The following is a 144,179-nucleotide window of genomic DNA, read 5'->3' on the forward strand; positions in this document are numbered from 1 at the left end:
AATGAATCTATAATATATGAAAGTTTAATTGTAATCATTACATTATGGTAAATAATGAAATTTAACACTATATGCTAATTTTTTGAGAAGGACCTGTATATATTTTTTTAACCTTGGCTGATCTTTATTTTATTAAACACATTCTTTGGTTATTGTGCTATATATTTTGCACAGATTCTTGCATGTGTAGCAGCCCTGTTCGGATCTTGGTCATGCTGATCATTAGGTTGTCTCTATGTTGGAGTTTTTTGTTCCTATTGTTGTAGGTTATATCCTGCTCTGAACATACTCAGGGTCAATTTGGGGTTTCTTCAACCTTCTTTACATCTTCATATTGTCTTGGGTGCATTGGATATACTACATATGTCTTCATGTGCACTACAATCTTTATTCTGCATTGATGTAGTTTATCTTTTTTGTGGCATCCTATTTATATTATGTGGTGGGGGGCTTATGAGTGGGGCTCCTGCATTATTTTACTTATGTTTTCTGTTATGGTGTACCAAATAAAGCTTGATATTTTCTTATATTATATTTGTGTGGTGTAGTGTGCAGGCATTACGGTAGTGCTTTTCTTTTTCTTCTTTTTTATACCTAGAGAGCCCCAGCGCGGACCGCCCAGGACGCAGCAGGAGGAGGAAGCCGGGGGGGCTACAGGAGACCCCCGGCATGCACATCACCGCCCCGCTTTACCCCCAAAGGAGGCGCAGGAGGAGCGGTGAAGGTCCCGAGTCCCGCCGAAGGGAGGAGACGGGAGCAGCGTTTAGAGGAGGGGAGCCCGACCTCAGCTGCCCGGCTTATTCAGGTATGTGTGGAGCTCCGATCGCCGGCCACGGCAGCCCCTTCAGATCTTCTTCATGCCCCATAGGGGACAGGAAAACATTGGTGGTTGCAGGAAGGGGAGGGATATTTAACCTCTTTGTGTTCCTGTCCCCTATTAGGGCGGGGAAGACAACCTCCGAAGTGGCTGTCGTGGAAGGTGACTAGAGAAACGTGCGTTGGAGTGGTGTGTGCAGGGCAGCGGCGTCCTGATATCGGTTGGTTTATTGCACTAATTTTATGGGCACTTCATATTGGCAGCAATTGTGATCCTGGGTATAACTATATTTTTGGTGATATTCTTTGGATTCATGCACTTATTATTACTTTGTTACACATTTGAATCTAGTTTTGCATGTATTTTGAGGAATTTGCACTTGGCACTTTGATTTAATAAATTGGGATAAATTATATTACACACATATATAGTTCTTACCACTGGATTTGATTTATTATTTTTATATTTTATTATCACATATCTTATATGAATTATTTATTGCTGCCAATTAATTTTATTTTAATATTGCATATATTAATTATTTATATTATTTGTGCCAATCAGTTTGGGTATGCCCTGCCCTGTGCATACATAGGTTTAAACAAATTTTGATCTCCACAAACCGCATTTACAGGAGAGCTATATACACATATTTTTTATGTTATATATATTTTTTTTAAATTGTATTAATTGCTTTTAATTATTTTTATCTTGTCAATATCAAAGATTTCAAGCATATGAATTGTGGTGATATAATTGTGATTCTGTTAAAATAAAATTAATATTTTGTTTTTATAAAAAAAAGCTTTGGTCTGATGAATATTTTTTGAGGGTTATATTTTGTAGTTATATTCATTGACTATACAAGGTTATTATTTCTGGTATTTCTTTTCTATATAGGAGTTTGCTTAGATTATATAATATGTATATAATATTTTTCCATAAAATATGCAATATCGGGATCAAAAATATATTTTGTATAATACTTTTATTCAGTCGCCATGACAGCACCACGAGAGAGGGGATCCACCCTTCAGGGACAGGAAACCTACAGACATAAAAAGGGTGGCACCTCTCTCCCGCATCAGTTGGTTTCCTGTCCCCTGACAGGCGAACCTCTTCAGACAGACCTTGTGAAGAAGGTCGAAGAAAAGAAGACTACCCAGTCCTGGCGGTCCAACGCAGGTAGCGGGAGGGCCCCTACCTCGGACTGTCCAGGGTGCAGGAAGCACCACACAGCAGGGGGACTGCCTTGTGTCAGGTGTCAGCAGAGGGAAGCAGCCTTCAGAACGGCTTGCTTCTTAGTGACCCTTCGCCGCAGGTACCTGGTAAGTATATGGTGCCTTCTCCTGGGGCCGTTTCTGGCGGGCCCTTCCAGGTCTGGTCGCGTCCTGCGGTGAGCGCTTCGGTCCGGACGGCGGCCGGCATGTCCGGGTGTCTGGACGCGCCGCGGTCGCGACCGGAAGGGGCGTTCCCTGGCGAGACCAGCGGCGCAGTCTGATGATGTGGCCGGGCATGCTCGGTGGAGCCGTGCCGGATGGAGGCATATCCCTCTGGATTGGCGGCGGGGGGCCTGGGGGGGACCCTATTGTCAGCTGGGGGGGCGGCCTCAGGAGGGGAAGGCCAATGCTCACGTTGGTGCCGGGCAGGTCACGCGGAGATCCTGTTGACACCCCATCCGGGGGCGGTACCGTTGGGGGCATATTTAAGAAAGGATATGGCAGCTGCTGAGTGTCTCAGACCCATTTTTCAAATGGAGTCGCCGGAGCAAGGAGCACCGCAGCTTGAGAAGCGGCAGCAGCCTCAGCCCATAGAAGGCTGACATTTTTCTTAAGGGTACTTGGGAAACGCCTGCGGGATCTCTGAGACTAGCAATTGCGGCTACTTGTACAGCACGGTCGCTAATGGTGTGGCTTGACCACCTGGAAGATCACCTTAAAAACAAAGTTCCTAGAAATGAGATCTTAGCCTCCCTTCCTATAATTCAAGAAGCAGCAGCTTTTCTTTCAGACGCTTCGGCAGATTCGGTGAAATTGGCAGCCAGATCTTCAGCCCTGTCTAATGCGGCCCGCAGGGCTTTATGGATAAAGTGTTGGCCAGGAGATTTGCAGGCCAGAACAAAATTATGTGGCATTCCCTGTGAGGGGGTGCACTTGTTTGGGCCAGTACTGGATGAGCTGTTAGAAAAAGCAGGCGATAATAAAAAAACGATTTCCCTTCCTAGGAAGACCCTGATACAGACGGAAATACAATAAAGGATGGTTCAACCGCAAAAGATCAAATAGAGAAAGATCCAGATATGACAGTAACAGGTAAAGAGGTAGAGGGTATATGTTTAACACCTCTCGGGACTATAAAAAGCCTCAATGACTGCTGGACCAGGTAGGGGGGAAGACTTTCAGCCTTCTACCCTGCCTGGTTGAAGATTTCCAATAGCCCATGGGTCCTCAGTATTATTGCAACTGGTCTAAAGTTCAAGTTCCAAAGGATTCCTCAGGACAAATTTTGTCTAACACCTGTCCGTTCTTCTTCAGAACAATTAGCACTGGAATCAGAAGTCCAGGAACTTCAGCAAAAAGGAGTGCTGTTTTATTCCCCCCTCTTCCTGATTAAAAAAACCTGATGGATCCTTCCGTACCATCATTAATTTAAAAGGCCTAAATAAATTTCTGCTGGTTCCTTCCTTCAAGATGGAGTCTGTAAAGACGGCAATAAAGCTTATGTTTAACAATTGCTTCATGGTTGTCTTAGATTTGAAAGACGCCTATTATCATGTCCCAATACACGCAGACCAACAATTCCTTAGAGTGGCAGTTTCAATTAATGGTACAATAGAGCACTTCTAATACCGAGCACTTCCCTTTGGTGTCGCGGTTGCACCCCATGTATTCACTAAAATAATGGTAGAAGTCATGGCGCACCTTCACGAACAGGACATCTTAATAATTCCCTTCTTAGATGACTTATTAATCGTGGGACATTCAGAATCACACTGCACTGACCAATCAGGGAAGGTGACTTCGGTATTGCAGAAATTGGGTTGGATCATTAATCTTAAAAAATCTCGTTTACAACCCTCTAAAGTGCAGGAGTTTTTGGGTCTTGTCATAGATTCTAGCTGGCAGGAGTGTCATCTTCCAGATGCAAAAGTGGATAGGATCCAACAACTAGTAACTAAAGTGATTAAAAATCCATCAGTCTCTATAAGAAGGGCAATATCACTGTTAGGATCACTTACATCATGTATCCCGGTGGTTCTCTGGGCTCAATGTCACACCAGAACACTACAGTGGGACGTATTACGTAACACCCGTCACTTGACGGGACATCTTGATTGTATTTTTTCACTATCCACTGAATCTATACAATCTTTACATTGGTGGAGACATATACCAAATTTACGTAGAGGTGTTCCCTGGACAAACGATGTGTCCCGAATAGTAACTACAGATGCTAGTCCCAGGGGATGTGGAGCGCACATGGAAAATAGTTGGGTCCAGGGACTGTGGTCTTAATCTGAGCAGAATTCATCGTCCAACTTAAAAGAATTATTAGCGGTAGAACGCGCTTTAAATAGTTTCCTTATACCCCTACAGCGTAGACATGTCAAATTTTTCTCAGACAACCAGGTGACCGTAGCCTATATTAACCATCAAGGAGGTACTCGGTCAGGTTCGTTAATGGATGTTGCGGATCGTATTTTTCAGATGGCCGAAAATCATCTCTCGCTTATGGCTCTTATAAGAGGAAAGCTCAATGTCGTGGTCGACTATCTAAGGCTACTTTCACACTAGCATCGTGCACTGCACGTCGCAATGCGTCGATGTGGAGAAAAAACGCATCCTGCAAAGTTGTCTGCAGGATGCATTTTTTCCCCATAGACTAACATTACCGACGCAGTGCCACACGTTGCAACAGTCGTGCGACGGTTGCGTCGTGTTTTAGCGCACCGCCGCCACAAAAAAACATTACATGTAACTTTTTTTATGCGTCGGGACCACCATTTTCAAACGCGCATGCGCTGCCGAGACTCCGCCCCCTCCTCCCCGGACCTTACAATGAAGCAGCGGAAGCGTCTTAAGACAGCTTCCGCTGCCAACGTCGGGCATTTTCTTCACAGTTTGCGTCGGGCCGACGCAGCGCGACAGCCCCGTACCGACGCTAATGTGAAAGTAGCCTTAGCCGCAACAAACTCGGACAGGGAGATTGGACATTGAATCAGACCATCTTCAACCAGATTGTACAATTATCGGGGTGCCCAGACATAGACCTTCTTGCAAGAAAGGAAAATAGAAAGCTACATCGGTTCTGCTTCTTAAACCCCAGGGAAAACCCATATGCAGTGGACGCTCTCCTAATTTCGTGGCACTTCAATCTCGCTTATGCCTTTCCCCCTCTAAACTTAATTCCGATAGTTCTGAGGAAGATACGGGAGGACAAGGCCCGGGTAATCATGGTAGCCCCGTTCTGGCCCAGAAGGTCATGGTTTCCATGGCTGAGGAAGATGTCCATTTCCCAGCCTTGGATTCTCCCAGAAATACCAGATCTCCTATCCCAGGGCCCAATTCTCCATCCACGAGTCGCCAATTTACGTCTAGCGGCGTGGAATTTGAGGTCATTACTAAAGGCGAAGGGTTTTTCTCAAAACCTAGTAAATACATTACTAAAGAGTAGAAAGGTGTCTACGACAAACATTTGTCAGAATATGGAGGAAATTCTTGGAGGTCTCGGAGGCACATATTGGCCAAAAAAATCTGTATTAATAAAATTTGGGAATTCTTACAGAAGGGATTAGAAATGGGTTTAGCCACAAGTACTCTCAGGGTTCAAGTGTCGGCTCTGGGGGCGCTGTACAATAGTAAGTTAGCCAACAATCACTGGATATCTAGGATCTTCAAGGCTGCAACTAGGTCCAGGCCAGTTATTAAGCAGAAATTGGTTCCATGGGACCTAAATTTTGTGCTCTCAGCTCTGATGGAAGCGCCATTTGAACCTATTGATACTGTCCCAATTAAAATCCTATATTTTAAAACGGCTCTTTTAGTCATGCTCACATCGGCAAGAAGGGTTAGCGATCTACAAGCCCTATCTAGACAGCCTCCATACATGCAGTTTAGAGAAGATAGTTATTTTGAAACCTTATACTCTTTACCTTCCAAAAGTAGCTTCAAAATTTCGTAGATTACAGGAAGTTGTTCTACCTTCGTTCTGTTCTAACCCCACCAATGATAAAGAGCGAAAATTCCATTCTCTAGATGTAAGAAGATGTCTTCTTAGAAATATTTCGGCCACTAGCGCTTGGAAGAAAGATAATTCCCTGTTTGTATCCTTCCAGGGAGTTAGAAAGGGGCTTAGAGTGTCCAAAAACACATTAGCTAGATGGATCAGGGAGGCAATTTCTTTAGCTTATTCAGTAGGTGGCGTGCAGATTCCGGAACGTATAAAAGCTCACTCCACTTGAGGCATGGCGACTTCCTGGGCAGAGAGATCAGAGGTGTCGATTGAAGACATTTGTAAGGCGACCACATGGTCTTCATCTACTTTTCTTAAACACTATAGACTAGATCTGGGTAGCTCCTCCGATCTCGCGTTTGGGAGAAGGGTGCTTAAGGCAGTTGTCCCTCCCTAGTCTCTTTTACTTCTCTGAAAGTCTCTCGTGGAGCTGTCATGGCGACTGAAAAAATACGTAAGCTACTTACCGGTAGCGGTGTTTTTCAGGAGCCCATGACAGCACCCTTATATTCCCTACCCTTTTTCTTTCTCGTATGGGTCAAGACCCTCTTTCCATTAAGGCCTAAGTATTTTCACCGGGTCAATTGTACTAGGTTTTAAATTGTGTATATGCTACTAACCAGAGAGGTCCTCTCATGCTCTGTAAACAAACTGATGCGGGAGAGAGGTTCCGCCCTTTTTATGTCTAGGTTTCCTTTATGTCATGGGCTCCTGAAAAACACCGCTACCGGTAAGTAGCTTACGTATTTTTGGGTGATAAATAACACTTTTATTTTAGGGTAGCAGTTTTTTGTGGTATTGCAGGAACCCAAAAAATTTTTGTTCTTGAATATTTTCGTTAACGCAGTTAGTAATGGTTTTTATATTTAGATTGGACTTTTCTGACCGCAGCAATACCACATGAAAATATCCACATCATCTTTATTTGTAATGGGGAAGAGGGGGATGAGTTCAATGCATGTTTTTACTTTGTTTTTTTATTTATTTACATTTTTATAACTTTTCACTGTTCTTTTACTCTCCTTAAGGGACTTGATGCTGCGATTGCATTGCACTTTATATAGCAAAAGTGATCAGACAATGTCACAGCAGCCATTACCTGAAAAGTATGGGGCAAGTTCACCGCGTGAGCCAGCTCCATATACCCACTTCAAACTCTTAAAATACACGTATGGCGGATATCGTGGAGGGGTTAAAACTGATAAGTTAAAAAAACCTTACTGTTATTCTTTAATAAATCTACAGTACACATGAAAATAAGACACTTTGTTTTATATCTTATCAGAGGCATCTGCTTCCTCTGCTAGAATTGAGAATTCATTATCAAAATTCTCAATTCTGAGGTAAAATCTGTATTCGGTGAAGACAGACTTTCCCATTACGGAGATTCTATCAGTAGTAACATCCATCTCCTATCTAGATTGAAGGGAGGAGCTAGAGGCAGAGAGAACCTCTCACCTAGCCAAATAAGATCTCAATACCCTGGAACAGTGTCTGCATAGTGAGATTTTGATTTGGCTTTTATCCACAGTCATAGTGCAAAGGCTCCTTGAAAATAGATATTGACTAGTGATGAGCGAGTATACTCTTGCTCGGGTTTTCCAGAGCACGCTTGGGTGACCTCCGAGTATTTTTGTTAGTGCTCGGAGATTTAGTTTTCCTCACCGCAGCTGAATGATTTACAACTACTAGACAGTTTGATTACATGTGGGGATTCCCTAGCAACCAGGCAACTCCCACATGTACTTAGGCTGGCTAGTAGCCGTAAATCATCCAGCTGCGGCAAGGACAACTAAATCTCCGAGCAGTCACAAATACTCAAGAGACCACCCGAGCGTGCTCTGGAAAACCCGAGCAACGAGTACACTCGCTCATCACTAATATTGACTTGTAGTATTACTACTTCCAGTAGGTGAAGCTAGAGTTCAAGTCCTCTTCCTCTCTGAAGAGACAATTTGCATATTTAAAGTGAACCTGTCACCAGGTGTGGCAGATAAGATACAGCCATCACCTTTCAAGGCTGATATACAGCATTCTATAGTGCGGTCTTTCTGCCCTTAACCCGACCTGTAAGAGATGAAAAATATACTCACCTACGGGGCAGTCCGGTCCAAGGGGTGTTGCACTTCTTTGTCTCATGTGGATGACATGTCCCTTCATCATCCACACAGCCTCCTCGGGCACAGCGCTCCTGTGCAGGCATACTTCTCTACCCTGTCGAGGGCAGAGCAAAGTACTTCAGTGCACATGTGCCAGGGCTCTTTGACCTTTCCGGGCACCTGCGCACTGCAGTACTTTGGTCTGCCTTCAACAGGGCAGAGAAGTAAACCTGCACAGGAGCGCGATGCCGAGGAGACCCATCATCCACACGACATAAGCAGGAGGGTGGCATCGCAAGAAGGGAGGCGCCAGACCAAGACCAGTGACGCCCATCGGACCCGACCTTCCCACAGGCAAGTATAATAAGTTATTTCCTTTCTCTTCCAGGTCGGGTTGGGGGCAGATTAGCCGGATTACTTACCGGTAATCCTCTTTTAATGAGTCCATGACAGCACCCACTGGAGAGATAGGGATCCGCCCCAAGGAACAGGAAACCTACAGAAAAATAAAGGGGCGTTCCCCCTCTCCTCCTCAGTTTAATTTTCAGATTACCCGGAGGACCGCCAGTATTAGTCAAATATTTACAATATATTTTAAACTTATATACTCTATAGAAGTAATTCGACTGAATTTTTAATTTAATAGGGAGGGATGTGACTGAGTGCTGTCATGGACTCATTAAAAGAACATTACCGGTAAGTAATCCGGCTATTTACCCTTCGCCATGACAGCATCCAATGGAGAGATTTCCAGAGACCAACACCTAGGGGGGGACCACCGTGCTGAGGATAGTCCTGCCAAAGTGTAGGTCAGAAGTTGATGAAAGATCAAGCCTGTAGTGATTATAGAAAGTAGAAGGAGCCAACCAAGTTGCCGCCTTACATATGTCCTCAATTGGAACGTTTCCCCTTTCGGCCCAGGAAGAAGCCATGGCTCTGGTGGAGTGTGCTTTAATGCCCTCCGGAGGTTCTTTATTTTTCATGGAGTAGGCCAGTCGGATAGCGTCTCTAATCCAACGGGATAATGTGGCTCTTGTAACTCCATATCCCTTCTTTTTGCCCTGGAAGGATATGAACAGAGCCCTACTCTGTCTCCAACTACTAGTTCTTTCAATATACTGTAAAACTATTCTCCTGACATCTAAAGTGTGGAATTTTTGTTCTTCAGGAGTGGAGGGGTCTTTAAAGAAAGTGGGAAGATGTATCTCTTGTGATCTATGGAATTTCCCTGCAACTTTAGGGAGATATAAGGGATCTGGTTTTAAAATTAATCTGTCCTGAAATGTTAGAAGGAAAGGTGGATCTATGGATAAGGCCTGAATGTCGCTGACTCTTCTAGCCGATGTTAATGCTACTAAGAAGGCTGTTTTTAGCGACAAGTGTTTTAGAGATACTGTATCTATAGGCTCAAATGGAGGTTCTGTTAAGAGAGTCTAGGACTAGGTTTAGATCCCAAGGAGCTACTCTAGGTATGTAGACAGGAGTAACTCGTTCACAGGTCGTGATGAAGCGGGACACCCATTTATTACCAGCAACATTATGGCCATAGAGGGCACCCAGAGCGGACACCTGGACTTTTAGTGTATTAACCGACAGACCTAACTTTCCCTTTCTGTAGAAATTCTAGAATAGATTTTATTGGAACTTCTGAGGGGTTTGAACCTGTATGGAACTGAAGAAACTTCTTCCATATTTTAGTATAAATCTTTGTGGTAGATGGTTTCCTGCTAAGCAGGAGTGTATCAATTAGACCTTTTGAAAACCCTCTGGAATTTAATATCTGCCTTTCAAATTCTAGGCCGTCAAGTGGAGGCTGTCCACTTGGGGGTGGAAGAAAGGTCCCTGAGAGAGTAGATCTGGGATTGAGGGAAGGACCCATGGATCTGTCACTGACATTGATTGTAGGCACGAGAACCATGGCCTCTTGGGCCAGAATGGTGCTATCAATATTATCCTGGTCTGTTCTTCCCTGATTTTCCGTATTACTTGTGGAAGCAGAATTATCGGAGGAAAGGCATATGCCAGCTTGAATTGCCAGGGTATTTGAAGAGCATCTAGAATGTCCGGGTGGTCTGCACGGGACCGAGATGCAAATTTCTGCACTTGTCTGTTCAGTTTCATAGCAAACAGGTCTATCTGGGGCCTGCCCCATAATAATGTTATTTTGTGAAAAATGTGAGGATTTAGACACCATTCTCCTTGATGAAGAGTGTGTCGACTTAGAAAGTCTGCCTGTTGATTGCTCTCCCCTTTGATGTGGACCGCGGAGAGGGACAACAGATGCTTTTCGGCCAGGATCAAGGTATTCTTTGCGGAAGACATTAGAGCGTCTGATCGAGTACAGCCTTGTTTGTTTAAATAAGCCACCGTCGTAGTGTTGTCTGAACAGACTCTGACGAGATTTCCTCGAAGCTGTGGGAGAAATTGACGCAGTGCATAGTTTACTGCATTCAACTCTTTTAAATTAGATGAATATAAGATCTCTTCCTCATTCCATATTCCTTGGCAGAAGCTATCCCCCATATGTGCGCCCCACCCGTAGGGACTAGCATCAGTAGTCACTGTGTGGGATGGCGTTATCACCCAAGGGACACCCCCCCCCCCCCCCCCCGTCAAATTCTTATTATCTAGCCACCACCCCAAGGAAGCTAGGACCTCCTGTGATAATGTTATTTTTGATTCGAGGTGCCCTAGGAATTTTCTCTCTTCCCGAAGAATTTGGTGTTGCAATGTTCGGGTATGGAGTTGTGCCCACTGGATGGCTGGAGTACAGGAAGAAAGGGATCCTACTAAGGACATTCCTTCCCTCAGGGACATTCGGGGTTTATGAATGGCAGCCGCTACTTTCCCCTCTATTTTAGATATTTTTTCCTGAGGGAATAGACATTTTTGTTTTGTGGAATCTAGATGGAACCCTAGAAATATCTGGAGGGAAAGTGGGATAAGTCTGGATTTTTCGGAGTTGATGATCCAGCCTAGGTTTTGTAAAGATGAGACAGTGTCAGCTAAACTTTCAGCACACTGAAGGGACGAATTTCCTACAACTAAAAAATCATCCAAATAGGGAATGATTAAAGTGTCCTTTTGGCGAAGGTAGGCCATCACCTCTAACATTACTTTGGTGAAGATTCTTGGTGCTGTGGAAAGACCAAAGGGCATGGCCGTGTACTGGAAATGATGAATCTCCCCATCGAGTTTTACTGCGACTCTGAAGTATTTTTGATATCTGTTATGGATAGGGAGATGGTAGTAGGCATCTTTCAAATCAATGCCGCCCATTTTACAATTTGGATAAAGGAGTTTAATGGCAGATCTAATAGATTCCATTTTAAACGTATAATTTTTAATAAACGTATTGAGTTTAAGATTTATAATTGTTCGGAATGAACCATCGGGTTTAGGGATTAAAAATAATGGAGAGTAGAACCCACTACCCTCTTGTCCCCTTGGTACTTTAACTAAGACATTTTTATTTAAGAGACTTTGGATCTCTAGTTCAAGGGCCCCTTGTTGTATTGGTGAACTGAGGACTGTTAAAATAAAAGAATCATGGGGAATTTGGAGGAATTCTACTTTAATTCCTTCTTTAATAATATTTAGAACCCAGGAATTTGACGTAATCTTTCGCCATTGGGGAAAGAAAAACTTTAACCTACCCCCTACTGGGGTGACTGGTGTTTTAGTATTTATTGTCTCTACGGAAGGGGGGGCCTTTAAACATAGTACCACTTTGTTTTCCCTCTCTTGTGGCCCACCATGACGGTCTTTCGTTTTGTCTCCTTTTGCCGATCGGTCTTCTCCTAAAGGTCTTCCTATAGAAAGGAATTGAGGGATCAGGGAAGGCTTTTTTCCTTTCTTTTGCTTTTTTGAGGATTTCATCCAAAGCTTTTCCAAATAAAAACTCACCCTCAAACGGAATAGCACAGATCTTGGCCTTCGACTGTGTATCCCCCTTCCAGCTCTTCATCCACAACGCACGTCTGGCATTATTAACCAGACCTGCTGATCTTGCCGCGAGGCGTAGAGAGTCAGCTGAAGCATCGGTCACGAATGCCGCTGCTCCTCTAATCAATGGTATCGCATCCCGCAATCTTTGTCTGGAGACTCCCTGTTCAATTTGCTGATCTAACTGATCAATCCAGACAAGCATGGATCTAGCAGTGCATGTACTGGCAATTGTTGGTTTGAATATGCCTGTGGAAGCTTCCCATGATCTTTTTAATGACGATTCCACTTTCCGATCCAGAGGATCAGAGAGTAGGCCTGCATCTTCAACCGGTAGAGCTGATTGTTTTGAAGTGGAGGCGACTGCTGCGTCCACTTTAGGAATCTTAGTCCATGATATTAGCTTATCGTCACTAAAGGGGTACTTCCTTTTGGAGGCTGATGGGAGAAAGCCCCTCTGGTCTTGTTTTTCCCATTCCCTCTTTAATTCCTGCCCTTAAGGCATTGATACTGGAAAGGCTCTTTTTCTCTCTGCTAACCCTGCAAACATGATGTCTTGTGCAGTTTGGTCATCTTTTGTATCCTCACAACCTATTGTATTCCTGATGGATTTTACTAGGTTGTCAACTCCATCAAGGGGAAAACAAGACCGACCTTCAATGTCAGATGTACTGAAGAAGAGGATGACGTATGCGAGGAGTCTGAGTGGATGACGCCTTCATCATCGGACTCAGAGCTGGATACTACTTTCTCTTTACTGTTTTTTTTAGGGGGTGCGCTGGTTTGTGTAATGGCCTGTAACTCTTCCCTGATTGTGGCCCGTGTATCCGTAACCGACATAGATGGACTCTGCATGGTTTCGGTAATACATTGGTTGCAGAGTTTTTTGGGGTAGGAATCTGGGAGAGGTTCATCACACAAAGTACACTGTTTGTGTTTGGACTTTTGTTTCTTTTTGGCCTGGGTGAAGAAGATATTGTGGAAAGAGTGTCAGCTTTATAGGCAGAGGGTTTTTACACTCACCCAGTGAAGCTGTACAGTACCGGATCAGGTGGCCGAAGCGCCTTCCTGGATCTTGAATCCGTGGCATCGCTTCTGTGGCTGGCATCTGAGGATCTCCTGCTGGCTGGGTCACCTGCTGGGTCCACCATCTTGCCTGGGGATGACATGTTGCATCGCCTGTGCGCTTGCATCCATCCCCCTTTTTATAGGCTGATATCCGGATTTTTTTTTTTCTCTTAGCGGTGTACTGCGCATGCGCGAAACCGCGCTTTCCCTCACCACTGTATGAGTGACCCGGAAGTGCTACCAAACACTTCCGGGCGAGTATGGGGATTGTTACACCGCTCTGCGCATGCGTGGCCGCGATCTTACCTCGGCCCGCGCTATGGAGCGGTGTACCGGCTGCTGCTGTGCCACAGATCCCGGCCCTTTATATGTCGGTCCGCGTCTGGAGCCTCCTTTTCAGGCCACACACCGCAGCCTTGCTCCGTGGGATCAGGCGGCCTCTTCCAGACCCAGCCATCCCACATGCCGGACAGACGAGGGGGGAGCCGTCTAACGGAGTCTCCCCCGACGCTGCTTCTGGACCGCATCCCCTGCCGTTCCCGCAGAAACCGCACAGGCAGATGCCCTGGCCCAGGTATGGTTCTGTAGTTTCGGAGAATCCAGAGATCCTGTCCCCGGGGAACAGGAAACCTAAACTGAGGAGGAGAGGGGGACCGCCCCTTTTATTTCTCTGTAGGTTTCCTGTTCCTTGGGGCAGATCCCTATCTCTCCAGTGGGTGCTGTCATGGCAAAGGGTAAAATAAAACATTATATAGAATGCTGTATATAAGCCCTGAAAGGTGATGGCCGTATCCCTTATCGGCCAAACCTGGTGACAGGTTCCCTTTAACCTCAAAATTGAGAATTTTGATATTGACTGAAATTCTGGCAGAGAAAGAAGCAGATTTCTCTGATAAGATATATTACAAAGTTGCTTATTTTCATGTGTGCTATTGATTTATGAAATTAAAATGATTGTTACTCTTTAACCCTTTCACGCCACGGCCCTTTTTCGTTTTTCTCTCCCCTCCTTCCCAGAGCCACAACTTTTTTGTTTTTCTGTCAATATGGTCATGTGAGAGCTTATTTTTTGCAGGACGAGTTGTACTTTTGAACGACATCATTGGTTTTACCATGTCTTGTACTAGCAAACGGGAAAAAAATTCCAAGTGTGGTGAAATTCAATGTCGCGCAACCAAATAAACTTAATTCTGGCGTTTCAAATTTTTTTCTCACTATGCTGTTTAGCGATCAGGTTAATACTTTTTTTTATTGATAGATCGGGCGATTCTGAACGCGGCGATACCAAATATGTGTAGGTTTGATTTTTTTTTTTTATTGTTTTATTTTGGATGGGGCGAAAGGGGGGTGATTTAAACTTTTTTTTTTTATTTTTTTCATATTTTTTTTAAAAAAGTTAACTTTTGCCATGCTTCAATAGCCTCCATGGGAGGCTAGAAGCTGGCACCACTCGATCGGCTCAGCTACATAGCAGCGATCATCAGATCTCAGCTACATAGCAGCGATCATCAGATCGCAGCTATGTAGCTGAATTGCAGGCTTGCTCTGAGCGCAGACCACAGGGTGGCGCGCACAGCAGGCCTGCATTAGTGACCATAGAGGTCTCAAGGACCTCTATGGTTACCATCCTGATGCATCGCCGACCCCTGATCATGTGATGGGGGTCGGCGATGCGCTCTTTTCCGGCCGCGCGGCCGGAAGCGGTAGTTAAATGCCGCTGTCAGCATTTGACAGCGGCATTTCACAGGTTAATAGCGGTGGGTGAATCGCGATTTCACCCGCCGCTATTGCGAGCACATGTGAGCATGTCGTGAAGGGGTTAAATCCCACACTGAATCTTAAATAAAATAGTAAAGTTGAAAATCTTTACTGATAATTTTGTTCTGTTACTTACAGGATTTAAGTGTCGACAGGAAACCAAAGTCATCAATTGATGGCTGGAATCCCAATCATCCTAAAAATCAAATAAAATAAAAAAACCGCTGGTGGATACAATTTGTGTGAATTTCATCAGTGGTGTGTATATTCTCCACGTCTGTAAGTACTCCCCACCAAGGTCTGGGCGGAATCTGGATGAGACTGCAGATTATGTGGGGGTGGAGGGATAGGGATAATCTGGACCAGTGCACAGAAAACATTTCCAACTGGATCGGGACTAACTTATTTGAGCTTACAGTAGTGAAGAGGTGTTTATATTTTTTAGAACTGGTAAATTACATAGAACATGTACAGAACCTGATGGAATAATGCCTTGGTCCTATTCATACACAAGTGTTTGAAGATGAACCTGGTTTATTATTTTTATTATTATTTATTTATATAGCACCATTAAATCCATGGTGCTGTACATGTGAAAAGGGGTTACATACAGGGTTATAGATATCGTTAACAGTAAACAAATTTACAGTGAGACTGGTACAGAGGGGAGAGGACCCTGTCCTTGCGGACTTATATTCTTCAGGGTAGTGGGGAAGAGACATGAGGTTGATGTGCTGCAGCCCTGGTGGTTGTGAGGCGGCAGCTCGGGTGGTCGTGGCAGCAGCTCGGGTGGTCGGTGACGTGGCAGCAGCTCGGGTGGTCGGTGACGTGGCGGCATCTCGGGTGGTCGGTGACATGGCGGCAGCTCGGGCGGTTGGTGAGGTGGCAGAATGGTTATTGCAGGCTGTAGGCTTTCCTGAAGAGATGGGTTTTCAGGTTCCGTGTGAAGGATCCGAGGGTGGTGGATAATCGGACGTGTTGAGGCGTGGAATTCCAGAGGATGGGGGATATTCGGGAGAAATCTTGGAGGCGGTTGTGTGAGGAACGAATAAGTGTGGAGTGTTGTGAATTCTGCTCTTGGGCTCCCTCCGGTGGTTGTAAGTGGTAGCGCTGCTGGCTCTGAATCACAGCAGTTATCAGGTGTGTTCACTTTCTGCAATTCGGACTGGGCTATTTAGTCTTGCTTGACCCTTTAGTCAGTGCCAGTTGTCCATTGTTCCTGGAGGATTCACATCCTTGCCTGGTCTCTCCTGCTTTGCTGTTTTTTTCAACAAAGTTAAGTTCTGGCCTATTTTGCTGTCCACATGCTGTGGTCTATTGTTCAGTTCTTTTCCATGTTTTTGTCTTGTCCAGCTTGGTCTGTATATGGATTTGTTTAGCCAGCTGGTATCTCTGGAGATGCAGATATACCCTCCATATCTTTAGTTAGCTGTGGAGATTTTGTATTTTCTGTGGTGGATTTTCTAGTGTTTTTATACTGACCGCATAGTACTCGGTCCTATCCTTTCTATTTAGCTAGAAGTGGCCTCCTTTGCTAAAATCTGTTTTCAGTCTGCGTATGTTATTTCCCTCTCCTCTCACAGTCAATATTTGTGGGGGGCTGTCTATCCTTTGGGGATTTTCTCTGAGGCAAGATAGTTTTCCCTTTTCTATCTCTAGGGGTAATTAGTCCTCCGGCTGTGTCGAGATGTCTAGGGAGCGCTAGGTACATTCCACGGCTACTTCTAGTTGCGGTGTTAAGTTCAGGGTCTGCGGTCAGTACAGGTACCACCTTCTCCAGAGTACGTCCCATGCTGCTCCTAGGCCACCGGTTCATAACAGTGGAGGAGAGAAGTAGGTCTTTGGAGGATCAAAGATTACGTGAGGGAAGATAGTGAGAGATTAGTTCAGAGATATAGGGAGGGGACAGGTTGTGGATGGCTTTGTAGATCAGTGTTAGTAGTTTGAACTGGATTCGTTGGGGAATTGGGAGCCAGTGGAGGGATTTGCAGAGGGGTGAAGCAGGGGAGGAGAGAGGTGGATTAGCCGAGCAGCAGAGTTGAGGACAGACTGAAGTGGTGCAAGGGAGTTAGTGGGGAGGCCACAGAGGAGGGTGTTGCAGTAATCGAGGCGGGAGATGATGAGGACATGCACAAGAGTTTTAGTAGATTGCGGGCTGAGGAAGGGATGGATTCTGGCAATATTTTTGAGTTGGAGGCGACAGGAGATGGCAAGGGTTTGGACGTGCGGTTTGAAGGACAGGGCGGAATCGAGAGTTACCCCGAGGCAGCGGATTTCAGGTGCGGGAGAGTGTGTGATGCCGTTTACTATAATAGATAGTTCAGGTAGGGGGGATACGCGAGATGGGGGAAAGATGAGTTCGGTTTTGTCTACACTGAGTTTTAGGAAGCGAGAGTTGAAGAAGGAGGATATGTCTGACAGACACTCCGGGTTTCTGGACAGAAGAAAGGCGACATCTGAGCCAGAGAGGTAGATGTGAGTGTCGTCCGCGTAAAGGTGGTACTGGAAGCGATGGGACTTTATGAGTTGTCCTAGGCCAAGGGTATAGATGGAAAAAAGTAGAGGCCCTAGGACAGAGCCTTGAGGGACTCCAACAGAGAGGGGGCAGGGTAAGGAGGTAGTGTGTGAGTGGGAAACGCTAAATGTGCGGTCGGAAAGGTATGAGGCAATCCAGGACAGGGCAAGGCCTTTGATGCCGAGGGAAGAAAGAATCTGTAGCAGTAGGAGGTAGTAGTCTGTCGAATGCAGAGGACAGATCGAAAAGGAGGAGGATGGAGATCTGTCTGTTAGCTTTGGCTGTGAGTAAGTCAATAGTAATTTTGGTCAGAGCAGTTTCGGTGGAGTGGTGGGGGCGGAAGCCAGATTGGAGGTTGTCAAGGAGAGAGTTAGATGACAGGTGGGAGGAAAGTTGACCATGGACATGCTGCTCAAGGAGTTTGGAAGCAAACGGGAGCAGTGATATGGGGCGATAGCTTGGCACAGCGGTTGGGTCAAGGTTAGCTTTTTTGAGGATGGGTGTGATGGTGGCATGTTTGAAGGCAGAGGGGAAAGTACCAGAAGATAGCGATAGGTTGAAGAGATGGGTTAGGGCTGGAATGGGCGTGTTAGTGAGGTTGGGGAGCAAGTGGGAAGGGATGGGGTCAAGTGCACAGGTGGTGAGGTGTGATTTGGAAAGGTGAGTAAGTTCTTCTTCAGTGATGTTGGAGAGGGAAGTTATTGGGGAAGGGCAGAGGTCTGGTATATGGAGTGGTTGGGGTGGTGGAAAAGTAAAGGTTTGCCTTGTTTGGTCGATCTTGTTTTTGAAGTAGGTGGCAAAGGTGGGCGGAGGAGAGAGTTAAATGTGCTGAACAGTTGTTTTGGGTTGTAGGATAGTGAAGATACAAGGTTAGTGAAATAGGTCTGTTTAGTAGAAGTGAGGGCTAGTTTGAAGGCAAGTGTAGCTTGTTTGAAAGTGGTGAAGTTGTCTGGCAGGCGTGTTTTTTTTCAAACGCCGCTCAGCGACCCTGGATGCTTGTCGGAGTTTCTTGGTGAGGTTGTTATGCCAGGGTTGCCTATTGATTTGTCGCACTTTGTCATGCATGAGAGGGGCAACTGACTATGGCTGATGTGAGGGTGGAGTTATAGAAAGCGGTGGCGCTATCCGTGTCGTGGAGTGAAGATATGGAGGACAGGGGTTGAAGAGAGTCTGAGAGTCTGTGAATGTCTAGGTGTGCAAGGTTTCTGCGACGATGTGGTACGGGCTGGACGTGGGGGGCAGGTGAGGAGGACAAGGAAGAGAAGGTGAGTAGATGGTGGTCAGATAAGGGGAAGGGAGAGGTGAGATTAGATAAGGAACAGAGGCGGGTGAAGATGAGGTCTAACGTATGTCCGTCTGTTTGGATGGTGGTGGAGGACCACTGAGTAGGTCCAAAGGATGAGGTAAGGGCCAGGAGCTTGGAGTCACCCATTATGATGGTGGGGATGTCAGCAGAGAGCAAGTGAAGAAGCCAGGTGGAAAATTGGTCAATGAAGGCAGTGGCTGAGCCCGGGGGTCAGTATATGACAGCCATTTGGAGATTAGAGGGAGAGTGGATACAGACAGAGTGAACCTTGCAAGAAGGGAGGTTAAGGGAGGGTGGGGGTTGGATAGGGTTGAAGTAGCAGTTTTTAGAAAAAAGGAAACCCACTCCTCCGCCATGTCTGTTGCCAGAGCGAGGAGTGTGGGTAAAGTGGAGGCCACCGTAACTCAGTGCAGCAGGGGAGGCCGTGTCAGGGGGCGTCAGCAGGTCTCAGTGAGGGCCAGGAAGGAAAGGTTGCGGGAAGTTAAGAGATCGTGGAGCTTGTTGCCGACAGAGTGGGCATTCCAAAGTGCCCCAGAGAGAGGAAGCAGGGGGGTGAGAGTCAGCTGCACAGGTTTTAAGTGAGAGGGATTGCGATAGTTTCTCATAGTGTGAGAAGGATAGGGGTGAGGATTAGTGGAGTGAAAATAGTGAGGGCAAATGTTTATTCCATGATACTCTTGAGCATATGCCCAGTTAAGCTGCTGCTCATTAAAAGTGTTGTGCATTACTAGGACAAACCCTTCTTGATCAAAATGTTTAACCCCCATAAAATAGTAAAGCTTATACTGGCATCCACCCTTCTTGATCAAAATGTTTAACCCCCATAAAATAGTAAAGCTTATACTGGCATCCAGTGCCAGCGCCGTTCCTGCGGTGTCTGCGCTCGCTCTCCCCAGTGCACTTGTGTGGTTTTGTGACACCTGAACCTGGCGCTCTATCAGCGCTGGCGTCTGTCTCCACCTTCGGACAAACTGATCATGAAGAGGAAGTAAAAAAATAGTGGTATCACCTTCCGGCGTCCCACGCAGCTTTCCCGCTCCTTGCGATGCTCCTTTCCCAGTAATGCTTTGCGATAATGACCTGTGATGACGTCTGTCTCGTGAGACCGCTACGTCATCTGGGGTCATGCCGCAAAGCATTACTGGGACCGGAGGAGCGGGAAAGCTGCGCAGGATGCCAGAAGGTGAGAATATCACGACTTTTAATTTTTATTGTTTTTAACATGAGATCTTTTTACTATTGATGGTGCATAGGCAGCATCAATAGTAAAAAGTTGGTCACACTTGTCAAACACTATGTTTGACAAGTGTGACCAACCTGTCAATCAGTTTTCCAAGCGATGCTACAGATCGCTTAGAAAACGCTAGCATTCTGCTAATTACGCTTGCAAAATGCTAGTGTTTAGCGGGAATACGCATGCGAGTTCCGCATGCGATATACCCGCGGCAGGACTTGCAAAATTGCCGCGGAAATTTCCGCGGAAATTCTACAACGTGTGCACTTAGCCTAAAACGTCACTACTTCCCTTCCGAGCCCTGATGTGTGCCCAAATAGTGGTCCCCCACATATGGGGTATCGGCGTACTCAAGACAAACTGGACAACAAATTTTGGGGTCCAAATTCTCATGTTACCCTTGAGAAAATAAAAAATTGCGAGCAAAAAAATCTTTAGAGGAAAAAAAAAAAAAGTTTTTTCTTATTTTCACGGCTCTACGCTATAAACTTCTGTGAAGCACCTGGGGGTTTAAAGTGCTTACCACATATCTAGCTAAGTTCATTGGGTGGTATTGTTTCCAAAATGGGGTCACTTGTGGGGGGTTTCCACTGTTTAGGCACATCAGGGGCTCTCCAAACGCAACATGGCGTCCGATCTCAATTCCAGCCAATTCTGCATTGAAAAAGTCAAATGGAACTTCTTCTCTTCCAAGCTCTGCCATGCGCCCTAACAGTGGTTTACCCCCACATATGGGGTATTGGCGTATTCAGGAGAAATTGCACAACAAATTTTGTGGTTCATTTTCCCTTTTTACACTTGTGAAAATAAAAAAAATTGGTTCTGAAGTAAAATGTTTGCAAAAAAAAAGTTAAATCATTTTTTCCTTCCACATTGTTTCAGTTGCTGTTAAGCAGGTAAAGGGTTAATAAACTTCTTGAATGTGATTTTGAGCACCTTGAGGGGTGTACTTTTTAGAATGGTGTCCAATTTTGGTATTTTCTGTCATGTACACCCCTCAAAGTGACTTTAAATGTGATGTGGTCCCTAAAAAAAAAATGGTTTTGTAAATTTTGTTGTAAAAATGAGAAATCGCTGGTCAACTTTTAACCCTTTTAACTTCCTATAAAAAAAAAAAAAAAAATTGTTTCCAAAATTGTGCTGATGTGAAGTAGACATGTGGGAAATGTTATTTATTAACTACTAGATGGTGGCCCGATTCTAACGCATCGGGTATTCTAGAATATGCATGTCCACATAGTATATTGCCCAGCCACGTAGTATACAGCACAGAGCCACGTAGTATATTGCCCAGCCACGTAGTATATTGGCCAGCCACGTAGTATATTGCCCAGCCACGTAGTATATTGCCCAGTTATGGAGTATACAGCACAGAGCCACGTAGTGTACAGACTTAAAATCTACTATACACAGCCCACGGAGTATATAGCACAGCCCACGTAGTATATTGCCCAGCCCACGCATTATATAGCACAGCCCACGCATTATATAGCACAGCCCACGCATTATATAGTAATGTGGGCATCATATCCCTGTTAAAGAATTAAAATAAAAAATTGTTATATACTCACGCTGGCCCTGCATCCAGGCGAAGCGGTTACCGACGCTCCGGTGACAGCTCCATGCATTGCGGTTTCGCAAGATGACCTGTTCCTGATCCGGGGGCCAACGGACGGTGAGTATAACACGATTTTTTATTTTTTTTAAATTATTTTTAACATTAGATCTTTTAACTATTGATGCCGCATAGGCAGCATCAATAGTTAAAAGTTGGTCACACAGGGTTAATAGCAGCGGTAACGGAGTGCATTACACCGCGGCATAACGCGGTCCGTTAGCGCTGCCATTAACCCTGTGTGAGCGCTGACTGGAGGGGATTATGGAGCGGGCACTGACTGCAGGGAGGAAGGAGTTGGCCATTTTGCCGCCGGACTGTGCCGTCGCTGATTGGTCGCGGCAAAACGGCCAATCAACGACTTGGAATTCCATGACAGACAGAGGCCGCGACCAATGAATATCCGTGACAGAAAGAAAGAGATAGAAAGACGGAAGTGACCCTTAGACAATTGTATAGTAGATTTTGTGTGACATATCTCTCTGAATTAAGGGCATAAAAATTCGAAGTTTGAAAATTGCAAAATTTTAAAAATTTGCCATATTTCCATTTTTTTCATAAATAATCGCATGTAATATTGAAGAAATGTTACCACTAACATGAAGTACAATATGTCACGAAAAAACAAAATCAGAATCAGCGGGATCCATTAAAGCGTTCCAGAGTTATAACCTCAAAGTGACAGTGGTCAGAATTGTAAAAATTGGCTCGGTCATTAAGTACCAAATTGGCTGTCACTAAGGGGTTAAGGGTATGTGCACAAGTTGCGTATTTGGCTGCTCCGCAGCGGATTTGGCCCTGCGGATCCACAGCAGTTTTCCATGCGTTGTACAGTACCATGTAAACCTATGGAAAACCAAATCCGCAGTGCACATGCTGCGGAAAATTCCACGCGGAAACGCTGCAGTTTATTTTCTGCAGCATATCCATTCTTTGTGCGGATGCCGCAGCGGTTTACACCTATTCCATAATAGGAATCCGCAGGTGTAACAACACAGGCAAAATCCGCACAAAAACCACTAAATCCGTGGGGAATCCGCAGGTAAAACGCAGGTCATTTTACCTGCACATTCTACAGAATCCATGCAGAACAATCAGCAATGGAATAAGCAACGTGTGCACATACCTCTAAAAGTTCAGCTACTAAAAGTGTTTGGAGCATGTGACCAATTACCGTACACACATTTGTCTGTGATACACTCTCCAAATAATTCATGCTTAATCTCTCAAGGAAAGAAATTAGTATAATACCTTTACCTAGACCAACGCTTAGGTTTACATCTGTAAAAAATAAATTCCACCTGTAACCAATCATCGAAAAAAATTATTTACTGTACCCGAGACCTGACACTACTCTTGACATGTACGATTCACTGAAGACTTGTATTAGCTAGAACTTATTCTGCAGTAGCTTTTCTTGTAAATCCACACTGTGCTGTTCCTTTGAATATTTGAACTTTGAATATTTGAATTGCAGATAGCACACAGTTTTTACAGATAGCAGATTTGTTATTCCTCTAAGAAACTTCTAGGAAAACAATCTATAATTGTTATTTACTGGAGAAAAATATTTACTAAAACAGACATGGCTGTGAAGGCGAAAGTACAAGCAGTGGATATATAAATTAGTTCATCAATTCGCCACAAACTGCTCCATATGAACTTGGCTTAAACTGCTACATTGATACAAGTCTGCCCCATAAAAAAAAAAATCTATGGAGGACATAAGGCCACATTCACATGATCAGTATTTTGCACTTATGCCATAAATGGAACTTACACGGAAATAAAGTATAATGGAAAAGTCTGCAAGTCTTCCATGTTTTGGACCCATACTGACTGACTTACAAAATACTGACGTGAAAGTGTCCCATGTATAACATTCACATTCGTACTAAAATGTATGCCTCATTATGTAGAGAGACTTAATATGGTGCTATTGCTGCTTTTTCCACTTCTATTTTGTATACACTCGTTAGCATTGAAATTGCAACATCAAGAAGGAAACTGTGAAATTATGGAAATCATATGATAGACGACATGTTAATGATATGTGATCGATGGGAAAAAAAATGGAAAGTTTTCAAAGGATCTCGATTTATTCAATATCGATGAGCAATGTGCAGAAATACAGCAAATGGTACGCCTTGGCATACTATCAATGAGGTTATTAATGGTTGTCTGAGGTATGATCTGCCAAGCTAACCAATGATGTCCAAGATGTGTGTGATGAAGACAAGTCTGGAGATGCTGCAGGCCATAGTAGCCAATTAAAGAAGCACTCCCATCAAAATGTTTATCCTATTAATATAATACAGTTATCATATTATATAGCACTGTGCACTTACAATTACCCATTTTGCTTTTTTACCCAGCTAATTCTTCTCTTTTCCATTAGGTCTGTGGCATCACATGATTAAAAACTGACTAGCTGAATTCTTCTAGGCTCTATGTAGAAACAAGAGCTTCCTTCCCTGTATGAGTCACTAGTCACTGCAAAAGTCCTTGGTGAGCTGGGTCAGGAATTGGAACTTCCTGTTTTTACATAGAGCAGGGAAAAGAAGAATTAGCTGGGTAGAAATGCAAAATGAGCAATTGTAAGTACAGTGTCATATAATACGATTGCAATATATTAAGATGATAAAAACTTTAGCTGCTCACAGTACCACAAGTAACATGTGGCCTGGCATCTTATTAAAAAATGCTCCTGGGATACTTTGGAGAAATGGCCTTACCACTCTTTGATGAATTCTGTACTGGAAGTTAAATTAGATGTAACCTACCAAGCCTAAGGCATTAGTGTCTGCACAAACCATCAGAAGGAGTTTGCACAACATTGGACTCTAAATCAGTCATCCAGATACACTGACCTGAAGTCACAGCTGTCAAAGGCTATACTAGTGCAAACCAAGAGGGCAATTCTTTTCAGCCATGTAGTCCTGCATTAGTCTTTTATGGAATGATAGCCGGAGATTGTTTTGGAGACCACGGGGCATCATCACTCAGAGGCCTTCACGAGAGAACAAGAACATCACACCGGTCACATGTTGCAGCTCAGTGGGTAGTACTGCAGCCTTGCAGCGATGGGGTCCTGGGTCAAAGTCCCACCAAGGACAACATCTGTAGGGAGTGTATATGTTCCCCGTGGGCTTCTTCCACACTCCAAAGACATACTGCTAGGAAATATAGATTGTGAGCCCCAATGGGGACAGCGATTATGTCTGTAACTCGCTGTGGAATTAATGGAGCTATAGAATAGTAAAATAAATATTTTATGGTAGCTGGACAGTTTGGACTTTATTGCAAGTATACTAAGAGCTTGGTGGTACGTTTATTTGGTCGTGGAATTAATGGTATGACTACTTTGGCAAAGTGGACCAGTAGCTATTTTTCAACACTAATGAATGACCACATGTTGTGAGCAAACGTTCTTCCATGGCCTGCAGCATCTCCTGATAGTATTTCATCATTGGTTGGTAACTGGAAATAAGGCTTCCAGAAGTGGATCTTGATGATGTGTGTATTCAGCATAGTGGAACATTCCTCATACAACCATTACCATTTTTGAGAGCAAGCAAAGGCTTGCCGCTCATACTCCATGCTAAAATCGAGAGGCTTTGTGGAAGTCATCAGATCAATAGACATATCAATGATATGCAAATAATAAAAAAAAGTAAATAAAATTTTCAAATTCACTAATTTTCCTTTTCTGTTATTGCAATTTCAATGTTGAGGAGTGTATATCCATATAAAACATACAGCATATTCTGCCCTTGTCCATATTTTTTCTGCACAATACAAATCAAATTACAAAAACCAAAAATGTAGCCTAAATCAACATGGAGGCAAATATGTCAATAGAACACAATGGCAGAAATATTCCATACCACAATGTCCCACAACGAAATAATCCCAAGACAAAATGAGTTGACAATGAAACAATGTATATTATAAAAATAACCTTTAGCTTACAATTTACAAACTGTATTACAATCTTATTGGTTAACCTGCAATGCTGGCCTTTTTATCCAGCTAGAATGATTTAAAAAAAAACAAACATACATACATCAGGGCCAATAATTTACATTCTGTATAAAGAATAGGTTAATACCATGCTCAGATTTCTTACATCTTCTGTTAATATTTTATGACTGCAATTTGTCAAATATATATACCTGCTTGCCCTGTACAAATAGAAAAATGCATACAGTTTAATCAAAAGTTAGCAAAAAAGTAGTCTGTAAACTATCATAAAAGTCTTACTATATTAACAGATCTACAAGCAGCGTGTAACAGGGTTAAAAGACATTAAGGCAGTACTGTAATACATTTATTTACCAAATCATATGTAATACTTTTCTGTTTTAAACCAAAGTGTTATATAAGGCAGGTATATGGTCCCAGCAAAGAAACATTAAGCACTGACACTGGAATCAACCATCTTAAATATGTAAGATATTATATAGATATGGAATTGTACAGTAGTATGTACCATGGTGCAGGCAAACCTACATAGAGTAAATGGAATACTGTCCTAGTAGTGGCACTTTTTATGGTACAGTCTTGTAATCCATGAGTAGCTTTATATGTGCCTCCATCAGCAGGCTCAATCACTGTCCATTGAAAAGGCAAAGTTCTCTTACTCCTCCTCACAAATTTGTTAGCCATCATGTGCACTGTGATGGGCAGTTTCCTGATCCAGATTTTCCACTTTCACCAAAACCTGTAAAGAGAGAAGGTTATTCTCCTAGATGAAAAGCCAGAATTTACTTTCTAACCTCTATTCTGACACTTTTCTACTGAATATTTTACTTTATGGGATATTAAACTTCAGCTAATTATATCACTTGAAACTTCATTCACATAGGCTATGAAAGGGAACTGGCCATGTAAAAAACGCTAATAACCTGCAGAAATGGGGTTAATCTGCAGACTAGCAGCGTTCGGAAGCTGCCCAGCATTGAGCCCCCGCTGCCGGGCAGCAGGCTCTGGCTTTCAGTCGTATGCGTGCACCAGCGCAGCTTCAGTCATCGGTCAGTACATAATGAGTGTAACCAATTCCCAAAACTGACTGACAGCAGCTAAAACATCTCTCCTACTTCTATACCTTTTCCCTGCCGGCTTCCTGTGTCTGACAGGTTACTTATGTTACAGTGACCTATCACTCAGACAGAAGGCAGGTAGCGAGTGGGGAAAAAGATAGAGAAGTTGTAGAGCTTTAGGGTATGTGCACACGTTCAAGATTTCTTGCAGAAATTTCCTGACAAAAAACGGACATTTCTGCCAGGAATCCGCATGCGTTTTTTTCACGTTTTTTTCCCAATGCATTAAATAGTGGGAAAAACGCAAAAAATCCGCAAAACTAATGAACATGCTGCTTTTTTTTACCGCGATGCGTTTTTTTTCGCGGACAAAAATTGCAGAATACATTCTAAATGATAGGATGCATATGTATGTGTTTTTCATGCGTTTTTATCGCGAAAAATCCTGAACGTGTGCACATACCCTTAAGTGCAGGGTCCACTCACTCCATTTACAACTCAGTAGCACACAATTTCAGCTATAGATTTCTCTAAAACAGTAAAATTGATATCTACAAGAAAAGTACGGATTTACTCGGAATTAAATTGCCTTTATATACACACATGCCATTAGCATGTTAGATAAAATACTGACAACAGGTTCTCTTTTAGACACAATGAAGCAGACTTTCCCTATAGCTATGTTCAGATAAAGTCAAAAACTTTGAAGTTTCAGAAATCAAAAAATCCAAAACCGAAATGGACATGATGCCAGGGTTGAAAATCCACAGCACATCCCAAAGTACAGAGATGTCTGCCACATGTGAATGGATTTTTTGCGTTTAGTAAAAAGAGTGTTGCCTTTAAAAGACTGTCCCAACACAGTAAAAACATAAGAGATGACAGAATCTGACTTTACTGACAGAATAAAGAGAACATACCATCTGCTGCACTGTTTTGTGAAGCCATTAGTTGAACTTTTATATCCATGGTCTTTCCGTGCACAGCCTCTGGAGTAGTATTCGACAAAGGACCTAAAATGCAAGATCATCAATTAGAGCCATACAAACTTTTTATTTTATTATTTCATTCATGGTCATAGTTTCTTCCACCAAGACCATATGTGTAGACAGGTATGTTAAGAAATGAACCCGCCACCTACCAAAAAGATCAATTAATAAAGTAAACTGTCTACTTTTGCTTCAGTTTATTTCAAAAACCGACTAATACCTAAACATACTTTATTGAAGATAGATTAAAATTAGTAGACAAAAAACCCGCAAACCTACCCTAAACAAAAACTTTGGGCAACTAGTTTTCCCTGTAATTCCCTAGTCCACCCTTCCTACCAGTGGAGGTTGGCACCCTAGCTTGTTCGCAAATTGGCGCCCCCACTCACCGACGGCTTATCCTGATAGAACCTACCCAGCCCTACTGTACAGCAGGACAGAAAGATGGAGACCGTGTCAACACAAACGTGCCGCTAGAAAAATGAAAAAAGGAAGGGGGTGGTGAATAATAGGGGATAAACAATAAATATCAAAGGCTACAGCAAAAAATTGTCATTAGTTTGCCTAAGATGCCCAAAAACTTAGATAGCCATAGTGTAAATTCATAATCAGTGAAACCACAATAGAGATTTGGAATAGGGGTATAATGTGCTGTGCCAAGCCTAGATTAACTGGCCCTCACAGGCCCTAAAAAACTGTCCCTACCTGGCTGCGGAGGTTGGCACCCCTAAATAAACACGCCAGTGGCGCCCCCGCTCTCGTCGGCTGCTCCTCAGTAGCCCTATCCACTTACCCTATACCGTCTAACCATAAAGCCCGTATGGACTGATGTGGACTTGGGAGGGGGAGGGGGGAAGGAAAGGACAGTATAAGAAATATTGCCAAAGTAGGTCAGGGGAGTAAATAAACCCGTTTCTGATGAGATTATTATCTCAGCTGAGGTACCGCATTACATGTAGCAAGCAGCACTTCAGGATGGCCGTATGCTGTAGTGTGCAATAGGGGAGGTATTCTGATGATTAAATCTAAGTACGGTTTTTTCCCATGCATTCCACAATATCCTTTACTTTCTAGGACATTGTCCCCGTATTACGGACCCTAGGGAAGATAAAAAACAGGTGGATGCGTAGTTTATACACAAGTAGTGGGTAACTGTATAACAATTTTGTATTTACTGTTATTCTGGTGACTGTAAGCAGTTTGCTGATGGGCATTTGTGCAATAACCTGCTATATATAATATTATTCTGACAAACTGAAAGTGGTGTGCACAATATCTGAAATACGGCACCTCAGCTGAGATAATAACCTCACCAGAAATTGGGTTAGTTGTTCCCCTGATCCTTTTTTTTTGGGTTAATATCTCTCAACTGGTTGTATATATTGGTTTACTGGGGATTGAAAGGAGCCTGCGGGAGGGCACCTATGCAATAACATGTGCAATAACCTGCTATACATAATATTATCTTGACAAACTGATAGTGATATGCACAGTCTTTGTAATGCGGTACCTCAGCTGAGATAATAATCTCATCAGAAACGGGTTTATTTAACTCCCCTGACCTACTTTGGCAATATTTCTTATACTGTCCTTTCCTTCCCCCCTCCCCCTCCCAAGTCCACATCAGTCCATACGGGCTTTATGGTTAGACGGTATAGGGTAAGTGGATAGGGCTACTGAGGAGCAGCCGACGAGAGCGGGGGCGCCACTGGCGTGTTTATTTAGGGGTGCCAACCTCCGCAGCCAGGTAGGGACAGTTTTTTAGGGCCTGTGAGGGCCAGTTAATCTAGGCTTGGCACAGCACATTATACCCCTATTCCAAATCTCTATTGTGGTTTCACTGATTATGAATTTACACTATGCCTAAGATGCCCAAAAACTTAGATAGCCAAACTAATGACAATTTTTTGCTGTAGCCTTTGATATTTATTGTTTATCCCCTATTATTCACCACCCCCTTCCTTTTTTCATTTTTCTAGCGGCACGTTTGTGTTGACACGGTCTCCATCTTTCTGTCCTGCTGTACAGTAGGGCTGGGTAGGTTCTATCAGGATAAGCCGTCGGTGAGTGGGGGCGCCAATTTGCGAACAAGCTAGGGTGCCAACCTCCACTGGTAGGAAGGGTGGACTAGGGAATTACAGGGAAAACTAGTTGCCCAAAGTTTTTGTTTAGGGTAGGTTTGCGGGTTTTTTGTCTACTAATTTTAATCTATCTTCAATAAAGTATGTTTAGGTATTAGTCGGTTTTTGAAATAAAGTGTTTGAATACTATACCAATTTATCAATATTTAGTTTTATATCTACTTTTGCTTCAGGCATTGTAAATGTCATGGATTTTTGTAATGCACCTTAAAGGATATCTGGCACTTAAAAAAAAAAAAAAGGCATGTAGTTGCTAAGGCTGGTTTCACACTTGCGTTTGGCTGGTCTGTGTATGGCTGTGTACATCCTCCCTTAAGCTCCGCCTACTTCTGCATGCGTCCTGCATACCCATCTTTAACATTGGGTACACAGGGACATACGTTTTATGCAGCTGCGTTCGCATGCGCATTTTGACGTGCCCGCTGACCGCACGTGAACGCAAAAAGTCGAGTCCGTCTCAGCAGGTAAGCCGCGGGCGTCGGTGCACACATAGTGAACATGGGATTTCTTGAAATCCCATCCACTATGCTGTAACATCTGGCCACTGCGGAGGTACGCAGCTTTCAACCTGCAGCATTTACTGACCATGTGCACCTACCTCAATTGCCAAACAAAATTGCAATAAATGGACTTAAATCATTATGCCTACAAAAAAAATTTTTTCCTTTCATTTACTAACGTACCAACTTAAGAGAACTCGCCAAGCTGTACTAATGGCTAAAAAGAGTAATGTGCTCTTATGTCATCTTCAAAGTTCCCCTACACTGATTAAAATTGGTGGACCGGCTTATTTTTGCTCACCATCTAAGGCCTCATTCAGACGTACGTGTTGTATCCATAAAAAAAAAACTAATACGACAAGTACCCATTACAATCTAAAGTGCTATTCACATGACCATTTTTTCTCCAGTATCACGAATGTCAAGGACCAAGTCTAGGAGTCCATGAAAAACACATAGCACATGGAAGGCATTTGTGTGCCGTCCGTGTTTAACCCCTTCACGCTGCGGCTTTTTCGTTTTTGCGTTTTCGTTTTTCGCTCCCCTCCTTCCCAGAGCCATAACTTTTTTATTTTTCTGTCAATATGGCCATGTGAGGGCTTATTTTTTGCGGGACGAGTTGTACTTTTGAATGACACCATTGGTTTTACCATGTCTTGTACTAAAAAACGGGAAAAAAATTCCAAGTGTGGTGAAATTGCAAAAAAAAGTGCAATTCCACGCTTGTTTTTTGTTTGGCTTTTTTGCTAGGTTCACTAATTGCTAAAATTGACCTGCCATTATGATTCTCCAGGTCATTACGAGTTCATAGACACCTAACACGTCTAGGTTATTTTTTATCTAAGTGGTGAAAAAAAATTTCAAAACTATGCTAAAAAAAAAAAAAAAAGGCGCCATTTTCCAATACCCGTAGCGTCTCCATTTTTCATGATCTGGGGTCGGGTGAGGGCTTATTTTTTGTGTGCCGAGCTGACGTTTTTAATGATACCACTTTTATGCAGATAACGTGTAGCTGAATTGCAGGCTTGCTATGAGCGCCGACCATAGGGTGGCGCTCACAGCAGGCCGGCATCAGTAACCATAGAGGTCTCAAGGACCTCTATGGTTACCATCCTGACGCATCGCCGACCGCCGATCATGTGACTGGGGTCGGCGATGCGCTTATTTCCGTCCGTGTGCCCGGAAGTGGTAGTTAAATGCCGCTGTCAGTGTTTGACAGCGGCATTTGACAGGTTAATAGCGGCGGGGGAATCGCAATTTCACCCGCCGCTATTGCGTGCACATGTCAGCTGTACAAAACAGCTGACATGTCGCGACTTTGATGTGGGCTCACCACCGGAGCCCACATCAAAGGGCGAGACATGACATGCGCGGTACTAGTACGGGGCATGTCGCGAAGGGGTTAACATTGCAAAGTATAGGAGAAGCTTTGTAATTTATTTCTTTATCATTAAAGGGAACCTGTCACACCCCCCCCAGGCGTTTGAAACGAAAAGAGCCACCTTGTACAGCAGTAATGCTGCATTCTGACAAGGTGGCTCTTTTAGTTATTGGTGCTGTAACTGCAGAAATAATCCGTTTTGTAATTTGTCCCAAATACCTTTCTTCAGTCCTGGAGGCAGGCCTTTCCCCCCCTGCTGCTGACGCCACACAGCCGTCACTCAAATCCTCTTGGCGCCGGGCGCCGCCTCCTCGTCGCTGTTTTGAAATGAGCCGGCGCCTGCGCTCTTTTGTCCTGCCTTGGGCAGGCGCAGTGAGTGCTGCCCGTCTGTCCTCATATGCAGTCTAGCTGACTGCGCCTGTGCGGCCGCCCTGCCTGTGAATCCCCGCCCCGCAGTGTCTTCTGATTTATTTTCACTGCGGGGCTGGGATTCACAGGCAGGGCGGCCGCACAGGCGCAGTCAGCTAGACTGCATATGAGCACAGAGGACGGGCAGCGCTCACTGCCCAAGGCAGGAGAAAAGAGCGCAGGCGCCGGCTGATTTCAAAACAGAGCTGAGGAGGCGCCCGGCGCCAAGAGGATTTGAGTGACGGCTATGTGGCGTCTGCAGAGGGGGGGGGGGAGGCCTGCCTCCTCGACTGAAGAAAGGTATTTGGGACAAATTACAAAACTGATTATTTCTGCAGTTACAGCACCAATAACTAAAAGGGCCACCTTGTCAGAATGCAGCATTACTGCTGCACAAGGTGGCTCTTTTAGTTTCAAACGCCTGGGGGGGGTGACAGGTTCCCTTTAAGTGAAAAACACTGATGGTAATAACAGACACACTGACGGTGGAAAAGGACACAATGCTGCATAACACTTATTGACACTGGTACCAGTTTTCATGTATGTAAACACAAGCGTGCAAATGAGGCCTAACATGTATGAGAGCCTTCCTTTTCTCCTCTGAGCCAGATCTTGCAGTTTGACTATTCATAGGATAGGACATCAATAATACATTGCAAGGTAGTTGACACCCATCGCCTACACAGTTGTTAACTTGTCCTTTTGTTGCCGAATATACGGTGCACTGCGCCAAAACACAACTCTGCTGTGGTAATGGATGTTCTCTGCTTCCAATAAATGAAAATCCACTGCGATGTACAATAACAGCACTTTCTATGAGATTTCAAGAAGTTTCATGGGCAGATTTGAAATGCGCAGCATGTCAATTTTTGCGGCAAGTGTTAAGACTTCACACTTTGCACTATGTGGTTGCAGCTACACACACAATATTTGCAATACAAACCAGAGTATTTACCACTGTTAATTTCAATGTGCCATTTCCCATTATAATTATCTGCAGCAAAAACATCTCCTAAATTCGATTATTTTGCGTTTAGGTTCCTGTCTTAAGGAACATTTGTGCACTAAAGAGCATTAGAAAGGGTGGACACTTACAGTTGACAAAATAAGCATTTGAAAAATAGATTTGCCTTTCAATTCCTTGCACATGATTTTTGATAATGCAGTAAATCATCTGCATGCTTTCGATCAGGGGTCTCAAACTTGGCTGGGTAAGTAGGTCACACAGAGAGGTAAAACAAAAAAAATGTATGTAGAAGTTCACTGGTCTTATTCCTTATGGGAAATAAATTTTGTTTTAAGTTATATCATTTTGTTTTCTATGCAACTTTTTGATCTTTTTATTCCATTTTGTAGGTCTCAATGTATGTAAATTTTTATGGTGTCCATATGGGTTATGGTACAGTTGTATACTTTGGATCATTCCAAGTGTGGCGATCTCAAACGAGTACTTTTTTTGTTTTCATTAGTTTTCACATAGAAAAGCATTATTAGGGCCAAATATTTTTCTGTTATATCTTAAGACATTGACCTAGGACCAGCTGCCCAGCATCACAGAAAAGACACCTCGGCTCCGATTACTACACACTTTTCTGGCCTGATGGCCGTTCCTCCTTCGGCCTACTCTCGGCTGACCCGAGAAGGTCTATGGCGCTCCAGTACACTGTGAGCCGCAGTTAACAGCCACAGCGGCTGCTTGTTTGAGACCCATGCTTTAGATCTGTACATTAACACACAGGATATTTGGATCTAAAACAACTGAAACAAAAGCTTTACGAAGGCATTGGATGCTCAGTGAAAACAACAAAGACTAATACTGCGGGCAACACTATTTTTCCCCTGAAAACAATGAACACCACAATGGAAACAAAGACAAGTGAACAGAGCCTAAAGGCTCAGCAGTTTTACCTTTTTCAGAACCTAGGAATTTCACAGAAGAATCATGCCTGGCAATGGACATGGGCAATACTTTTCTAGTTGATGGATTCTCAGATGCTGCAGAAACAGTGGCACTTGCGGTTGATATATTAGACAAGGTTTTTTCCATAGACCCATACGAGTTTCCCTCCTCAGTATCGGAATCATCAGAGTGAAGAGGATTGGTAAAAGATAAGGGGGCCTGAAGTGCAGGAGTGTTCTTGAGGTCTATATGGCTTCCTGCTTGGGAAGCCAGAACATTGCTATTTAGCAAAGTCTTACTATCAGAATGACACATGTCTAAATGTTTATCAGCAGAGGAAGACTCGTTTTTACATGCCATGTGCTCATTCCCCACAGTAGAGGAAGTGGAAAGTCCTTTTTCCAATGGAAGATGGTCTGGTCTTTTTGGGATATCAAGGCTTCTTTCGAGCGGCGCATCTTCTAAAGATTTAGTAGATATTGAACTTCTACAGTCCACACAAGGATTGGATGATATTAATGACAGAGACTCCAAAGAACTAGACACTTGAGTTTTAGGCAATTGGTCAATTGTATAAGATGAAGCAGATTTTATTTTAAATCCAAGTCCCCTTTGAAGACCTGTAGTGGTCTCAAAACTTTTTGGACTTTCCTGAAGAGGTACTTTCTTTATTTCTATACTTAGTTTACGTTCTATCTTTTTCTCAACAGTAGGTTCTCCTTTTTCCATTGCATCACCTGTCTTGTTATAGTTCTCATTCATGTCGGTCGTATTTTCTGAGGATACTATGTGCATAACTGGTTTTGGATGATAACGATCACTGTCTTGCCACACTGTAGTCACAGTTGGGTAAGCAGAAGGAGGAGAGGGTGTCAGAATTGGTGGAACAGGGTGAGGCTCTGGTGGCTGCAATATTTCTTCCTTAACATCTCCTTCTACAAGGCAACTGAAAAATGAAATACATTGGATTATACACTTGTGGAGACTCCTGTGTAACAACATTGTCAGTTTTATACTTAAATTGCACATATGCTAACATTTCAAAAACAATTCACACAAAATAAAAAAAATAAAAAAGGACTAACAGGATCCTGCCACACGAATCATCACTTTGCAGAAATCTTTCAGTATCCAGCCTTTCGTGTTACTCTGAAGGTGGAGATCTAAGGGATAATGTGGAGAGTGATGTCAGAATGAGGAGACGTCATGCATGCTCCTCTGGGAAATAATACACAAATTTCTTCTTCAGAGAGGAAGAGAATTAGAACTCTAGTTCCATCTATTAGAAGTAGCAATCCTACAAGCCAATATCAACCCTTTAACGAGCCTTGCCATATGACTTGGGGTAAGAGCCAAATCTCGTTAAAGGGACGATATTGACTTTTAGGATTGCAATTTCATAAATGGTGTAACTAGAGTTCTAGTTCTCTTCCTCTCTCAAGAGACAGTTTACATATCTGAAGGATGAGGCACTGTTAACCTCCTCACTGACAGATACCTCTCCTCATTAACCTTAGAGTCCTGTAGCACCCAATGTCTATCTCCACTGCAGCGCACCACCAAAAGAGTATGGCTTGGGTTGGAAGACGGTTTACGGCTCAGTTACTGCTGTCCTTCTCATGCTTTAGCCCTGCCAATCCATCATACACCACTGTTCATTGGTCACTGCTCTGCCTTGTATCTCAACAGGCAATCAATTACTTGATTTGGGCAAAGAAATAGAGTATCTAAATGTTATACCAGGTTACAAGTGAACCAGTCACATTGAATATGCAGTCTGATCTGCCACCAAAATTTTTATGGAGCAGTACAAGCTGGATATATTGATATACAGGATGGGCCCAAAAAACGATCTGTATCAAAGCTGTATTACTACATTTATATAGACAAAGGGTATCAAGTAAGTTATGTTTGATATCTGCCATCACATTGGTGCTCAAAGTGGTCATCACTAATGTCCAGACAGTTAACTACTAAACAAGCAGCTTTAACTAAAGTGTCCACAGGGATTTCTCTAACATTTTAATATCTTCTCATAGTGCAGCCAGTGTAGATGGCGTTCTAGGGTACACAACATCCTTTAAGGTTCACATACAAGTAAAAGTCGAAGGGTGTTAAGGGACCGAGGTGGAAATTCACCACGGTCGTACTTCATACAATGTCAAATTTCCAATAATACTTCATAATGTAAAACAAAAGTCACATAGGCAGCTTTTATAATACAAAGGCTGAGAGAGAAAGAAAATCCCTCACTCCCTGTGAAAATGTCACTAATAGTGATTAGATGGAATACTCCCAAAAGGTGTATATACTAACGAAATGGAGTGCAGAAGCACCACCAAGAAGGTATAAAACAATGATTTTATTAATACAATATCACGCAAATAAATCAAATTATCATAAATTATGACACAGAGGAAAAAAGGTTAGGAGACATGCCGGAACAGCAGAGAGAGGGTGGACATCTGAGTCACCAAGGGTTAATGGGATCATATATCAAAGAATACATGCAGTCAAATAAGAATGGTGCATGAAAGTAAAAAAGCACCTTATTATGATTATTCTGCATATGTTGTTATACTGCGTTTTTGCACAATGCACTATTACCACTTTATTACCAGCCGTGTTCTTGCGGAGTGACTTTCCTATAATATTTTGTAATATACACTGTGTTCCAAATTATTATGCAAATAATATTTCCTCATATTTTCTCTAAATTACCTATCTGAATTGCAGTCATTATTATTATTATTATTTATTTATATAGCACCATTAATTCCATGGTGCTGTACATGAGAAAGGGGTTACATACAGGGTTATAGCTATCATTTACAGTAAACAGGTTTACAGTGACACACTGGTACAGAGGGGAGAGAACCCTGTCCTTGCGGACTTACATTCTATGGGATAGTGGGGAAGATACAGAAGGTAGGGGTGGGCGGCGGCGTCGTTGTTTTCCAGTCATCTACTATTCTAGTATAATTGCAATGTTTTGGAACAAACTGCCTATGAAAACAGTATCTTTAAAAAAAAAAAAAAAACCACAAAATGCATGTTCCAAATTATTATGCACAGCAGAGTTTTCAACCTTTTTTTTTATTTTGAACAAAAAAATGGTCAATTGTGAAGTTATAAGCATTATCAGCTTATTACAAAATGAAATCAAACAGTTTTCAAGTGAAAACTTTATTCTAGGTGATGTTACATTTGCACATAGGACCCCTTGTTTGAAAGAAGCTTCTGAACTCTCTCGTCCATTGAATTTGTCAGTTTTAGGATGGTTTCTGCTTCAATTGTTTTGCATGTGGACAGAATACCCTCCCAGAGTTGTTGCTTAGATGTGAACTGCCTCCCGCCATCATAGACACTCCTTTTGATGATGCTCCAGAGGTTCTCAATGGGGTTGAGGTCAGGGGAAGATGGTGGCCACACCATAAGTTTGTCCTCTTTTATGCCCATAGCAGCCAGAGATGCAGATGTGTTTTTTGCAGCATGAGACGGTGCATTATCATGCATGAAAATTATCTTGCTGCGGAAAGCAGGGTTCTTCCTCTTGAACCATGGCAGGAAGTGTTGTTTTAGAAACTCCACATAGATTATGGAGTTCATCTTTACCCCTTCAGGGATCATAAAGGGGCTGTCAATCTCTCTCCCCATGATTCCAGCCCAAAACATTACTCCACCTCCTCGTTGGCGCCTTAGCCGTGTTTTTATGGGGTGTCCATCAACCAGCCATCCTCCACTCCATCCATCTGGACCATCGAGTGTCGCACGGCACTCATCGGTGAACAAAACAGTTTGGAAGTCAGTCTTCATGGATCGTTTGGCCCACTGGGGCCGTTTCTGCTTGTGTGCAATGGATAGAGGTGGTCGACAGGATGGTTTACGCACAGCTGCAAACCTCTGAAGGACCCTGCATCTTGTTGTTCTGGGGACGTTGGAGGCACCAGCAGCTTCAAAAACTTGTCTGCTACTATGACAAGGCATTTTTGCAGCTGCTATTTTAACCTTACGCAATTGCCTGTTGGAAAGAGTCCTCAAATTTTCCTTATCAGCACGCACACGTGTGTGCTGGGAATCAGCTACATACTACTTGATTGAAACCAAAGAGAAAAAGGTAGACTAGTATAGTATGCACAACCACAATCAATATAGAAAATATATATAACACCTTTATTGCACCTCAAAAGACCCCCCCCCCCCCCCTACCTTCTCACTCCTTTCTTTGGTCTAGCAGGATCATTTGTCCTGCATCCTTATCGGCTGGCTTGGGCTGTTTAGCTGAACTTACCCGCTTTCATGTTCCTCTAGGGGCGCAGCGTCCTCCGGCTCTCCTAACCAGGCTATTGTGTGCACAGCGGTATGTAACTTACCCTAATTGATTTATCTATTTAATCCGGTCATATGCACCTCCAGGTCGCTTCCCCTGACGAAGCTGCTGCGGCAGCGATACGCGTGGGGCCTGCTTCCACCACACTCCTCTATTTCTGGGCTATTCTGCCTGTCTCCCCTGTTCATTCATAGGGAGTTTATTTACTTGCTATTTTTGGACTTCTGCCTCATATTTTTCTGCAGCACATTTCAGGATCCATCTTATCCATGCACAGGTTGTATCCACAGGGTTGATGTATTTCATCTTCACCTTTACTTCAGGGGACTATAAATATGGGTCACCCTTTTGGGCTATTTGCTCTTTATACCTGGGATAGTGGGTATATACATAGTGCTGTTGTTGTCATATATATGGATTGCCACTCATTTTCAATGCATATGCAGGACAATATTTATAGGTGTTATGAGGAGTTTCTATCGTTTGGAGTGTGGTTTTTTCGTACTAATTCATGTACCATGTTTTTATGTGTATATCTTTTGAGGTGCAATAAAGGTGTTATATATATTTTCTATATTGATTGTGGTTGTGCATACTATACTAGTCTACCTTTTTCTCTTTGGTTTCATATGCTCATACATAGACTAGGTATTGCACCCCTTGATGATCATTATCTTCCCAGTATACTATAGTGCGCCCCTGTTTCTATATAACTTCTCCGACATACTTCTTGATTGTGCGATGATCACGATGAAGTGTCTTGGCAATGTTGATTGTAGTCATGCCTTGACCTAAATACTCCACAATTTGTTGATTCTCTGCAGCCGACACATCCTTTTTCGCTCCCATTTTGGCAAAAAATGTAGGCTGCTTAATAATGTGGAACAGCCTTCTTAAGTAGTCTTGCCTTTATTTGGACACCTGCCAAACTAATTTGCACAGGTATCTGCAATTGCTTTCAGTGATATAAAGAGCCCTGACACACATCACCATCAATGAGTTTAAACCACAAACAAAAAAATTCTAACCTTATCACTCCTAAACTCTTTGTGCATAATAATTTGGAACACAGTGTATTTTATGTTCACTTGGGTTATTAATTGTGCCCCTAAAATGTAGCACACATTCTGCCCTTGGTTGGCGGTCTTATTAATCGTAATTTTTTCTTATTATGATTTACCTTTGCGGATTGCACTGGGGATTTTATCACTGTAGTCCTTCTAACGGTTGCGCTCTTGGTCTTCGATAAGATGGCCGCCGTGGTGCGCACGTGCGCTCTGATCTCTGCGCCGTCCTGCTTTGCCGGAGGCTCTCAACTGCACTCTGTGCGCATGCCCCATGATGTCATCGGGTGAATCACGCCCACATGTGCGCAGAGTGTAGACGGCCCTGGGGAAAGGGGACATTTGCGGTGCATGACTTCCGGGACGCGTACGCCGCTTGTATCGGCACCTCTGTACACATTACTATTTAAACTCTTGAGACATAATACAATGTACTCCCCTTTTTGAGAAGGCAGTAACACGAAACGCACGTCAAGGGGGCCAGCAGGGAAACGTATGCATATCACCATTTATGATGGGTAAGCTGGGCTAATCATTTGATTATGTGACTGGTGATGTATGCAGATATATATTCTTTTGATTGGTCACCAGTAGTGAGCGAGTATACTCATTGCTCGGGTTTTCCCGAGCACACTCTGGTGGTCTCCGAGCATTTGTAAGTGTTCGGAGATTTAGTTTTCGTTGCCTCAGCTGCATTATTTACAGTTACTAGACAGCTTGAATACATGTGAGGATTCCCTAGCAACCAGGCAACCCCCCCATGTATTCAGGCTGGCTAGCAACCATAAATCATGCAGCTGCGTCAACAAAAAGTAAATCTACGAGCAGTTACAAATACTCGGAGACCACCAGAGCATGCTCGGGAAAACCTGAGCAACAAGTATACTCGCTCATCACTAGTCACCAGTCTTTTTTTACTTTCATGCACCATTCTTATTTGACTGCATGTATTCTTTGATATATGATCCCATTAACCCTTGGTCACTCAGAAGTCCACCCTCTCTCTGATGTTACGGCATGTTTCCTAATCTTTTTTCATCTTTGTGTCATAATTTATGATAATTTGATTTGTGTGATATTGTATTAATAAAATCATTGTATTTTATACCTTCTTGGTGATGCTTCTGTACTCCTTTTCTTTAGTATAAATACTTCAAAATGGTCTTGGCGTTGCTTGAATGTCGAGTGTGCCACTGCAATTTTCACTCCCTGAAGCCTACATATTTTTACCATAATTTTATTTTAAAAAGGGCATAAATAGCCACTATTAAGGTGTGTGTAATATGTGTGTGTAATAATAAATATAATATATATATATATATATAAAAATATATATATATATATATATAAAAATATATATATATATATATAAAAATATATATATATATATATATATATAAAAATATATATATATATATATATAAAAATATATATATATATATATATAAAAATATATATATATATATATATAAAAATATATATATATATATATATAAAAATATATATATATATATATATAAATATATATATATATATATATAAAAATATATATATATATATATATATATAAAAATATATATATATATATATATATATAAAAATATATATATATATATATATATAAAAATATATATATATATATATATAAAAATATATATATATATATATAAAAATATATATATATATATATAAAAATATATATATATATATATATATATAAAAATATATATATATATATATATATATAAAAATATATATATATATATATATATAAAAATATATATATATATATATATATAAAAATATATATATATATATATATATAAAAATATATATATATATATATATATAAAAATATATATATATATATATATATAAAAATATATATATATATATATATATATAAAAATATATATATATATATATATATAAAAATATATATATATATATATATATATAAAAATATATATATATATATATAAAAATATATATATATATATATATAAAAATATATATATATATATATATATAAAAATATATATATATATATATATATAAAAATATATATATATATATATATAAAAATATATATATATATATATATAAAAATATATATATATATATAAAAATATATATATATATATAAAAATATATATATATATATAAAAATATATATATATATATAAAAATATATATATATATATAAAAATATATATATATATATATATATATATATATATATATATATATATATATATATATATATATATATATATATATATATATATATATATATATATATATATATATATATATATATTTGGTCCACCCTATATATAGGTTTTTAGTATAGATGGGTGGACACCTGGATGTTCGGGTCCGGCCAATCAGTTACAAAAAGTTTGGGTTCGGTACCAGAACAGTACCCGAACCCGGACCCCTTTCCCTTGAATGGGGGGCCCGAACATCCAGTATTTGCCACGCTGTCATGTACATGACAGCGCGGCAAACACCGCTTCTGATCGGCAGTGAAATCATCCCCGCCGGTCAGAGCCGCGGTTCCCACACTGTCAAAAGACAGCGTGAGCGCTCCGCTGTGATCAGAAGTATTAAGTTAACCTCCGGTCACTGGTGTCAGCTGATGGAACTACAGCTCCTATCACTCAACACCTGCTGCCGCTAACAGCGAGAGCAGGAGCGGCTGATGGGTGTATTCATTATCCGACTCCTGCTCTGTAAATAAATAATTAAAAAAAAAAAAAAAATGGTGTGGGTTCCCCTGCATTTTTGATAACCAGCCAGGCAAAACTCACAGCTGGGGGCTGCAACCCTAAGCTGTCAGCTTCAGCAAGGCTAGTTATCAAGAATAGAGGGGTCTCCATGCCATATGTTATACTTAGTTAAATAAGTAATTTAAAAAAAATGGCATAGGGGCCCCCCCCCCGCTGTACGTCCATAGATCACACAGCAGATAGCTTCCCTTTAACACTAGAACTACCGATGGAGTCATTTTGACTCCCCACAATTTTTATTTCTCTTCTGAGACTACATTTTTCCAAATTCCGGCTTGAGACTAGGTGACACTTACTCATTTAGGATGCGAAAGATTTTGTGACAAATAATTTTTGGGGAAAAAAAAAGTACCTTTTTTAAAAATTTACCTTTAATTACCAAAGGGAGTCATTTTGACTCCCTACTATATCTTGCTAGTCTTTGTCGCTAAATGTTATTATTTCTTTTAGTTTTCATTTTCTTGCATGTTTAGAAAAAAATGTTGGCTTAGCATTAGCATTTTTGCAAATCTACTTGACATACACAAGACATATACAGGACATCCGTCAGTGAACTCTCGAGTGGACTACATAATTTCTGTAGAATACGGCCTGCAGTTTTGCCAATTGCTAATATGGCTAGAAGAAGTGCGCTAAGGCCTGATGATATTCTTGCTATTTTGCATTCTATAAATTATATATACACATTCTATAATTTAAAGTTGCAACAATACCAGGAGCAAGAAACTCTAAAAGTAAACAAAAACAAGCCAGGAGTCAAAATGACTCCATTCGGTAGTTCTGGGGGGGGGAGTCACCAGTCCGGTAGTCCTAGTGTTAAATGAAGGGTATGTTCCCATGTCATATTCCTTTTAAATAGTTTTGATAAAATTGTGACAGAACCATCAACAAAAATCTGATTTAAACAATAGGTTATTTTCGGTGCAGACCCCTTCCTGATATCCAGCGTACATATACTGTGTATGTCGGGTGTGGGTGTATGGAGCAGGCTGAATTGATAATGTGCTTTGGGATCTATTTTCTCATAGCAGCCGCTGTGTGTTTACGTGGTCCAACATGTAATCATTAGCTTTTATTATCACGTTAGATACCTTAGGGGCATTGATTCCTGGTGCTTGCATTCTGTTAACACTGTGTGCGCTGTGACTAGACATGACCTGATAATATGCCATGCCATCAGGTGTTTACACACGTGCTCATCACCAATTCCTTGCAATTAGCTTGGAAACGTCTAACGCGGAAACTGGATGCCACACTGAGGAAATGCCCGTAATCATTATTGCACCCGTCAGTAATCCACTCATATCCCTTATATTAATAGAGGCAAACACTCGCTGGCTTTTCCCCTTGATGAAGCCACTAGGCAGCGACACGTGGAGTCTTTCTCCTGCCACATTCTGGGCCTGGTATATTGCCCTTTGAAGCTGATTTACATACCATGGCTTTGCAATCCTTCCAGAATACTGATGGGAAATGGTTTTACATTTTCCTTTCCATTTTACAATCCTTATTGATTATAGTCTGCTCACTTTCACATCTGTTAGCCAGCTTGATTACATGTGGGGATTCCCTAGCCACCAGGCAACCCCCACATGTACTTATGCTGGCTAACAGGTGTAAATCATTCAGCTGCTGCAAGAAAAACTAAATCTCCGAGCACCAAAAAAATCTCGGAGGACACCTGAGCATGCTCGAGAAATCTCGAGTACCGAGTATATTCGCTCATCACTAGCCATATGTACCACCATAGGGTAGAAAAAAAAAAATCTCCCACAGCTACAATCAACAGAAAAATATAAAGTTATGGCTTTCCAAAATTGGTCATTTTTATTTTTTTTTCTTTAATTTTCAATTTTTTTCCTTATCACTTAAAAGGGAACCTGTCACATCCAGAAATGTTATTTTCCTGCAGATATAGTGGTAAATCCTGTGTAGCCAGCTTACTGAAGCAGGAGCTACAGGGAGAAAAATTAAACTTTATTCTCCCGAAGCTGCTCGCTTCCAAGTATCGGGACAGTGCAGGGGAGTACAGCAGTCACTGCTCACTAACCAGTGGGGGAAAAAAAAAATCAGAAGTTTACAAAAAAAATAGTTCAGGGGTTGCGTTGCCATTTTCCATTTTTTGGTTGAGGATGCCCTTTTGTACATGCATGGCTGGGTACGGACACGCACGACGGCTGGGTACGGACACGCACGACGGCTGGGTACGGACACGCACGACGGCTGGGTACGGACACGCACGACGGCTGGGTACGGACACGCACGACGGCTGGGTACGGACACGCAAGACGGCTGGGTACGGACACGCAAGACGGCTGGGTACGGACATGCACGGCTGGGTGCATGTCGTGAATGGGTTAGACAGGATTTCAATGCTATTTACCTCCAGATTACCTGGAGGCAAACGGGGTCTCTGGATGTTACAGATTCCTTTTTAAAATACATATATTATACAAGTCATTTTACAGCACCACAACGTGTAAATGTACTCTACGCAAATATGGCTGTGTGCAGAACGCGTTGGCAAACTACTGCACTACAGAGGCACATGGTGGAAGCCCTATTCATACCCTCGGCACATATGCGGTGCATATCCTAATGCACATCAGTTACACTATATACTACAGAGTGGGGCATCTTCGGTCTGTAACTAAAGCCCTGATAACATAACGGTGTCCCACAGCTAGAGAGATGGTCATTAAACCCGTATAAAATAGCTCCAGAATTCCTCTACATATTACCATATAAACAAGAGGGATTTCCATTAATAAATAACCATCGGTCACACATAAGTGGCATTTGCACATGTGGAGCTGCAACACAAAACTTCAGGTCCACTTTTCCAGCAATTTCCCACCAGGCCTTTAGATTCTTTCAGTTGCTTCCTAGTAACAGACCACAACTCCAGTGAGGGTCCAAGCTAACAAAGTGGCCATCTGTCATCTGTTGCTGCAGGTTTAGTCAAAGGATATATGTATTCAAATAGGACACAATCGTGCGTAATAACCAAAGCATTTCTGGGACAGTGACAGTAGCACTGCAAGTACAAGTGTAGCTGGGCACAAAGAACTGAATTCAACAAGACTTTAGAAGCTTCCTGGCTAAAGTCCAAAGAAAAACCCTCAAGTCTTAAGAGCGTGGGGTTTAAACATCAAACAGCTTTGGTGCCGAGCCCGGGGAATGCAGCACTTAGCCAGAAATAGACAACACTTCACTTTCTTCCAGGACGCTAAAATAGAAACATTGTGGCATTCATAAGAGGAGTGTGACAATACACTGGCAGTGTCATGGAGTACACACATATCCAGCATATGCAGATCAGCCTCGTGTGCCTGCTTTGTACACACAATTACTAATAGCATAAAAAGCCTGTTCACAGTAAACAGAGCTTCCAATATTAGTTTTCTTTTATGACCTCAGGAAAGTGCCAAGCCTACCTATAGTGTCTGGTCTTGGGAGGATTCAAGCGTCTGTGCAAATATTTCTGTGCTCGCCTTTTGTTAATGTTTTACATTAGTAGGGACATAGCCCAAAAGTAGTTGCAAAGCCAGAGTACTAGTGTCATCATATTTAATGTAGTCATTGCAAACAACACCGGTCCAAATGCCTTAAGATTGGAACCTTAAAGCGGTCTGCCGATAATAAAAAGTTTTCACCTGTACAGTCCACCAACGGGTGACTTTTTTCCTGAATGGAAAGCAGTGCACATGCTCAACCACCACTGTAATACTCCTTCTGTAGAAGACTGATAGTCATGGGGATATCAGCCGAAGGACCCCCACAGATCTAGAAGTAATCATGTATCGTACGGATAGGTAGTAATATCTGCATACTGGAATAAAACTAAATCTAAAACAGAATACCGTATACACTGGAGCATAAGCCGACCCGAGTATAAGCACCTAAATCTGCCATGAAAAACTGGGAAAACTTTTTGACTCGAGTATAAGCCAGGTATGCATTGTCCCCTCATCCCTATCTTTGTATGCCTGGCTCCTTATCCCCTATTCTTGCATGCATGGCTCCCCCATCCCTGTCCTTGAATGCATGGCTCCTTATCCCATATTCTTGTATGCATGGTTCCTTATCCCCTATGCTTGTATGCATGGTTCCTTATCCCTGTCCTTGTATGCATCGCTCCTCGTCCTGTATGCATGGCTCCTTATCCCCATCCTTGTAAGCATGGCTCCTTATCCCCATCCTTGGTATGCATGGCTCCTTATCCCTATCCTTGTATGCATGGCTCCTTATCCCCATCCTTGTATGCATGGCTCCTTATCCCCATCCTTGTATGCATGGCTCCTTATCCCCTATTTTTGTATGCATGGCTCTTTATCCTCGTCCTTGTATACATGGCTCCTTATCCCTTATTCTTGTATGTATGGCTCCTTGTCCCCGTTTTTGTATGCATGGCTCCTTATCCCCTATTCTTGTATGCATGGCTCCTTATCCCCTATTCTTGTAAGCATGGCTCCTTATCCCCATCCTTGTATGCATGGCTCCTTATCCCCTATTCTTGTATGCATGGCTTCTTATCCTCATCCTTGTATGCATGGCTCCTTATCCCCTATTCTTGTATGCATGGCTTCTTATCCTCATCCTTGTATGCATGGCTCCTTATCCCCTATTCTTGTATGCATGGCTTCTTATCCCCTATTCTTGTATGCATGGCTCCTTATCCCCTATTCTTGTATGCATGGCTCCTTATCCCCATCCTTGTATGCATGGCTCCTTATCCCCTATTCTTGTATGCATGGCTCCTTATCCCCATCCTTGTATGCATGGCTCCTTATCCCACTATCCATGTATGCATGGCTCCTATGTAGAAAAAAAAAAAAAAAAAAAAAAACATCCTACTTACCTTCCCTGCGTGCCCTCACTGCATCTTGTTCCGACGCCAGCAGCTCTTCCTGCCGAGCCATAACGTGGAACAGCTCATTAAGGTAATGAATATTCACTCCACGTCTATGGGAGCAGAAAGACGTGAATATTCATTACTTTAATGAGCAGGGGACTTGTGATCGCTAGGCCGGAAGAGCTTCTGGCGCCGGCTGGAACAAGATGCAGCGAGGGCGTGCAGGGAAGGTAAGTAGGATGTGTGTTGGAAGCCGGCAGCTGCGGCTGTAACTGCGCGCTATAAGTGAAATGAATATTCACTGCCAGCGCAGTGAATATTCATTCCTCTTTAGCAGCGGGCACAGGCTTTAGCTGCAGCCGCCAGCTCCTGCCTCTGTGACCCACGGCTCCACCACTCCCCCGCCGTCTTTCTGGGACAATGACTCATGTATAAGCCGAGGGGGTGGGGTGGGTTTGCGTTTTCAGCAAAAAAAAAAAAAAAAAAAAAATTGCTGAAAAACTCAGCATATACGGTACTTCAACTTCCATTGGCTTCATAGTGGTGCAGCTTTTATGGCACTTTTTCTAAATAAGCACTCGTTCCTCAGCCAAATATTCAGACTAGAGTTGAGCGACTTACTTTTTTCGGATCGAGTCGGGTTTCGCGAAACCCGACTTTGTCAAAAGTCGGGTCGGGTGAAATCGGCCGATTATTGCGTAAAGTCGGGGGCCGACTGAAACACGAAACCCAATGCAAGTCAATGGGGAATCAAAGTCGGCAGTGAGTGGAGGACAGGAAAACACCTACAGTGCCCATTTTAATGCCAAAAACATCAATTCTTATTACTTAAGCTTGTCAATCTTAATTTACTTTATAATAATAGTTAGGCATTGAAAACTGGGGGTCATTTGGCTAAAGTTGTGGGGGGGTAGGGCTGGCTCAAGATGTTCGTGGGCCCAGGAAACGCTGAATACGTCATGGCGGTGGAGCAGGGAGAGGTAAGTATTTCAACTTTGCAAGTGCTATGATCCTGAGCAAGCAGGGGGGCCCACTCGTTGGCACTGGCACAAGGCCCCTCATAGTACGGCGGTGTGTTTTTGACGGCGGGTGGCGCCTCCCACTGGCAGACACTTTTGCGTACAGTGAGGGGCCCTGTGCCAGTGACGTCGCCAACGAGTATGCCCCCCCACCTGATGAAGGAACCTGCACTTTCATCTGCACCTTGCTCTTTGTCCCCGTGTAAGGTGGTATAGTATGCGGGAATGAGAAACTGACATTCAGCAGGGTCAGATTCTGGCTGTGTAGAGTGCAAGGGTAATGTAGTGGTCTGGGTCAATGTACCAGCAGACTCATCTAGCAGTGGCTGGGCAATGGGCAGGATGAGGAGGAAACACAGATATAGGCCCAAATAATAAAGTAGGCTAAATGCAGTTCAAAATTGGTAACAGGACTAACCAGGCGGCATTGCTTTGTTCAGTGGAGGAAAACTGTAATGAGTGGCTGACACAGTGAGTAGGCCCAAATAATAAAGTAGGCTAAATGCAGTTCAAATGTGGTAACAGGACTAAACAGGCGGCATTGCTTTGTTCAGTGGAGGAAAACTGTAATGAGTGGCTGACACAGTGAGTAGGCCCAAATAATAAAGTAGGCTAAATGCAGTTCAAATGTGGTAACAGGACTAAACAGGCGGCATTGCTTTGTTCAGTGGAGGAAAACTGTAATGAGAGGCTGACACAGTGAGTAGGCCCAAATAATAAAGTGGGCTAAATGTCTGCCAAAACATTTTTCATAAATAAACAGGTGGCATAGCTAGGTACAGGGGTGGGCTCCTCTGCTGAGTAGCAGACAGTGGTAGTAGGCGCAAAGTATTAACTGGTCTACATGGAGGCCAGGACCCCTGTATATTTTACTATCATCTATCATTTCAACAAATTTGTATTGGCAGTGCCATTGAAGGATTTAACAGCACAGACTACACAGTGGTGGAGCAGGGAGAGGTAAGTATTACAAGTGGTAGAGCACTGTTCGAGCTGGGGGGAACACACTCTCGTGGGCGACGGTACTGGCACAGGGCCCCTCATATTACGACGGTGTGTCTAACGTAGGTTGTGCACCACCACCGTCAGAGACACTTCATTGTACTATGAGGGACCCTGTGCCAGTGCCGTCGCCTAAGATTGGGCACACCCACCTGTCCAGGCAAATGGCACTCGCACGGCTGCTTGCGCCAAGTGGTGACCACGGCCCTGTGGGGGGAGTCAGCCCATTTAGGGAGGTATAAAAATGGCCTATGGTGGACATTCAGCAGCTGCAAATGGAGGAATTGGAGAAGTCAGTAAGAGGAGGCCAAAAGCAAGACATTTTTCAGGCAAGCTACGTGTCAGCAGGGGAAGGTGGGGCCAAATATTTTGAAATCCATGATTGGTTCATTTTAATGAAGGTTAGATCATCAACATTTTGGGTAGCCAGACGTGTCCTTTTTTCGGTCAGTATTGAACCAGCAGCACTGAAGACTCTTTCTGATAGCACACTAGCAGCAGGGCAAGCGAGCTCCTGTAATGCATATTCTGCCAATTCAGGCCAGGTGTCTATTTTAGACGATGACGCTGGCTCAACACCTCCAGCCTTAGGTGCTATTGTGCTTTTGCCACTACCACCAGATGCACCACCATCAGTACCAGCTGCCACTACCACCAGATGCACCACCACCATCAGTACCAGCTAACCAAAATAACAACCGTTATATGGTACTGTAAAACAAGATGAAGGTGTATATAAACTTGTTGAGAATTTAAATCTCCCTTTTTTGGGGGGGAGACTGAACCAAAACTCAGGCCCTGTGCATAAAAACACAATGTAAGTGGCAGAAAGTGACTGGCTGATATATGACAAACTAACAGGACTGAAGTATATCCACTTTGTGAGAATTTGCATCTCACTTTTTTTGGGGGGGAGACTGAACCAAAACTCAGGCCCAGTGTATAAAGCAACACAATGTACGTGGCAGAAAGTGGCTGGAAGATATATGAAAAAATACAAGGACTGTAGTACAATTTCTATCTCCCTACAATGATCTCAGGACAAGTATGGCAGCAATAAAAAGGACTGCTGCACACAAAAGTGTGGACAAATAAACAAGATAACTGTGCAGAAAGGAGCAACAGGATTTTTGCTTTAAAAAAAGCAGTTGGTTTGCCCAGCGGCCTACAAACAGCAATGCAGCTATCAGGGAGCCTTATAAGGCAGCCTAATAAGCTACAGAGCTGATGCACAAAAATATAGCCTCCACTGTCCCTGCAAAAAAAAGGTGGTGTTGGACAGTGGAAATAGCTACAGCACAAGCGGTTTGGGGGTTAATCTTCCCTCCCTAACTATATCCCTTCTTCTGATGAAGCTGCAGCAACCTCTCCCTATGCTCAGATCGGCAGAAGTAAGATGGCGGTCGGCGGGAACGCCCCTTTATACCCCCTGTGACGCCGCAGAAAGCAAGCCAATCACTGCAATGCCCTTCTCTAAGATGGTGGGGACCAAGACCTATGTCATCACGCTGCCCACACTCTGCGTCCTCCTTCATTGGCTGAAAAATGGCGCTGAAAGCGTCATATGAAACGCGACTTTGGCGCGATGATCGCCGACCTCATGGCCGATACCACATTAGGATCAGGTCGGGTTTCATGAAACCCGACATTGCCGAAAGTCGGCGATTTTTGAATTGTCTGATCCGTTTCGCTCAACCGTAATTCAGACCTTTTTTTTTTAATCGTCATTTTCAAAAGCACATTTTGTAGGCACACTGCTGCAAATCACGTGTGAACTAAGACAGAAATAATGAAGATTTCACATTTTCTTAAAATCTTGACTCCACATTTCAGGAACTTGATTGTCACCTAATTGTTTGCGGCTATAAAATGAAGCCATGTTCTAGTTTGTTCCAGCTCTGCAGGCGGTAAAGTACTATTTACTAAAGTAAAATATTGGTCTTCCAAGCAGAGCTGCCTCGACTATCACACCACACCAACTGCTTTTTACTACACTGCCACAAGAACTTACAGTAATTTGTAAAACTGAAACCCAAGGTTATGGGAACAGGAGCCACACAACTTATGGAAGTCATTAAAATACTGATATGAAACTCAATTTAAGCCTAAAGATAGACTTAATACCATAAGATTGGGAAATTAAGCATCCAAAATCTCTTTTTATGTCTAAACTAAAAAAAAAAAATATATAAAATGTTCCAACCTATTAGCACAAATTCCAAAAGGACTGTCTGACCTCTTTACTTACCTACGGATTCTTGGTGGCTTTGGTGGTGGAGAATCCATTTTATCATTATCTGAGGCATTTACTGCATTTTCAGAATTTTCATCCTAGAGGTTTAGAAGACAAGTATAAATGTTAGTCTCATTTAAACATTATCCATCTAGTTTGATTCATTACTCTGCATTGGATAGTAAAGTATTTATATATTTTACTTTGTTCTATTGCACCATGCCTGTAGTCAGTATGTAACTGCAGAATCGTGGCAGTGATATATAAACATTTATTATGCTCATTTATATAGCCCCACCACATTCCACAACACTTTACAGACATTATAATTGACCCCACATATTTTTGGGGTATGGGGCAAAACCAGAGTACAAAAAGGAAACCCACAAAACCACAGGGAGAACATGTTGCCCATACGTAGTTGCTGTCTTTCAACATATCAAAAGAACCCTGTAAATCATAGCAATATAATATAGATTTCTAAAGGAAGGTCTCCGAATCCTTTAAATATAGCCGATGATTTAAATATTTTTCTTCTATTTAATCCCTCAGCGAGCTGACATATTTTAGTCACAGATAACTTGCGGGGTCTACGGAGCAAGTTCAGGAGCTCAATGACGAATAGATATCGGTTGTGAAAGAAGCTTATTTAGAAGTTGTTTTCAATGGCTGATCAGCAAACTTTACTCTATTACAGGCCTGCACAACATGCAGCCCGCCGAGAGATGTTGTGAGGCGTGCATAGCCGTCAGGGTGACCCAGCTCCCTTTGTCATGTACTGACAGTGGTTCTGGAACTGCATACGTGTGCTAATGGTGGTTCTGATATTATACATGTAGCAATCCATAACATACTTCATGGCTATGTAAAAACTTAAAAATCCTCAAAAAACTTGAGGTAGTTGAACTGTATAACTGTATAAAACCGGAAAGGGATACAAAAAGATATCCAAGTAATTGATAAAACAGCCAGCAGCGTTTAAACTGGTGAACAAATGGAAAATCAGGGGCTCTGTAAAAACAAAACCACGGCCAGATAGACCAACAAAAATGTTGTCCACAACTGCCAGGAAAATTGTTCGGGATGCAAAGAAAAACCAACAAATTACATCAGCTGAAATACAGGACTCTCTGAAAACTAGCTGTGTGGCAGTTTCAAGATGCACAATAAGGAAGCACTTGAAAAATGGGCTGCATGGTCAAGTCGCTAGAAGAAAGCACAGAGACAAGCCTCAAAACTTCTGGAACAAGGTGATTTGGAGTGAAGAGACCAAAATTGAACTTTTTGGCCACAACCATAAACGTTACATTTGGAGAGAGGTCAACAAGGCCCATGATGAAATGAACACCATTCCTACTGTAAAGCACAGAGGTGGATCGCTGATGTTTTGTGTATGTCTGAGCTACAAGGGCACAGGAAACTTATACTGGAGGCAAATTTGCACTCATCAGCCTGGAAGCTACTCATGGGACGTACTTGGACGTTCCAACATGACAACGATCCAAGACACAAGGCCAAGTCAATCTGTCATTGGCTACAGCAGAATAAAGTGAAGGTTCTGGAGTGGCCATCAGTCTCCTGACCTAAGTATCATTGAGCCACTCTGGGGAGATCTCAATCGCGCAGTTCATGATAGACCAGGAATTTACAGGAACTGGAGGCTTTTTGCCAAGAAGAGTGGGCAGCTTTACCATCTGAGAAAATAAAGAAACTCATCCACAACTATCACAAAAGACTTCAAGCTGTCATTGATGTTAGAGGTGGCAATACACAGTATTAAGAAATGGGGTATGTGAACTTTTGATCGGGGTCATTTGGATGTTTTCGGTTGTCATTATGATTTAAAAACAGAAAACACAGTAGTCTGACAATAAATAGCTTCATCCAATCACTATCCATGAGTGGAGAAAAAGTTTTGGTGTTATTCATATTCTCTGAAAAAAGGACAAGAAAGCAAAAATTCTGCTGGGGTATGTAAACTTTTCAGCACAACTGTATTTTCATAAAAATTCATAACTTTGCAATGCCTGGTGGATAACTGAAGCGTAACTAAAAAAAAAATGTTTAATAAAAAAATGTAAAGGGAACCGGTGAGGCAATTCATGTTGCTCAAACAAATTATTATTATTATTATTATTATTAATTTATTTATTTATTTATATAGCACCATTAATTCCATGGTGCTGTACATGAGAAAGGGGTTACATACAGGGTTATAGATATCGTTTACAGTAAACAGGTTTACAGTGACACACTGGTACAGGGGGGAGGGGACCCTGTCCTTGCGGACTTACATTCTATGGGATAGTGGGGAAGAGACAGAAGGTAGGTGTGAGGCGGCGGCTCTGGCGGTGGTGAGGCGGCAGCTCTGGCGGTGGTGAGGCGGCGGCTCGGTTATTGTAGGCTGTAGGCTTTCCTGAAGAGATGGGTTTTCAGGTTCCGTCTGAAGGATCCGAGGGTGGTGGAAAATCGGACGTGTTGAGGCATGGAATTCCAGAGGATGGGGGATATTCGGGAGAAATCTTGGAGGTGATTGTGTGAGGAACGAATAAGTGTGGAGGAGAGTAGGAGGTCTTGGGATGAACGAAGATTACGTGAGGGAAGATAGTGGGAGATTAGTTCAGAGATGTAGGGAGGGGACAGGTTGTGGATGGCTTTGTAGATCAGTGTTAGTAGTTTGAACTGGATTCGTTGGGGGATTGGGAGCCAGTGGAGGGATTTGCAGAGGGGAGAAGCAGGGGAGTAGCGAGGAGAGAGGTGGATTAGGCGGGCAGTAGAGTTGAGGACAGACTGGAGTGGTGCAAGAGAGTTAGCGGGGAGGCCACAGAGGAGGGTGTTGCAGTAATCGAGGCGGGAGATGATGACAGCATGCACAAGAGTTTTGGTAGATTGTGGGCTGAGGAAGGAACGGATTCTGGCAATATTTTTGAGTTGGAGGCGACAGGAGGTGGCAAGAGCTTGGACGTGAGGTTTGAAGGACAGGGCAGAGTCAAGAGTTACCCCGAGGCAGCGGATTTCAGGAGCGGGAGAGCGCGTGATGCCGTTTACCATAATAGATAGATTGGGTAGGGGTGATACGTGAGGTGGGGGAAAGATGATGAATTCGGTTTTGTCTACATTGAGTTTTAGGAAGCGAGAGGTGAAGGATGATATGGCTGACAGACACTTCGGGATTCTGGACAGCAGGGAGGTGACATCTGGTCCTGAGAGGTAGATCTGAGTGTCGTCTGCATACAGGTGGTACTGGAAGCCATGGGACTTTATGAGTTGTCCTAGGCCAAGGGTATAGATGGAAAAAAGTAGGGGTCCTAGGACAGAGCCTTGAGGGACTCCAACAGAGAGAGGACGGGATGAGGAGGTAGTGTGTGAGTGGGAAACGCTAAATGTGCAGTTGGATAGGTATGAGGCGATCCAGGACAGGGCGAGGTCTTTGATACCAAGGGAAAAAAGAATCTGTAGCAGTAGGCAGTGATTGACTGTGTCGAAAGCAGAGGACAGGTCAAGAAGGAGGAGGATGGAGAACTGTCAGTTAGCTTTGGCTGTGACTAAGTCATTAGTAAACAAATGTCTTTAATAACAGCCTGGCTGCACGTTTGCAGCCAGGTATATTATACATTATATTATATATTTTCTGTTTCAGAAAAAATATGCTTTGAAGATCTGTCCGGAGACCAGAGTAGTCCAGAACCACAGTGTTGTGTATGAACACAATGTTTCAACAGCCAATCAGGGTGGAGTCGGACTAGTCTTGTCGCCAGCCGGATCATCAAAAGTATAATTTTTATGATATGCCAAACTATTTCAGAGAATATAACCGTCTGCATTTGTGCAGCAAAGGTTTTAAATTCATGCTGCCGGCAGTCTGGGCATCATGAGCTTCTTGACAGGTTACCTTTAAAGTTTGGGTTTTTTTTCTACATATAGCATGATGTCCCTTCTAATGATTCTTTGCCCACATGCAAAAATAGAATGAAAATTGATTTTCTGGTAGAAGGGAAGGATCTAAACAATATAGTAGGCATCAAGTGGGTCCAACAAGTACTGGAAGTGATGGACGCCAAATGTTGCGACCAACCATGCTTGACTGAGCATTTACTTAGCATACTGCTGAGGTCCACAAGGGCAGACAATGCATATTCCTTTATTGTACAGAAAATTGGCCAGGAGGAACGCTTTAAGCACTTTTCCACAGCCAGTAACACGGCAATAAAGTTCTAATTAAGTTTCACATACCAAGTCATCCCCAATCTTTCTGGACTCATTTTCATACACCTCCAGCTGTTTCTGAAATAGCTGAGCTATGGCACGATGTACGAGTTCATACTGTTCCTACACAGAGGAGGAGAAAACAGGACTTAGTAAAACCAATAGTTGGCACAGGATTTCACCATGTAGATAACACCTGAGACAATAGCTGTTAAAGGGGTTATCCACGCTTAGCACTATATGTAACTGCAGAATCATAACCGTGAGTGGTGAGAATTATCGGCACTATCACCATTAGGACTCACTATCTAAAGTCCCTGACAGTATGTCTTTGCAATGTGGGAGGAAACCCACACAAACACGGGGAGAACATACAAACTCCTTGCAGATGTTGTCTTTGGTGGGATTTGAAGCCAGGACCCCAGCGCTGCAAGGATACAGTGCTAACACCTGATCCACTCTGTTGCCACATCGGTATTGTATAATATATACAACACCGATAATATACATATACCCAAATTCCAAAAAAGTTGGAAAGCTGTGTAACATATAAAGAAAACAAGAACGCAGAGATTTGTATGAAATTTCTGCAAAGGAGACAAGAATGAAACAAAACTCCTTTTGTAAAATTGAGCTCTTTACTTCCCAACTGCTTGCAGACTGTTGTAAAAAGAGATGATGCTGCACAATAGTACACATGGCCCTAGCCCAGCTTTTTTGAGATGTGTTGCTTCCATCAATTTCTAAATTAAGTAATTTTATTTTAGTTTTTTTTAAATCAAAAAACTGTCTAACTTTCACCTTTGGGTCCGTGATCCATGTTCTGTTATAAATAAAATATGGCTACAATAGAATTCCAAATCATTGCATTCTTGTCTTCTTTACATTTTACACAGCGTCCCACATTTTCGAAAGTGGGTTTGTGGGTGTGCATGTACACATACACGCACTAAAACACACATATACACATTGTGACTGCGCCAATACCTAGTAACCATGCAAACCTGATCACTACTCAGATAACGCATCATATCTGGATTGTGTTCCACTGTTCCCATCCCAGTAACAAGTGAACCCCTTACTGTTCTAATGAGTTAACCATGAGCAACACAGGCTCCTACAGCAATCAAAGGTTGTTTGGTCTTGTAGCCATAATATGGTTGTTGAAAAGAGTACATATTCTGGAGATCACAATGTTGGATTACACTATTAGTAACACATTAATAGCCCATTGCCAAGTATCAATGGAATTGTAATTTTCTTCAAAAAAGCAGAGACACTGAACCCAAGATTTAACAGTGAATGAAAACAAACTGCATGTAACTTAATAACAAAATCAAATATGGCACAGATTAAAAAAAAATTAAATAAATCATCACCGATAGTTGGTTTCCAATTGTAACTGATGCAAATTCCGTACCTTGGTTTGGACGGCCGAATGCCGCTGCGTCCTCATATCTTGAATTAAACTAAAAACATTAAACTCTCCAGGTATTTTCTGAAGAAAAAGACAATAATGGATTAATATCCCCTGACGACTGGAATCTTCTGAACTTTGGTTTTCATGCTTGCCACGTACCCGAGCCTTCAGCAGATTCCACGTATAATCTATTGCACAAATGGCTCCTGTCCGTCCACACCCTGCACTAAAGAGAGGAGGACAATATTCTACTTACAGCCTTCTTAGTCCACAATGGTGTTAGCATGTCATACAATTCCACAAAGATTTTATACCTGCAATGAATGCATAAAGGAACCTCCTCATGAGCCTGATAATCCCGCATCAAACTAATCATGTCAAGAATAGAATCGAAAGAGGACGGCACATCGTGGTCCGGCCAATTAACATAATGAAACTGAAGAATTCTACGCGTCTCCTGCCAAACAGAACGGGAAAAAAATTACACTGTGCTTTGTTGCACTGCAAAACCTGCCACGTGTGCACATGGCTTAAGATTTATTTCTACTCAGAACAGCTATCGGATTCTGAACACATCTTTAGAGAATAATGTCCATTTCTGGGTTTTGCAGCTTAGTTTAGTACTCGATTTATAATGGTTTCCAGTGTGATGTGTAGTGGTTACCAGTAATGGCCGCTCTCTGGTCTTCTGATCTTCTGATCTCACTGCAGAGCGGTGTGTGATTATACCGGACATATGCAATTTCCTCCATATTGTTACAATACAGCAGAGCTCAAGAACTGTAAAAATTGTGTTTGCAAGAAGACAAATTTCATTTCTCATGCCCTGTGTTAGTTACTTGTCTTACATTGGTAACTCTCCCTTCATGTAAAACAAGCTCTGGAGGCAGAGTTATCTTCCACGCAGCGTCCTCCCCAGAGGCTGGAAGATGTCGCTTATATAATGTGATAAAAGGTGATTTCTCAGCAACAGGGCATCTGATATGAGACACACAGGCATCACTCCCCTCAGCAGTCTACAAGCTATATGCCCATAGTAATAATTTTATATTCCCTTTAAGTGAATGAGGGAAAAAAAAAAAAAATTCATATAAAAAATTTGAACATTTCCCGGCTCCTGGTGGGTTTCCTGTGGGTTGTCTTTATCTTTACCAGATGTGTTGAGGACATGATTTTGTGGCACTTACTATTATGTGGGCATGACCGTTTCTCCTCATGCACTTGTTCGTATCACTTTCCTCAGACTGCACAATAAGAATGGCAGATGATGAAGGAGCATGTGACTAGATCTGTCCATCACGCTCCTCCAATTAAACACGGAATGTGGGAAGGCAGATTTTCACCTGGTCGAGTCTGGTCACTTGTTCCTCCACCAGATGACATTTTTTGGACAGGAAATCTATACAGTGATATAAAACTGCAATAACAAGTGCAGGAGAAGAACCTGTAATACTTAAATATTACCAAAATACCTTCATAGGATAATTGCCACACACAAATACTTTTTTCCCCCCCCCCACAAAAAAAATTAACAAGATTTCCCCCTGTCTGCGATAATTGAAGATGGCAAAAGAGCCATAACTGGGCGCATCTAACAATGATTACGGAATGACAAGGATTAAAATATACAGTACATTCTTTGTCATATTAAAATATCCAAAAGCCATTTCTCCCATAAAGAGCATTTAAAAAACAAATTCCCCATATGGGAGAACGTTCGGGTATTGGGTTTTACATCATTTGGTGGTCACCAAGCATAAAATGTAAGAATTCCCCTTATTTACAAATTCAAGGGCTGTGAATGATAACGGTACAACCTTGTTAAATGGTGGCAGTGGTGAGGACTACTGAAATAGCTGCAGTCAGACGGACCATTTACTCCGGAACTTTGTAAGGAGCTGGTAACGTTACAAAGCTGACAGTGAGGCATGTCTATGTCTACCGTATGTCCGGCACTTTGTAGGATTTTGTCATATGTCAAATGAAGGATATTATTTTAAATCATTGTGTTTCCTTGATCGTAGTTCAGTGGGTTTGATGGGTTTTTACTCGTTTTTTTCTATGTTGTATACTTACAAATTAGTAAAAGGCAAAAAAAAAAAAATCATGTCCCCTATACATTTGTTAAGATAAAGTGAACAACCCTTTTAATATACACTACTCAAAAAACACAATGTAACTCCAAGTCAATCACACTTCTGTGAAATCAACCTGTCCAGTTACGAAGCAACACTGATTGTGAATCAATTTCTCCTGTGGTTGTGCAAATGGAACAGGCAACAGGTAGAAATGATAGGCAATTAGCAAGACAACCCTATAAAGAAGTGGTTCTGCAGGGGGTGACCACAAACCATTTCTCTTTGTTTTTTGGTGGTTTTGATCACTTTTGCGTTTTGTCATTGCCCTCACCCCTAGAGATGCTGTACAGTAGCAGGAGTCGGTGTCTATAACCCACAGAAGTTGCTCAGGTAGTGCAGCTTATCCAGTATGGAACATCAATGCAAGCTGTGGTAAGAAGGGTAGCTGTGTTTCAGCACAGGAGACAAGCCAGTACACAAGGAGACGTGGAGGGGTCGTAGGAGGGCAACAACCCAGCAGCAGGACCGCTACCTCCTCCTTTGTGCAAGGAGGAACAAGAGGAGCAGTGCAAGAGTCCTGCAAAATGACCTCCAGCAGGCCACTAATATCCATGTGCCTGCTCAATCTTTCAAAAAAACTCCATGAGTGCCAGTCGTCCACAGTTTGGTGTTGTGCTTACAGCCCAGCACCATGTAGTGTGATTTGCATTTGCAGAGAACACAAAGATTGTCATATTCGACATTGGCACCCTGTGCTCTTCACGGATGAGATCAGATAATTCACACTGAGCACATGTTACAGACATGACAGTCTGGAGACGCTGTGGAGAACGTTCTGCTGCCTGCAACATCCTCCAGCATGACCGAATTAGCAGTAGGGTTAGTAATGGTGTGGGGAGGAATTTCTTTGGAGCCCTCCATGTGCTCGCCAGAGGTACCCTGACTGCCATTCGGTACCAGGATGGGATCCTCAGACATTGTGAGATCATATGCAGGTGCACTGGGTTTCTTCTTATGCATGACAATGCTAGGCCTCATGGCTGAAGTGTTTCAGAAGTCCCAGCATAATGAAGGCATTGATGCTATGGACTGGCCCGTCCGTTCCCAAAAACTGAATCCAAATCAAGCACATCTGGGACATCATGTCTTGTTCCATCCACCAATGCCACGTTGCCCCACAGACTGTCCAGGAGTTGACTCATGCTTTAATCCAGGTCTGGAAGGAGATCCCTCAGGAGACCATCCGCCGCCTCATCAGTAGCATACCCAGTCACTGTAGGGACGTTATACAGGCACGTGTAGGCGACATGCACTACTGAGAATAATTTCCTTGTCTTGAGGCACTTCCACTGAAGTTGGACCAGCCTGTAATTTGATTTTAAACTTTGATTTTAAGCATCATTTCAAATCCAGACCTCCATGGGATATTAATTTTGACTTACATTAATCCTTTTTATGTTTTATTGTTCGCAACACATTCAACTATGTAATGAATAAAGATTTGCAACTGGAATATTTCACTCAGTGATAACTAGGATGTGGGATATTAGTTTAGAGTTAACTATTTTTTTGAGCAGTGTACCATTGCACCATAAGTTACTAGGGCTAAATGGCAGACATGACTTCCCGCAGTTGTTTTTCCCAATATATGAAGTTGCTAATAACATTACATAGCCTGCAGGACATCCCATGACGCTACTGCAGTGCCTTTATTTGGTGCAGACTCAAGGTACAAGCAGCAAGGATTCCCTTTTTGCGCACTTACGTATTAGCTAATCCATTTCTACTTATAAAGGGTAAAAAATAAATTGATGGTGGGAACCACAATGATTTTTTTCTGCATTTGTTAATCTGGCCATTTACTACTTTTCTATTGATCCAGGTCAGCTGAGTGAAGAGCTGAGCTCTGATACAAATATGCAATTAGATTTCAGAGATATATTACCAAAAATTATTAAAAAGGAAGACACCCCAGTCTTTATAACAGACGGTCAGCTGTACAATGCCAAATATCAGGACCATGGCTGTCTTATTAACCCAACATCTTGTACAAATTAGGATAGCTAAGGCTTCTTTCAGACTTCCGTCGGTACGCGGCCGTCGCTAAGTGTCGGCGCGACGTACGTTGAAGCTTTTCAGCACAACGTGGGCAGCGGACGCAGTGCTTCAATGCGTCCGCTGCCCACTGTGAAGTCCCAGGGAGGAGGGGGTGGAGTTCCGGCCACGCCTGCGCAGTTTAAAATGCAGGACCCGACGTACGAAAAAACATTCCCTTGAACGTTATTTCGATACGAAGGCCCGCCAAATACCGACGCATCCAGTGCCACGACGTATGGATTGTGTGTTCATACCTTACGATGCGTCGGTAATACAAGTCTATGTGCAAAAAACGCATCCTGCGGGCAACTTTGCAGGATGCGTTTTTTTTACACAGAACGACGCATTGCGACGTCTTGTAAAAGACGGAAGTGTGAAAGTAGCCATAGCCAGCAGGAACAGCCACACAGACTTACCTGCGGGGCAGCTGCAAGGACAGCCCATAATGCCTAAAAATGTTTCACCAAGGTTCATGCAAAGATGATGACAACCCCTTAAGTGATCTGTTATCTGATTATCATACAGGCCACAACCATCTTAAAGAAAATGAAGATGGTGATTGTTAGAGCAATACCATACAAGACTTACATTCTGGAATTCCACCGTAAGCGTTCTAACAAAGTAATCTTTTCTGGACTGTTCTTCCTCCTACAGAAAAAAAGAGAGACAATATACCAGTCAGTCAGTCATTCATATTGGTCTATTAGTCACATCCATGGCTAGAGGTGATCAAAAAGATCCAGCAATCACATTGGTAGTCTTTGCCTGCCGAACCAAGACCCCACAAACCTGGAATCCATGGCACCTTTAGTAGGGCCAGTGATTTTTGATGGGCCTACTCATCAGGAGAAGCCCTGCTTGGTAGGCAGATCAATGGTCTGGCTGCCAAATACTACCAAAACGGCTGATGGGGCCAGCGTCCTGTGAATTTATTTGATCAGCTCTTAAATGACTTATGCAAATGTATAAAATTGTGCAGCAGTGTTACATTTAGTCGGTAGCTCTACATACAGGTAGCGCCGCCGATCGCGTGACACTACACATAAGATACAACCTCCTCATGAAGGTGTACTTACACAAGAAATATGAAACGTTCCAAACGTTAAAGCTTGTTCTCCAAAATTTGGATAATAGCGCTCACATTTTTTCTGTTAAAATCACAAAAAAAAGAATATAATGGTTAAAAGTATACAGTACTCTAGCTGCCGATTAGAAAGTAACCGTTACCATTATGGACAATAGTAAAATCTGACAATGTAAATATCAGTCACAGAATGTAGAAATGACATGGCATGTAAGAGAATTACATTGCCTAATGTAATCCTGAAATCAATCCCTTTACGAGCAGACTTCCAGTAATTACTATGCTGGGATGCAGGGAATTACATCTCCCTCACCATTTCCCTGAAATAGCTAATGGCGGAATACACACTATCCTGGTGTGCGGGTGCACAGAGCAACACCAATAAACAGCAGCAAGCATTTTACTGGAGATCCCTGTGGGGAAATCCGAGACTCCTCACACCCCAGATAGGTATTTATCGTATTGCTCCCACATGTAGGTTAGGACTGTATTTCACTACAAAAAACAGTGAAGTCTGAGGAAATTTAAAAAGATAATTAGACAAAAAAAAGGTTTGGGTGAAATGAGTCAAAGACCATGTTAGAGTGATCGGAATCCAGCGCTCCACCTGGCCACTGACCGATAGGCTGCTGTGTACACAGGCACAGAAGGATAGCAGCAATCACCACTGAAGCCGGCACTGGGGCGCTCCCCGCATGTATCTAGGGAATTCTTGGTACCATTTTGGCTTACGGTATGCTGATTTCTATTTTTATCAGCCACTTGTAGCCAGGGCTGTGGAGTCGGAGTTGGAGTCATGGAAATTGAGGAGTCGGAGGTTTGGCTTACCAACTCCACAGCCCCGTTTGTAGCTTCATTTTTCCTCTATAGAGTATTATGAAGATCTCTAGGAAATTATTTAATTTACTGTGGATTATGCTATATAATTTTAACCAGAGCCTAACGTTTACTCTCTATGTACATGTCTTAAGCGCTCTACTAACCGGATACTACTGCATTCATCAAGCTCCAATATCTCATTACACGAGACATTGCCAAGACTCCACATTGTGCCATCACATGCTACACAGGACAGTAAGTGTCCACAACAGGAGGGACTGCAGAGGCATTTAGGTTTCCTTTCCCTCGTCAGATTTACGTTGTATACCAGAACACAAGATCCGGCATCATAGATGGCCTCTGTCCCGGGCAGGCTTCAGCTTCCAGGTCCCACATTGTAGCTGGTCAGAAGCAGTTAAAGGAAATCCTGCATTACTCAAACCCCAGAGGAAGTGCAGATTCATGCAAGTTCACCATGTCTCCACAATACATACCCTTCCCATTTCAAATTCACGACAAGCCATTACAATTATCTGGAAATTGAGGGAGAAAAAATAAAAAGTCACATTTGTTTATTTAAAAAATAAATACATTTTTTCCTTTCACATGTTGCATTATTTCAAAGCGCTCATAAGAATGACATTAATGCTACATAAACCTGCATGTTATAAATTTATCTGTGAAACAAAATCACTCATGTAACTTAAAGCTACTGCTCACATGCACCTTAAAGGGGTGGTCCGGTCAAATGATACTGATGTCCTGTCCTTAGGATAGGTCATAAATATAGATGGGGATGGTTCACTTCAATAGGAGCTGATGCCTAGGACTACACAATGAAAAGAGCTGTGCAGCGCCACGCCATACATTTATCTATGGGGGTGGCGATCTAGTATTGATGGTCTGTTCTATGGGTAAGTCATCAATATCATTTGACTGGATAAAACCGATAAGGGTATGTTGCAATATACAGTATCACAGTGGAAAATTCACTTAAACTTAATATTTCACCATGATTAAGGGCGCTATCCGCACCACAAACGTGTAGGTACTACATGCTGATCAGGTGACATACATACGCAGCATGAACTGGCACGACGCAGACATGGAATCTACAACGCCAGGGCAGTTTATCCTGCAGATTCTTTTCTGAGCATGTGAATAAGATCATGTAATCTTATCCACAATGCAGTCACTGTAATACGCAGCAGAAAATCCACTGTGAACACACCACGTGGTAACACACCCTAAGCAACAATCTAAATGAACCATCCAATAATCTTTGATCTAATTTTTAGGAGGCAATCATTTTACATGGTTCCACATTGTTCTAAGCTAAATATATAGTACTAGATGGTGGCCCGGTTCTAACGCATCGGGTATTCTAGAATATGTATGTAGTTTATTTATGAAGATTTTAGAATAATCCATTGAATACACAGGATTCGCGCCTGTCGCTGATTGCTTGCGGCCGGCCATGTAGTATATAGCACAGCCACGTAGTATTTAACAGCCCACGTAGTAAATAGCACAGCCACGTAGTATATAGCACAGCCACATAGTATATAGCACAGCCACGTAGTATATAGCACAGCCACGTAGTATATAGCACAGCCACGTAGTATATAGCACAGCCACGTAGTATATAGCACAGCCACGTAGTATATAGCACAGCCACGTAGTATATAGCACAGCCACGTAGTATATAGCACAGCCACGTAGTATTTAACAGCCCACGCAGTAAATAGCACAGCCACGTAGTATATAGCACAGGGTTTAAAACCTGGAATGTATAATCTATGGAAGCTAAGCAAAGCATCCCTACATTCCTAAGGTGGAAACAATCAAGAAGTACAGTAGGTCTGCACTAACTAGCACTACACTGCTAATATAGAGCGGCTTCCCTTATAATGCACACTAGTAACACTATAGGGATCCATCCAGAAAACCAAAGCAGTACGCCATCTTACATCCTTTATCCTAAATAGAACGCTTACATTTCTAGGAATTCTACTGACTCACCTTCACCTGATATTCCCAAATCATCCTCCAAAAATCTATTACCGTATTAGCTAAGGGCCCCTGTGTTGCTATATACGCTTTAGGGCCATGGACTCCCTGGAAAGATAGAGAACATAATTAAGTACAGCCATATGCAACGTATATGATAATCTGCACAGGTACCTGTGCCAAATAAAAAGAATTGTGTGTACTCAATTTAATCGTCAGGTTTCCATTTCTCAAAGTCCATGTTAAACTTAAAGCAGATCTGTAACAAGCTTTTACAATACAAACAGGGTCCGCTAACAAATAAATCTTAGACCTGACGAGGCTGGTTTAGTAACTTAAAATCTATGTCAAAATGGATATACAATCCTGATATTAACATTAGCTGGACTCAAAAAGCTAATTTTAATATCAGGAAGGAAAAGTTGGAAAAAAATATACAGCCATTCTGACATGATTATCAAAGTAAGTACACCCGCCTAAGGTCTACGAGATCCATTTATTAATAGATGCAGTTTGCATTGTAAAGTATGGGAACAGATGCCATTTAAGTTTAACATATTCACCAAGACATACCCAACAGACCCCAATGCCAGGCACTGATGGGGTCTTTCAAGTGATGGATCAGGAGACAGACTTCAATTCTGGTGCTCGGCCACTAATGGAGGGCAGATGCCATAACACTGAACTTTACACGCTCCTAGTTCTGTGTACACACAATAGACGCTCACGTATTACTCCCACATGTGCCATTTGCATTTCCCTATAGTATCACCTATGTGCGGTTACACATGGTACAAACCAAGCAGAGCTGATCCCGCCAGTGACCGGCGGCTGCCCTCGTTTTCTCCTAATGGAGCGCATGTCGAGATGATCAGCATATACCATAACATTGTGTGCACCAAGGCTACACGGACATGGCTTACCTTGATAAAATTTGCATTGATGTAGTCAGATTCATGAGGTGGAATTTTCAGTGCAAGTTTAACTCTACTGTGGTCAACTGTGGGAGTGATAACAAGGATTACAGTGTTAGCACAGAGGAAGAGAAATATTCAAATATGATGGATATGGTATCTCCTTCCCCTTCAATTACAGGAGCCAGGGCTGTTCCAGATACTGATGGACTCCTATTTAACCCCGTCACTGACAGCACAATGGTTATACTTTAAAAACACAAAACTAAACCTGAATGATCAAACAAACACATTAAGGCTATGTGCACGCGTTGCTGATTGCATGCGTTTTTGCACAGCGAAAACACGCTGAAAACGCATACACAACACAACCCATTGAATTCAATGGGATTCCTCAATGCTGTGCTAATGGCGCTTATGTTTCCTCGGCAGAATCGCATCACGGAAAAATACGCAGCAAGCTCATTCTTTGTACGGAATCGAGGCAATTCCGCACACATAGGAATGCACTGATCCGCTTACTTCCCACATGGGGCTATGCCCACCATGCGCAAAGTAAGCAGATCATGTGTGGATGGTACCCGGGTGTGGAGGAGAGGAGACTCTCCTCCAGGCCCAGGGAACCATATCCCTGTTAAAAAAAAAAAAAAAAAAAAAAAAGAACTAAAATATAAAATAGTTATATACTCACCTTCTGGCAGCCCCCAGATCCAGCCCAGGCCTTAGCGATGCTCCCGGCAGCTCCCGTTCCCAGCGATGCCTTGCGGCAATGACCTGTGATGACGTAGCGGTCTCGCCTGATGCTACATCATCTGGGGTCATTGTCGCGAGGCATCACTGGGAACGGGTGTTGCCGGGAGCATCGCAAGGATCGGGAAAGCTGCAGGGGCCGCCGGAAAGTGAGAATATCACAATTATTATTTTTAACAATATATCTTTTTACTATTGATGCTGCCTATGCAGCATCAATAGTAAAAAGTTGGTCACACTTGTCAAACACTATGTTTGACAAGTGTGACCAACCTGTCAATCAGTTTTCCAAGCGATGCTACAGATCGCTTGGAAAACGCCAGCATTCTGCAAGCTAAACGCTAGTGTTTAGCGGGAATACGCATGCCAATTCCGCGTGCGTTTTACCAGCGGCAGGGAGTTGCGGAATTGCTGCGGAAATTTCCACGGCAATTCAGCAACATGTGCACATAGCCTAAAACACCACATTGTCTAAAAGTAGGCATCTAATCCCATACTAAAAATTACACCTTATAGGGAATCTGTCAGTAGGATCAACCCTCCTAGCCGTCTATATGGGCATGTAGGTCATAGGAAGCTGAATGATATCTTGATGTCTTATTCCAGAGAGATCAATGTTATTTCTTATATGTAAGTGACCTATTCCAGGCTCAGGTGAGGACACTGCCTGGAAGATAACTCTGCCTCCAGAGCTTATTTTACATGAAGGGGAGTTACTAGTGTGATGCGTGATCGTTACCAGTGTGATGGCAGCTCTCTGCTCTCCTGCTCTCACTGCAGGCTCTTCTCAGCTTCCATCTCGCAGGCAGCCAGTGTTACTATGCAGCAGAGCTGAGAGATCTGCAGCAAATGTGTTTGTAAGGAAACAGTTTAGTTCTACTGCTCGGTGTTAATTACATGTCACACTGGTGACTCCCCGATCATTTATAAGCAGCTCTGGAGGCAGAGTCTTGTGCGGATTAGTGTCCAAGCCATAGTTCTTAATACCTCATTTACATATAAGAAAACACTCCCACACAGGCATTTTGTACACAGCTCAACATCCAAGGTTGATGGACCCCAGTAGCATATTTGGGGGAGGGGAGTTGACCAGGAGGTACCGCTACCCTTAAATATATTGGGGCAAGAAAAATGTGGACTTTTCTGGAATAAGACATTGGATGGCAGATATCAAGGTACTGTTTTATTCTACTTTCTATGACCTACATGCCCATATAGACTGCTTAGGAGGGTTGATCTTATGGAGAGATTCCCTTTAATGTAATTTTGCATCAAACAGTAACACTTTTACTTAATTTTAAGTTTGCAGATTAGGGTCAGACCCAGGCAGAAGGCGGCTAAAAAGAAAAGCTCATGATTGTGCCGTGTGTATATGGGCACATACACAAATGTCTACATCATTATTACAACTAAAAGATAATTCTTCATGGCCCAGATGCCAGTAAATATCAGAGTCCACCAACGTCCCCATCAGTTACAGAAGGTAGATGTGCAACAGCTGATCTCAGCCTATAGTAGAAAAAGCATGGCCAGATCCTCCGCCATCAGGAGTGGGAATGAGAACATGCAGAGAGCACAGTATCAGGCTAAGAGCTTCCCGCTCCCTTACTGACACACAGACCCAGGAGGCAGACTTCAAATAGCCATGTGCCCTGAAAATTGGGCTTGGCAATATTATATCAAGGCCTCATTCTGAAGTTCTCGTACGAGAAAGAAATGAAAAAAAGATGCAAGATAATCAAAAAAAAAAATACAAAATTACAGAAAAGTGGAGAAACCCAGTCAGTGAAAGACGGGCAGCACAGACAGCATCTGAGTGCTGTTCAATTTTTTCACAGAGCCATATACTTTGCAGAGTTTGATCCGACACTAGGATCCATATAGGACATGTCTGATTTTGCCCTATAGACTATCACACGTATGCGTGCCATCCATGAGAAATATGGGTAGCAATCATACGTGAAAACTGCAGTGTGAATGAGGCCTTAAAGGGAAGGTGCCATCAAAAAAAAAAAATTTTCCAGCGATTGAAAAAATGTAAAGAATTAATGTTTACATTTTCTTAAAAAATATTATCATTTGTTTTTAATTTAGTAAAATATGAAAAATAATTTTAAAAGGTTTGGCATTTCCACTTTTAAACACTAGGGGGAGCAGCTAATGAAATTTGACAAAAACCTAATGTACAACTAGCTCACATTACTGCACTGCAGTAATTATGGGCAGAGTCTGCTGACATGGGTGTGATGTCACTCCTCTCCTCCCCTTCTGGTGTTTGCTAGGGGATGAGAGGATTCAGGAACCCAGTGAGCAGCCATTTTGTTGGTGACTGCAAAGTTATACTGACAAGTAGACAGTCACCGAAGATGGCAGGCAGCAAGGATTCTGGGAGATATATGGTGGAGGGAGCAGGATGACAGCAGCACAGAGTATTTCAGGAGAGCAGTGTGCTGGTCTATGGGGGGCACCCTGTTTGGTGCGCAGAGCAGCCAGGGATTGTACATAGAGCGCTGTCTTTTATACACATGGATGGACCGTCTCCTCAGAAATCCAGGAAACATTTCTGCTGATTGATGGCCTGTTCTGATCCAGGCTTTGCATGCAAAGACCCCATTCCCCTCCTCAGATCCTGTCCTGGCGATGTGTGAAAGCGAGGTGACAGGCGCAGTCCGGGGTGATGCTGGGAAGGAAATGTAGCCATATAGTAACGATAAACATGAGACCCCTCTCTTCAGCTGCCTTACCAGCCCTCCCCTGAAGGCACCTAACTGGAGGTCATGCTGCCCCCTCTATTACCCCAGACCCGCGTGCAGCTGCTCAACCGGAACCACCCTAGATTTGGTCCTCTTTCTGCAGATAATACTTCCATAGTGTTCTCACATAATACCGCCATATAGATCACTCATAATACCGCCGTATAGAGCACACACAATACTGTCCTATAGTTCTCACATAATACCATCGCAAATAACGACGCCAGTGTTCTCACATAATACCGCCATATAGAGCACACAATACCGCCATATAGAGCACACATAATACCGCCATATAGAGCATACCGCCATATAGATCTCACATAATACCGCCATATAGAGCACACATAATACCGCCATATAGAGCACACATAATACCGCCATATAGAGCACACATAATACCGAGCACACAATACCACAATATACTTCACACAATTCCGTCATATAGATCTCACATAATACCACCAGTGTTCTCACATATCGCCATATAGATCACACATAATACCGCCATATATATCAAACATAATACCGCCATATACATTACATAGTACCGCCATATACTTCTCACATAACGACGCCATATAGATCTCACATAATACTGCCATATAGAGCACACATAATACTGCCATATAGAGCACACATAATACCGCCATATAGGGCACACAATACAGCCATATAGAGCATACCGCCATATAGATCTCACATAATACCGCCATATAGATCACACATAATACCGCCATATATATCAAACATAATACCGCCATATACATCACATAGTACCGCCATATACTTCTCACATAACGACGCCATATAGATCTCACATAATACTGCCATATAGAGCACACATAATACTGCCATATAGAGCACACATAATACTGCCATATAGAGCACACATAATACCGCCATATAGAGCACACAATACCGCCATATAGAGCATACCGCCATATAGATCTCACATAATACCACCATATAGAGCACACATAATACCGCCATATAGAGCACACATAATACTGCCATATAGAGCACACATAATACCGCCATATAGATCACTCATAATACCGCCGTATAGAGCACACATAATACTGTCCTATAGTTCTCACATAATACCATCGCAAATAACGACGCCAGAGTGTTCTCACATAATACCGCCATATAGAGCACACATAATACCACCATATAGAGCACACATAATACCGCCATATAGAGCATACCGCCATATAGATCTCCCATAATACCGCCATATAGAGCACACATAATACCGCCATATAGAGCACACATAATACCGCCATATAGAGCACACACAATACCGCCATATAGAGCACACATAATACCGCCATATAGAGCACACATAATACAGAGCACACAATACCACAATATACTTCACACAATTCCGTCATATAGATCTCACATAATACCACCAGTGTTCTCACATATCGCCATATAGATCACACATAATACCGCCATATATATCAAACATAATACCGCCATATACATCACATAGTACCGCCATATACATCACATAGTACCGCCATATACTTCTCACATAACGACGCCATATAGATCTCACATAATACTGCCATATAGAGCACACAATACTGCCATATAGAGCACACATAATACTGCCATATAGAGCACACATAATACCGCCATATAGAGCACACATAATACCGCCATATAGAGCATACCGCCATATAGATCTCACATAATACCACCATATAGAGCACACATAATACCGCCATATAGAGCACACATAATACTGCCATATAGAGCACACATAATACCGCCATATAGATCTCACATAATACCACCAGTGTTCTCACATATCGCCATATAGATCACACATAATACCACCATATACATCACATAGTACCGCCATATACTTCTCACAGAACGCCGCCATATAGATCACACATAACGGGGGAGTGGACTGCATAGGAGAGGATTAGATACACAGCTCAGTCAGTATCATACAGGATAGGATTAGATACAAGGCTCAGCACAGTATCACATAGGATAGGATTAGATACATGGCTCAGCAGACGGCATCACACAGGAGAGGATTAGATACACAGCTCAGTCAGTATCACACAGGATAGGATTAGATACATGGCTCAGCACACAGTATCCCACAGTAGAGGATTAAATACATGGCTCAGCACAGTATCACACAGGGTAGGATTAGATACAAGGCTCAGCACAGTATCACACAGGATAGGATTAGATGCATGGTTCAGCAGACAGTATCACACAGGAGAGGATTAGATACACAGCTCAGCACAGTATCACACAGGAAAGGATTAGATACATGGCTCAGCAGTCAGTATCACAGGATAGGATTAGATACATGGCTCAGCAGACTATCACACAGGAGAGGATTAGATACACAGCTCAGACAGTATCACACAGGGTAGGATTAGATACAAGGCTCAGCACAGTATCACATAGGATAGGATTAGATACATGGCTCAGCAGACGGCATCACACAGGAGAGGATTAGATACACAGCTCAGTCAGTATCACACAGGAGAGGATTAGATACACAGCTCAGCAGACAGTAACACACATGGGAGGAGATACACTGCTCAGAGTCAGCACCACAAGTGATAGGAATAGATTCCCTCTCCCCCTCCCCACTGATACTTACGGCTCCCTGCTGAGTCCTTTCTCCCTCCCCTCCTTGGTCTTCTCCTCCTCCTCCTATAGCTGCAGGGCTCCTGCGATTATCCTGGTAGCTGGAGCTCACAGCTGCAGTGTGAGCTCCAGGAAGATGGCGTTGGTCTCCTGCCTCTGCTGTGCAGGACGGCTCAGGGGGCGTGGCCAGACAGCAGAAAGCAGCTTATAATGCAAGCTATAGAGTCGGCTCCCGACCGCAGATCTCTATGCCCTGGGCTGCCGTAAATGCAGAGTGTAAGTGACGTGAAGCTTCACTTACACTCCTGCAAAGCAAAATGGCGGCGCCCAGTGGCTTAAAAAAAATTAATAATAAAAAAAATGTTAAAGTTAAAAAAAGGAAGTTTGTATGAAAAATAATTGTTTATATAAACAATTATTTTTAATACAAAAAATAAAATGCGGCACCTTTCCTTTAAGAGAAGATTCTGGGCTCTGAAGGCAGTCCAAGAGCAAATGGCTGTAAATGACTGTACAAACCAAGCACAGATGCTCGGCGCACCTTCCCATCTACTTACTTTCCATTTATCTCCACCCTCTATTGGCTACTGCACAGCCAGAGCTGTCAATCAATAGGGAGGTGGAGATCGATGGACAATAAGTAAGTGGGAAGTTACACAGAACGGTTTAGTCACACCAAGGGTGCACCGAGTGCCTGTGCTTGGTTTGAACAGTCATTTTTGCTGACAGTCCCTTTACAGAGACACCATTTTATAATACCCTAGTAAAGGTGGAGCTCCAGCATTTAATATTTATGTAAAGCAACCAGTTATAGTCACAATGTATCACATAAATCCCTGGCAGTGCATTTTTTTCAGGACACAAGGCTTAGGGCGGCTATATGAAGACTTAGTAATGCAAGAATCGAATTTGACAGTCTATACTGTTGTGTAACATGAAGTATTCCCAACACAGATCTTCACGGCTCAGAGGGGAAGCACGCCATCCAGGCGCTGGTTGGAGGCTACAGAATCGCACCAGCACAACTAAACTAGGCTGTTTTTATAACCCTCTTACAAATTGGGATTTTTGGCTCACTAAGGTCCTATTTATTTGTATAACGGACGGGGCTATACAGAACAGCCAAGCATGGCTAGCGCTGCCATTTTTGCAACTGGATGGAGATTTTCCCCTCTCAGTTGTAAAATGTTGAGCTGTGTTGTCCAAGGAGAACAACAGTTCTTCAGTTGTCAAAATGTAAAAAAATTAAATGTCAAAGTTGTTGTAGAAGATCTGAGAAGGGGGCTGGCTTAGACCATAGTCTGAGTGCACCAAACCCCTCATCAGATGCCAACACAATAATGGGGGGTAAAACCTCCTTCCCTGGTTTTGATCCACACTATTGTGTTACATAGGCTTAGGCCAGTTTCACATTAGCGTTTCGAGGAGCTGCAGACTTCCTCCGTGAAGCCCCGCCCTCGGCCTCACCTCCGCCGCTAGCTCCGCCTACTTCTGCATGTGACTTGCGTACCTATCTTTAACATTAGGTACGCAGGTCGTGCGGCTGTATGCGGATGCTTCCGCATGCGTCGTTTTGACGCAGCTGGTAGCAATTTATTTTTTTCGCCGCATCATCAAAACGACACATGCTGAAGCATCCGCATACAGACACACGACCTGCGTAGTACCTAATGTTAAAGATAGGTACGCAGGCCACATGCAGAAGTAGGCGGAGCTAGAGGCGGAAGTGCGGCCAAGGGCGGAGCTTCATGGAGGAAGTCCGCAGCCCTCCGCAGCTCCTCAAAACGGTAGTGTGAAACTAGCCTTAGGCAGCATGTCTGACAGCGTGAACTGTCAGGATGGACGCCCAGGCATCAGATGTCCACTCTAGGGACCCAATGTTAAGAAATTGTTACTGCATGGCAAGTGTCCAAATGTATAAGAAAGTGCAATCTGCTGCGCTTTCCTAGAAAGTGAAATGATCTGCAGAGGCATAATGGGCCAGACAGAGCGCACACTTTCAGCCTTCGTCTGGTGACTGGCTGCCTATGGAGAGGTTACAGTACATGTCTGTGAAAGCTTCCATACATACAGTGGCTAGGTGCATGGGCGCAGTGTGCACCAAGCCAATGTTTCATTATTTTACATTGTGATAACTACTAAAAGTACTTTTTACTTTGACGGAACCCCTCCAAAATTGGATTGTCGCTCTACAAACTTAGCGTTCAGTCCCATCCTGATTGGGAACAGTAGGGATAGAAAGAACCACAAGTACATTGTTAAATTTGAATCCGAGTTACCAAAACAGATTTGCAAAAATTTCCCAAAATTGTTAGGCCCACAATCCGAAAGTAGCAGCGTTTGTGATCTGCAGATGCATGCATAGTGGACAGTGGATTTCTAGAAACCCCATCCACTATGCTGTCACATGTGGATGCTGGATAAATACGGAGCGTCAAACCTGCAGCAAGCCCCGATCGTGGGCACCTACCCTTAATGGTATGTATAGTATGACACTTGCTTCAGAGTCTGAGCTCACACTTGCATTACCAGGAGCCTGACTACTTTGTCAGCCATCCCCCGATGCCCATCGAGTGACAGTCACAGTAATTCCATTTATTACCGAAAAACAGCACAGATGTGAACAGAGCCTAAGCCAGTCTTCACTTACTTTTCCCGCACCAGACCCTGTGCACCATCACACTACACAATGCAGGCCTCATTTCTTATTTGCTTTCAATGTAAAGATGTTGAACACATCCTGACGGAAATAAACCTTTAGTCACTATTACTAGATCACAGTTTATCCTTTTCAGAAAGACAGCTTAGTTTGGCATCTTTCTGCACAGTGAGAGGTACAGTCCGGTATCCTTTAATTAATGGCCAGAGAGGACAGGAAGGAGAGCTGCCATGTTGACCAGATAACTAACTTTAGCTCTACATGAACGAACAGGGTGACAACGGTATCGGTTACAGTGTCGCTTAGTGTGACCGCTGTCAATCATGGACCACCCAAGGGAATTAAGGAAATATTCATTTAATATCAGGCAGACAATAGTGTGTCCTAGACCGTCACTGAAAAACCTATCAAATATAACAGGGACATTATCAAGACTACAGCAAGGGCACAATAAGTGACACAGAGCAGGATTCAGGGTCCCTGTCACCATCGCATGCTGCCCTGAGATTAAGAAGCAGCGACCTGGTGACAGATTTCGGAGCATGGACACACTTCCATTTGTAGGAAATAAAAGGAAGAGGGACTGACAGCACTCACTTCATGGGGCGCCCGTTCTATGTCCAGGGAACCATCCCGGATATCCAGACAAACTCGAGTAGATGAACAGCGCTCCAACCAGGTGTAGTTATCAAAAGTGAAACATTTATTTAAGCCATGGTACAGCCTCCACTTCCATTTGTAGTCCGAGAACCCGCACCAGAACATTAAGGGTCTCACACACAATGGACAATCACTTACATGGCAGAATATCTTTATATCTGTTCTTTTTGACATTTTCTTCTTTTTCTCCAGTGATTGTCGGGTAAATCTTCTCCGTTCTGTATTTTGTGGACAGCCTTCTTAATCTCTGTAAAAAGAGGACATGGATACAGTGTTATTGGCAAATTAGAGAACCTCTACTACAGTAAACCATGGTAAATCGTATATTAGATGGGATGATGAAAAGCACCGAGTCTAATCTGTTACAATGAATGCATTAGTTTGGAAAGGGAACCTGTCCCCATGAAAATGTCGTCCAACTTTGTTTTGGTCGGGAAAGAGTTGTGAAAAGACTTTCAGACGTCTGTGAAACACAATCAGTGCACAGAAGGGCCGCGCGGGCCAGGAGACCAGCGGCCGGTCTGGGCATCACAGCCTGAGCTCTGACATCTGAATCTACGGAATAAAATCCATGGACTCCACGGGAGAAAATTTGGCGGTGTCGCTCACTGACTGGTAGCCGTCCCTGTATGAGCACGTATAGAGATACCGCCTAGAATTAGCAAGGATCTAATGAATGAATACAATTAATAGGCCTTATCCCACTACTATACTGAGCAGCTGAACAGATAACTAGAAGAGATCGATGAGATGGGTTATCAATAGCAGGTAAGTGTGGGTTGACCCTCGGCACCCTCACCGGTGGGATAACTTGATGTAGAGTGAACACCACTGATCCTTCACACTGTGTAGTGGCCAGTGCCAGATATGGGAGATCAGCTCCAATGAAAACCGTAAGGGCAAGTTCACACTAGAATAAGTTTTCTTTCTGCAACAAAACCTGATCTCTTTGCAGGAAAGAATGTATAGAAAAAAGGCATGGTTTTCTCGTGCTTTTTGCTGCGGTTTTGGCATGCTAGATTTGTCTTGTGCATGCTGATAAAGTTTAGAATTCTATAAAATCAGGATGGCACAAAAAAACGCAGCAAAACCTGATACCTGCAATTTTGGTGTGCTTTTTCAGCACCTGTTCATTTCAATGGGTGAAAAATGTTGAAAACAACGCTGAAAGTAGTGACATACTCCACTGAGCAAAAAAAAAAACCATGCAAAGCACAAAATCCTGATGACAAAACAGTGTGTGTGCATGAGGTTTCTAAATCTCAGAATTTGCTGGTACTGTAAAACATAACTGAAAATTTGCATTAAAAAAAACTGCAAAACGCCCTGTATAAACTTAGCCTAAAGCCATTTGTAGTTCACATAGTAACTATTAGGCTATGTGCACACGTTGCGGATTGGGGTGCAGAATTTTCCGCACAAAATCCGCATCTCCTGGCAGAAAACGCAGGTGCGGATTTTATGCATTTTTGTTGCGGAATTGATGCGGATTTTCTGCGTTTTTTACCCCTGCGGATTTATGTAATGGAAGGGGTCAGAAACGCTGCAGATCCGCACAAAAGAAGTAGCATACTACTACTTTTGATCCGCAGCGGTTTTCATGCGGATTTTTCCGCACCATTAGTTTTAGTGTTTTTTTTGTTTTTTTTTTTTTTTTTGCCAATTGATGTACATTGTACTGTAAATCACTGTGCGGAACTGTAGCGTTTCTGTGCACCATGGACTACCATCATTACCTAGGATATTATTTATGCACCACACAGCTACTATGAAACCCAAGGATCACCAGGGACATTGGAGATGATGTACATTAGTGCAGCTACATGGCTGGAAGCCAGATTATTGCTACAGCAGTTAACCCTCTATACAACCCCTGGCAAAAATTATGGACTCACCGGCCTTGGAGGATGTTCATTCAGTTGTTTAATTTTGTAGAAAAAAAATAGCAGATTACAGACATGGCACAAAACTAAAGTCATTTCAAATGGCAACTTTCTGGCTTTAAGAAACTCTAAAAGAAATCAAGAACAAAAACTTTGGTAGTCAGTAATGGTTAATTTTTTAACCAAGCATAGGGGAAAAATTATGGAATCATGAAAAACAAACAAAAAAAACACTCCAACACATCACTAGTATTTTGTTGCACCACCTCTGGCTTTATAACAGCTTGCAGTCTCTGGGGCATGGACTTAATGAGTGTCAAACAGTACTCTTCATCAATCTGGCTCCAACTTTCTCTGATTGCTGTTACCAGATCACCTTTGCAGGATGGAGCCTTGTCATGGACCATTTTCTTCATCTTCCACCAAAGATTTTCATTTGGACTGAGATCCGGACTATTTGCAGGCCATGACATTGACCTTATGTGTCTTTTTTCAAGGAATGGTTTGCACAGTTTTTGCTCTATGGCAGGATGCACTATCTTGAAAAATGATTTAATCTTCCCCAAACATCCTTTCAATTGATGGGATAAGAAAAGTGTCCGAAATATCAACATTAACTTGTGCATTTATTGAAGATGTAATGACAGTCATCTCCCCAGTGCCTTTACCTGACATGCAGCCCCATATCATCAATGACTGGAAATGTGCATGTTCTCTTCAGGCAGTCATCTTTATAAATCTCATTGGAATGGCACCAAACAAAAATTCCAGCATCATCACCTTGTCCAATACAGATTCGTGATTCATCATTGAATATGACTTTCATCCAGTCATCCACAGTCCACGATTGCTTTTCCTTTGCCCATTGTAACCCTGTTTTTTTCCTGTTTCGGTGCTAATGATGGCTTTCGTTTAACTTTTCTGTATGTAAATCCCATTTCCTTTAGGCGGTTTCTTACAGTTCGGTCACATACGTTGACTCCAGTTTCCACCCATTCGTTCCTCATTTGTTTTGGAGACATATTGCTTTAAGTTTCCGGTCTTGACGCTTTGATGTCTTCCTTGGTCTACCAGTATGTTTGCCTTTAACAACCTTCCCATGTTTAAAATCTGGACCAAATACAGACACAGCTGACTCAACAACCAACATCTTTTGCAACATTGTGTGATTTACCTTTTTTAAGAGTTTGATAATCCTCTCCTTTGTTTCAATTGACATCTCTCGTGTTGGAGCCATGATTCATGTCAGTCCACTTGGTGCAACAGCTCTCCAAGGTGTCATCACTCCTTTTTAGATGCAGACTAACGAGCAGATCTAATTTGATGCAGGTGTTATTTTTGGGTATGAAAATTTACAGGGCGATTCCATAATATTTTCCCTATGCTTGGTTAAAAAAAAAGTGACCATTACTGACTACCACATTTTTTGTTCTTGATTTCTTTTAGTGTTTCTTAAAGCCAGAAAGTTGCCATTTGAAAAAATTTAGTTTTGTGCCGTGTCTGTGATCTGCTTTTTTTCTACAAAATAAAAAAACTGAATGAACATCCTCCAAGGCCGGTGATTCCATAATTTTTGCCAGGGGTTGTATATGCAGCAGCAGAGATTCGGAAAACATGCAGTCATCATAGATAGTATAAGGGAACATTGTTCTTTTCAGAAACAGAAATTGCACATTTATTAGCTGGAACCAAAATAATGTAAATCTTTGGTTGCCCAGGAACTCTGCATTGTGCCATGGGGTCATTGTTGCATTGGTGGCCAAAGTGTGAGCAGTGATGATGACCGATAACGGACTGAGACATTAGTTGTAGTTGTATTTTCTGTGGAAATCGGGTAGGCTGTCATTGCCCGGGTTGAGGGGGGAGGGAAATCCGATAGGGTACATTTTCCATATCTGATGCTTTGTTTCACTGCAGCAATTTCTGCCCAATAATAAAGAGTGGTAATACTTTATTTTTTACATTTCCATTTGGTGGTGTGGATAATGTGACAAAAGAATGTGTGTGTGAATATGTACATAAAATATTTTGTATTTTTTCCTATATAACTTGCTACTGTGTTTACACACAAATAACAAAAAATATTATTTATTAGTAAAGTCCTAAAAAAAACAAAAAAAAAAAAACACATCCATGTTTAATGTAAATGGCCAACCGAGACATTTACAATGTGACTATAAAGGCACCAAAGCACTGAGGGATTTATATGGCCAGGAGGATCAATGACTGCCCTCCTAATAAAGATCTACTGAGCAGCACTGAGGTCACATTATTACTGCAGAAGTGAAGGGCGTCAGCTGAAAACCGAGCATGGCCGGCGCTGCTGGAAAACACAGCACAAGCCAGTCCTGCTTACTCACTGGCACACGAGATGGGTGACCAGCTTTTACCACATATGGCATGAAGGATGTCACTGTCAGAGGAACAATTGAGAGCGGCAGAAATAGGCTTCCTGCTTTCATAGTGGTCTCCCAGCGCAGGCAGCACCAGGCCTCCTATGTGGTCCGCACATGAATACTCAGTCATAGCGTTTGTAGGGGAATTGTACAGAATACGTAGGAGTAAGGTTTCTAGGAAACCGGGTGACAACTATTATGGCTGTCTTATCAGCCCCTAAACGAGACGCCTCCACTTTCATGGACACCTGAAACCTCTTACACACAGCAACAGAGGAGTGTAATTCTAAGAACGTGGGGATTTAGATGTCATATTTGTTTGCATAGTTCTTATTTTAGGTGAGGAGTGGAGGGAAGTAGAGGGCCTGACCATGGACTACACAGGCTCCATGTACAGAGGGCTCGCGGTATAAACCACATTTCACTCCACGTGACGTCCTCCCAATCAGCATTTACTCTAATAAAGAAGTAATGAGTCAAGAAATTAGCAGAACTCACAGCATCTCCAAAGCCATTGTAATGTCATCCTACAATTTCAGCCCACGCATTACCCATAGGAAAACCTCAAGCCAAACAGTAACACGAAGACTGCACTTACTGTGTGCTAAAGAAGAAATCGGTCATTTCTACAATCCAACAGGCGGCCCCCTTGGGTATTTAAAGAACTTTTTTTTTTTATAAAGAAAACGCGCTCCTATTCAGTACATACAGTGGTGTCTTACACAACCGAACAATCCCGGAGAGTTTCCGCACCAAGCACAACTGGGCATTTCTGACAATTTACCCAACATATATAGTCCCTCCACACAAAAATCTAAATAAACCGCTATTAATATTGAAAGGGGTTTTACTTTACATGGCTGAACGTAATCACTCCTTCAGCTTAGATCTTCTGCTTCTTTCCATGTGCATTAATGTGAAGCCACTCAATCTTCCTCATATTGGAAAATGCAAATAATGTTGCCTGGACAGATTTACTACATCCATTTTTAGGCCCCGGCTTTCAACAATATTACTCAGTCACCATTCACTCACATTTAGATTTATTACACTCCCCTAAGAGGGCTAAGCAGATTAGTCTTCCTATACTCCGCTATAGATCCTTGTCATTAGGCCTCCTGCACAGACCTATCCGTGTTATGTGGCCGGTTATAGCCCAAATGGTATTTCTATCGGCCTCCAATGTTATATAGACTCATAAAAATGGGAGGAATTAAGGGAGAACAGCACACTGCTAGCATGCTAAATGATAGAAGGGCAGCACTTGCCATCATACAGCCCACTGCATGTAGCAATGTGTGCATGGACCTTAGAAAAATGCATTAAAGAGGACCAGTTACAAGGTCAAAAGTAGACAGCTTTTCTTATTTATTTCCGCTGCTTCCATGGTTATACAGTTGTGTTTTTTTATTTTTAATCCAATATTTGGCTTTAGAAATATGCGTCTTTATTTAGTGCTAATGTTTATGGGCTGTACCAAGGGGGCTTTGTTCAAAGGATAATAACGAAGGGCAACCTAAAAAGAATACTGTGAGCCACGCCCCCTGTAACCCAGGGCAACCTAAAGAGAATGCTGTGAGCAACGCCCCCTGTAACGCAGGGCAACCTAAAGAGAATGCTGTGAGCAACGCCCCCTGTAACGCAGGGCAACCTAAAGAGAATGCTGTGAGCAACGCCCCCTGTAACGCAGGGCAACCTAGAGAATGCTGTGAGCAACGCCCCCTGTAACGCAGGGCAACCTAAAGAGAATGCTGTGAGCCATGCCCCCTGTAACGCAGGGCAACCTAAAGAGAATGCTGTGAGCCATGCCCCCTGTAACGCAGGGCAACCTAAAGAGAATGCTGTGAGCCATGCCCCCTGTAACGCAGGGCAACCTAAAGAGAATGCTGTGAGCCATGCCCCCTGTAACGCAGGGCAACCTAAAGAGAATGCTGTGAGCCATGACCCCTGTAACGCAGGGCAACCTAAAGAGAATGCTGTGAGCCATGCCCCCTGTAACGCAGGGCAATCTAGAGAATGCTGTGAGCAACGCCCCCTGTAACGCAGGGCAACCTAAAGAGAATGCTGTGAGCAACGCCCCCTGTAACGCAGGGCAACCTAAAGAGAATGCTGTGAGCCATGCCCCCTGTAACGCAGGGCAACCTAGAGAATGCTGTGAGCAACGCCCCCTGTAACGCAGGGCAACCTAGAGAATGCTGTGAGCAACGCCCCCTGTAACGCAGGGCAACCTAGAGAATGCTGTGAGCAACGCCCCCTGTAACGCAGGGCAACCTAGAGAATGCTGTGAGCAACGCCCCCTGTAACGCAGGGCAACCTAGAGAATGCTGTGAGCCATGCCCCCTGTGACGCAGAGCAACCTAAAGAGAATGCTCTGAGCAACGCCCCCTGTAACGCAGGGCAACCTAAAGAGAATGTTGTGAGCAACACCCCCTGTAACGCAGGGCAACCTAAAGAGAATGCTGTGAGCAACGCCCCCTGTAACGCAGAGCAACCTAAAGAGAATGCTGTGAGCCATGCCCCCTGTAACGCAGGGCAACCTAGAGAATGCTGTGAGCAACGCCCCCTGTAACGCAGGGCAACCTAGAGAATGCTGTGAGCCATGCCCCCTGTAACGCAGGGCAACCTAAAGAGACCAGTCTGGTGTTTCACTGGTTGGGCCCAGTCATTTTGTCTGCCCTTATTCACACCGAGGTCAACATTGACACATGGTAAGGTTTTAATATTACACAGTGTAGGACTGTCCCGATCAGAGTTACCTTGACGCGGTGGGATGGCTTTTGTGCTATTTTTTGATCAAAAAACAGTATTACTAAAAACTGTTGTTTAAATGCACTTTCGCTTTTTTACTTAGTTATATCAGGGTTTTTGCTTACTTTTTTCTCTTGTTGGTTTTAATGTTTTGTGGCCAATGTGAACATGCGTTTAACCTTTGCATGTGTACCAACTCAAGTTGAGCTCAATTTTTGTGTTTTTTTTTGTTTTGTTTTTTTAACCTAAAGAGAATGCTGTGAGCAACACCCCCTGTAATGCAGGGCAACCTAGAGAATGCTGTGAGCCACGCCCCCTGTAACACAGGGCAGCCTAGAGAATGCTGTGAGCCACGCCCCCTAGTAACACAGGGCAACCTAAAGAGAATGCTGTGAGCCACGCCCCCTAGCAACACAGGGCAACCTAAAGAGAATGCTGTGAGCCACGCCCCCTGTAACACAGGGCAACCTAAAGAGAATGCTGTGAGCCACGCCCCCTGTAACACAGGGCAACCTAGAGAATGCTGTGAGCCACACCCCCTGTAACACAGGGCAACCTAGAGAATGCTGTGAGCCACGCCCCCTAGTAACAGGGCAACCTAAAGAGAATGCTGTGAGCCACGCCCCCTAGCAACACAGGGCAACCTAAAGAGAATGCTGTGAGCCACGCCCCCTAGTAACAGGACAGCCTAAAGAGAATGCTGTGAGCCACGCCCCCTAGTAACACAGGGCAACCTAAAGAGAATGCTGTGAGCCATGCCCCCTAGTAACACAGGACAACCTAAAGAGAATGCTGTGAGCCACGCCCCCTTGTAACGCAGGGCAACCTAGAGAATGCTGTGAGCCACGCCCCCTAGTAACACAGGGCAACCTAAAGAGAATGCTGTGAGCCACGCCCCCTTGTAACGCAGGGCAACCTAGAGAATGCTGTGAGCCACGCCCCCTAGTAACACAGGGCAACCTAAAGAGAATGATGTGAGCCACGCCCCCTTGTAACGCAGGGCAACCTAGAGAATGCTGTGAGCCACGCCCCCTAGTAACACAGGGCAACCTAAAGAGAATGCTGTGAGCCACGCCCCCTTGTAACGCAGGGCAACCTAGAGAATGCTGTGAGCCACGCCCCCTGTAACGCAGGGCAACCTAAAGAGAATGCTGTGAGCCACGCCCCCTTGTAAAGAGCATAAAATATATGCACTAAATAAAAAGAGCAGTATTTAAGAATAAATAAAAATAAATCTGGAAATGTAAAGCAGCAGAAACAGAAGAGGGAAGGCCACTCTTGGGCTGGTGACAGGTCCTCTTTAAAGCTCAATCATACAACCATATCTACTTAGATTAATCTAAACTATTTGTTTAAAAGAATACATTTGCAAAGGAAACAAAATGTATGTTCACAAAAATGCCAGTAAAGGCCCCGTCACACACAGCGACGCTGCAGCGATACAGACAACGATGCTGATCGCTGCAGCGTCGCTGTGTGGTCGCTGGGGAGCTGTCACACACACAGCTCTCTCCAGCGACCAACGATCAGGGGAACGACTTCGGCATCGTTGAAAGTGTCTTCAACGATGCCGAAGTCCCCCTGCAGCACCCGGGTAACCAGGGTAAACATCGGGTTACTAAGCGCAGGGCCGCGCTTAGTAACCCGATGTTTACCCAGGTTACCAAAAAAAAACAAACAGTACATACTCACCATCTGATGTCCGTCAGGTCCCTTGCCGTCTGCTTCCTGCTCTGACTGAGTGCCGCCGTACAGTGAGAGCAGAGCGCAGCGGTGACGTCACTGCTGTGATCTGCTCTCACTTTGCGGCGCTCAGTCAGAGCAGGAAGCAGACGGCAAGGGACCTGACGGACATCAGATGGTGAGTATGTACTGTTTGTTTTTTTTTACATTTACGCTGGTAACCAGGGTAAACATCGGGTTACTAAGCGCGGCCCTGCGCTTAGTAACCCGATGTTTACCCTGGTTACCAGTGAAGACATCGCTGGATCGGTGTCACACACACCGATTCAGCGATGTCAGCGGGAGCTCAACGACCAAAAAACGGCCCAGGCCATTCCGACACGACCAGCGATCTCACAGCAGGGGCCTGATCGCTGGTACGTGTCACACATAGCGAGATCGCTACTGAGGTCGCTGTTGCGTCACAAAACTTGTGACTCAGCAGCGATCTCGCTATGTGTGACGGGGCCTTAACTCTCTGAATGCAGAGCTGGCAGGCACAGAAACAAAGGTCAGCTGTAGGCGGCAATAGTTGGTGCAGGATCCATGCCCTTGTAAATACAGTACAGACCAAAAGTTTGGACACACCTTCTCATTTAAAGATTGTTCTGTATTTTCAGGACCATGAAAATTGTACATTCACACGGAAGGCATCAAAACTATCAATTAACACAGGTGGAATTATATACTTAAAAAAGTGTGAAACAACTGAAAATGTCTTATATTCTAGGTTCTTCAAAGTAGCCACCTTTTGCTCTGATGACTGCTTTGCACACTCTTGGCATTCTCACTTTTTTGTTAAGTATATAATTCCACATGTGTTAATTCATAGTTTTGATGCCTTCAGTGTGAATTTACAATTTTCATGGTCCTGAAAATACAGAACAATCTTTAAATGAGAAGGTGTGTTCAAACTTTTGATCTGTATTGTACATAAATAACCGTGGTCAAGTACCACTTCCATGGAGACCTCATTTTCACTGTGGAGGCAGCAGGAAAAAAGGTAGCAATCCTATAGCAGCAAGAATCCACAGAGTATTTAGGACGCCCTTATGTCCCATCAGGAGATGCCGATAGGGACCGAATTCCCGTGGCAGCCCACACCGGTACCCCACACTCATGTGAATAGTGATAGCCAATGGGAAATAGCAGGGGCCACTCAGATAGGAAAGATTCATCGAGTAGTGTCATTGCTCCGAAAGCCAAGGCTAAACCAACACCACTGTGCAAATCAGACCAAATGAAATGGTGTTTGAATATATGTAGGAGGGGGCACAGCATAAACAATGTATTACTAGAGGGATCAGCCTATTGCATACTACCAGAGAAAGGTGTGCACACATTTAGGGATCACCTAGAACACAATCGTTTCCCCAATGACCGACACACAGCTCAGATGATGTATGGAGATCCACTATCCAAGGCAAAGAGCTGACAGAATTCAGGCTGAGCGGATGCACTTACGTTTTGTATACAGTATTTAGCCAAAGGCTTAAAATGCACATGTTCTTGGACCAGGGCTTTTGGCCAAAAAAAGTTTAAACCCTATCAAGGGAAGCATAATCAAGGAACAAGTTACAAGAGCACCATGTTGTTTTAGTAGCAAAAACGTCACATTATAAAGGTATACAGTTAGGTCCATATATATTTGGACAGGGTTGGAATTAGAGTTAGGGTTGGAATTAGGGCTAGGGTTGGAAATAGGGTTAAGATTAGGCTGTGGTTAGGGTTATGGTTAGGGGTGTGTTAAGATTAGGCTGTGGTTAGGGTTATGGTTAGGGGTGTGTTAAGGTTAGGGTTATGGCTAGAGTTGGGATTAGGGTTTGGGGTGTGTTGGGGTTAGTGTTGGAGTTAGAATTGATGGGTTTCCACTGTTTAGGCACATCAGGGGTCTCCAAACGCAACATGGCGCCACCATTGATTCCAGCCAATCTTGCGTTCAAAAAGTCAAATGGTGCTCTTTCCCTTCCGAGCACCGACGTGCGCCCAAAATAGTGGTTTACCCCCACATATGGGGTGCCAGCATGCTCAGGACAAACTGGGCAACAATTTTTGGGGTCCAATTTTTCCTGTTACCCTTGTGAAAATAAAAAATTGCTTGCTAAAACATCATTTTTGAGGAAAGAAAAATGATTTTTTATTTTCACAGCTCTGCGTTGTAAACTTCTATGAAAGACTTGGGAGTTCAAAGTGCTCACTACACATCTAGATAAGTTCCTTGGGGGGTCTAGTTTCCAAAATGGGGTCACTTGTGGGGGGTTTCTACTGTTTAAGCACATCAGGGGCTCTGCAAACGCAACATGACGCCCCCAGACCATTCCATCAAAGTCTGCATTTCAAAGTCACTATTTCCCTTCCGAGCCCTGACGTGTGCCCAAACAGTGGTTTACCCCCACATACGGGGTATCAGTGTACTCAGGACAAACTGCACAACAACTTTTGGGGTCCAATTTCTCCTGTTACTTTTGTGAAAATAAAAAATTGCGGGCTAAAAAATAATTTTTGAGGAAAGAAAAATGATTTTTTATTTTCACGGCTCTGCGTTATAAACTTCTGTGAAGCACTTGGGGGTTTAAAATGGTCACCGCACATCTAGATTAGTTCCAGGGGAGGTCTAGTTTCCAAAATGGGGTCACAAGTGGGGGAGCTCCAATGTTTAGGCACACAGGGGCTCTCCAAACGCGACATGGTGTCCGCTAACGATTGGAGCTAATTTTTCATTCAAAAAGTCAAATGGCGCTCCTTCCCTTCCGAGCCCTGTCGTGCGCCCAAACAGTGGTTCCCCCCCACATATGGGGTATCAGCGTACTCAGGACAAATTGTACAATAACTTTTGGGGTCCAGTTTCTCTTTTTACCCTTAGGAAAATAAAAAGATTGTTGCTAAAACATAATTTTTGTGACTAAAAAGTTAAATGTTCATTTTTTCCTTCCATGTTGCTTCTGCTGCTGTGAAGCACCTGAAGGGTTAATAAACTTCTTCAATGTGGTTTTGAGCACCTTGAGGGGTGCAGTTTAGAATGGTGTCACTTTCGGGTATTTTCAGCCATATAGACCCCTCAAATTGACTTCAAATGTGAGTTGGTCCCTAAAAAAAATGGTTTTGTAAATTTCGTTGTAAAAATGAGAAATCGCTGGTCAAATTTTAACCCTTATAACTTCCTAGCAAAAAAAAAAATTTTGTTTCCAAAATTGTGCTGATGTAAAGTAGACATGTGGGTAATGTTATTTATTAACTATTTTGTGTCACATACCGTATATACTCGAGTATAAGCCGAGATTTTCAGCCCAAATTTTTGGGCTGAAAGTGCCCCTCTCGGCTTATACTCGAGTCATGATCGGTGGTGGGGTCGGCGGGTGAGCACTGTCATATACTCACCTAGTCCCGGCGTTCCTGTCGCTCCCCCTGCCTGTCACACTGTCTTCGGTGCCGCAGCCTCTTCCCCTGAGCGGTCACGTGGGACCGCTCATTAGAGAAATGAATAGGCTGCTCCACCTCCCATAGGGGCGGAGCCGCATAATTCATTTCTCTAATCAGCGGTGCCGGTGACCGCTGATAGAGGAAGAGGCTGCTGCACCGAAGACCAGCTGTCCGGGGGAAGGAGCGGGACGCCGGGAGCAGGTAAGTATGTCATATTCACCTGTCCTCGTTCCACACGCCGGGCGCCGCGCCATCTTCCCGGCGTCTCTCCGCACTGACTGTGCAGGTCAGAGGGCGCGATGACGCATATAGTGTGCGCGCCGCCCTCTGCCTGATCAGTCAGTGCGGAGAGACGCCGGGAAGATGGCACCGAGGAGCTGCAAGCAAGACAGGTGAGTATGTGTTTTGTTTTTTTTATTGCAGCAGCAGCAATGGCACAACTTTATGTGGAGTATCTATGGGGCAACGGTGCAGAGCACTATATGGCACAGCTATGGGGCAACGGTGCAGAGCACTATATGGCACAGCTATGGGGCAACGGTGCAGAGCATTATATATATGGCACAGCTATCTATGGGGCAACGGTGCAGAGCATTGTATATATGGCACAGCTTTATGTGGAGCATCTATGGGGCCATAATGAACGGTATGGAGCATCTATTTTTAATTTTGAAATTCACCGGTACCTGCTGCATTTCCCACCCTAGGCTTATACTCGAGTCAATAAGTTTTCCCAGTTTTTTGTGGCAAAATTAGGGGGGGTCGGCTTATACTCGAGTATATACGGTAACTCTCTCGTTTAACAGAATAAAAATTCAAGATTTGAAAATTGGGAAATTTTCTAAATTTTAGCCAAATTTCCATTTTTTTTCCACAAATAAACGCAAAAATTATCGACCTAAATTTACCACTAACGTGAAGCCCAATATGTCACGAAAAAACAGTCTCAGAACCGCTAGGATCCGTTGAAGCGTTAATGAGTTATTACCTCATAAAAGGGACACTGGTCAGAATTTCAAAAAACGGCCAAGTCATTAAGGTCAAAATAGGCTGGGTCATGAAGGGGTTAAACAATTGACTCCAAGGCTATTTAATGGACAGGTGTGAGCAATCCCTTCGTTATGTCATTCTTAATTAAGCAGATAAAGCACTGGTGAACTCATCAATGCAAAAAGACCTGGGAGCCCACGGAAGACAACAGTGGTGGGTGATCGCAGAATAATCTCCATGGTGAAGAGAAACCCCTTCACAACAGGCAACCAAGTGAAGAACACTCTCCAGGAGGTAGACGTATCAATATCCAAATCTACCATAAGGAGAAGACTGCATGAAAGTAACTACAGAGGGTTCACTGCACGGTGCAAGCCACTCATAAGCATCAAGAATAAAAAGGCTAGACTGGACTTTGCTAAATAACATCTAAAAAAGCCAGCACAGTTCTGGAAGAACATTCTTTGGACAGATGAAACCAAGATCAACCTCTACCAGAATGATGGAAAGAGAAAAGTATGGCGAAGGCGCGGTACAGCTCATGATCCAAAGCATACCACATCATCTGTAAAACACGGCGGAGGCAGTGTGATGGCTTGGGCATGCATGGCTGCCAGTGGCACTGGGTCACTAGTATTTATTGATGATGTGACACAGGACAGAAGCAGCCGAATGAATTCTGAGGTATTCAGACCCACACTGTGTGCTCAGATCCAGCCAAATGCAGCAAAACTGATTGGTCGTCGTTTCATACTACAGATGGACAATGACCCAAAACATAAAGCCAAAGCAACCCAGGAGTTTATTAAAGCAAAGAAGTGGAATATTCTTGAATGGCCAAGTCAGTCACCTGATCTCAACCCAATTGAGCATGCATTTCACTTGTTAAAGACTAAACTTCAGACAGAAAGGCCCACAAACAAACAGCAACTGAAAACCACCGCAGTGAAGGCCTGGCCGAGCATCAAAAAGGAGGAAACACAGCGTCTGGTGATGTCCATGAGTTCAAGACTTCAGGCAGTCATTGCCAACAAAAGGTTTTCAACCAAGTACAAGAAATGAACATTTTATTTAAAATTATTGAATCTGTCCAATTACTTTTGGTCCCTTTAAAAACAGGGTGGCTCATGTTAAGGAGCTGAAACTCCTAAACCCTTCATCCAATTTTATTGTGGATACCCTCAAATGAAAGCTGAAAGTCTGAACTTCAACTGCATCTGAATTGTTTTGTTTAAAATTCATTGTGGTAATGTCTATAACCAAAATTAGAAAAATGTTGTCTCTGTCCAAATATATATGGACCTAACTGTACATACACACACACATGCGTTGTCACTTATGATAAAGGTAACAGAATCGAACACATCAGTGGATCTGTAAAATATATGCACTAGAACACCTATATAGTGTGAATTGTGAGAGGACTAGTGACGCGGACAGTGCACTGCTGCTGTGATTGGCCTGCCATGAGGCTGCGCAGAGCAAAGCTGGGAACGCCGGCTCTTCACGCACTTTTAGGGATGGGGATCAGAACACACCGCCTCTACTACAGCTGGTAACTTATTACTTACCTCTTGAATATATAAGAAGCATGTATTGGCCATAGACACTACATCACCCCTGATAGGTGTGGGCTTCCTTCTCCCCTGGCTGCACATAGCACTTTATTGCTGCCTAGCGCCTCTCGAATCCACTCAAGCTGAGTGTGCATTGGGTAACGGCTCTGCCAGTTTAGCAGTTTTTCCATGGATTATCTTCCATGTGTTTCTCCTAACATGCAATAATTTAAGCATATTGGATTATTTGTGGCTTAGCTGGAAGCACACCATCCATTGAGCGGTTTTATATCAGTTTTTTCAGTATTTATTAATTCTCAGCACTTATCAGTGACACGCCGTTGTTCTGATTACATCTACACTAGTGTAAAGCATTCTTATTTTACATTTATCTTGTCTAGGTCATTGGGGAAAGACCCTATTTGGTCGGGTTTAAATGCTTGTAAGACTTTCTATGGTCTTTTGTGTTTTTCTAGGTACATTTCAATAAACTATTTTGCTATAGGTGATCCCTAAGGGTATGTGCACACGTATAATGGTCCTCTGCGGATTTTTCCGCAGCAGAATTGAGAAATCTGCAGGGCAAAACCGCTGCGTTTTTGCTGCAGATTTACCGCGTTTTTTCTGCAAATTCCACTGCGGTTTTACACCTGCAGTTTTCTATTGGAGCAGGTGTAAAGCTGCTGTGGAATCCGCATAAAGAAGTGACATGATGCGGAATGTAAACCGCTGCGTTTCCGCGTGTTTTTTTCCGCAGCATGGGCACAGCGTTTTCTGTTTCCCATAGGTTTACATTGTAATGTAAACTCATGGGAAACTGCTGCGGACCCACAGCTGTGGAAACGCGGCGGATCCGCAGCAAAATCTGCAGCGTGTGCACATAGCCTAAATGTGTGCATACTGCTTTCTCTTGTGCTTTTTCGACCAAATGAAAGTGTCACTAAACAGACATTTAACCACAAAATGTGTTTTCACATTCCCTTTAAAATGCAGAACACAAAAAACTTGTCCAAAAAGGAGGCGTTAGTTAATGTGGGTGAAAAGGACTCTCAGAAGCCAAGTAAGAAAAATTGAAGAGGGAACAAACATAAGAAACACAATGATTGTGAAAACATTTCTAGCATCTCAGCATACAGTGTGGGAAAAGAGGCACTGACTTCTAAATGTCTCTAGAGCAAAATAGCAACAGAAACTTCAACCAGAAGCAGATGAGATTCTCAACAGGAAGTGAAAGATTTCCTAGCAGGGAAAAATAAACCTCTGAAATAACATCCATCGATCTACATGAAAACGCCAGGCTAATAAACTCAACAAACAAATGTTTAACGACTTACAGGCAACCTGTCAGGAAAATCAGGCTGCCCGAACCAGGAGGAAGAATGCCCTTGTTACTAGCTGATATGTTTTACTACAATGCTGATAAAGTCAAGCTCAGAGTTAATTCCCACGGATGATGGATTAGGCTTCTTTCACAATGGCGTCGGCTTGACAAGCCGACGCATGATGTGAAAGTAATGCCCGACGTGGGCAGCGGAAGCAGTTTTACAACGCGTCCGCTGCCCCATTGTAATGTCCGGGGAGGAGGGGGCGGAGTTTCGGCAGCGCATGCACGGTCGAAAATGGCGGACACGACGCGCAAAAAAAAGTTACATGTAACTTTTTTTGAGCCAACGGTCCGCCAAAACACGACGGTTGCGACGTGTGGCCATACGTCGCAATGCGTCGCTAATGAAAGTCTATGGGTAAAAAACGCATCCTGCAGACAACTTTGCAGGATGCGTTTTTTTCTCATAAACGACGCATTGCGACGTATTCCAAACGACGCTAGTGTGAAAGTAGCCTTACAGGGGTCCCTTCTGCTGGGATTCGCAGTAATCCCAAGATTGGATCTCTGATGCTCCGTCAGGAATGGAGTGAACTGTGCATGCTCAATTTGTCTCTGGGACTGATGAAAATAGCCCCTCGCTATACCCAGCAGTCCCAAAGACAATGAATGGAATGGAGGCCGAGCATGCGCAGCTCCGCTTCACTCTGGTTTCAGGGTACAAGAGGCCAGGTTCCAGGACTGAAATTGAAACAACTGTTACTCTAGTCTTGAGTCATCATCAGGGCTGTGGAGTCGGAGTCCATTTTGGTTGAGTCGGAGTCATGGAAATTGAGGAATCAGAGGTTTGGCTTACTGACTCCACAGCCTGGTCATCACAAAATCTCTACATATCTTAAAGCAGTGCTCAAACAGGTATGGTGCGGGGGTAACCAACACATGTAAAACCTGCATTAAGGGCCATTCACACAAAGCAATAATAGTTTAAAATAAAACAAAAAAACTGATCGCAAAAGAAAATTCCACAGTATTCAAGTACAATGTGATCTTAGAAGACGAAGGGTACTGGGTTTGTGCAGGTAGATAGCATCATCCCTTTAAGAGTAAACTGGCCGTGCACATGCTACAACTGTCCCACCTTGAATGGCCAGCTTGACCCAAGCGCTGATGTATGTTCAATGGGGAAAACAGAGAAAGCTGTTGCCAGACTTATCTCCAGGAAAACAAAAAGATCAGTGGTGGAAGGACAGAGAAAGGGTTTTCCTTAGAAAACGTGTCTAAAGCATTTTGAAAAGTCACAACATTTTTGCATAAAAGCTTTTATACCAGAACCCTGGAATAAAAAGATTTGAAAAGTCACAAACTATTGACGCACTGCGAGAGTTAAAATTTAGAGGCTTTTGGTGTTCTCATACCATCTTTGGCCACCTTTGTCAAAGTGAGTGGAACTGGGTGGGATGGGGACATGACAAGCGGCGGGGTGTACGATTAAGATTTATAGCTACTTTCCAGACGCTCCTGATTAATGGAAGAGAAAATCCGGGAAAAAAAAAAAAAATGTGCCTATGCACTAAAGCAGGTAGTTGCTACCGACCTGCCTGTTGTGCCCAGCACGGTCCATCACTGGCACAGCAATTAAGCTGCCTGTGCTGACGGCACCTTGACAGAGCGGCAGCTTCTTTTCCACTCCGCTCTGTGGGGAACTTTGACATCATTCTGACTGACAGCCAGATTCCCGTTGTGTAACTGGGGGAGCCGACTGTCAATTGGAATGATGTTGGAAGCCTCGCCCAGTCAACATAGCAGGGCAAAAAAAGCTGCCACTTCAGCAGAGGCAGCGACTCCCCGGCAGGAGTGGTCTGTGACTGCCCTGTGCCGGCGATAAACTGTACCAGGTGGGAAAGTAGCAACTACCTCACTGTTAGTGTTTACGCACATTTATCAAGTCCGGTGTGAAGCCCCCGGCTTTGATGAACCGGGACCCCTGTGTTTTCACAAGTTTTAAGTAGTCTGAAGTAGTAATTCTGGCAAGGCACACGCCACTGAGAAGATACGCTGAATTCAGTAACATGCCCCTCCTGCTGCACATTACGCCAGCGAGTCCTTCATTAAGACTAGTGCGCAAGAAAAACTGGCCAAGGTGTATACCTTCAAACTGTAAAAGGCAAAATATATAGTAGCTCACTGGGTGTAGATTGGCAAATCCAAGGAATGGACCATGCTCCCGTGTAGCCTTCTAATGAAAATCCAAAAATGCCATTTATTGTCAAACTACTGCGCTTTCTCTTTTTAAATCATAATGACAACCCAAAACATCCAAATTACCCTGATCAAAAGTTCACATACCCCATTTCTTAATACCGTGTATTGCCACCTCTAACATCAATGATAGCTTGAAGTCTTTTGTGGTAGTTGTGGATGAGGCTCTTTAATTTTCTCAGATTGTAAAGCTGCCCACTCTTTTGGCAAAAAGCCTCCAGCTCCTGTAAATTCCTGGGCTGTCTAGCATGACCTGCGTGCTTGAGATCTCCCCAGAGTGGCTCAATGATATTGAGGTCAGGAGACTCAGATGGCCACTCCAGAACCTTCACTTTGCTCTGCTGTAGCCAATGACAGGTGACTTGCCCTTGTGTTTTGGATCGTTTTCATGTTGAAACGTCCAAGTACATCCCATGTGCAGCTTCCGGGCTGATGATTGCAAATTTGCCTCCAGTATTTGCTGATTACGTGCAGCATTTATCTTACCTTCAACTTTGGCCAAGTTTCCTTTGTAGCTCACACATCCCCAAAACATAAGGGATCCACCTCCATGCTTCACAATAGGAACGGTGTTCCTTTCATCATAGGCCTTGTTGACCTTTCTCCAAAATGTAACATTTATGGTTGTGGCCAAAAAGTTCAATTTTGGTCTCATCACTCCAAATTACCTTGTTCTAGAAGTTTTGAGGTTTGTCTCTGTGCTGTTTTGCGTATTGTAGGCGAGATACTTTGTGGCATTTTGCGCAGTAATGGCTTTCTTCTTTCGACCTGACCATGCAGCCCATTTTTCTTCAAGTGCCTCCTTATTGCGCATCTTGAAACAGCCACACCACTAGTTTTCAGAGACTCCTGCATTTCAGATGATGTTATTTGTGGGTTTCTTTTTATCTTGAACAATTTTCCTGGTATTTGTCACAGGTGAGTATGTTACCTTTAGTAGCCATTCAAACCCATTTGTGTCATCTGTGCATGTTATCAGGCCAAAATCACCAGGTTATGTGAACTTTTGATCAGGGTCATTTGGATGTTTTGGGTTGTCACAATAGTTTGACACTAAATGGCTTCACCCAACCACTGACCACGAGTGGAGAAAAAAAAAAATTTTGGTGTCATCATTCATATTCTCTGAAAAAAAAGGCCAAGTAAGCAAAAATTCTGCCGGGGTATGTAAACTTTTGAGCACAACTATATGCTGCATAAAAAAAAAATATTTCACCTGATGAACAAGCATTTTGCTCATTTATTAGTAGCCCGATTACACTGCAAATAGTGACATGTTCGGTTTTACCACGTGTACTGATCCTGTATGCACTGTCAGAGCGGCCAAACCGCCCAGACTATTAGAAGACCGCTAATTGGCGGCAGGTAGCTGATCAGCTGTTGCTTACCTACTCTGATCATGTAGTGCTATCGCACTGAAAGCTTCCAACTATGTAACCACAATCATCTGTCACATTGCTGAATGACAACTCCGAATATGCTGAAGAAAGTTTGGGATTAGAAAATCCTAGACATGGAAAGTGAATAGCTAAGCAGCACTTAAGAGGACATTTTTGAGCATGCCAGTACAAGAGAAAAAAAAAAAACACTACCCTGGGGCGCTGACTACCTGGATATTCTAGCAGTCTGCACAGCATATTGAAATGCCACATTGCACACATACGCCTTCCCATAACTCCAGGGATGTGCCTGAACATCTTAGATCCTCCCCGAGATAACAGGCTTTTCTTAGCTCTCCTATTCACGGGATATCATCCCTCGGGGAGATCAGGCAGGTATTCACCAGGACTGTACTTATCTGGACCCCCATTCAGCGGACACGTTGCCAAAAACAAGAGAAAGTAAAGCGCTAAAATCCCAGACAAGCAGCAATTAATGATCTTGTAAAAATATATGAATGAACCTAGAAAGCTAGCAGATCGTTACAGCACAGGGGCAAAAGCTCGTATGGCCGTGCCCATAGCAGCCCCATTGTCGCCTTATCAGTTATCCACTCTGCTGCCACTGAAGACTTACAAGAATGGGAGTAAACCAGTACAGAATAGACCCGAGAGGCAGGGGGCCTTCTATTATATTACCACCCCCATCCGTCAGACCTATAGTGGTGGGGCGTATGGACTGGCACCTAGGAGCCTCATGGTAGCCATGCCCTTATGACAGCTGCCACCATGCTTTGCTCCATGCATATTTTCTGCAGGACAAAAAACTACAAACATGCTTTTGTTCATTTTATTTTTACCAAAACAGATTGTTCCTTTTTCGGAGCCATTTCCGCTGCATGTGACCCATCTGATGAATAGAAGAATTGAACAAGAGCACAGTTCACAAGCTTCACCCTCTTATCGTTCAGCGGCAGAGGCTAGAAACAGCTGCTGTCTGCTGTCCCCATGAAGATCACAACTGCAGCAAAACAGTCCAGGACTTCCCTTTTATTAACTTTCAGGCATAGATCATTTTGGTGTCGGCAGGGTGTAGCATGCTTTTTCCACCCAAAGATCGACCTTAGTAGGTGACAAAATCATAAGTGGGTCTAATCTGTCTTAAAGGGGTTGTCCAGGTTGAAATAAATAGTATAGAGTCACTGTGACTGCACACCGCCGAGTCCTAACAGTTGTGTGATGCCCTCCCTGACTTGATTGCCCCCTCAGTTCTTCATGCGGAGAAGCGGTCACCTGACGACTAGTCTCATCAGGCTGGTCTCGGTAGAGGAAAAATACCACAAACATGCCCGTCCTCCCCTGCAACGGAATCATGACAGTGTGTGCATCGCACGCTGTCACAGTGACAAAAGAAACACGATAGAGTGACAGCAGACGACTAATTTCAGCCTGGACATCCCCTTTAATGATGTAAATACTGTTACTTAGTAGGAACTATATGCAGTATGTAAAAGATTCACATCAATCTTGGACACTTTCCAAGCCAAAAGCATACAAAAAAAAAAAAAAAAAACACAAGGTGTCTGATTCTCTTATAATCCTCTCTGAAACATAACGGCAATTAAAATAGTCCTTCTATGTCATATAAGATGAAGTATCTGCAGAAAGTGCCGTAAATGTCTAATTGAAGTAGGTCCCACATTACAGGACCCTCCCCTTTAAGGTGGATATATGGATTTTACCACTGAAATAAATGGAAAGATTACGACAGCCACTTGTCTTTTGGGTCCCATGCACTAAAGAGGACCAGCAATAGGGATCAGGGAGCTCCCATTCCCCTTACACGTTGGTTTCCTATATGTGGGGACCTCTGACTATCCGGTATCTGGGTGGATATGCCATCAATGCTCCAGATCAGTGTTCCCAACTCCAGCCATCAAGGTCCACCAACCGATCTGGAGATGCAATTATCACCTGGGCAATACTAGGGAAATCCTGAAAACATGACCTGTTGGTGGGTCTCCAAAGCTGGAGGAGGTGAACACTGCTCCTAGTGGGTAATATGCCTTTACCGTGAAGTCCGTTCTCCAGCATTAAAGGGGATTGATGGGCTCAATAGTGTGCTTATTTACAGCTGCTCCATTCATTCTGTATGGGACTGTCTTAGAAAATGGAGAGCTGTACTCTGCTTTCTGCTGGACAGAGACTGCACGGAGCGGCGGCCAAGAAAGTGCCCTACTGCTCCATACAGCAGGAGGCAAAATGTCTACCCCACTAGGAAACAACTGCTCGGATCATCCACTAGTGTCCCATGTCTGTCCGGACAATCGGTAAGGCATCATGCACATCGCAGAGATTGGCGCTGGAGCCTTTAAGCCGGTGCCCCACACGGGTCAGAAATGCTGCAAAGTTTCACATATCGAATCCACAGGATTACAGCAGATAAGTATTATTCACATGAGGAGTGGCGTTTCTGCAGTTTTTAGATACAGTTGATGTCACATGCAGAAACAACAAGGTTCTGTTGGAGATTTTTCCTGTTGAGTTCAAAGGGGAAGTAAAAATGTGCAATCAAATCCTAGTATTACAGATTTTCCACCAGGTTATCAGTGGATTAGGTGCACAACTGCCAGGCCCAGGTAATCGTCTACAATGAAAGAGCTGGACAATCATTTCATTCTGCTGCTCCCCAACTGATGTGTGCCCACTGGTGAGGTGTGGGCAGGGGATGAATGGCATGAGATGAGCAAGGACATGTTTTTTTTTTATTTTGGTCATCAGCTTCTAGAATCAGTATATTTGCTTTGAAAACTTACAAGAAAATCTGACGAGTGAGAACTTGCCCATCTGGCGCCATATGTACCAGTTATAGTCACTTTTGGGCTGATAAATGGAGGCTTTCTATGGCACCAAGTGATGGAAGTTTTTACCCTGCAAAGAAATTCTTCTAGCGGTCATTTCCTCCACAAGACTTTCATAGTGAACTGGTGGCAGTTCCTCACAGGTCTGTCAATGGAAGCTTCCTGAATAGTAAAGCTTTAATGGCCATGCTTTTTACTGACTGTCTAAAAGGCATTGCCTAGAAGTCAAGATCTACAAAAGGGACATCTGATGCAGAAAGCGGTCCTCTGCTAGCATGAATGTGCTCCTCAGGCCCGAGAGCCAGGACTCATGTGTGACTGTGGCAGCAGCTAAAGCAGAAGCGTAGGCCATAGGCAAAAAGAAACAGCCAGCCAATGTTAGTATAGTCTCTGTAAGCCAACATAAGGACAGTCCGGTAGGTGGCACAAAGAGGGGTCATCCACCATGCCAGCCATGCAGTGCATTCCAGCATTAGGTAGCCAGGAGGCAACAACCTGTACTGCAGGGTAGGAGAAGGGAGGTAGAGCACATTGATCATGGCTAATCACTATAGACTAGATATGTCGCATGTTATCTTTAGAGAGAAGATCTTGAAGACATTCTTCATTCCAGTCTGTTCTGACAGTATATGTCAAATGTAGGGCAAAACCACAGTGAGGGCATGGACTAGGGTGATGCTCACACTGCATCCAAACTACAGAGGACAAGAGCGCTCTTCTAACCCGTCAGACTGCGCCAAACTACACACTTTTTTTGTCCATGTGTCCAATGTAGACACTGTAACCCAGATTCAGTAAGCCTGGTGTTCTGCATGCCAGTGTTGATAGAGTGAGCTGGAGTAAAAGGCAATAAATTCATTAAGAGGCGTACACCTCCACAAGAAACGTACTCCAACACTTGTCGGAATTTACACCCTTTTGTGGCATACATAATGATTGTCAGCCGCGCTCATCCACACCCCTCTCAGTTTTATGCCTGAATTCTCACAAAAACGGTTTGATGACTTGGCCCTTGTACCTCTGCACAGTGGAGGAACGTTCATGTGCAGCGCCCACCTTCCTGCCTAGCATTTACTGCTTTTGGTGGGTGAGAATTGGTGGGGATATTGGTTACTACAGTTCCTCCATAGGCTTCCTAACATAAAACTCACAGACACAGGGCCAGCAATGCCTCTCCTCCATTGACTTGGTCTTTGCAGAGACTGCAGTTATGTCCCAAGTACAGAGCACGTGACCGCTGCAGCCAATCACTGGGCTCATCGGTATGATTTTACGATCAAGTGAAAGATTGAATCAACAGCCTTCTCTTGTACGGTAAGTCTATAGATGTGCATGTGTCCCACTTTTTACTTAGTGTATTAAGCTCTTTACAAATTATTAGGTCGTGTTTTCCTTCACCCATCCCAAAAATGTCCTAGCATTGCGGCTGGAGTATACAAAGAGTTCCTAGAGGCCGTGAGTCAGAGGATATTCCCAGGACCGAGACATTCTTCATTCACATCCAGAATAAATCCCTCCATTTATAAGCGATGACCACATATAAAAATGGCCACAAGCACTTGACATCAGAAAATAGAGCCAAGGACACATACATGCAAGCTCTCTGAACAGCAAAAAAAAAAAAAACCCACACAATATAATACATACATACACACATACATACATACATACATACTCAAACTAAAAGAGCCACCTTGTGAGCAGTAATGCTGCATTCTGACAAGGTGGCACTTTCAGTTCTGGGTGCTGTAACTGCAGAAATAGTCCGTTTTATAATCTGTCAGAAATACCTTTCTTCAGTCAAGCAGGCCGGCGTTTCCCCCCTGCTTCACACGCCACACAGACGTCACTCAAATCTTCTTGGCGGCGCCGGGCGCCGCCTCCTCAGCGCTGTTTTGAAAATAGCCGGCGCCTGCGCTCTTTTTTCCTGCCTGGTGCAGGCACAGTGAGCGCTGGCCGTCTTTCCTCATATGCAGCCCTGCTGACTGCGCCTGCGCGGCCGCCCTGCCTGTGAATCCCAGCCCCGCAGTGACTTATGATTTATTCACATTGCGGGGCTGGGATTCACAGGCAGGGAGGCCGCGCAGGCGCAGTCAGCTGGGCTGCATATGAGGAAAGACGGCCAGCGCTCACTGCGCCTGCACCAGGCAGGAAAAAAGAGCGCAGGCTATTTTCAAAACAAAGCTGAGGAGGCGGCGCCCGGCGCCGCCAAAAAGATTTGAGTGACGTCTGTGTGGCGTCTGAAGCAGGGGGGAAACGCTGGCCTCCTTGACTGAAGACAAGGTATTTCTGACAGATTATAAAACGGATTATTTCTCTAGTTACAGCACCCAGACCTAAAAGAGCAGAATGCAGCATTACTGCTGCACAAGGTGGCTCTTTTAGTTTGAAACGACTGGGGGGGGGGGGGGGGGGTGACAGGTTCCCTTTAAACAACAGAATATAACTACAAGTGAATCAAACTTCTGTTAAATCAAATTATCCACTTAGGAAGCAACACTGTTTGACAATCAATTTCACATGCTGTTGTGCAAATGTAATAGACAAGATGGAAATTATTAAATTATTGGCAATTATCAAGACATACTCAATAAAGGAGTGGTTCTGCAGGTGGGGACCACAGACCACATCTCGGTACCAATGCTTTCTGGCTGATGTTTTGGTCACTTTTGAATGTTGGTTGTGCTTTCACACTCGTGGTAGCATGAGACAGACTCTACAACCCACACAAGTGGCTCAGGTATTGCAGCTCATCCAGGATGGCACATCAATATGAACTGTGGCAAGAAGGTTTGCTGTGTCTGTCAGCATAGTGTCCAGAGGCTGGAGGCGCTACCAGGAGACAGGCCAGTACACCAGGAGACGTGGAGGGGGCAGTAGGAGGGCAACAACCCAGCAGCAGGACCGCTACCTCAGTCTTTGTGCAAGGAGGAACAGGAGGAGCACTGCCAGAGCCCTGCAAAAGGACCTCCATCATGCCACAAATGTGCATGTTAGAAACCGACTCCATGAGGATGGTCTGAGTGCCCGACGTCCACAGATGGGGGTTGTGCTCACAGGTCAACACCGTGCAGGACGCTTGGCATTTGCCACACAACACGAGGATTGGCAAACTCCCCACTGGCGCCCTGTGCTCATCACAGATGAAAGCAGGTTCACACTGAGCACATGTGACAGATGTGACAGAGTCTGGAGATGCTGTGAAGAGTGATCTGCTGCCTGCAACATCCTTCAGCATGACCAGTTTGGCAGTGGGTCAGTAATGGTGTGGGGTGGCATTTCTTTGGAGGGCCACACAGCCCTCCATGTGCTCGCCAGAGGTAGCCTGACTGCCATTAGGTACTGAGATGAGATCCTCAGACCCCTTGTGAGACCATATGCTGGTGCAGGTGGCCCTGGGTTCCTCCTAATGCAGGACAATGCCAGACCTCATGTGGCTGGAGTGTGTCAGCAGTTCCTGCAAGATGAAGGCATTGAAGCTATGGACTGGCCTGCCCATTCCCCAGACCTGAATCCGATTGAACACATCTGGGACATCATGTCTCGCACCATCCACCAACGTCACATTGCACCAGACTGTCCAGGAGTTAGCGGATGCTTTAATCCAGGTCTGGGAGGAGATCCCTCAGGAGACCATCCGTCGCCTCATCAGGAGCATGCCCAGGCATTGTAGGCAGGTCATACAGGCACGGGTAGGCCACACACACTAATGAGCATCATTTCCTTGTCTTGAGGCATTTGCACTGAAGATGGATCAGCCTGTAACTTCATTTTCCACTTTGATTTTGAGCATCATTCCAAATCCAGACCTCCATGGGATATACGGTAAGTTGTGATTTACGTTGATCATTTTTAAGTTTTATTGTTCTCAACACATTCCACTATGTTATGAATAAAGATTTACAACTGAAATATTTCATTCAGTGACATCTAGGATGTGGGATTTTAGTGTTCCCTTTATTTTTTTGAGAAAAAAAAAAATACACACAGATAGATGTATATAGATAGATACACACACACACACACACACACACCATGTCCACTACTCGAACAAACTCTTTTCAGCCACCATTAATAACAGCCTGTACTCTTCCTCTGGGCTCCCGGGCCGGTTGTCACGTGAGCCCTGCAGCCAATCAGTGGCCACTTCACACACCGTACATGCGGAGGCAGTCAGAAAGCCGTGGCAGATCTCACTTCCTCCGGATGTCAGTTTCATAAAAAAAATAAAAAAAAGAAAATACAATGACCGCTGATTGGCTTCAGTGCTCATGTGACATAAATGCATCACGTGAGCCCTGGCATTGCCAGCACCGAAAGTATTATTTTAAGTGAGGGAATATAATGATTGAGAAGGACATGTGAATTCTTCATGTGTTTTTAAACCTTTTTTCACCCATAGAAAGCAATGATAAAGTGAAAAACTGCAGCACACGGGTTTTGTTGCATTTTTTGGTGAATAAAACTAACTTTATTAAACCATTGACAATTCACACATGTAACCCACACCAAAAATATGCATTAAAAAAATGCAAAAACGTAGCTTAACTGCCAAGGTTAAGCTGCAGAAAAAAAATGCTGCATGTGAACATAGCCTTACTAGCCTCAAACCACAAAATGACAGCACCTCCGATAACCCTTATACGAGCTGTGCGCCCATTGTGAGACAAGCGCAAAAGAAAGGTTTGTTGGAAATGATGGACAGTATCATGTAGTGGCCTCATCTCTACTGTCCAGCGGAGACCACCAGAAGCAGGACCTTATGGACACACTGCGGCAGAGGCGCCGTTACCGAGGGCCGCAAAGAAGGGACTTATCTTATGTGCAGTCCTTGTGTTGCTTGGTCCAGATTAGTGGAAATCTCGGAGGTGTGACGAGGTAACATTTGAGATTCTTGGTACTAACAACCATATCTTTGTGAGTCTAATAAAAGGTGAGTGGATGGTCACGGTGTCTTCATGTATGGTGCCCCACATGAAGCATGGAGGAGAGCGGTGATAGTGGGTGGGGGAGGGGAGTGCTTTGCTGGTGACACTGTTGGTGATTTATTCCAAAACGAAGGCACCCTTACCCAGCATGGCTACCACAGCCCTGTGCAACCACATGTGAAGCCATAATTTGTGTTGCAACAGGACAATGACCAAAACTCATCTGCAGCTACAGAAGGGCTACATGACGAAGGAGGAGAGGGATGGAGAGCTGCTGCAGGAGACATGCCTCCACAATCACCGGACTGACACCCAACTCAGATTTTGGATGAGTTTGACGCTAAGTGAAGGCAAAGCAGGGCACAGCAGAGGCAACGGGGCCGCGCCGCAGGGCACAGCAGAGGCAACGGGGCCGCGCCGCAGGGCACAGCAGAGGCAACGGGGCCGCGCCGCAGGGCACAGCAGAGGCAACGGGGCCGCGCCGCAGGGCACAGCAGAGGCAACGGGGCCGCGCCGCAGGGCACAGCAGAGGCAACGGGGCCGCGCCGCAGGGCACAGCAGAGGCAACGGGGCCGCGCCGCAGGGCACAGCAGAGGCAACGGGGCCGCGCCGCAGGGCACAGCAGAGGCAACGGGGCCGCGCCGCAGGGCACAGCAGAGGCAACGGGGCCGCGCCGCAGGGCACAGCAGAGGCAACGGGGCCGCGCCGCAGGGCACAGCAGAGGCAACGGGGCCGCGCCGCAGGGCACAGCAGAGGCAACGGGGCCGCGCCGCAGGGCACAGCAGAGGCAACGGGGCCGCGCCGCAGGGCACAGCAGAGGCAACGGGGCCGCGCCGCAGGGCACAGCAGAGGCAACGGGGCCGCGCCGCAGGGCACAGCAGAGGCAACGGGGCCGCGCCGCAGGGCACAGCAGAGGCAACGGGGCCGCGCCGCAGGGCACAGCAGAGGCAACGGGGCCGCGCCGCAGGGCACAGCAGAGGCAACGGGGCCGCGCCGCAGGGCACAGCAGAGGCAACGGGGCCGCGCCGCAGGGCACAGCAGAGGCAACGGGGCCGCGCCGCAGGGCACAGCAGAGGCAACGGGGCCGCGCCGCAGGGCACAGCAGAGGCAACGGGGCCGCGCCGCAGGGCACAGCAGAGGCAACGGGGCCGCGCCGCAGGGCACAGCAGAGGCAACGGGGCCGCGCCGCAGGGCACAGCAGAGGCAACGGGGCCGCGCCGCAGGGCACAGCAGAGGCAACGGGGCCGCGCCGCAGGGCACAGCAGAGGCAACGGGGCCGCGCCGCAGGGCACAGCAGAGGCAACGGGGCCGCGCCGCAGGGCACAGCAGAGGCAACGGGGCCGCGCCGCAGGGCACAGCAGAGGCAACGGGGCCGCGCCGCAGGGCACAGCAGAGGCAACGGGGCCGCGCCGCAGGGCACAGCAGAGGCAACGGGGCCGCGCCGCAGGGCACAGCAGAGGCAACGGGGCCGCGCCGCAGGGCACAGCAGAGGCAACGGGGCCGCGCCGCAGGGCACAGCAGAGGCAACGGGGCCGCGCCGCAGGGCACAGCAGAGGCAACGGGGCCGCGCCGCAGGGCACAGCAGAGGCAACGGGGCCGCGCCGCAGGGCACAGCAGAGGCAACGGGGCCGCGCCGCAGGGCACAGCAGAGGCAACGGGGCCGCGCCGCAGGGCACAGCAGAGGCAACGGGGCCGCGCCGCAGGGCACAGCAGAGGCAACGGGGCCGCGCCGCAGGGCACAGCAGAGGCAACGGGGCCACGATGACTGGCACAGCAGAGGTAACGGGGCCACGATGCAGGGCACAGCAGAGATAACGGGCCCGTGCCGCAGGGCACAGCAGAGATAACGGGGCCACACTGCAGGGTACAGCAGAGGTAATGGGGCACCCCGCCTGGTACAGCAGAGATAACGGGGCCATGATGACTGGCACAGCAGAGATAACGGGGCCATGATGACTGGCACAGCAGAGATAACGGGGCCATGATGACTGGCACAGCAGAGATAACGGGGCCATGATGACTGGCACAGCAGAGATAACGGGGCCATGATGACTGGCACAGCAGAGATAACGGGGCCATGATGACTGGCACAGCAGAGATAACGGGGCCATGATGACTGGCACAGCAGAGATAACGGGGCCACACTGCAGGGCACAGCAGAGGTAATGGGGCACCCCGCCTGGTCCAGTGGCCGCAGTGCTGCCAGGGCGGGTCTCACAATGACAGCACACAGCTCGCCGCAGTCACAGCTGCCACCACTGGGCTCATCGATCCGGCACTTCCTGTGGTGAGGGCGCAGTGATGGGTGTGCAGGAAGCGCTGGTGAAATCCTCCCTCCCCAGAAGGCTGCAGGCAGTAATCCGTGGAGCGATCAGGAAGGAAGGAGGGAGAGGAGGAGGAAGGAGGATCCGCCTGGGAAATCGCCCAGACGTCCACGAGGACCGCTCTTACCATGAAGTCGCAGGCGAAGTTGTCCTCCCCGTTCTGGTCCTTGCTGCTCATGGCCTGCACTTTCTGAATGAAGGTCCGCAGGATTTCCACTTGGTCCATGCTGGCTCCGTCCTCCACTGTGCCAGTCACAAGCGCCAGCTCCTGGGGTCTGTCAGGGTGGGGACCGCCGCGCTCTGCTAGCCCCTCGCCATGCGGAGCTGCCCCTTCCTTGTCATCTGCCTCCGCCGGAGGAGGGGGTGCAATGTGCCGCCGTCCCTGCTAGCGCCCCGCGCACCTCCCAGCACCGACACACACTCTGAGGATGCACCGGAACACGCAACGCCGGGACCCTGCCCCAGCGCGCTGCCCATTGGCCGGGGAGACTCTCATTCTCACATCCGATTGGCCGGTGAATCATACAGAAAAATGGGCGTGGAAACCCAACCCTTGTTCCCAACACACTCTCAATGGGCGGTTGAGCGATCAGCCATCTTAGGGCGGGGGAGCAGGGGAGGAAAGGGGTGTGGCCAAAGACTGCTGCAGCCAATCAGCTGTTGTGAAGGATATGATGAAAAGGAGGCGTGGAGCGCAGCGTCACCTTTGAACATTAACTCTTTGTTTCCGAGATAAGCACCTTATGTGGCAATAGTAGTGGTTGTGCTGTGAACTTTAGAGCCACCTCTTCTTCACACCTGTGCTACAGGCTGTCCTTCCTGCTGCGCATGAGCAGTGGGAGTAGCCCCCAGAGCAGCATATGCTGGCTCAGCAGTGGGCTAGCTTGTACTTAGCTTTATCCCAGCACAGTACACCCTCCCCTTCATTATAGGGGGTCTTCCCGTCACAAGAATCTGTACCCTGTGCAGTTCTCCTCCCTACGCTGAGCCTCCGCTGCTGCCCCGGCGCCTGGTATTGTCTGAGGCGCTGGCGACATGTCGACTCATGGCAGCCAATCAGTGCGCTCAGCGGTGATGCGGACAACACACTGGGAGTAGTGGTGGAGGCTCAGCGCCGGACCCTGGGAGGGGGAGAAAAGGACAGTTTGATAAAAAAAAAAAAAGCTGGGATTTTCTGAAAGAGACAACCCCTTTAAGACCGGGGTCACACTTGTGTATGCAATGTGAGTCTCTCGCATCAATACCCAGCGCTGCCGCCAGCACTCGGGACTGGAGCGTGCGGCTGCATAGAAATATATGTCCTGAGTGCCGGCGGCAGTGCCGGGTAATGATGGGACAGACTCACATTGCACACACAAGTGTGGGCGGCACGGTGGCGCAGTGGTTAGCACAGCAGCGCTGGGGTCCTGGGTTCAAACCCCACCAAGGACAACATCTGCAAGGAGTTTGTATGTCCTCCCTGTGTTTGTGTGGGTTTCCTCCGGGTTCTCCGGTTTCCTCCCACATTCCAAAGACATACTGATAGGGAATCTAGATTGTGAGCCCCATCGGGGACAGCGATGATAATGTGTGCAAACTGTAAAGCGCTGCGGAATATGTTAGCGCTATATAAAAATAAAGATTATTATTAAGTGTGACCCCGGCCTAAGTCACAGAATCTCCAGACTGTCTACCAGTAAGGGGAGGCCATATTATTGCTGCAACCTGCGCGGCCACACAGGGGCCAAGAGGTAAGGGGCCCATTTCTAAATCCAAAGCAAGTGCAATTTTGCATTTTTAGCAGCTCTTGTTCTTGCACAGGGCCATATACAGTGAGGAAAAAAGTATTTAGTCAGCAACCAAAAGTTCTCCCACTTATAAAGATGAGACCCTGTAACTGACACCATAGGTAGACCACAAAAATGAGCGTCAAAGTGAGAAAACAAATCCAGAAAATCACCTTGTCTGATTTGATTAGATTTATTTTGCAAATTATGGTGGAAAATATGTATTTGGTCATTAACAAAAGGTCATCTCACTATTTTGTTATACAGGTCCTTCTCAAAAAATTAGCATATAGTGTTAAATTTCATTATTTACCATAATGTAATGATTACAATTAAACTTTCATATATTATAGATTCATTATCCACCAACTGAAATTTGTCAGGTCTTTTATTGTTTTAATACTGATGATTTTGGCATACAACTCCTGATAACCCAAAAAACCTGTCTCAATAAATTAGCATATTTCACCCGTCCAATCAAATAAAAGTGTTTTTTAATAACAAACAAAAAAACCATCAAATAATAATGTTCAGTTATGTACTCAATACTTGGTCGGGAATCCTTTGGCAGAAATGACTGCTTCAATGCGGCGTGGCATGGAGGCAATCAGCCTGTGACACTGCTGAGATGTTATGGAGGCCCAGGATGCTTCAATAGCGGCCTTAAGCTCATCCAGAGTGTTGGGTCTTGCGTCTCTCAACTTTCTCTTCACAATATCCCACAGATTCTCTATGGGGTTCAGGTCAGGAGAGTTGGCAGGCCAATTGAGCACAGAAATACCATGGTCAGTAAACCATTTACCAGTGGTTTTGGCACTGTGACCAGGTGCCAGGTCGTGCTGAAAAATGAAATCTTCATCTCCATAAAGCATTTCAGCCGATGGAAGCATGAAGTGCTCCAAAATCTCCTGATAGCTAGCTGCATTGACCCTGCCCTTGATGAAACACAGTGGACCAACACCAGCAGCTGACATAGTTACATAGTTATTGCGGTTGAAGGAAGACTGTAAGTCCATCTAGTTCAACCCATAGCCTAACCTAACATGCCCTAACATGTTGATCCAGAGGAAGGCAAAAAAAAACCATGTGGCAAGGAGTAACTCCACCATGGGGAAAAAAATTCCTTCCCGACTCCACATACGGCAATCAGACTAGTTCCCTGGATCAACGCCTTATCAAGGAATCTAGTGTATATACCCTGTAATATTATACTTTTCCAGAAAGGTATCCAGTCCCCTCTTAAATTTAATTAATGAATCACTCATTACAACATCATACGGCAGAGAGTTCCATAGTCTCACTGCTCTTACAGTAAAGAATCCGCGTCTGTTATTATGCTTAAACCTTCTTTCCTCCAGACGTAGAGGATGCCCCCTTGTCCCTGTCTCAGGTCTATGATTAAAAAGATCATCAGAAAGGTCTTTGTACTGTCCCCTCATATATTTATACATTAAAATAAGATCACCCCTTAGTCTTCGTTTTTCCAAACTAAATAGCCCCAAGTGTAATAACCTATCTTGGTATTGTAGACCCCCCCAGTCCTCTAATAACCTTGGTCGCTCTTCTCTGCACCCGCTCTAGTTCAGCTATGTCTTTCTTATACACCGGAGACCAGAACTGTGCACAGTATTCTAAGTGTGGTCGAACTAGTGACTTGTATAGAGGTAAAATTATGTTCTCCTCATGTGCATCTATGCCTCTTTTAATACATCCCATTATTTTATTTGCCTTTGTAGCAGCTGCCTGACACTGGCCACTGAATATGAGTCTGTCATCCACCCATACACCCAGGTCTTTTTCATTGATGGTTTTGCCCAGAGTTTTAGAATTAAGCACATAGTTATACATCTTATTACTTCTACCCAAGTGCATGACCTTACATTTATCCCCATTAAAACTCATTTGCCATTTATCAGCCCAAGCTTCTAGTTTACATAAATCATCCTGTAATATAAAATTGTCCTCCCCTGTATTGATTACCCTACAGAGTTTAGTGTCATCTGCAAATATTGAAATTCTACTCTGAATGCCCCCTACAAGGTCATTAATAAATATGTTAAAAAGAAGAGGGCCCAATACTGACCCCTGTGGTACCCCACTACTAACCGCGACCCAGTCCGAGTGTGCTCCATTAATAACCACCCTTTGTTTCCTATCCCTGAGCCAGCTCTCAACCCACTTACACATATTTTCCCCTATCCCCATTACTCTCATTTTATGTATCAACCTTTTGTGTGGCACCGTATCAAAAGCTTTGGAAAAGTCCATATACACTACGTCCACTGGGTTCCCTTGGTCCAGTCCGGAACTTACCTCTTCATAGAAGCTGATCAAATTAGTCTGACATGAGCGGTCCCTAGTAAACCCGTGCTGATACTGGGTCATGAGGTTATTCCTCTTCAGATACTCCAGTATAGCATCCCTTAGAATGCCCTCCAGGATTTTACCCACAGTAGAGGTTAAACTTACTGGCCTATAATTACCGAGTTCAGTTTTTGCCCCTTTTTTGAATATTGGCACCACATTTGCTATACGCCACTCCTGTGGTACAGACCCTGTTATTATAGACTCTTTAAAGATTAAAAATAATGGTCTATCAATGACTGTACTTAGTTCCTGCAGTACTCGGGGGTGTATCCCATCCGGGCCCGGAGATTTGCCAATTTTAGTGATTTTTAGACGCCGCTGTACTTCCTGCTGGGTTAAGCAGTTGACATTTAATGGGGAATTTTTATCACTAGTCATATTGGCTGCCATGGGATTTTCTTTTGTAAATACTGATGAAAAAAAGTCATTTAGCAGATTGGCTTTTTCCTCATCCTCATCCACCATTTCACCCAGACTATTTTTAAGGGGGCCAACACTGTCATTTTTTAGTTTCTTACTATTTATATAGTTAAAGAATATTTTGGGATTATTTTTACTCTCTCTGGCAATGAGTCTCTCTGTCTCAATCTTTGCTGCCTTGATTTGCTTTTTACAGAATTTATTTAATTTTCTGTATTTATTTAATGCCTCATCACTACCTACTTCCTTTAATTCTCTAAATGCTTTCTTTTTGTTCCTTATTGCGCCCCTAACAGCTCTATTTAGCCATATTGGTTTCCTCCTATTTCTAGTATGTTTATTCCCATACGGTATATACTGTGCACAGGTCCTATCCAGGATGCTAATAAACGTCTCCCATTTTCTTTGTGTATTTTTGTGTCTCAGGATATCGTCCCAGTTAATTGCACCAAGATCCTCTCTCATCCGTTGGAAATTTGCCCTCCTGAAGTTTAGTGTCCTTGTCACCCCCCTACTACCCATCTTATTAAAGGTTACATGAAAACTTATTATTTTATGATCACTAGTCCCCAAGTGACCCCCAACCCTTATATTTGATATGCGGTCTGGCCTGTTGGTTAATATTAGGTCTAGCAGTGCCCCCCTTCTTGTTGGGTCCTGAACCAGTTGTGAAAGGTAATTGTCTCTCATAGTTGTCAAAAACCGATTACCTTTGCTGGAACTGCAGGTTTCTGTTCCCCAATCTATTTCAGGGTAGTTGAAGTCCCCCATAATAATGACTTCTCCTTGAGTCGCAGCTTCATCTATTTGCTTTACGAGGATATTCTCCATTGCTTCCATTATTTTTGGAGATTTATAACAAACCCCTATCAGTAATTTATTATTTTTTCCCCCTCCCCTTATCTCCACCCACAGGGACTCCACATTTTCATTAAATTCACCTATATTATCACGCAGGATGGGTTTTAAGGAAGATTTTACATATAGACACACCCCACCCCCTCGCTTATCTGTACGGTCATTTCTGAACAGGCTATAGCCCTGCAAGTTAACAGCCCAGTCATGGCTCTCATCCAGCCACGTCTCAGATATCCCCACCATGTCATAATTATGCTCCAACAACATTAGTTCTAATTCGTCCATTTTGTTGGCGAGGCTTCTGGCATTAGTATACATGCACTTGATGTTACTCTCTGTACCTCTATTCTTTCTTAAATTACTAACTGTTCTAACCCCACCCCCCATGCCACCGCCACCCCCAACTTCCTTATTTGTGCCAAGCTCTCTATCTGCACTATCTTCCCCTCCTATAAAATGAATACCCTCCCCCCCAATCCCTAGTTTAAACACTCCTCCAACCTTCTAACCATTTTCTCCCCCAGCACAGCTGCCCCTTCCCCATTGAGGTGCAGCCCGTCCCTAGCGTAGAGCCTGTAGCCCACTGAGAAGTCGGCCCAGTTCTGCAGGAACCCAAACCCCTCCTTCCTACACCAATTCTTGAGCCACTTATTAACCTCCCTAATCTCCTGTTGCCTCTCTGGCGTGGCACATGGTACAGGCAGTATTTCGGAAAATACCACGTTGGAGGTCCTTGCTTTCAGCTTGCAGCCTAATTCCCTGAAATCATCTTTAAGGACCTTCCACCTACCTCTAACTTTGTCATTTGTGCCAATGTGCACCATGACTGCTGGGTCCTCACCAGCCCCTCCCAGTAATCTGTCCACCCGATCAGCGATGTGTCGGACTCGAGCGCCAGGTAGGCAGCACACCGTCCGACGATCCCTGTCTTTGTGACAGATTGCCCTATCTGTTCCCCTAATAATTGAGTCCCCCACTACCAGCACCTGTCTGGCCTGCCCTGCTCTCCTATTTCCCTCCTTACTGGAGCAGTCACTCCTCCGGCTTTCAGAGGACATGCCTGGCTGCAGCAGTGCTACCCCTGTACTGGCACCCCCCTCATCTGCCAACTTAGCAAACTTATTGGGGTGTGCCAGATCAGGACTAGCCTCCCTGGCACTCTTCCCTCTACCCCGCCTTCTATCTGTCACCCAGCTAACTGCCACACTGTCCTGCAGCTCCATCCTACCATCCCCCTCCTCATCTATCCCATTGAGCGTCTGCTCTGTGAGCAGAAGACTCCTCTCCATATTGTCTATGGATCTCAGTGTTGCCAGCTGCACATTTAGATCCAAAATCTGGGCTTCCAAATGCACAATGTGCTCACATCTCGCACAGCAGTATGCACCCTCGACCAGCTGGACATGGCACCCCACACCATCACTGACTGTGGGTACTTGACACTGGACTTCAGGCATTTTGGCATTTCCTTCTCCCCAGTCTTCCTCCAGACTCTGGCACCTTGATTTCCGAATGACATGCAAAATTTGCTTTCATCAGAAAAAAGTACTTGGGACCACTTAGCAACAGTCCAGTGCTGCTTCTCTGTAGCCCAGGTCAGGCGCTTCTGCCGCTGTTTATGGTTCAAAAGTGGCTTTACCTGGGGAATGCGGCACCTGTAGCCCATTTCCTGCACACGCCTGTGCACGGTGGCTCTGGATGTTTCCACACCAGACTCAGTCCACTGCTTCCTCAGGTTCCCCAAGGTCTGGAATCGGTCCTTCTCCACAATCTTCCTCAGGGTCCGGTCACCTCTTCTCGTTGTACAGCGTTTTCTGTCACATTGTTTCCTTCCAACAGACTTACCATTGAGGTGCCTTGATACAGCACTCTGGGAACAGCCTATTTGTTGAGAAATTTCTTTCTGGGTCTTACCCTCTTGCTTGAGGGTGTCAATGATGGCCTTCTTGACATCTGTCAGGTCGCTAGTCTTACCCATGATGGGGGTTTTGAGTAATGAACCAGGCAGGGAGTTTTTAAAAGCCTCAGGTATCTTTTGCATGTGTTTAGAGTTAATTAGTTGATTCAGAAGATTAGGGTAATAGGTCGTTTAGAGAACCTTTTCTTGATATGCTAATTTATTGAGACAGGTTTTTTGGGTTATCAGGAGTTGTAGGCCAAAATCATCAGTATTAAAACAATAAAAGACCTGACAAATTTCAGTTGGTGGATATTGAATCTATAGTATATGAAAGTTTAATTGTAATCATTACATTATGGTAAATAATGAAATTTAACACTATATGCTAATTTTTTGAGAAGGACCTGTATATCCTTTGTTGGCAATGACAGAGGTCAAACATTTTCTGTAAGTCTTCACAAGGTTGCCACACACTGTTGGTGGTATGTTGACCCATTCCTCCATGCAGATCTCCTCTAGAGCAGTGATGTTTTGGGCCTGTCACTGAGCAACATGGACTTTCCACTCCCTCCAAAGGTTTTCTATGGGGTTGAGATCTGGAGCCTGGCTAGGCCACTCTAGGACCTTCATATGCTTCTTACAAAGACACTCCTTCGTTGCCCTGGCAGTGTACTTGGGATCATTATCATGCTGAAAGACCCATCCATGTTTCATTTTCAATGCCCTTGCTGATGAAAGGAGGTTTGCACTCAAAATCTCACGATAAATGGCCCCATTCATTCTTTCATGTACACGAATCAGTCGTCCTGGTCCCTTTGCAGAGAAACAACTCCAAAGCATGATGTTGCCACCCCCATGCTTCACAGTAGGTATGATGTTCTTTGGATGCAACTCAGCATTCTGTCTCCTCCAAACACGACAAGTTTTGTTTCTAACAAACACTTCTACTTTGGTTTCATCAGACCATATGACATTCTCCCAATACTGTTCTGGATAATCCAAATGCTCTCTAGCAGACTTCAGATGGGCCCGGACATGTACTGGCTTAAGCAGGGGGACACGTCTGGCACTGCAGGATCTGAGTCCCTGGCAGCGTAGTGTGTTACTGATGGTAGCCTTTGTTACGGTGGTCCCAGCTCTATGCAGGTCATTCACTAGGTCCCCCCATGTGGTTATGGGATTTTCGCTCATCGTTCTTGTGATCATTTTGACCCCACAGGGTGAGATCTTGCGTGGAGCCCCAGATCGAGGGAGATTATCAGTGGTCTTGTATGTCTTCCATTTTCTTATTATTGCTCCCACAGTTGATTTCATCACACCAAGTTGCTTGCCTATTGCAGATTCAATCTTCCCAGCCTGTTGCAGAGCTACAATTTTGTTTCTTGTGTCCTTCGACATTTCTTTGGTCTTTACCATAGTGGAGTTTGGAGTGTGACTATTTGAGGTTGTGGACAGGTGTCTTTTATACTGATAACAAGTTCAAACAGGTGCCATTACTACAGGTAATGAGTGGAGGACAGAGGAGCCTCTTAAAGAAGAAGTTACAGGTCTGTGAGAGCCAGAAATCTTGCATGTTTTAGTTGACCAAAGACTTATTTTCCACCATAATTTGCAAAATAAATCTTGCCAAATCAGACAAGGTGATTTTCTGGTTTTCTTTTCTCATTTTGACTCTCATAGTTGTGGTCTACATATGATGTCAATTACAGGTCTCTCTCCTCTTTTTAAGTGGGAAAACTTGCACAATTGGTGGCTGGCTAGATACTTTTTTCCCCACTGTATTGTTCTTGCACAGGGGCCATATATTGTTCTTGCACAGAGCCATATATTGTTTTTGCACAGGGGCCATATATTGTTCCTGCACAGGGGCCATATATTGTTCCTGCACAGGTGCCATATATTGTTCCTGCATAGGGGCCATATATTGTTCCTGCACAAGGGCCATATATTGTCCCTGCACAGCGGCCATATATTGTTCCTGCACAGGGGCCATATATTGTTCCTGCACAGGGGCCATATATTGTTCCTGCACAGGGGCCATTGTTGTGAATTTGGATTCTGGGCTCCCCCGGTGGCTACTGGTGGAATTGAACTTGTGACATCATCTTCCCTGTTCACCTGTTCTGATTAGATCTGGGTGTCGCTATATAACCTGGCTTCTCTGTTAGATGCTTGCCGGTCAACAATGTTATCAGAAGCCTCTCTGTGCTTGTTCCTGCTCCCAGACATCTACTAGATAAGTTGGACATTCGTCCATGTTTTGTTTTTGTATTTTGGTTCCAGTTCACAGCTGCAGTTTCGTTACTGTGTCTGGAAAGCTCTTGTTGATCAGGAATTGCCACTCTGGTATTATGAGTTAATGCCAGAGTCCTAAAGTAATTTCTGGATGTGTTTTGTTAGGGTTTTCTACTGACCATGAAAGTATGCTTTCTGTCTTCTGCTATCTAGAAAGCGGACCTCAAATTTGCTAAAACTATTTTCCTGCTGCGTTTGTTGTTTCATCTCATATCACCGCCAATATATGTGGGGGGCCTCTGTCTCCTTTTTGGGCATTTCTCTAGAGGTGAGTCAGGTCTTATATTTCCCTCTGCTAGCATTATTTAGTTCTCCGGCCGGCGCTGGGCATATAGGGATAAAAAGTAGGACATGCTACCTGGCTACTTCTAGATGATGCGGTAGGTTTAGTTCATGGTCAGTATAGTTACATCTTCCAAGAGCTTGTTCCTATAGAGGCTTATGCTAGTTCTCTGGCCATGGAGATCATGACAGTTTGACCGGCCCACTAAAGGGTTAAAATCCTTGGCTGAGAAAGGAGAGAAATAAGAAGTCTGCTGAGAGTTTTTTTTTTTTTTTTTTTTTTTTTTTCTGTGCTCTTAATTGGATCACTTGCCAGTCTGTCTATGCTGCAGTCTTTCTTTTTTTTCTCTCTCCTTATAATCTTTGAATGGCTTTGTGTTCACCTGTTAATAATGGATCTTCAGAGTGTAACTGCAGGTTTGAATAATCTCACCACGAAAGTACAAAATTTGCAAGATTTTATTATTCATGCTCCGGTATCTGAGCCGAGAATTCCTTTGCCGGAATTCTTCTCAGGGAATAGATCTAGCTTTCAGAATTTTAGAAATAATTGTAAGCTATTTTTGTCCCTGAAATCTCGTTCTGCTGGAGACCCTGCACAGCAGGTTGGGATTGTGATTTCCTTGCTCCGCGGCGACCCTCAAGACTGGGCTTTTGCATTGGCACCAGGGGATCCTGCGTTGCGCAATGTGGATGCGTTTTTTTTGGCCTTGGGCTTGCTGTATGAGGAACCTCATTTGGAACTTCAGGCAGAAAAAACTTTGATGTCCCTATCGCAGGGGCAAGATGAAGCTGAAATTTACTGCCAAAGATTCCGTAAATGGTCTGTGCTTACTCAGTGGAATGAGTGTGCCTTGGCGGCTACTTTCAGAGAGGGTCTCTCTGATGCCATTAAGGATGTTATGGTGGGGTTCCCTGTGCCTGCGGGTCTGAATGAGTCCATGACAATGGCCATTCAGATCGATAGGCGTCTGCGGGAGCGCAAACCAGTGCACCATCTGGCGGTGTCCACTGAGAAGACGCCAGAAAGCATGCAGTGTGATAGAATTCTGTCCAGAAGCGAGCGGCAGAATTTTAGACGGAAAAATGGGTTGTGTTTCTATTGTGGGGATTCTACTCATGTTATATCAGCATGCTCTAAACGTACTAAAAAGCTTGATAAATCTGTTTCCATTGGCACTTTACAGTCTAAATTTATTTTGTCTGTGACCCTGATTTGCTCTTTGTCATCTATTACTACTGACGCCTATATCGACTCTGGCGCCGCTTTGAGTCTTATGGATTGGTCCTTTGCCAATCGTTGTGGGTATGATTTAGAGCCTTTGGAAACTCTTATTCCTCTGAAGGGGATTGACTCCACCCCATTGGCTAATAATAAACCACAATACTGGACACAAGTGACTATGTGTATTAATCCGGATCACCAGGAGACTATTCGTTTTCTAGTGCTGTATAATCTACATGAGGATTTGGTGCTGGGATTGCCATGGCTGCAGTCTCACAACCCAGTCCTTGACTGGAGAGCTATGTCTGTGTTGAGCTGGGGATGTAAGGGGACTCATGGGGACGTACCTTTGGTGTCCATTTCATCATCTATCCCCTCTGAAATCCCTGAGTTCCTGTCTGACTATCGTGACGTCTTTGAAGAACCCAAGCTTGGTTCACTACCTCCGCACCGTGAGTGCGATTGTGCTATAGATTTAATTCCGGGTAGTAAATACCCAAAGGGTCGTTTATTTAATCTGTCTGTGCCTGAACATACTGCTATGCGAGAATATATAAAGGAGTCCTTGGAAAAGGGACATATTCGTCCATCGTCATCTCCCTTAGGAGCCGGTTTTTTCTTTGTGTCAAAAAAAGACGGCTCTTTGAGACCATGTATTGATTATCGGCTTTTGAATAAAATCACGGTTAAATATCAATACCCATTGCCGTTGCTGACTGATTTGTTTGCTCGCATAAAGGGGGCCAAGTGGTTCTCTAAGATTGATCTCCGTGGGGCGTATAATTTGGTGCGGATCAGGCAGGGGGATGAGTGGAAAACCGCATTTAATACGCCCGAGGGCCACTTTGAGTATTTGGTGATGCCTTTTGGTCTTTCTAATGCCCCTTCAGTCTTCCAGTCCTTTATGCATGATATTTTCCGCGATTTTTTGGATAAATTTATGATAGTGTATCTGGATGATATTCTGATTTTTTCGGATGACTGGGACTCTCATGTCCGGCAAGTTAAGAGGGTTTTTCAGGTTTTGCGGTCTAATTCTCTGTGTGTCAAGGGTTCTAAGTGCGTTTTTGGGGTTCAGAGAATTTCCTTTTTGGGATATATTTTTTCTCCCTCTTCCATTGAGATGGATCCTGTCAAGGTTCAAGCTATTTGTGATTGGACGCAGCCCTCTTCTCTTAAAAGTCTTCAGAAATTTTTGGGCTTTGCCAACTTTTATCGTCGATTTATTTCTGGTTTTTCGGATGTCGTTAAGCCATTGACCGATTTGACTAGACAGGGTGCTGATGTTGCTAATTGGTCCCCTGATGCTGTGGAGGCCTTTCAGGAGCTTAAGCGCTGTTTTTCTTCTGCCCCTGTGTTGCGTCAGCCTGATGTGACTCTTCCTTTTCAGGTTGAGGTCGACGCTTCTGAGATCGGAGCTGGGGCAGTGTTGTCGCAGAAAAGTTCTGACTGCGCCGTGATGAGGCCTTGTGCCTTCTTTTCCCGTAAATTTTCGCCCGCTGAGCGGAATTATGATGTTGGGAATCGGGAGCTTTTGGCCATGAAGTGGGCGTTTGAGGAGTGGCGCCATTGGCTCGAGGGGGCCAGACATCAGGTGGTGGTATTGACTGACCACAAAAATTTGATTTATCTTGAGACCGCCAGGCGCCTGAATCCTAGACAGGCGCGCTGGTCATTATTTTTTTCTCGGTTTAATTTTGTGGTATCGTACCTACCAGGTTCTAAGAATGTTAAGGCGGATGCCCTTTCTAGGAGTTTTGAGCCTGATTCACCTGGCAACTCTGACCCCACAGGTATTCTTAAGGAGGGAGTTATCTTGTCAGCCGTTTCTCCAGACCTGCGGCGGGCCTTGCAGGAGTTTCAGGCGGATAGACCGGATCGTTGTCCGCCTGATAGGCTGTTTGTTCCTGATGATTGGACCAGTAAAGTCATCTCTGAGGTGCATTCTTCTGCGTTGGCAGGTCATCCTGGAATTTTTGGTACCAGGGATTTGGTGGCAAGATCCTTCTGGTGGCCTTCCCTGTCACGAGATGTGCGAGGCTTTGTGCAGTCTTGTGACGTTTGTGCTCGGGCCAAGCCTTGTTGTTCTCGGGCTAGTGGATTATTGTTGCCCTTGCCTATTCCTAAGAGGCCTTGGACACACATCTCGATGGATTTTATTTCAGATCTGCCTGTTTCTCAGAAGATGTCTGTTATCTGGGTGGTGTGTGACCGTTTTTCTAAGATGGTTCATTTGGTTCCCCTGCCCAAATTGCCTTCTTCTTCCGAGTTGGTGCCCCTGTTTTTTCAAAATGTTGTTCGTTTGCATGGTATTCCTGAGAATATCGTTTCTGACAGAGGAACCCAATTTGTGTCTAGATTTTGGCGGGCATTCTGTGCTAGGATGGGCATAGATTTGTCTTTTTCGTCTGCTTTTCACCCTCAGACTAATGGCCAGACCGAGCGGACTAATCAGACCCTGGAGACATATCTGAGGTGTTTTGTGTCTGCTGACCAGGATGATTGGGTTGCTTTTTTGCCATTGGCGGAGTTCGCCCTCAATAATCGGGCCAGCTCTGCCACCTTGGTTTCCCCGTTTTTCTGTAATTCGGGGTTCCATCCTCGATTTTCCTCCGGTCAGATGGAATCCTCGGATTGTCCTGGAGTGGATGCGGTGGTGGAGAGATTGCATCATATCTGGGGGCAGGTGATGGACAATTTAAAGTTGTCCCAGGAGAAGACTCAGCTTTTTGCCAACCGTCACCGTCGTGTTGGTCCTCGGCTTTGTGTTGGAGATTTGGTGTGGTTGTCTTCTCGTTTTGTCCCTATGAGGGTCTCATCTCCTAAGTTTAAGCCTCGGTTCATCGGTCCGTATAAAATATTGGAGATTCTTAACCCTGTTTCCTTCCGTTTGGACCTCCCTGCATCCTTTTCTATTCATAACGTTTTTCATCGGTCGTTATTGCGCAGGTATGAGGCACCGGTTGTGCCTTCCGTTGAGCCTCCTGCTCCGGTGTTGGTTGAGGGTGAGTTGGAGTACGTTGTGGAAAAAATCCTAGACTCCCGTGTTTCCAGACGGAGACTCCAGTATCTGGTCAAGTGGAAGGGATATGGCCAGGAGGATAATTCTTGGGTCACTGCATCTGATGTTCATGCCTCTGATCTGGTTCGTGCCTTTCATAGGGCCCATCCTGATCGCCCTGGTGGTTCTGGTGAGGGTTCGGTGCCCCCTCCTTGAGGGGGGGGTACTGTTGTGAATTTGGATTCTGGGCTCCCCCGGTGGCTACTGGTGGAATTGAACTTGTGACATCATCTTCCCTGTTCACCTGTTCTGATTAGATCTGGGTGTCGCTATATAACCTGGCTTCTCTGTTAGATGCTTGCCGGTCAACAATGTTATCAGAAGCCTCTCTGTGCTTGTTCCTGCTCCCAGACATCTACTAGATAAGTTGGACATTCGTCCATGTTTTGTTTTTGTATTTTGGTTCCAGTTCACAGCTGCAGTTTCGTTACTGTGTCTGGAAAGCTCTTGTTGATCAGGAATTGCCACTCTGGTATTATGAGTTAATGCCAGAGTCCTAAAGTAATTTCTGGATGTGTTTTGTTAGGGTTTTCTACTGACCATGAAAGTATGCTTTCTGTCTTCTGCTATCTAGAAAGCGGACCTCAAATTTGCTAAAACTATTTTCCTGCTGCGTTTGTTGTTTCATCTCATATCACCGCCAATATATGTGGGGGGCCTCTGTCTCCTTTTTGGGCATTTCTCTAGAGGTGAGTCAGGTCTTATATTTCCCTCTGCTAGCATTATTTAGTTCTCCGGCCGGCGCTGGGCATATAGGGATAAAAAGTAGGACATGCTACCTGGCTACTTCTAGATGATGCGGTAGGTTTAGTTCATGGTCAGTATAGTTACATCTTCCAAGAGCTTGTTCCTATAGAGGCTTATGCTAGTTCTCTGGCCATGGAGATCATGACAGGCCATATATTGTTCCTGCACAGGGGCCATATATTGTTCCTGCATAGGGGCCATATATTGCTCCTGCACAGGGGCCGTATATTGTTCCTGCACAGGGGCCATATATTGTTTCTGCACAGGGGCCATATATTGTTCCTGCACAAGGGCCATATATTGTCCCTGCACAGGGGCCGTATATTGTTCCTGCACAGGGGCCATATATTGTCCCTGCACAGGGGCCATATATTGTTCCTGCACAGGGGCCATATATTGTTCCTGCATAGGGGCCATATATTGTCCCTGCACAGGGGCCATATATTGTTCCTGCACAGGGGTCATATATTGTTCCTGCATAGGGGCCATATATTGCTCCTGCACAGGGGCCGTATATTGTTTCTGCACAGGGGCCGTATATTGTTCCTGCACAGGGGCCGTATATTGTTCCTGCACAGGGGCCATATATTGTTTCTGCACAGGGGCCATATATTGTTCCTGCACAAGGGCCATATATTGTCCCTGCACAGGGGCCATATATTGTTCCTGCACAGGGGCCATATATTGTTCCTGCACAGGGGCCATATATTGTTCCTGCACAGGGGCCATATATTGTTCCTGCACAGGGGCCATATATTGTTCCTGCACAGGGGCCATATATTGTTCCTGCACAGGGGTCATTTTTCCTGCACAGGGGCCATATAGTTCCTGCACAGAGGCCATATATTGTTCCTGCACAGGGGCCGTATATTGTTCCTGCACAGGGGTCATTTATTCTTCCTGCACAGGGGTCATATATTGTTTCTGCACAGGGGCCATATATTGTTCCTGCACAGGGGTCATTGTTCCTGCACAGGGGCCATATATTGTTCCTGCACAGGGGCCATATATTGTTCCTGCACAGGGGCCGTATATTGTTCCTGCACAGGGGCCGTATATTGTTCCTGCACAGGGGCCGTATATTGTTCCTGCACAGGGGCCATATATTGTTCCTGCACAGGGGCCATATATTGTTCCTGCACAGGGGTCATTGTTCCTGCACAGGGGCCATATATTGTTCCTGCACAGGGCCCTTTTCCATCTGTGTCCGTCGGTGAGTCAGTACATGCTCTTATGTAGTGCTAGGGAGGGAGGATGACATCACCATTCATCACACCCCTCTTAGCCGCCCTCCGGCCCCTTCTGTCCTCCTATAGCCATACTTCCCTACACTACAACACCAATGTCAGGACATTTAAAGAGAAGAAGAAACCCCGTGGTTTCACATTTGTCTGTCCAGTTGGTTCAGGCAATGTGTTATCAGAAAATGACCTATGGTTTAAATCAGGTTTTTATGTTAAATGTATTTTTTTAAAATGTTGATGATTTTCTTTTCATGTCATTGTATAAAAAAGACTTTGCAATTTTCACACTGGCCACTAGACCTAATATCAGACTCACATTTCCTGCTCTTTTTAGCAACCACATGTATATTAGGAGCGAGAGACTGACTCAGACCCTGTTGAATTTTATTGAAGTATGTTCTTATCAGGACAAAGGGAGGAGGACGAGGTGAGCTGTGACATTTCCTATTGTGGATCATGTGTTATCTACTATATATAAAAGGTATACACCATACTGTCATCTTTGTCATGTCATAAAAAACTGATAGATGTCGGTTTATTATCATTTGAAAAAGACTCCAATACAGCGTTGAAACGCTTTATTCAGATAAAAGAACCTTCATTGTACCCTCTTGCAACACGAAGCCTACTTTTAAAGTGCTTTTTTTATTATTTCCCAATCCCTGGGTAATATTAGGTTTATTAGCCATTGTGAAAACTGCAAAGATCTTTTTATACAATTATATGAAAAAATATCTTTTTACATAGACAATTATATGGAAACTTCTTATTGTCAATAATTAACTAAAAATATATTTATCATAAAACCCTTTTTTAAGTAATTAACTTAAGACACATTAACTTTATGTGCACCCGATGACATTTTTATTTGGGTGAACCTGCTTTTTTGTTTTCCTGAAACGTATTTTTTACCATTTTTTTTTATTGTTTCCTGAACAGTTTTTTTAACATAATTGATTGCTGGCAGGGTTTTTGTAGCATTTTACCAGCATCTTTGTGGTATCTTTTTTTTATCTTTTTTGAGCCTTCGCATTTACTTCTATTATAAAATATAGAGTGTGTTCAAAATAGAAAATGTCTCAACAATGGATAGGTCACTTCTTTTAACCAGCTTTTGCTGCAAAAATTCATAAAATCATATAGGCTTTATATAAATAGTTAAAAGTTTAAAATGGCACACTGAAAGTACATTAAGGGCTCCTTTTCACTTGTGAGAAATACGTGCGAGTCTCACAGGTTAAAACCAAGCTCTGGCGCCGGAACTCCAGAGCGGAGAGTGCGGCTCCATAGCAATACATGGAGCTGCACGCTCCGCTCCCAAGTGCCAGCGCCAGAGCTTGGTTTTAACATGCGAGACTCGCACGTATTTCTCGCAAGTGAAAAGGAGCCCTAAGCATGAGAGTGGATGGGGATATGAGGGAAAAAAACATGTGAAGAAACCAAACATGTTTTGAACGCTCTATGCTTTCTTATACTTGGTCATTTCAGAGAGTCTCTTAGGCTACATTCAAAACATGAGTTTTTGTTGAGTTTTTTTATGCTGCATATTTTCAAAAACATGCAAGTAACCTATTTTACATACAGGTGCAGTAAATCTCAAAAAAGCTCATCCTGGGAACATAGCTGTCACAGCACAGCTGCTGGGTGACCCGGGACCAGGGGCTCCTTCCCTGTCCCTAACACTAGGGGGCGCCCTAGCTCGCCCTGCTCCCCGGGATACTTCAGATGGCGAAGATGCTGGTGCCTCTGCCCTTGCATTATCTTCTGAGTTAGCACTCAATCTGTTCTCTTCCCCCACCCAAGGAAGAGGGGGCGCGACTGTGCACAGTAGTACACCAACTGGACAAACAAGGCAACACAAACAAGGATTAACAGAAAACTCCAGGCATACAAAATATTCACTCACATCTAACAGAGGAATGCACCGAGGAAGGAAGTAGAGAATAAACCAAAATAGAGAAGGATAGGGAATTACCAAACATAGAAACCAAAGAGCAGTCACAGATAACTCCTCCAACACTCCTTCTCGTATGAACTCCTCTCCCACCATTAGCCATGCAGCAAATGCTAGCTCTGACAAGGATTTGTAACAGAGACCAGATTATAAAGGGGAAAGGAGTGGCTAACTGAGCTCAGCTGTGAACACAGGGATTTCCAACTTGGCCGATTAACCCCTGTTCTGCCAGAAGAAATAAGCACATTTAAAATGAAGGATAAGTGCTTCTTCTCAGTGCTGGAGTAGGAGCAATCAGACGCTGCGGTCTTCTGGCTCCACATTGTCATGATAACCCCATGGCAATAGCCTTACTGTCCAAAAATGTAATTCAATTAATTAAAGAAGTTGTCCACTACTTGGACAACTTCTTGTCATACCCCTTGCTTATCCCAGATAAAATAATACACCTTATACTTACCTCCCGTGCCAACACCGTTCCCGAAGTGTTGGCAGTTGCTCTCTCCGGGGCTCTCATTTGTCGTTGGTAAACACGTGACTCCAGCGCTCAATCGGCGCTGGCATTACTGTCCCTGCATTAAAAAAAATTGAACATAAAGAGAAAGCCAGGGATCAGCTGTAGTCTGGACTTCCTTCCTTCCTTGGATTTGTCTGAAGGTGGCGACAGTGACACCAGTGCTTATTGGTCCCCGACGTCACATGTCATAACACCACAAAAGAGCCCCAGGGAGAGCTACTGCCAAAACCATGGGAATGGCACCGGCACGGGAGGTGACTATAAGCTTTATTATCTTATGGGGGTCAAACATTTTGATCAGGAAGGGGTTGTCCTAGTGGTGACAAATTTGAAAATTCTTTTGCTCTTTGAGGCATAGATCTCTCCAAAGTAGCTATTACCTGTCACGCACAGTGTGGGAGGACTAAGTGCAACATGAAGGGATGAGGGGAAGTAAGCCCAAACGCTAGGGAATGGGGGCGTTGAGACCTAGGCATATCTAATAGAACCCTGCCTACCCTACCATTCCTTTATTTGTTCCACACCAATCGCCGAGCAGGAAATCTAAGCCCTGTATATTCCTAGAGCAAGGCCCTGAATAGGGAAGGGTGGGGATGAGCAACGGTAAGTGAAAAATGCACACTAAAGACACGAAGGGAGACCAACAAGGGGGGGAGAAACGAACCTTGAGTAGACTCTAGAGAGGTAACACCAAACATCCTCAAAGAGGACCAGAGAGGAAATAAGCTGACTGCTATAGCTCCATGCGCACAGCACGCAGGTCTCCTGTGAGTGTACTTAGGGCACATATACTCCCTGCCTAGTAAAGGGCCAGCACGTGTACTGCTAAAACGTCCCCAGCCAATAGCTGGGAGATGTCTGGTATATACGACGCCTCCCTATTGGGAGGTTCCTTAGCAACTGCGAGTAATCAGTGTACTTCCCGCTTCTTGGTTGTGAGGTCCCTGTACCTGTGCCTGTGTACTCTGCATCTAATCCTGTCTGCACCTGTTCCAGTCCACCGTGTTGTTCCTATACCCAAATCCGTCCTGCCTGTGACTAGTCCTGATCCTGATTCGTCTGATCCACACCTGTGCCTCTAACATCACCTGCCCAGTCTGAACCAGCACCTGTGAATCTGCATCTGTGATCCCGTACCTGTGGCCGTCCCGTGTTCTTGTACCAGTCCTGCTTGTGCCTAATCCCGCAACTGTCTACTAGCCGTATCATCCTGCTATCCAGTTTCTGGCCTGTCCTGCTTCCCTGTCCCTTTGTGGGTTAGCTGCCACGGCTCCGTGGGTCTGTCCTGGAGTTCAAGTCTAACCACATCATCAGGGGCTGTAGTGAAGGACCAAGTGTTTGCTTAGTTACACCGCTCCAGGCTCTTCCGGCACCGTGGCTCAGTGGTTCCACAAACCACGTGATTAACAAGGTCTCTCAAAAATACACATGAAGGAGCGACATGTCATTCACCTGCAGCGGCATTGAGAAGAGTAGGATGGCAGAGCCAGTTGACTGACTTTGCTCTGCTTCAATCTGTATATGAAATATCTGTCAATCACCTGAGGCAGCGCTGGGTTTTTATGAAAAATTGACTGATACTTGGAATTGTTTATTATTCCTTCCACTTTGACTAAAACCTTAGTTCCATCTGCTGAAAAGCAGCCCTAAAGCATAATGCTGCCTCCACCATGTTTCACTGTGGGTATGGTGTTCTCTGGCGATGCACAGTTTTGACTTTGTGCCAAACATATCTCTTGGAATTCAAAAAGTTCAGCATTGGTCTCATTTGACCATACCATATTTCCCACATAGTTTTGACAGACTTGATGTATGTTTTAGCAAAACATAATCAGGCTTTGATGTTTTTCTTTGTAAGGCTACCTACCTCCTCCTTGCCATCCTACCCCACAGACCAGACTTATGTAGTACACAACTAGTACTTCTTTAATGTTGCTGTAGGCCTCTTGGCATCCTCCCAAACCAATCTTCTTCTTGTATTTTCATCAAATTTTGATGAGGGACATCCAGTACTAGGTAATGACAGTGTTGTTCCAAATTTAATTTACTTCTTGATGACAGTCTTTATAGTATTACATGGTATGTCTAGTGCCTTGGAAAAATGTTTGTCCCTTCTCCCGATTGATAACTTTCAACAATGAGATACATTTGCTGTTTTGTAAGCTGTTTATGGACCTTGGTTTTTCTTGTAAAATGCAAATAAAAAATATGATGAAAATTCTACCGGGACAGTTACAGTACTTTATATGGAGTTAATCAGAATCACTTTAAATGATGACAGCTGTGCACTGACTACTATTTAACATGAGTTTAAATATGATTAGTTAATTCTAATGATTTTAGCTTTGTTATTTTTATTTCCCCAGCAAAGTAATTTCAGTTTGTTTCTCAATGGATTTGTACAGATTATGGGTGATAATAAAGGTCAAAAAAGTTCAGAAATGATTCTCCCTGGTATGATTTTTACATGACAAAAACATGGCATTTTAAATGGGGATGAGTAGACTTTTTATATCCATTTTATTTTGCAAATCTGTGCGATGCATTGTTACTGTTTTCTAGAAAGACTTGACATTTGAAAAAAGGGGATACAAGGGGATAATATCAGCAATGATACTTTTAACACCTCAAGCCACCCACGCTTCCTTCCCTTTAAACATCTTCTCCACTTTATTTTTTAAGTAGCAAGAGCTTCTAAAATGAGGTCAAGAAGCCTTCCGCTACACCATAAATGTTTATAAAGAATACATTTTTTATTTTTTTTTCTTTCTTCTGGTCTGGCTTTCACTTTTATCACAGAAGGGCTTTTCCCTCTTGGACAACCAACATTTTCCATTGTCCCTTTTCACTAGGATAAATAGGGATAAATAATAGTATATGAGTATATAAACATATCAATATAATATGTACTGTGCAGGTTGTCTAATCTCACCACCATGAAATAAAAAAGACTGTAAAGAAAGATATTGGTCAGTGCCCACACATTAGACAATTCATAGAAATGAACTCATTTTGAAAACTGGATTTCTCAAGATGATTACATGCCCCATCCCCGATTATGGCCCAATTCTGATGTCTAGACACAGTGGTCAAATTGTGTAATTTAAAGACACTTTGCTCTAAATGAAAAAGCTCTGCAAGGTGTCAAAAAATTCGTTAGGTTTGGAAAATACATGCTCAAGGACAGGCCCTCAAAAAGAGAAGAGAGCAAAAAAGTATGTAAGCACAAGTGATTTCTAGGAAGTAAAGTGATTTTCCTTTATTAATCTCCATAGCATTCTCCAAGCGGGTAAACACATAGAGGCTATGTCACCAGATTTAACATTCCAAAACTTGATGACACTGGTGTGCTTACTTTAATCAATTATAACTCCGTGTCAAGAATTTAAACTTTTTCAAAGCCAGCAAAAGGGTGGAGCATCTCACAAGTCCAAGTGTATTTATGAGCTAAACTCAACCTTCACTTACATAGCCTAGCTTACTAGCTCCTTTCAGTGTATCTCCCTACTACCTTGCTGAGATCTCACAATGCTCAGAACAAGCTTCAGCTTGTCACTTATGCCAGATGGAACGTGATTGACTTTGAATAGAGTAGTACCATACAGTATATGTTTTACCACTGATCAATTAAGGGTTCTTTTCACTGCAGAGAATACATAGAGGAAGATTGGATGGATCGTGATCTTATTCTAGTGATCAGTATATCAATATAACTTCATTTTTCCCTGGAGTCACACTGCCAGTTAAAATGCTGCACATGATGAAAATTGTATTTCCCTACAGATTACTATGAGTCCCATTCTTTTTAGCTAACAGGATCCCTTTAAATAACTGCTGTGAGAAGACATGGTAAGTTCTCATTAAACATTATGGCTTAGATTCATTAAGACTGTTGTTTTGCACATCGGCATTGATGAACTATATGAGTAGAGTAATGTAGCGCTGGTGTGTGTGGACCCACTGTGTCATGTGTGTGGACCCACTGTGCCACGCGGCAGGCTTTACCCTGGAGGGGTGGACGCATCCCTGGGACTAATCTGGGCCCCCTCTTATCCTCCATCGTGATATTATGGCTGCATTGTTCACTTTATGGTAACACTTCTATTAGGCATTGTCCATATGGTCACCAATAAATTAAAGTGTCAACACATGCACAAGCACTTTATTTATGATATTTTTCTTCTCTGCCACATATTATATTTGCTTTTCATGTGGGTCCATCTCCTTTATTTTTGACTGATTTTCTGTCACATTAGCAGCACTTTATTTTTATTTGTACATTGCATTTTTCATTTTTGACCACATTGTGCCCTGCTGTTAGCAGTAATATTAGTGTCATTCACCTATCTGTCCCTTGTGTATTGCGTCCCCTTTCTTGTTCCCGAAGCATTTGTTTCCTCTCCTACCTTTGTTTTATTGTACTAAATAAATGAAATATATCTTTTTTTTACAGCTCATTGGGTTTAAACTCAGTGTTTTCCTTTTTTATGATTTATCTTGCCGATATGCCCTCTATTACATCCATGTTACACATGTGATGGCAGTAATATGAAAGTAATTCATTACTCACTATCATGTATTATTGTTGCTATTCACTTTACATGTGTATGTTATTTTTTGAGATTGTTGTGATTACATTTACCCTGGAGGGGCATGACTACGTATATACCAGGTAATCACTAGAGCCTCTGATGGTGAGGATAGGCTGGACCTGCAGTAGATGCCAGGTATCACTCACGGGCATCCCTGGGACTGCAGCAGCTGACCGGAGAGTCAGAGACTCTGGTAAGGGGTACAGGTGGGTGAGATGGAAGCGCAATCAGACGGTGCGAGGCGGGGGCAGGCGGCACAGGTTCAGAATTTGTAGCCGAGGTCAGGAGTGGAGATATCAGGAGAAACGGGAAGGCAAGCTAGGTCGATAACAGGTGAGACAAAACAGGAATACGCCTATACAGCAAGCTAGAGACTGAGCTACTAGAACCTACGTTCAGGTGACGAATGGAGGGTAGAGTCACCTGATAAATAGAGTCGCCCGACAGAGTCTCCCCAAGCGCCACTCACTTTTCACAGTGTTAGCAGAGAGTTGATGACTGGCATACAAATGCCAAAAATCTAAATTTTTCTAAGATATATCAAAAAGTTTTGTACTAGAATATTGGCAAAAACTGCTTGCTGAATCGGAGTTTAAGGCTATGTGCACACGTAGCAAATGTGGTGCAGAATTTTCTGCACTAAACCTGCATCTCCTGGCAGAATCCGCAGGTGCGTTTTTTATGCGTTTTTAGTGCGTTTTTAGTGCAGATTTTATTTCTATATTGGAGGGGTGCAGAAACGCTGCAGAACTGCACAAAAAAAGTGACATGCACTTCTTTGAAATCTGCAGCGTTTCTGCGCAGATTTTTCTGCACCATGTGCACAGCTTTTTTTTTCACATTGATTTACATTGTACTGTAAATCACAGTGCAGTTCTGCAGCGTTTCTGCAGCAGAAAAATCTGCTGCAGATCTGCACCAATTCTGCACTAAATCTGCATCGTGTGCACATACCCTGAGGGCTGACCCACACGTCCAGATAATTCCGGTACCGGAATAAATCGGTACCGGAGTTATCCGTGTCCGTGTGCCTGGGAACTCACGGAGGCCATACCTGCGGCACACGTGTGCCGCCCGTATGGCGAGTGGGTACCACACGGAGCGTGTGGTACCCACTCTGCATGGTGCTGAAGCTGCGATTCATATCATCCCTGCAGCAACGTTTGCTGCAGGGAAAATATGAAGAATAGTGTTTAAAATAAAGATCCATGTGTCCGCCGCCCCCCCACCCCCTGTGCGCCCCCCCCGCTGGTCAGAAAATACTCACCCGGATCCCCCGTCGGCAGCCGCTCCTTCCTGGTCTGGCCGCGGCTTACTGTATGCGGTCACGTGGGGCCGCTCATTTACACTCATGAATAGGCGGCTCCGCCCCTATTGGAGGTGGAGCCACATATTCATGAGTGTAATCGGCCGCATACAGTAGGAGGCGCGGCCAGACCAGGAAGGAGCGACAGCCGACGGGGGACCCGGATAAGTATTTTCTGACCAGCGGGGGGGGCGCACAGGGGGTGGGGGGGCGGCGGACACATGGATCTTTATTTTAAACACTATCATTCATATTTTCTCTATAGCAAACGCTGCTACAGGGAACATATGAATGGCGGCTTCAGCACCATGTGGGGGGGGGACAGCGCTTACTGTAGCGCTGTCTCCGGCACGCCACACGGACCCCAGACGGAGAATGTCCGTGTGAGGTGCGTGTTTTACACGGACCCATTGACTCTATTGGGTCCGTGTAATCCGTGCGCTCCCACGAACACTGACATGTCTCCGTGTTTGGCACACGGAGACACGGTCCGCACACGGTCCGCACAAAATCAATGACATCTGAACAGATGCATTGATTTTTATGGGTCTACGTGTGTCAGTGTCTCCGGTACGGGAGGAAACTGTCACCTCACGTACCGGAGCCACTGACGTGTGAAACCGGCCTAAGGGTGTGTGCACATGACGTCATTTAGATGCAGTTCCTGCTACGTTTTTGAAGCAGAAGACGCCAGCAGTGTTTTTGCTCCAGTGTCTTTTTTTGTCATCTCCTCTTATACTTTTTGCAGCAGCATTGCCAATGACAGTTTTGTTATATAGGTGTGTGCATAAAATAGTGAGCGGCTTCCAAGCAGAAGCCACCTAAAGAATGGTCAGATCACTTCTTTTAACCACTTTGCAGTTTTGGAAGTCTAAAGCAGTTAACAAAGGATCAAAGAGATTAAACATGTGCACAAGTCGTTTTTACATTGCTATGCATACGTTTATTTTATTTTGCGTTTTTTTTTATGTGGATGACGTGTGCATATACTCTAAGTGTGTCCCAATTGTGCCTAAAATATTACATGGCCATTAGCACTTCTTTTGGTGTGGCCAATAAATACAGCCCCTTTTGGCTTAATTTTTTAAATGTATCTTGTCTGTTTATATTTTTTTCTAATAAATTAAAGTTTCAAATTTGTGAGCTGTAAGTTCCAACATTCACATTGAAATACTGTATAGTGGACCGTGGCTCTCCATCACCCTCTAGTGGTTTGAAGAGATTTTTAAAACAGTTAAAGATTTTCATATTTCACTTATAGTACTACTCCAGAGGTTTTTTTATTGCAGCGCGGGAGTAGTGATTTTAATCTAAGGTTTGTGTCTCCATTCTCAAATTTACCCAACCCCATCTTCGCCTTCAATCACCGCCGCTCCCGCCATTCTTCAGCAGTTTGTGATCAGTGTTTGCTGGAGTGCACCGGAGGTTACTTTTAAATGCAAATCTATGAGAGCCTCATTCTGGCTCTCATAGACTTGCACTGAGAGTTTGTGGCTTAACTTTTGACTTCTGAACTGTCAAAAGCTACTGTCACAAGATGGTATCATCTTGGCGCCGAAGAGACGCCAAAAAAAAGTGTAGATTGTGGCAGGTGACTACAAGACCAGGGGCAGAGACCTTAGATAAGAAGTGAGTCACCCGCCAGGGCTGTGGAGTACTCGGTATCGGGTCTGGTACTTAAAGGGATGTGTCATGGCGGCGGTGACCCGGTCCGTGGCCCTGGGCGCCCATGTTAAAGGGATAGTCTTTAAAGGGATTTGTAAAATAATAAATGTTCGTGACGCCACCTGTGGTATTTGGTCAGGGATGGCCAACGCTGCTTAAAGGGGTCCTCTGGGGTGATGTTATGGCAGCTAGATGGTATAACTTCCCACAGGTGAAGTAGGTCCCCAGGGTTCCTGGGGAATAGATGGAAGATGGTGAGTGGTGCAGTAAAGAACGAAGGACGCAGTTGTGCAGTCTTTTTTCCTGGTTGTAAAGCGCTGCGGAATATGTTGGCGCTATATAAATAAAAATTATTATTATTATATTATTATTATTATTAATGATGGTAGCAGGCAGCCACAGTCCAGGGCACAAGATCACAGGTACAGGCAGGGTCCGGCTGGCTTGGAAGCGAGTTCAGAGTCCAGCTTTACCAGGTTAAAAACCTTCCTCTTAGCGCGGTGGTATTATAGTCCCTTACTGCCTATGGCTTCTTAGCAAGGTCCTCTCAGTTATCTCTGTCCTTTATTGAAGTGGGACACAAACCCGTATGACTGGTGACTCGAGCCTTTTTACAGGGTCTCTATCATGACCCGGGCTCTATGTGTCACTGTGCCTCCTGGGCATTAGGGCAGACAGGTTGCGTGTAGTCTAGCTGTCCTACCGGTTTCTGCTGTGCCTCCTAGAGTATGATACAACCTCGGTCTTCCGGTTACCAGTATCTGCGCTCTATCAGGGAGGTAGCCCAGTCGCAGCTATTCTCCCTTGTTGTCACTCTCCTGTGTTTCACTCTCCGGCACGTTAGCTAAAGGCTGTTCTTCCTTCTGTATCTCGCTATCTAGGAGCTACAGCACCTCAGGCTGTACGGCCCCTCACCTGTCGTTCTGCCTCAGACTGCTCCAGTCTGCTGTCCGGCACCAACTGACTAATTCTTCCCAACTGCCTAGCAACTAACTCCTCCTCCCGACCAGAGAGAGCAGCTCCCCTTAAGTCAGTTGTAGAGCTCCCCTTCTGGCCTGGAGTTAAAACGGTATTATATGTGCCGATTACCTGTCAAAAGGAATCCTCCATTGCTTCCAAGCGTGTCATCACTCTCCCCGTGAGGAAAGCAATGCCACTGTGACAACTAGGAAACTGGGGAGTCACAGAAGCACCATTCCAGTGCTGAAAAAAACAACGTTGGAGTGATGCTGTAAAAAAAAGAAAAGATTATTTTCCTTATTAGGTCCACATGATTTAACACAGTAGAGAATGGGCTTTGTTTTCATAAAAAAGCATGATAGTATACTAGTTTCTTAAATGTACAGGTGAAATCACTTATTATATTTATTAAATTCACCCATTGGAACTGCATTACTGCCATATAAAATTGGTTTAGTGCTATATTATGCACATGTGGAAAATTGGAAATGCAATATTGCTCTAGGAAAATTTACGGTAAAAAGAAGGTACTTAGCACATAAATTGGCCAATGTACTTGAGCCCAACTGCAATGTCAATGCGTACCTTATATGTGGGTCCCTGTCCCGATAAGATACCTCTCTTGGACTAAAAAGCTTACAATATATGGGGCAGGAAGGAACCAGCTAGTTAAAACCACCTGAGTCTGATGGGATTGGGCGTAGGAGTGCACATGTCACATGAGTTTGCTACAAACAGAAAAACTGACCAACACATCCCTTAGGCCCCTTTCACACATCAGTTTTTTGCCAACTAGCGGATCCATTTTAAAAAACGCCCATGGGAGGCTCCCAAACGTTATTGGCTACTGAAAACCTATATATACAGTGTTTCTACAGCCCATCTTTAACAGGTTGTAGAGCAAGTGGCAAAGATGGAAGGCGTGATGGCAAACATTCTGAAGATCTATGTGGATTTTACTTTTGAGGTGAATTTTTTGGAAGCGATTGTTCTTGAAAAGGAGCAAGAAAGACAGAGCATCATGTGTTTGTGCAGCGCCCCAGAGTCCTGGTCGTTGCAGTGCTGTGGCTCCGCCGCTAAGGGGGGCTATGGTACGTCTGATGGCACTGAAGGAGTTCATCTGACCAGGTATCACAGACACCAATACATTTCACAGTCTGGCCTCCAGGGGGAGCTAAGGGTTCTATTTATTAGGCCACTCCTCACAGTCTGGTAAAACTGGGGGTTAGGCAGGAAGTTAGGGAGTAAGCTGACTGGGTTGGAACCAGGCAACACCTTGTGGCAGAGGGTGTTGTAGGGGAAGATTCGGAGGGGTCCCTGTCAGGGGTGGGATCCTGACAGAGACCTAGCAACCAGAGAGAACGTTACGGGACCGCGCCTGCACGATATAGCGGCGGTACCCCAAGAAAGGACAAGAAGCGAGGTTTATTGTGCTGAGTGAGAAACGAGATCAACGCAACTAGGAGAATACCAGTAGGAGTCGTGCTGTAAGATCGAGGCAACATCCTATTGAGGCGCATAACCGGTGGCCGGAACGCCGAGGAAGTATAGAGCTCCAAGCCAAACTTCAAACCTACGGCAGGACAGTCACAGGCGGGCTGTCTCACACAGACCCAGGAAGACACAGGGGGGGTAACAACAGGAGAGGGGTGACGATAGAGCCCAGGAAGAACCTCCGAGCCTCCCCGTCATACGGGTGCGTCCTAACCGTAAGATCAGGGGGACGTAGAAGAACATCAGAATCGAGTTGTGAGGGAACACGAGAAACAGACACAACAGTTGTGGGGTACTATCCCGTAAGCACAGCAGGGAAGGACCACAACACACAAGCGCTAGCAGGTAGGCACAGATTTCCACCTGCGAAGGGAACTCCGGAGGTGCCATTGGACCGGCCGGACTTGCGCAGCCCTGTTAACCGTATTCCGGACTGAGGACCCAGAAGCCTACAGTAAAGAGGTAAAGAGACTGCAAGCTGGTGTCCTCGTTATTTACTGCGACCGGCACTACACCGCACCATAACGTTATCATCCCATACCTCCACATCTATTATTGTACGCCCCTCAGCAGGGTCACGGACCGGGTCTAGCCACCGTGACAACCCCAGAGCAGAGACTCAGAGGCCCGGTACCGGGTACCCCTCGGCCCTGCGGTAAGGGGGGCGCTACATTTGCGCCGGCGTCGTTTTTGGATCCACCCAATCACTGCACTGAGAATGACACCTGGGGTGTATTCTACGTTATATATGGAGTTGAGAGGAAACCCCGAGAAGTTTTTTAACTATGTTCAGATGAAAGCGGAGAACTTTGATTTTTTGGTTGTACGTGTTGGACACCTCATCCATAGAAATGACACGTATTGCAGCTTCTCAATTTCACCGACGGAGCGTTTGATGGTTACTCTTCGGTAAGCCATTTTTATTGTACTCCTACTGTTAAAGCAGACTTATAACTGTAATGTTGTTGCTGGTATTTTGTAGTAATTATTGCCTTGCCTTTTTTAACAGATTTCTTGCAACTGGCGAATCCCTTTCATCACTCCATGTCCAATTCCAACTCGTGATTTCCACGATATCGGGGATTGTTAAACACACCTGCCGCGCATTGTGTGTCTGTTTACATAAGGAATATATCCCACATCCCACAACGGAGAGTTGGCTGGACATTGCTGAAAATGTAAAAAAAAATTGTCAGTTTCCCAATTGCTTGGGTGCAGTGGACGGGAAACATATTCGTATCATCAACCAGCTGCATCTGGCTTTGAATATTTCAATTACACTAAATATTTCTCCATTGTGCTCATGGCCATTGCAGACGCACAATACAAGTTTATAGCTGTCGATATTGGGGCCTATGGCCGCTCCAATGATTCTCAAGTTTTTAAATTGTTCGCAATGGGACGTCATTTATATGGAAACAGCTTCCAATTTCTACCACCAAGACCGCTTCCTGAAACCTCTGGGCTACCAATGCCGTTTGTATGTGTTGGAGATGAAGCGTTCTAACTCTCGGAACACCTGCTGAAGCCATACACAATTAGTGGCTTGACACCAACAAAAAGCATTTTTAATTACCGCTTAACACGAGTGTGAAGAATGGTTGAGTGCGCTTTTGGCATTCTAACATCCAAATGGCGAGTTCTGTTGACCGCTATTAACCTGAAGACACACTGTGGATGAGGTGGTGAAAGTTTGTGTTGTCCTGCACAATTTCCTAATATGCAGGGAACAGATTGCCATGGATAACAATTTGGTTGAAACATCCTTGTATGATTATCACAATATTACTTTTCGAAGTCCTGTGGCAGTTTCAAGAATGAGGGACAAATTTGTAGAGTACTTTATTTCACCTCAAGGAAGAGTAGAATGGCACTATGAGATGGTTTGATAGCTTTGTCTTTTGATATAATATATGTTGGAATACCAAACGTATTGCAGTTTTCATATTTGTGATTACACCATGATTTTTTTCTATTAACCAAAGTTTTGGACTTTGTTACCCAAAGTATTGGACCTTATCTTTAAATAAATGAAAGACAATAAAGCTTTTTATAAAAAAAAAAAATATTTTTAATTATAACAAAATGATAAATTAAGGTACTTTGGGGTGGAGATAGTACTGGAGATGCTGAGAGATCGGACCACTTCGACAGTGGGAGTATGGAGAGTGGATTGTGGTGGTGACAGACCGGAAACACAAGGTGAAGGGGTGGAGAAACCAAGAGGATGGGTGGACAAAAAAACAGGATTAGGGATGGGATTTGGTAAGGTTTGAGGGGTGGAGTGGAGGGATTGGGAGACAGAAGAGGTGGTGGGTGGAGAAGAGGGTTGTATTTGGGGCATGATGGGTGTGGAAGCAGACTGGTGGTAGTGGGCATGGAGTGCAGGTTGGGCAGGGAGTACAAGTTGGGCAGGGAGTACAAGTTGGGCAGGGAGTGGAGGCACAGATGCTGTGGTTGAGAACTGGTACGGGGTAGGAAGCTGGTACGGGGCAGGAAGCTGGTATTGTACAGAAGGGGAAGGAGGGACAGTGGCTGGAGGGGGGCAGTTCCAGGAGGAACTACCGTGGTGGTTGGAGGGGCTTGGGAGCTAACCTGCGCTAGAGCAAACTGGCAGGCTAGCATTACATGCATCTGCTGGTCAGGAGATAGCTTGTCTATGCGCTTGACTACTGCCTGGAAAAAGGAACGAATGGGCGATTTACTTACATCTAAATGCATCCTATCCAGACGCGTGCTCAATTCAAGCTAACTGTTGTTCGTGAGGTTGAATCCAGCAATGATTTGCTCAGACAACAGTTTCAGAGAGTTCTGGAAGGATGCATTTAGATGCAAGAACTCGGGTGCATAGCTCTTTTTCTGACCCCTCTGGCGCTGCCGCCCAGAATCCAAAGGTGTTCTATAGGTGGAAGCAGTGTCAGAGGGGTGGGGTAAAGGAAAAACTACCTTGTCACCAGCAGCTTCATGTAACAAAGTCTGCCAAGATGCTCCAGCGCTGGTGGATGGGACCAAGGGACCAGATGTGAGGGAAGGCAGGGAAGGTGCAGATGGGTCGGGTCTGTTGAAGTGGTCCCTGGTGGCGGACTTCTGTGGGATCGCTCCAGAAGTGTTCAACTCTGCAGGCTCCTGAGTGCTGAAGACGGTGCTGTGGTACAAAAAAAAATGTAATTAATATATTGCTATCGCTTGGCCCTGGCTGAAACCAAAAAAAAGGTTACACATGTAAACATTTTTACTTAGTAAATGGGGTGGGGAATATTTACTTTCTGCTCACCATAGTCAACCGGAGAAACGACAGGACTATAGCATACTTGTACTTCGAGCTCCTGCGCCCTCCCGATCCACTCGGGGTCTGCATCTCCTTGTTGAACTCCTTCTTGAAGCGATCCCTGAGTGACCGCCACCGCTTGATAACTCTTAACACAGATTAAGCTGGACAAGAAAAAACATGAAATGCACTGAACAATGAGGCCCACAAAATGTGGGCTGCAAAACAAGCAGAACTTATCTTGGTGAAAAGACCAGGAAGCAGGAGAAACCATGAAGGGATGTGAATCCTCCAGAAACAATGGACAACTGGCACTGACTAAAGGGTGAAGCCAGACTAAATAGCCCAGTCCAGAGTGGACACATCTGATAACTGCTGTGAAGGACAGACAGCAGCGCTACCACTTATAACCACCGGAGGGAGCCCAAGAACAGAATTCACAACAGTACCCCCCCTTGAGGAGGGGTCACCGAACCCTCACCAGAGCCCCCAGGCCGATCAGGACGAGCCAAATGGAAGGCACGAACCAAATCGTCACCATGAACATCAGAGGCAACAACCCAAGAATTATCCTCCTGGCCATAACCCTTCCACTTGACAAGATACTGAAGCCTCCGCCATGAAAAATGAGAATCCAAGATCTTCTCAACAACATACTCCAACTCCCCATCAATCAACACCGGGGCAGGAGGATCAACAGAGGGAATGACGGGTACCACATATTTCCACAACAAAGATCTATGAAAAACATTGTGGATAGAAAAAGAGGCTGGAAGGGCCAAACGAAAAGACACTGGATTGATAATCTCAGAAATCCTATAAGGACCAATAAACCGAGGCTTGAACTTAGGGGAAGAAACCTTAATAGGAACATGACAGGAAGACAACCAGACCAAATCCCCAACCTGAAGCCAAGAACCCACACGCCGCCGACGGTTAGCAAAACGCTGAGCCTCCTCCTGAGACAAGACCAAATTGTCCACAACATGAGCCCAAATTTGCTGCAACCTGTCAACCACAGAGTCCACCCCAGGACAATCAGAAGGCTCAACCTGCCCCGAAGAAAAACGAGGATGAAACCCAGAATTACAAAAAAAAGATGAAACCAAGGTAGCAGAACTAGCCCGATTATTAAGGGCAAACTCGGCCAATGGCAAGAAAGCCACCCAATCATCCTGATCGGCAGACACAAAGCATCTCAAATAAGTTTCCAAAGTCTGGTTAGTTCGCTCAGTTTGGCCATTTGTCTGAGGATGAAATGCGGAAGAAAAAGACAAATCAATGCCCAGCCTAGCACAAAAGGCCCGCCAAAACCTGGAAACAAACTGGGAACCTCTATCGGACACAATATTCTCCGGAATGCCATGCAAACTAACCACATGCTGAAAAAACAACGGAACCAACTCAGAAGAGGAAGGTAATTTAGGCAAAGGTACCAAATGAACCATCTTAGAAAACCGGTCACAAACCACCCAGATAACCGACATCCTCTGGGAAACTGGAAGATCCGAAATAAAATCCATAGAAATATGCGTCCAAGGCCTCTCAGGGACCGGCAAAGGTAAAAGCAACCCACTGGCGCGTGAGCGGCAAGGTTTGGCCCGCGCACAAGTCCCACAGGACTGCACAAAGGAACGCACATCCCGTGACAAAGAAGGCCACCAAAATGACCTACTAACCAAATCTCTGGTACCAAAAATCCCAGGATGGCCAGCCAACACAGAACAGTGAACCTCAGAAATCACTTTGCTAGTCCATCTATCAGGAACAATCAGTTTCCCCACTGGACAGCGGTCAGGTTTATCAGCCTGAAATTCCTGAAGAACCCGTCGTAAATCAGGGGAGATGGCAGAAAGAATCACCCCCTCCTTCAGAATGCTGACCGGCTCAAGGACCCCAGGGGAATCAGGCAAAAAACTCCTAGAGAGGGCATCAGCCTTAACATTCTTAGAACCCGGAAGATACGAGACAACAAAATCAAAACGGGAGAAAAACAGGGACCATCGGGCCTGTCTAGGATTCAGCCGTTTGGCAGAATCGAGGTAAATCAGATTCTTATGATCGGTCAAGACCACAATACGGTGCTTAGCCCCCTCAAGCCAATGTCGCCACTCCTCAAATGCCCACTTCATAGCCAACAACTCACGATTACCGACATCATAATTGCATTCCGCAGGCGAAAACTTTCGAGAGAAGAAGGCACACGGTTTCATCAAGGAACCATCAGAATTCCTCTGAGACAAAACGGCCCCTGCCCCAATCTCAGAAGCGTCAACCTCAACCTGAAAAGGAAGAGAAACATCCGGCTGACGCAACACAGGGGCAGAAGTAAATCGGCGTTTAAGCTCCTGAAAGGCAGAAACGGCCCCAGAGGACCAATTCGTCACATCAGCGCCTTTCTTCGTCAAATCGGTCAGCGGTTTAACCACACTGGAGAAGTTGGCAATGAGACGGCGATAAAAATTAGCAAAACCCAAAAATTTCTGAAGGCTCTTCACGGATGTGGGCTGGATCCAATCATGAATGCCCTGAACCTTAACTGGATCCATTTCTATAGATGAGGGAGAAAAAATGAAGCCCAAAAAAGAAACCTTCTGTACTCCAAAGAGGCACTTAGACCCCTTCACAAACAAGGCATTATCACGAAGGATCTGAAATACCATCCTGACTTGTTTCACATGAGACTCCCAATCATCCGAAAAAATCAAAATATCATCCAAATATACAATCATGAATTTATCAAGATAATTCCGAAATATATCATGCATGAAGGACTGAAACACAGATGGAGCATTAGAGAGTCCGAATGGCATCACAAGATATTCAAAATGGCCCTCGGGCGTATTGAACGCAGTTTTCCATTCGTCGCCCTGCTTAATACGAACAAGATTATATGCCCCTCGAAGGTCAATCTTAGTAAACCAACTAGCACCCTTAATCCTGGCAAACAAATCAGAGAGCAAAGGCAAAGGGTATTGGAATTTGACCGTGATCTTATTCAAGAGGCGATAATCAATACAGGGTCTCAAGGAGCCATCCTTCTTGGCAACAAAAAAGAAACCTGCTCCCAATGGAGAAGAAGATGGCCGAATATGCCCCTTCTCCAAAGACTTCTTAACATAACTCCGCATGGCGGCATGTTCTGGCAGAGACAGGTTGAAAAGTCGGCCCTTAGGGAACTTACAGCCTGGAATCAAGTCAATAGCACAATCACAGTCCCTATGCGGTGGAAGGGAACTGGACTTGGGCTCATCAAAAACATCCTGGAAATCTGACAAAAACTCAGGAACTTCAGAAGAGGGGGAGGAGGAAATTGACATCAAAGAAACGTCATCATGAACCCCCTGACAACCCCAACTAGTCACAGACATAGATTTCCAATCCAACACCGGATTATGCACCTGTAACCATGGAAACCCCAGCACAATAGCATCATGCAGATTATGCAACACCAGAAAACGACAATCTTCCTGATGGGCTGGCGCCATGCACATGGTTAACTGTGTCCAAAACTGAGGTTTATTTTTAGCCAATGGTGTAGCATCAATCCCCCTCAAAGGGATAGGACTCTGCAAAGGCTGTAAGGGAAACCCACAACGTCTGGCAAATTCTAAGTCCATTAAATTTAAAGCGGCGCCTGAATCCACAAATGCCATGACAGAAAATGACGATAATGAGCAGATCAGGGTCACAGATAACAGAAAATTAGGTTGTACAGTACTGATGGTAACAGAACTAGCAATTCTCTTGACACGCTTAGGGCAATCAGAAATAACATGAGCAGAATCGCCGCAGTAAAAACACAACCCATTCTGACGTCTGAATCCTTGTCGTTCAGCTCTAGACACAATCATATCACATTGCATAGGCTCAGGACTCCGCTCGGAAGACAACGCCATAGCGTGCACAACTCTGCGCTCACGCAAGCGCCGATCAATTTGAATGGCCAGAGACATAGAATCACTCAAACCAGCAGGCGTGGGGAACCCCACCATAACATCTTTAACGGATTCAGAAAGACCCTTTCTGAAAATTGCCACCCAAAGCATCCTCATTCCATTTAGTCAACACAGACCATTTTCTAAATTTCTGGCAATATGATTCTGCCGCTTCTTGACCCTGACACAGGGCCAACAAGATTTTCTCAGCATGCTCTACAGAGTTAGGTTCATCATACAATAACCCAAGCGCCTGAAAAAAGGTGTCTACATTAAGCAACGCCGGATTCCCAGGTTCCAGGGCAAATGCCCAATCCTGGGGGTCGCTACGCAACAGAGATATGACAATCTTAACCTGCTGGATGGGATCACCTGAGGAACGGGGCTTCAGAGCAAAAAACAGGTTACAGTTATTTTTAAAGCTCAGAAATGTAGACCTGTCCCCAAAAAACAGATCAGGAGTTGGAATTCTAGGCTCCAAAGCTGGAGTCTGAACGATATAATCAGAAATACCCTGTACTCTAGCAGCAAGTTGATCCACACGAGAAGCAAGTCCCTGAACATCCATGTCAGCGCCAAACTCCTGAACCACCCAGAGGTAAAGAGGGAAAAAAAACACAACAGAGTACAGAAAAAAAAATGGCTCAGCACTTTCTTTCCCTTCTTCTGAGATGCGGTTAACTCACTGTTGGCCAGTTGTACTGTTATGATCTGGTGGCCTAGGAGTAGCATTGAACGTACTCTGGAGAAGGTGGTATCTGTACTGACCGCGGACCCTGAACTTAACACCGCAACTAGAAGTAGCCGTGGGATGTACCTACTGATCCTAGACACCTCGACACAGCCGGAGGACTAATTAACCCTATAGATAGAAAAGGGAAAACTATACAGGCTGAAAACAGGATTTAGCAAAGGAGGCCAATCTAGCTAAATAGGAAAGATAGGACAGAGAACTATGCGGTCAGTATTAAAATACTAGGAAATATCCACCACAGAAAATACAAAAAACTCCACATCTAACTAAAGACATGGAGGGTATATCTGCCTCTCCAGAGATTCCAGCTTGACTGCATAAATCCTTACACAGATTAAGCTGGACAAGAAAAAACATGAAATGCACTGAACAATGAGGCCCACAAAATGTGGGCTGCAAAACAAGCAGAACTTATCTTGGTGAAAAGACCAGGAAGCAGGAGAAACCATGAAGGGATGTGAATCCTCCAGAAACAATGGACAACTGGCACTGACTAAAGGGTGAAGCCAGACTAAATAGCCCAGTCCAGAGTGGACACACCTGATAACTGCTGTGAAGGACAGACAGCAGCGCTACCACTTATAACCACCGGAGGGAGCCCAAGAACAGAATTCACAACACCTATCCATTATTAATCTAATAATAGTAAAGGGTTAATAATACACACACACATTATGAATTAAGTATTTTAATGAAATAAATACACACATGGGGTTTTAAAATCTTTATTGTATGCTTAATCTACCTGAAGACCCTCGTTCTGTAAATAAAATAAAAAACCAACAATACCCCATACCTGTCCATCGTACAGTCACGTCCCACGCTGTAAATCCATCTGAAGGGGTTAAATAATTTTACAACCAGGAGCCTGCTAATGCAGCTGTTGCTCCTGGTTGAAAAACTGGGGAATGAATGGAATGCAGGGGAACATAGCTTCGTAGACTTGCGGTGCTGCGCCCCCTGGTGCCATAAACTCATATGAACTGTAGCGTGGGAATTTTTCTGAATATGACGTTGGCTCATTTGGACGAGGAAATGACTCATAGACTTTCAAAAACTCTGACATGGGATAACGTTTGTATGCTAATAATTTTAATTTTCCACTGCCACAACCACTTCCGAACACTGAAGGACCACCAATGCCATTTGCTGTTGTTGGGGATGAGGGTCAGGGATGAGGGGTTCAAATGTGTGCCAACCTCATAAAACTATACTCAAGTCCGGACTTGAATCACACCAAAAGGATTTTCAACTACAGACTGACAAGTGCACGAAGAACTGTGGAGTGTGCCTTTGGTTTGCTGGCAGGTAAATGGCGCATTTTGGGAACACCAATCAATCTTAAAATAGGGACACTTGATGAGGTTGTGAAAGCGTGTGTTGTTCTGCATAACTACATCCTGGCAAAAGAGCAACCCCACTTCGAACTTGAAGAACCTGTTAATACCACATTGCCAGATTATCATGCTCACCCTCTGAGGACTTCAGTGGAAGTTGCCCAAATGAGGGATAAATTGGCTGCCTACTTTGTCTCTGATATTGGACATGTGTCATGGCAAGATGAAATAGTTTAAGCTGTAAATAAGTCAAATGTTCCTGAAATGTTATGTACCTGTACTTTTTTCTGACTGTAATATCGACACCTTAAAGTGTAACTTTAATAATAAACACCTTAACTGTAACACCCGTTAATACTTCACTCAACAATACACTCAACAATACACACATGTTAAAATAAAGAGATAAATACTTCACTCAACAATACACACATCTATATATATAACTAGATGGTGGCCCGATTCTAACGCATCGGGTATTCTAGAATATGTATGCGTAGTGTATAGCACAGCCCACGTAGTACATTGCACAGCCACGCAGTACATTCCGCAGCCCACGCAGTACATTGCGCAGCCCACGCAGTACATTGCGCAGCCAACGCAGTACATTGCACAGCCAACGCAGTACATTGCGCAGCCCACGTAGTACATTGCGCAGCCCACATAGTATATTGCGCAGCCTACGTAGTATATTGCGCAGCCCACGTTGTACATTGCGCAGCCCACGTAGTACATTGCCCAGCCCATGTAGTATATTGCGCAGCCCACGTTGTACATTGCGCAGCCCACGTAGTATATTGCGCAGCCCACGTTGTATATTGTGCAGCCCACGTAGTATGTTGCGCAGCCCACATTGTATATTGCGCAGCCCACGTAGTATGTTGCGCAGCCCACGTAGTATATTGCGCAGCCCATGTTGTATATTGCGCAACCCACGTAGTGTATTGCGCAGCCCACGTAGTATATTGCGCAGCCCACGTTGCATGTTGCGCAGCCCACGTAGTATGTTGCGCAACCCACATAGTATGTTGCGCAGCCCACATAGTGTGTTGCGCAGCCCACGTAGTATCTTGTGCAGCCCACGTAGTATATTGCGCAGCCCACGTAGTATAT

The 144,179-nt window shown here is 44.3% G+C and overlaps 1 protein-coding gene across 1 annotated transcript; it reads right to left on the minus strand.

Moving 5' to 3' along the window:
- Positions 1-25,516: 25,516 nt before the first annotated feature.
- Positions 25,517-105,618, minus strand: PTPN12 (protein tyrosine phosphatase non-receptor type 12). Its single transcript, XM_077264702.1, has 15 exons — positions 105,244-105,618; positions 75,465-75,573; positions 65,883-65,959; positions 64,972-65,067; positions 63,444-63,482; positions 62,123-62,194; positions 61,635-61,694; positions 57,186-57,328; positions 57,031-57,097; positions 56,872-56,949; positions 55,479-55,574; positions 51,261-51,343; positions 33,959-34,896; positions 27,552-27,644; positions 25,517-26,312 (listed from the first exon to the last, which is right to left on the minus strand). The coding sequence occupies exons 1-15, from the start codon at positions 105,340-105,342 to the stop codon at positions 26,257-26,259; spliced, it is 2,106 nt and encodes a 701-aa protein (XP_077120817.1). The 5' UTR covers positions 105,343-105,618; the 3' UTR covers positions 25,517-26,256.
- Positions 105,619-144,179: the final 38,561 nt, after the last annotated feature.

The sequence above is a fragment of the Ranitomeya variabilis genome, chromosome 5 (assembly GCF_051348905.1).
Source record: "Ranitomeya variabilis isolate aRanVar5 chromosome 5, aRanVar5.hap1, whole genome shotgun sequence".
NCBI lineage: Eukaryota > Metazoa > Chordata > Amphibia > Anura > Dendrobatidae > Ranitomeya > Ranitomeya variabilis.

What these genes read in the sequence shown, in the direction of transcription:
- PTPN12 (XM_077264702.1), bottom strand. Translation starts at nt 105,342, where the DNA reads ATGGACCAAGTGGAAATCCTGCGGACCTTCATTCAGAAAGTGCAGGCC. An exon ending in TTTGGGAATATCAGGTGAAG is followed by an intron (nt 63,483 to 64,971) that starts GTGAGTCAGTAG and finishes CTCAATTTCCAG; the next exon opens with ATAATTGTAATGGCTTGTCG. An exon ending in GTGAATTTGAAATGGGAAGG is followed by an intron (nt 62,195 to 63,443) that starts GTATGTATTGTG and finishes TGATTTTAACAG; the next exon opens with AAAAAATGTGAGCGCTATTA.